Genomic DNA, 143,738 nt, shown 5'->3' on the forward strand with positions numbered 1-143,738 from the left:
CGTTTCAGAGCGTCTTTTGTTGTTCGGACGTTGCGTTCAGCCAAACCATTGGTGGACGGGTGAAAGGGTGCCGAAGTCGTTTACCTAATCCAATTGGCCTTGAGGAAATCCTGAAATTCAGCAGAGGTGAATTGGGGCCCATTGTCAGAGACAATCACGTCAGGTAATCCATGGGTGGCAAAGAGGCCCCTTAAAACCTGAATAGTTTTAGCTGATGACATAGTTTTAACAGGCACAACCTCCAACCACCGGGAAAAGCTGTCTACCACAACTAGGAATGTTAGTCCTTGAAATGGGCCTGCGAAATCAATATGGATGCGTGACCATGGATTCCTAGCCGCCTCCCATTTGTGTGTAGAATTGTGAGCCTGTTCCGGCCTAGAACGTTGACATAGGTAACAACCAGCTACGCACTCTTCAATTGCCGTGTCTAACCCAGGCCACCACAAATGACTTCTAGCTAGAGCCTTCATGCGTACTATTCCTGGGTGGCCATCATGTAATTCAGCTAATACTGACTTCCTATGAATTTCAGGAATCACCACTCGGCTGCCCCACAACAAACATCCCAAGTGAGATGATAATTCATCTTTTCTCCTAAAATAAGGTGTGAATTTAGGGTCTGGATTCTTATTGGGCCATCCCCCCTGAACCCATGCTGAAATTCTGTTAAGAGTTAGATCTTTCTTAGTGGCTATGGCAATGTCCTTAGCAGTTAATGGGCACTCAGGTATTTCCTGTAATGACAGAATCTGGCCCGCTGGAGCGGGATCCCTCTCAGTGTCGGTTAGTGGCAACCTGCTTAAGGCATCTGCATGGCCCATTTCCTTGCCCGGTCTATGTTTTAGGGAGAATGAGTATGCTGAGAGAAATATGGACCACCTAAGCATCCTAGGGGACATGATTTGAGGTGTCTGCTTATCAGTGGTGAACAATCCCAATAAGGGTTTGTGGTCAGTGTAAATAGTAAAGTTCCTACCATAAAGGTAATCATGGAACTTTTTTACACCTGCCACTATTGCTAAAGCTTCCCTGTCAATTTGGGCATAATTTCTTTCGGCTTTAGTCAGTGTTCTCGAATAATAAGCAATTGGCTTTTGTTGACCCTTGTCATCCATATGGCTAATGACAGCACCCACCCCATAGGGTGAAGCATCACACGCTAAATAAATTGGCTTATTTTCAATAAAGTGCGTAACAGTGGAATGGCTAGACAAAATGTCCTTCAAAGTTTGAAAACTGATTCTATGTTTTTCCTGCCAATGCCAAGGGGTTTTCTTTTCTAAGAGTCTATGTAATGGTTCAGCTATGGCAGCCTTATGTGGCAAAAATGTGTGATAAAAATTAACTAACCCTAAAAAGGCTTGTAATTCAGCCTTATTCTTTGGTTCAGGTGCCAATTTAATTGCTTTAATTTTTTCAGTTGTTGGATGAATGCCATTCTCATCAATTCGAAACCCTAAAAATTCTGTTGATTTAACTCCTATAAAACATTTTTCCCTTTTTAATTTAAGTCCCGCAGCTCTAAATTTCCCCAATACCTGTTCCAATCGGTCAGCTAATATTTCTTCAGTTTTTCCAGCAATCAGGACATCATCAAAGTAAGGGCATACACCAGGTATGCCCTTTAAGGTCCTCTCCATCACCTCTTGAAAGATGCCTGGAGCTGCTGCAATTCCAAATTGAAGCCTGTGAACTCGAAACGCCCCCTTGTGGGTTACAATCGTTTGGGCCTCGGCGGCTTCCTTAGACACGGTAAGCTGTAAATACGCCTGCGCCAAGTCGAGCTTGGCAAAGATGGCGCCGTCCTGGATCGTCGCGAGGACCTGCTTCACCGTTGGGACCGGGTAAGCGTGTTTTTTCATTCCTAAATTTAGAGTGGCCTTATAGTCGGCACAAATCCTCACATCCCCATTTGGTTTAAGGGGTGTGACGATTGGTGTCTCCCACAGGCCTCCCTCGACCGGTTCAAGTACGCCTTGGCCTACAAGCTTATCAAGCTCGGCCTCGATTTTTTGTTTAAGGGCAAAAGGTACCCTCCGGGCCTTCAATCTAATCGGTTTTACAGCGGGATCTAAATTAAAATTAATGGGAGGGCCTTTATATTTGCCTAAAGATCCATCAAATACGTCTGCGAATTCATCGCACACAGATTTGAGGGTCTTACTTTGAATTGTATTTATTCCCCCTACCCAAATTCCTAAAGCAGGGAACCAATTAAGGCCTACTAAACTGGTCCTTTGGCCTTCGGTCACTAACAGGTCCAATAATCCCTTGAACCCCTTATAACTAACTCGAATGGAAATTTTTCCCTTAATGCTTATGGGGGATTTTTGGAAATCGGCTAGCTGGATTCCTGTCGGCCTAAGCGGAATTTTGTGACCACTTTCCCGTTCAATGTACTTCAGGGTTTCTAATGAAATTATTGATACTGAGGCCCCTGAGTCTACTTCCATTTTGCAGGGTATTCCTTGCAACTGGACTACAATTTTTAATTTAGGCCTCAGTACGTGATTTATTTTTTGTTGTCTAATGTGGTTGACTCTCGCCCCCTCCCCGCGGTTGGATTGTTGTGCCCTAGGTCTAAGGGTCTCTCTGCCATGCTCCCGAGGGGTTACCTTACCTTCGGCCCAGACGTTCAATTTGTGGATCCGGTTGTCTCGCGTCCGGTTGCGGCAAATGGCCTGGATGTGGCCGGTCTTTCCACACGATCTGCATTTCGCTGTGCGGAATCTGCATGTTGATCTGGGGTGGTTGCCCCCACAGCTGCCGCATCTGGTGTCCTGGTCTCTGGATCTGGGCAGGATGTCTCGTGGCCCTCTTTGCGCTGCTTGTGGTTGTTGTCTTCGGGCCTGGTCAGGAGCTTCAGTCCGCGGTGGTCTGGTTGCCATCTTACCGAATCGTCTGGAGATCTCAGCTATGTCGGCCTCCCATTGCTGGTCCACCTCCCCGCTGTCCACATGGCTTTCTAAGTTGATTTCGGCTGCAGAGCCCATGCTACTTCGGGGGGGGTCTCGCGTTCCTGTTGACTCATAAGTTAATAGTTCATCAAGGACTTCCTGTAGATCTCCCGTGGGCTTGGCGATGATTCGGTTTTGTAGATTTTCGTCCCGCAAGCCGAGCACCACTCGATCTCGGATCCGGATCTCGAGGTTGTCATATTTGCACCTCACCGCCGCCTCTCTAACCGCTGCCACGAATTGAGTGATTGATTCGCCAGGTCTTTGATTCCTTTTTTTAAAAATTCGTCTCCAAAATAATTCAGACCTTTTTGGCGTGAAGTGTACCTTCAATTTTGCCAACAAGTCTGCATACGAGACGCTAGAGACCGGCAGAGGTTGACATAGGCCGACGGCAATTCGATACACTGGTGTCCCGCTAAGGGTCAGAAGAGCCGCGGCTTTCTTCCTGTCGTCCGTTATGCCGTTTACTAACAGGAACCCTTCAACCTGGCCAACATATTCTTCCCAGTCTTCAGGGAATCGGGGGTCAAATTCCCTCAATGAGCCGACTTGTGCCATTGGGGAAAAAAAAATTTCGGCAGCGTTGTATTTCGGTTGACTGCGTTTGAATTTTTCCCGCCTCGCGCACAGCTGAATTCACCGTTCCTTCACCGATCTGTCTATCCCACCTTTGTCGCCAATTGTTAGGTTCCAATAGACGATCACACCGTGAGGTTTAATGCAAGAACTTTTATTAACACAAGCATAAGTCAACTGGCAATTAACCGTTTAACTCCCCCTTATATAGTCAGCTACATTCAAACAGTGGCCAATCCCCAGCCCGGAAACTCCCGCCTAAATTGCATTAGCCAATAATTGCACTCAGAGCTTCCCGCTTCTAGAAAGGTCCCTTTTAATTAATCTACAGACACAACACATGTGATCAACATTCGGGCACCTGGCAACTGGCATGTATTGTCCAGGGCTCATGTGATCACCAGCTGTAACCTTCCCAGCTGGCTTCCGACAAGTAAAGTCAAGCTGCATTCGCTTAATGACTGCATGATTCACTTACAACTGCAGTGATACACTTAACAATTGTGACAAAGATTGTAAAATGAGGCACAACTCACTTAACAAGTGCCTTTCTTAGCAGCAGAAATTTTGGGCTCACTAAGTTGTGGTCATAAATTGAGGACTACCTGTACTATGTATGTTCACTGCCTTAAGTTATTTATAAAGTAATAAACTCAAGATAAAAATGCAATAAATTGCTAAATCCCAAACAGGCCCATTGCTTTTTAAGCATTGCTCAGCAGCTGGTGACTCCACAGCTCTGCCTGTGGCTGGCAGCTGCCTTTCAGAAGTCTGAAGGCAAAGCCTGTCTTGGGGGGGGGATTGGTGGGGGAGTCTAGGACAACTCACTGCAGCCAATTTGCGGTGGGACAACTCGCCTCAGAACAAGAATTACTGTAACATTGAAGAAATGGTGGAATAGAATAATTAAAGAAAGGATGCAAAAGGAGATAGACAGAATGAAATCTGAATGACAAAAATTAAAATATTTTTTTAATTATTTCAAACACTTAAATTATTGATCTGCTTCACAGCATGTTGGCCTGTGGTGAGTTGGCCATGGCAAGCTGGCCAAGGTGAGTTGTCCCCTTCTGGTTTGGGGGTTTGAATTCAGTTCCCCTCACAGGGCCAGGACCTGGCAGAAACGCCCAAAGGCGACAACCCTGCAGTGTCCGAGCGAACTGCCCTCTCCTTTCTTAAGGAGGCAGTTTTGTCCCTGGCTGCTTCAGCTGCAGAAAAAATGCCATCTTTTCTCCTGCTTGCCAGAAATGGATCTGCAAACATCCCACACCAGGTTGCCAAGTGGAGAAACTGAGGATCTGGGAGGCTTTAAAGCTTTTTACCCTCAAGGGATACTATTTATTGCACATAATTTTGTTGACAATCAAGATCTCTCAGCCATTTTCCATAAGAGATACAATCAAAATTAAATCCAGGGATATTAAAAACAATTTTAAAACAACAATTAAGAACAATTAAAATGAACAACAAAAACTCACTTAAAAAATGATTTAGGGCTCTTTACAAGCCAAGAAGAGGTCAAATTTCTTCATCACAGAATGGAGTCCACCATCAAACTCTACAGAGAAGACATGGGTCCCTCTGAGAGAGGCCTCTGGCAAGCTGGCGCAGCCTTCTCAGATGTGGAGGGGTGGGTGGGATCACCTGGAAAGAGCCATTATTTTAAATAGGCTGGGCCTGAGCCAAATAATAATCAGTACTTTGTCTTTTGCCTGGAAACAGTTAGGCAGCCAGCACAGTACTTTGGCACAGGTGTAATGTGGTGTCTTTTGAGTTCTTCCAGAAACCAATCTGAGTGCTGAATTCATGCACTTCTGTGTCTCTGTTTGGTTTACATTTTTTATATCATTTCACCATATTATTTTATGGAATGTATTGCAGTTTTGTGACCCACACATAGGTCATATGCTGAGTGGACAGTTCTGCAACAAATATTGTGGTGTTTAAAGGCTTGGCCAGAATAGGAAAGAGCTGGGCTCTGGTATGTCCTCCACCATTGATATTCCCTGACTGACTTTGAGGTGGTCATTCTGCTTTAGCTCAAGCTAATTCATGGGGGGGAGGTATTCTGGGTGTCCATTACTTTTGGGATCAGGAAGGATACTTAAACAAATAAGGGGATTCCATTCAACTGGACTTTTGGGGAAAAACAGATTTTTCTCATGTGAGCTGTTCAAGGGTGCATGTTGGAGATGCAATGACCCGTGACAAACCCACATTCACCATGGAAGTCACGAACTCACAAGCCACCAGGCATCAATTCTGGAGATAGTGTTGAATTCATCCGAAGCCACAAGCTTTGGAGGATTCCCACACCAACCCTGAGCTGAGGTCTTGGAGATCATGCAAGGCCATAGTTCTGATCCTAAGAGTTGGCGCATCAGTGGCAGCATTAGTTTTCCTGTGCAGCCCAACTGAACATGTGAACATTGAGAACCAGTCATCTCCCTAAAATCTTCCATCATGGCTCTGTAGAATTTGAAATCTGTATAGCATATTTCTGGTATGTGAGGACAACCTTGAGGGATGAGGGGAAGAGATGCTGCCTCGGAAAAGATTGGACAAAAGAGGGGGGAGGTTCCACTGGCTTAAATTTTGGAAGGATGACCCCCCCCCCACACACACAGGTTAAAAGCAGTGGTGAGAAGTTTATACCTTCAGACTTGCAAGATTCTGTTAATGTAGTCCTACAATGAAGTAGAATTAGTTCATTTTTCCGTATTTCCTGTCTGGTTTACCCAGAAGGGCTGACACCAATTTTGCAACTCTGAAGCTACAAGTCTCCCACCGTTACTTTTAACTGCCTGGTCTATTAGGGCAGCCCCTTCCTAAGATTTTGCCTCTCAGTGTCAAACCGCTGGTGCTCCCCTCATTCTTGTCTGATGCCCCTTCTTAGGCAGAGAGAGCTTCAGCAATAAATACCCGGTCTGCACACCTTTCTACTATTCTCTCACGAAGAGACGAGGGTTTATTACATAGAAAGGTAAAGGTAAAAGTTTCCCCTATTCAGTCGCTTCCGACTCCAGGGGTAGGGTCTCATCTCTGTTTCTTAGCCGAGGGAGCCATCGTTGTCTGAAGACATTTCCATGGTCATGTGGCCATCATGACTATATGCCAAAGGCACATGGAAAACTGTTGCCTTCCCACCAACGTAGTACCTATTTATCTAGTCACATTTGCATGCTTTTGAACTGCTAGGTTGGCAGGAATTGGAGCAAATAACAGAAGCTCACCCCATTGTGTGGCGCTCAGGTCTTAAACCCAGGCTGTAAGCTATCCACCTGACAAACTCCCCATCTTTCATTGCTGAGCCATTGCACCCACTTATGACATATCGACCTAGCCTTTGCCAGCAGCTGACAATGAGAGCAATTAATCAATGGAACAGCTTTCCTCCCAGAGCTGTTTCCAAGAAAAGATTGGACAACCATTTGCCTGTGAGGGTAAAGGTGTCCTGGGTTGAGCAGGATCCCCTCCAGCCCTCTGATTCTATGCTTTTGTACCATGGAGTGTATCAAGGCTTATGGCTTGTTTTTCACTTTTTGTGAAAAGTGAAAGAAAGAACTAAAGTGGAAAATATCAGAGATGCCAGATTTTCAGACCAAGACACACACAACTGAACAATCATGTTGTCACATCTTGTTCAGTAGACAATGTTCCATTCTGCTAAGTGCAAAATAATGGAAGATTTAGCTGTTCGCCCACTGCAATTTTTAACAGAAAATTGAGAGCCAAGAGACGCTCCCTGTATGGCCAATTTTAAACGGAGGTTCAAATGTCACATTGATGAAGTTGTCAGGCATAATTATGGTAGTCACATCTGGCTAGAGTAGAGGTTTAAGCATCGTTCAGTCCCAGCTGCATCACTCCATTCCTGCCTGCTTGAAAAGCCTGCCTGCTTGGTAACCAGCACCATTGTGCCCTTCTGCCCTCATGTCCCCAAACACTACGCTAGGCAAAGGGGCCACCAGAGGCTGAAATCCCAAAGGCTGCCATGGAAGCAGAGGCCTCTCGGGGGTGGAACATGCTGCCTTAAGGAAGGGCTGGATGGCTTTTTCTCCATCCCAGCCCTTGGAAGAGCTGGCCTTCTTTTAAAAGTCAGGAGGACCTTGCATGTCTTCTGGAACAGTGGCCCCCAACCTTCCTGGTTTGGAGGACGGGTGCAGAGAAGAGGGGTTGGTTCTGGGTGAGTGGCAGATACAGGCACAAGTGTGCACGATTCCATTTGTGCCAGCAGTAGACCTGCATACACCACTCACACAAATGGAGCTTTGCACATGAGCACCTGCCACTCACACAAGTGGAGCTGTGGGCGCCCATGAGCTTGCCCACTGTTTGTCCGGCCCTGTTCCAAATGGGCCATAGCCCAGTAATGGATCGCAGCTCAGAAGTTGGAAGCACCTGTTCTAGAAGGGTCCAAATTGTTACAACAGCAACCAAACACAGCTCTGTTGTGCCCTGGAGGTAGGTCAGCAGGCATTAGTCTCTGAAAGTCTTTAGGAAAAGGAGCAAAGCTTTCACTCCAGCAGAAGCTGGAAGTATTTGCCCCAGAGAGGGCTCTATCTACAGACTACAGAACAACAGAGTTGGAAGGGAGCTTGAAGGTCTCCTAATCCAACCCCCTGCTCAAGTAGAAAACCCTATACATCTTATAGGTACCACTTCAGTGGGAAGGTAACATGTTTCATAATGTTACGCTGGCCCCTTGATGGCCGAGATGTCTTCAGACAGTGCCGATTCAATGGCTTTGAAGCAGAGATGAGGACCATCTCCTATAATTGACAACAAGTAAAATTCACAGGGACTCCTTTACCTTTTTTAGCACTACAAGTCATAATCTCTTTCTGTAATGTATTGGTCATAATAGTTTTAAATCACTTACTTAATGTCTAATCACTTGCTTAATGTCTGACCTAGATTTCTCTGTTATGTAACGGTTGCTGTTACTGAAAGCCAGACTTGCTGTCTCCAGGCTGATAATTAGGTTTGGGGTGGGAAACTGTTACTTTAAACCTATTGGTCGCTGCCTAGAGGCTAACCGTATAAATAGCTGCACAGCACCATCAGAGCTGCTTCTCTTCTGAGTTAATACACTTGTTTGCTGTTTCAACACTTCGTCTCACTTAATACCTAAAGAACCGAAGACATAACAGTGGCAACGAAAGTGGGATGTGCTGCTTCATCGTAAGAGTCTGAAGTCACTAGGGGGTGAGGCCAGCACAGAGCCTGGCAGAGACCACTTTCTCCACCCCCTCGGTCTGCCAGCAATACATGTTGGAGACCACCTCGCCCTAAGGATCCATCCTAGGGCCTACTCAGAAGCCAGCAGCACAAGGCAATGCAAGCAACAAGCAATGCAAGCAACTCACCATGGCGAAAGTGGGGAAACTCGAAGAGTTCAATGTCACACACCTGTAGAGATGGGTGTCCTACATTTCCCACGTCAAAAATTACCTTCATGCCAACCAGGTCGGTGAAGACGGGCTGAAGGCCATGACTCTCCTCTGCGTGTGCAGCCCCGCCACCTTCAACATTGCTGAGAACCTGGTCGCCCCGATGCCGCTCGAGTCTGTCACCTACGCGGACTTGAAGAAAAAGCTCCACGACTATTTTGAGCCTAAATTATCTGTCATAGTGTGGAGGCATGCTTTTGAGCAGCGGGAGCAACAGCCCGGTGAGACTGCTACAGAATTCATTGCTGCTCTTCATCAAGCATCCTGAGTCTGCAATTTCATGGATTTAGAGGAGAGCTCTCCGGAATCAAGAGCTCCAACAAAAACTGTTCGCCAAAGAGACTCTCTTGTTACAAGAGGCCTTGAAGGTGGACCAGTGGATCAGTGTCCACAAAAGGAGTTTCCAGGCAGGCAAATCACTGCTGTCCTCGAACTCTGAACTCACTCATTTTAATTAGAAGTTGCCAGTCTGCATCGTGTGTGATGCATCCCAATATGGGGTTCGGGCTGTGTTGAGCCATTTGTCAGCTGATGGGAAACAGTCTCCCATTGCCTACTATTCTAGGACCCTGTCATCTGCAGAGCGTAATTACATGCAGATTGACAAGGAGGCCTTGGCAATTGTGGCTGGAGTAAAAAAGTTCCATGACTATTTGTATGGCCGCCACTTCATGGTCTTTACGGACCACAAGCCACTTCTAGGGTTGTTCACTACGAACAAGCAGACACCTCAGATTCTGTCTCCTTGAATGCTGAGGTGGTTTATATTCCTTTCAGCCTACAGCTACAGGCTGATTCACAAACTGGGCAAAGAAATGGACCATGCAGACGGCCTTAGCAGATTGTCCCTGCCATACATGGAGCCAGATCCAACTCTGGCTGCACGCATCCTGGCTATATGGGATTTGCCAGAGTCTCCTCTCCATGCTGGAGACGTAGCTGCTGAGACAGCAGCTGACAAAACGCTTAGCCATGTGTTAAATTGGGTACACACAGGATGGTTGGACAAATGTCAAGGGCCAGAATTTCAGAGTTTCTTCATGAGGAGAGATGAGCTTTCAGCTCATAAAGGGTGCATTCTTTGGGGAAGTAGGGTCATAGTCCCCAGCTCTTTAAGGCCCAGAGTTCTTGAGTCTCTGCAGGAAGGCCATCCAGGAATAGTCTGAATGAAGGCACTGGCAAGGAGCTGCCTTTGGTGGCCAGGGCTAGATAAAGCTATCGAGGCCCAAGTACATGGTTGCTACACATGCCAACAATCCAGACCGGAGATACTGCAGGCCCCTGTCCATCGATGGGAGGACACTCACACACCGTGGTCAAGAATCCACATTGATTTTCACTTCCGGGTGGCTCTCCAACGTCTTGGACGGTCGGAATCGACCGCCGGCCCTTCATTGCTGTTTAAACCACAGAGCAGCCGACAATCAGCTGCTCCGTGCCGGGAAAACCCCACTCCTCGGGTGAAGAGGGGAGGGGGAGTTCCCAGGTAGGGGTAGAGCTCCCCTAGAGCCCCAGAATATTTGTTCAGGGGTTTGAAGGGTGAGAGCTCTTCCAAAGCCTGGGAATCTCCGGAGTGGAGGACTCTTCTGCTACCAGCAGAACAAGATGCTGAACCCACTCCTGCCGGATTTGATTGACACCTAGAAACATTGTAGCAGCAGAGCGGATACAGGAGTCGTATAAACAGCAAGTACAAGGCTTTAACTCTCGAAAAATATATATTTTTTTGTCTCAATAACTACTTGGAAAAGAAAGGGGAAATGGCGCCTGAGTGAACAGGGAAAAGAGAGGGGAAGAATTTTTTTTTCTTTTTTATGAGAAGTGAAGGGGTTTTTTTCTTTCCTCTCTCACTCCTTTTATAGTGAAAGTGTTTGCTGGGATATTGAGGAGGAATTGGACTTTAAATTTGACCTGCTTAAATTTACAAGATTTGGTTTAAGCTGCTAAAGGAGAAGAAAAGTGAAAGTGTGTACGGAGAGTTAAGTGCCTTTAAAATGGCTTCTAAGCCTCCTAGAATCCCTGTTACTAAAAGTGCAGGGACATTGCCTGTTCAGCAATCTGGATTGCAATCTTTGACATCATCCCCCGCAGCTGCTCCACCTGTAACTTTAAAGGACTTACAAGATGCTTTAAAAGTGGCTTTAGCAACTCAGTCTGAAAAAATAACTGAAATAATAACTGAACAGGTGGCTGTGCTTATTGAGGATAAGAACAAGGAAATGCGGGAGGACATTCTGTTAGCACTTCAGGGGCTTGCAGGTTGTACTGAGACTCTGAATGAATGGGTGGAAGAAGTGAAACAAAATAATTTGATGTTGGAGGCCAAAATGGGTGAAGTTGAATATAAAATGGATAAAATGGATGAAGAGATTGTGATGATACAATACAGAGATATGGAGTTTGCCCTGAGGATCAGAGGTTTGAAAGAGAATCCTCAGGAGAATTTGCAAGAGATGCTGGTGGTTGAAACCTAATTTGGGGTTTCAACCCGAAGATTTCTTTGGCGAGATAGATAAAGTTTTCAGAGTTAACTCTTGGATTGCCAGGCAAAGGAAATTGCCAAGAGATGTGGTGGTGTATTTTACGAAGAGAAAGATAAGAAATGAGATTATTCAATTTTTTTATAATAAGAGATTTAAAATTGCTGGTCAGGAGGTTTTGATTCTGAAAGAGATTCCCCCAAACATTTTGAGAAAAAGAAAAGATTTTGCTTTTTTGGCAGAAGAATTGAAAAAACAACAGCTTCAGTTCAGATGGGAGATACCAATGGGGATTATGGTGAATTATTTATTTTATTTATTTATTTTATTTGCTTTGTATACCGCCCTTCTCCCGAAGGACTCAGGGTGGTGAACAGGGACATAAATACCAAAATACCCAAAATAAAGAAATTTAAAAACAAATTAAACCCTAGTGCCCAAATGCAGAGACTTTGAACAAGACTTTGGTTTGGGCCGACTGGGACTGGCCAGCCAAAGGGACTCGAGTCAATCCAACTCCACTGAACCTCAGAGCCCTGGTCTACCCAGCCTGGCAGGCAAGCAGGTAGACCGGTAGATCCCTGCCACCCTTAGACATTCTGAACGGTCAAGAAGGCTGCCTAAATATCTGCAAGATTATGTCAAACAATTGAGAGTTTGAGCTATCTAGGGGGAAGGGGTGTAATGTATTGGCCATAATTGTTTTAAATCACTTGCTTAATGTCTGACCTAGATTTCTCTGTTATGTAACGGTTGCTGTTACATAACTTGCTGTCTCCAGGCTGATAGATAGGTTTGGGGCGGGAAACTGTTTTGTTTTTTAACAAAGTTTATTGATTTTCTAATATTACATGCACATATTTGAAAAGCAACATGGTGGCTGGGTAGTAGTAATTCAATTATATATAGATATCATTAGTACAGATTTCAAATTACTACTATAAACATTTCTTATCTTTTTCCCTTCATATATACTGTCTAGTTGTAAATTAAAAGACAAGTTTTATCCTATCCATCACATAGAAAATAACTTTCTTACATATATCCATAGTTTTTAGTTTACACATATTCTAATTGTTTTAACATACAATCTTTTAGACAATCAATGACCTAATAGATTTTTCAATTTTAATTTCTGCTAACATTTAGATTTAACGTTTGATATTTATCATTCCCAAGATTTTTAGTATACTCCCAATTCATCTATCACCATTCCTCACGAAATCTAATATTCAGAATACACATCCTGTTTACTTAACTTCTCACCCTCTATGTCAACCAATTAAGGATACAATATGATATCCTTACTTTTTGCTAATTTTCAGTTGTTGTTTTTTTAAGTAGTAATCAAAATTTCTTTTTATTTCAATATTTAATACTTCTTCTCTTCCTCTTTGTATCTGCTATCTCTTGCTTAAACTGATAATTTTTGTTTTTAACATTCTATATAGACCTATTTATTACTTTCAACAATAGGTTTTTAGCTTGTCTGCATTATTCACCTTTACATGGCTTTTATGCCCAAATCAATATTCAAATTAGCTATTAATATTTATACTGCTAAATTTTAATGACCAAAATTTTGTCTTTATCTCAGTTCATAACAATGTCTTGTGTTCAACATATTTAAGTATATTCTGTTTCAGAAATCATAATAATAATAATAATAATAATAATAATAATAATAATAATAATAATAATAATAATAATAATAATAATGTTGGAAGGGACCTTGGAGGTCATCTAGTCCAACCCCCTGCTCAGGCAGGAAACCTTATACCATTTCAGGGAAATGGCTGTCCAGTCTCTTCTTAAAAACCTCCAGTGTTGGAGCATTCACCACCTCTGGAGGCAGGTTGTTCCACTGGTTAATTGTTCTAACTGTCAGGAAGTTTCTCCTGACAGTTGCTTCTCTCCTTGACTAGTTTCCATCCGTTGCTTCTTGTCCTGCTTTCAGGTGCTTTGGAGAATAGCTTGACTCCCTCTTCTTTGTGGTATCCCCTGAGATATTGGAACACTGCTATCATGTCACCCCTCACCCTTCTCTTCATTAAACTACACATACCCAATTCCAGCAACCGTTCCCTATATGTTTTAGCCTCCAGCCCCCTAATCATCTTTGTTGCTCTTCTCTGTACCCTTTCTAGAGTCTCGACATCTTTTTTACATCGTGGTGACCAAAACTGGATGCAGTATTCCAGGTGTGGCCTTACCAAAGCATTGTAAAGTGGTATTAGTACTTCACTTGATCTTGATTCTATCCCTCTGTTAATGCAGCCTAGCACTGTGTTGGCTTTTTTGGCAGCTGCAGCACACTGCTGGCTCATATTGAAGTGATTGTCTACTAAGACTCCGAGATCCCTCTCACAGTTACTACTATTGAGCAAGGTACCACCTATACTATACCTGTGCATTTGATTTTTCCTGCCTAAGTGTAGAACCTTACTTTTTTCACCGTTGAATTTCATTTTGGTAGATAGTGCCCAGTTTTCGAGTCTGTCCAGATCCTTCTGTATCTTAAGCCTATCTTCTGGAGTATTGGCTATTCCTGCCAGCTTGGTGTCGTCTGCAAATTTGATGAGTTCCCCATCTATCCCCTCATCCAAATCATTAATGAAGATATTGAAGAGCACTGGGCCCAGAACAGAGCCCTGGGGCACCCCACTACACACTTCCTTCCATGTAGATGCAGTTCCATTGAGGACCACATGCTGAGTACGGCCTGTCAGCCAGCTACGAATCCATCTGGTGGTGATGCTATCTAACCCACATTTTTCTATCTTATCAAGTAGTAGGTTGTGATCTACTTTATCAAATGCCTTACTGAAGTCCAAGTAAATTATATCTACAGCATTCCTCTAGTTTTGTCACTTGGTCAAAGAATGTAATAAGATTTGTCTGGCATTTCAATAAGATGATCGAAACTCCATTTTTCTTGAGTCTTATTCTGGCTTTTTTCCTTTGCCAAATCATCTACCATGTCCTTGCTTTTGGGTCATCAAACCAATCTCCTTGTAATATCCTGTATATTAACTGATATTGGCAAAACCATCCGATCGCCATTTTTTTGAGAAGACGTGTAGGTCTAGTGGGTCGTCTCTTTATTCTTCCACATCGATGTAGTTGTTCTGAATTGTTTGTCTTCTTACCCAACTGTTCTTTTTCTAGATCCTCTAGTTCCTTATGAGTTGTATAAGAAACCTTTTCCTTTTCCCAAGTTGTCAATGTCTTTTCTGCATTTTCAAATATCAATATTTGTTTAGTAGTAGATTCTTCTGTCATCATACTTAAATGTTTCATTTTTTTCTATTGTATTTTGTATAGATGATTCTTTAGTTGTGGTCAAAGTTTGGGCTTTCATATCTGGGCTGTCTTCTTGTTCCTTCACATAGCCTCTTAGTATTTAATTGGTTGTGGTAAGAATTTGGATTAGTGTTTTCAACATAGCAAGAGTTTGTTGATCTTCATCTATAAATAAATTTTGTTCCTGGTCTTCTTCCATATTGGTATTTTAAGCTAAAGTCTTTACACTTAGAAAATGCAAAAGAGAGAGTTTTTTTTCCTAGGTAGGGAACACAAAGCCTTTCACAGCTGTTGTTTCAAAGTTCTCAAGTTTATTTATCTTATCTATTTCCCTGGGCAGTCAGCCAGGCCCCTTTTAAAGTTTCTCTTTGAGTCCCAAAGTTGTCTTAATCTTTTCAGGGGGGTTTTTCCATACATTTTTTCATCCAGATTTCCAACAGAAGTAGACAATGAAAAATAGGAAATAAAAAATCTTTCAATCCACATGCTTTGAGAAATAAAGTTCCAATTGGGATTCAGTTACTTTTTCAACGTTTAAAACGCCCATGGGTATTTGGTTGCCGCTCTTTCTGGAGGGAGGGCGAAATTCCCCCTTCCCTCACCACAGGGGGGAAAATGCCTAGCAGCTTAAGGAAGTACAGAAAGTAATTAGGATGTAAAAGAGGTAGATCTCACCCAGTCTCTTCTGCGCTGCTTTAAGAGTTGCCTGGTGGAAAATGTGACTTCGGCTGTTCATAGCCTAGGGACGAACCATAATGGCCGGTCCTTTCGTCCACCGGATTGGAGGGATTGCCAGGTCTAACAGGAGAGTTGCGGCTCTCCCATGATCCAGCATGCACCCTTCCTTGCTGATCACCTCTTTGGGCGACTTTCGGCCCTTTTCAGGGCCCCCTAATGATGTGAAATTGGACGGGGGAGAGAGAGCAAGTCTCCCAGCCGTCCATAGCAGCTGCATGACAAAATGGAAGTCTGGGGCAGGAAACTGTTACTTTAAACCTATTGGTCGCTGCGTAGAGGCCAACCATATAAATAGCTATGCAACAGACATTAGGGCTGCTTCTGTTCTGAACTAATAAACTTGTTTGCTGTTTCAACATTTTGTCTCGCTTAATGCCTAAAGAACTGAAGATATAACACTTCCCTAAATAGTCATTTAGGAATAGTGGACACCCCCCAAAAAGGAGATCTCTACCTCCATTTTAAGTCATAATGGAATGATAAACTGATGCCCGGGAAGCTGGAATTAGCAAAAGAGGCACTGAAACTTGGGGAGTCTGAAAAATTGCTCCCATGACCAAGCCCTGGAGATGAGGGGGAGCGCAGAAAGATGGTATCTCCAAAGTGGGGGAGGTCTTTAAGTCCTCCTCTCCACTGACAACCAATAACATTAAAAACACAAACAGATTCTTGGGGTAGAAATGGTATGGAACTAAGGCCCATCATCAAACAAGTTCATGGAAACAAACCCCCATTCATATACAGTATTTGTAAAGAAGATATTTACTTTGGGGTAAATATTTACTTCATTGACTGTTCACTGAGTGATACTTTTCTCTAAAAAATAAGAACCTAAGAAACTCATTCACCTAGATAGGCCATGCCCAGGTCCAAAATAAAAATAAATTTTGAAGCCACTGGGGTCTTCCCAAAGAAGGGAAGACCAACTCGGAAAGGCAGAGGGCTGCATTATGTCTGCCTTGCTAGTTGTGTAAGAGTCCATAACTTAGAGGGACGCGGTGGTTCAGTGGGTTAGGACGCTGAGCTTGTCGATCAGAAGGTCGGCAGTTTGGTGGGTCGAATCCCGAGTGCCGCGTAACAGAGTGAGCGCCTGTTACTTGTCCCAGCTTCTGCCAACCTAGCAGTTAAGCACGTAAAAATGCAAGTAAAAAAATAGGGACCACTGTGGTGGGAAGGTAACAGCGTTCTGTGCGCCTTTGGCGTCTAGTCATGCCGGCCACATGACCACGGAGAAGTCCTCGGACAAGCGCTGGCTCTTTGGCTTTGAAACAGAGATGAGCACCAGCCCCTAGAGTTGGAAACGACTAGCACGCATGTGCGGGGGAACCTTTACCTTTACCATAACTTAGAGGGACAAGGAGGGGGCTCCCTTCCCTTTTGGGTCACCTCTTGGATTAGAGAAGAAGAGCTCTTCTCCATTCTTGCCTTCCAAGGCGAAAAGCCATTCTGCTGGGCGTGAGGAACACTTACAAATAAATCAAGGTCTCCTGGATCACCCTGTATTTATTAACCAGAGGTTTGAATGTGTAAAAACTTTGGGTTAAATATAAATGGATCCACATGTTTGTTAATTATGGTTTACTGAATAAATTATACATGGGTTTGTACAAGAAGGCATAAACAATGGCTCAACCAAGTGCACAAAGTTCCATCATTGGCAATTCACAGAAAACTTAATTTTAAACCATAAATGTGACCAAAGTCTTGCAAAATTGCCATGTTTCTGAGATTTGGGATGAGAATGTTAATATCTTGCAAGATCTGCTCTAAGAGTTTAGCTTTGTTTATGTTTAAATGTTGGCCCTGCATTGTTGTGCAGAATTGCGCAAAAGTTTCCAATGCTTGAAAGCGTTTCCAATCCCTGCAATAAATCATACTTTAAAATCAGTGACTGAGCTCTCACATTAAACAAAATCCAAACAAACCAGATGACATCTTGGGTAAAATGAGGAGTCCACCTTTGGCCCTAGTAAGTCATTCTCACGGGCAAACAGGGCACATTTCAGGGCACATTTCAAGCGATGGGCATGTAAACATTAGGCTTCAGAAAGGAACAATAATAGTTTAAAACATTATTTATGAGTTGCTACTCCTGAGATAAATTGAGGTCATGAATGGTATAAGGAACAGTTGGCTACATTTGTTCTTTTTTATAAAACTTTGCAATTCCTCTTTAATTATCTGATATGCAACAAGGAACACTTTACCCGTTCCTTCTTCTCTAACAGCTTTTTCAAAAATTTCTCTGGAAAGCTTATATGATCTTCACTGCTACAAGAATCATTTGCTGCCTAATTGAGTGCGTGGGCAACTAACTAACAACTAAGAATGGTGCTCTTTCCTCTCATTTCCACGAACTACAGAAACCAACTACAAAATATTTTAGAGAAAATAGAACATTGCGCTTTGGTTTATTGATATTTATATTCATATTTGAATGAATGAATGAGGCTCAGCCAGTGTTTCTCTATCTTTGGAACTTTAAGATGGGCGGACTTCCAGTTCCCAGAACTCCCCAGCAGCAGTGTTGAGAAACATTGCAATTGAGTAAATTGCAAGCTGGTCAAACTCAGCTGCGGTGATGGCGAACAAACCCAGATTTTCAGAAGGGAAACAGAAACAGCCTGGAAAACTCTTAACCTTTGGCTGCCAGCTAGCAGTCATTCAGAATTTTGCATGGTAATCCCAACCATGATCACATATACCTGGTGCAAACTCAGAAAATGGAATGAATTGGGTTAGTAGGCTAAACATCTCCAGGAAAGACAGATGAGGACCCTCACTTCTGAAAAAATCTCCAAATTCCAGTTCTGGGAACAAATCACCACCTTCGAGCACAAAGACCTGTCCCACCTTGCAAGAAGGGTGTTGCAGGGGACACCTGCCAGGTGCTTTGCCTCTGCAGTGGGCACTTTTACTAGGAAGGCTGGGAGGTTTTCTCCCATTTGGTCTAGGTTGTGCGTGCTGCCCTTGGGGGGTTTGGTTTAACCAGAATAGAGCTGGAAGGGACCCTGGAGGTCAACTAGTCCAACCCCCCCCTCCCCGCTCAAGCAGGAGATCCTATATCATTTCAGACAGTTGGCTGTCCAATTTCTTCTTAAAAGCCTCCAGTGATGAAGCGCCCACGACGTCTGGAGGCAAGCTCTTCCACAATTGTCCTCACTGTTCGGAAGTTTCTCCTCAATTCCAGGTTGCTTCTCTCCTTGATGACTTTCCATCCTTTGCTTCCTGTCCTGCCCTCTGGTGCTTTGGAGAATAATGTGCCCCCTCCTCCTCTTCTTTGCGGCAGCCCCTCAAAGACCGGATGGCCGCTCTCCCGTCACCCCCGGTCCTTCGTTTCTCTAGACTGGCCATGCCAGTTCCTGCAACCATCCTTCATGTTTTTGTCTCCTGGCCCTAAATCATTTTGGTTCCTCTTTGCCCTTTTTCCAAAATGTCCACATCTTTTTTGTAACGTGGTGACCAAAACTGGATGACGGGTTCCAGGTGTGGCCTTACTAAGGCTTACTAAAGTGGGACTAAGGCTTCGCTTGTTTCGATTCTGTGCCTCTCTTTCCATAACCCAGGACTGCGTTGGCTTTTTCGCCTGCCGCCGGAAAGCGGCGAGGGCGGGACCCCAAGGGCCCTCGGCTCTTCAGACTGGCGGCGGCCGGGGGCGGGCTGCGGCCGGGCGCCTCCCCTCCTCCCGCGGGGCTCCCGCGCCGGCCGAGGGGGCGGCCCCCCGATTTGCATGCGACTCAGACGGGCGGCGGGGCGCGCCTTTGCGCAGGAGACCGGGCGCGCGCCCGGCCGGAGGAGGAGGAGGAGGAGGAGGAGGAGCCGCCGCCGCGAGAGGCGCGTTGGGCGAAGTCGGCGGAAAGTTGGCGGCGCGGCGGCGGCGGCGGCGGCGTCCTCCTCCGCTTTGTCCCGGGCCGAGCCCGGCCGCGCCTGGTCCCGCGCCGCCCGCCCGCCCGCCCGAGCCGGGGAGAGAGCCGGGGCAAGCGGGCGAGGGCTCGGCGCCGCCCGAGGGAGGCGGGCGGGGGTCTCCCGTCCCGGCCTCCCCGCGCCGGCCATGTCGTCCATCCTGCCCTTCACGCCGCCCATCGTGAAGCGGCTGCTGGGCTGGAAGAAGGGCGAGCAGAGCGGGCAGGAGGAGAAGTGGAGCGAGAAGGCGGTGAAGAGCCTGGTGAAGAAGTTGAAGAAGAGCGGGCAGCTGGACGAGCTGGAGAAGGCCGTCACCACGCAGAGCGCCGCCACCAAGTGCGTCACCATCCCCAGGTAGGGCCGCCCCCGGGAGACCCTCCGGCCGCGGGCGCCGGCCTTCTCGCGGGCGGGCCCCGGCCGGGGTCTCCGGCGGAGAGCGCCTGCGGGCCCAGCGAGCCTTCCCGCTGCCGCCGGGCTGGGAAGAAGGGAGGGGGGGTCTGTAATGGGGGGAGAAGGAGGCTGCGAAAGTTTCGCCGAGGATGGAGAGGCGCCCGGCCGCCCCCCGCGATTTCTTTCTCTGCCTGGTTTTCAAGGTCCCGCGCGCGTCGGCCGGCAGTGGAAATAGGGACGAAGACAACGGAGAATGTAAAAAAGAAAACCGCCACCTTAAATGTGAAAATGTTCTCTCGTCATCGCGTTCACTTATTCCCGATTTGCTTTGCTTTGGTTTAGATTTATTCAAAATTTGCACCGCTTCCGACGGGGTTTGTGCCGAAGCAAAAGAGTGCAGCAATGGCAATTAGTCGCCTATATGAAATAAAGAGGCCAGCAAATGACGCTGACGACTGGCAGTAGGGCAAGAAGGCAGGATCCTGCAAACTGCTCCCCGGTTCAACACCTACTTAGCCCCAGGCTCTTCCGGGCAGCCAGCTCAACCCCTCCCCGAAGGTTTTAACCCTGATTGATGCCGGAGCAGCTTGTTCAGAAGTGACCACAACCTGCCTGGCTCTTGCAGGCAAGAGCAGGCAGATCCCAGTTTGATGGAAGAAGGGCAAACACCTTGCCAGGAACTGGGGGGGGGGTGGTTCCCGTGCTTCAAGGGGGCTCGGCTGGGGGTCCACCTGATGAGCAGCCTTTGCTGGCTTCCTGCCCTGTCTGCAAAACGCCCCAGGCGTCTGGCTGAGCTGTCTGGGAGACTGGTCAAAGTGGGGCAGAGGTCCCGGCGGTCTTGCGCTCTGCCTGACCCCTGGAAGGGCCCTTGGCCGACTCTCCTTGGCCTCCATTGCCAGAAGGTCTGTGCTGAGGGAGTTCCCCCACATCTTCCTTTCTTTCTGGAATAATCGCAGGGGTCTTTTTCCTCTCCTGCTGTGGGCTGTGCAAAGGCCTCCCAGCACAGCCACCGGTGAACCCCTCCCCCGTGGGAGCAGATCCACTCAGAACTCCCCTGGGGTGGAACGGAGAATGCAGTTGGTCTAAGCTGGACAGGGTGGGGATTGCTTGGCTGGCCAAGCGGTTTCCTCATCACTTATTTTGGCCCTTCGTTCTGGGCTCTTCTAGCCAAAGAGTGTGATGGCTCCAGTTCACGTGAGTGAGTAAAAAACACAAACACCGAGTGGTTCTTCCAGGAATAGCTTTGGGTCTAGAGTTTCAGTTTGGTGCCATGTTTGCTGGTGGACGGGGTCTGGGCTCTTTGCTCCTCTGCTTTTTCTCTTTTGAGGAGGAGGAGGAGGAGGAGGAGGAGGAGGAGGGGGTTGCAAAGCAGCCGTGTGGCCTCCTCTCTTTAGCGGCAGGGGAAAGTTCTCAGCATTCGGCCCAGAAGGCTTGTTTGTTTTCATCCCTGCCTTTTGCTTTCCCAGCGCTCTGTAAATGTGAATCTTGGCTGTCAGAGTGATGGAGGAGGGAGGGCTGGCTCACACAAAGAGGCATCTGTTGTTTGGGCCAGCCAAGGGAGATGGGAGGCCAGGAGGTCGGGGGCAGTGCCGAAAATGTTTCTTGTTTGAAAGGCGTCAGGGCAGGGTTGGGGGCTTCTCTGGGCTGAGAGTCTTGCTGGGCAGAAACTGCCTTTTGCAGAGAGGCCTGACTCAAAATCAGGGGCATTTATGGCTGAGGAGTAATCCATCTCCCCCTCCCCTCCACTCATTGTCCTTTGCTAGTGCCAGTTTATTCGTTTGGGGAGGGGGAGCTTTTCTACCGAAACTCATCTGGGTTTGAATTCTCCAGAAGAGACTGGGGGAAAGCTGGCATGCCTCTGAGCCACAGCTTGGATGAGAAAACCCCAATTTCTTCACACTCACATTAGAGCTCTCTCCTTCTGGAGCTCAAGGCAACGTTCCCAGCTCTGCCTCCTTCTGATTTATTCTCTCTCAACAGGGCAGGGAAGTGACCTGCCCCACCTCACTCTCAGTGAGTTTGAAGGTTGAGAAGAAACTGAACTCATGGCCTCCAGGTCCTTCTTCCCAACCCTCCCATCAGGCAGCTCTCTGGGTCTTGTGCAAACTCTTCTCAAGAAAGTTCTCTTCTTTGTCACAAGGTCCTTCTCTTGAACTGCCTGCCCAGAGCTCCACGGCTGATACTTTTCACAGCCCTCCAGACGTTCCTGGAACGTTGTGTAAAATTGATGCTGACTTTTCGCTCTGGTGAAAATGCCCTCTGCAGGTGGCAAGTCCCCGTGGATTGGCTTATGCCAAAGCATCTGTTCCAGAAGGGCTGTTGTGTGAATTGACAAGGGGAGACCCTGGTTTGTATGAAAGGACAGGGAAATTTTTCATTCCACCTTGCAGGTACAGATATTTTTTCTGTGGGCTTCCAAAGCCTCTTTCCTCGTGCAGAGGATGTGGTTATGCTAAAGTCTCACCCTGGTGGGAAATGTGCCTGCTGTTGCTTTCGTTCCCACCATTCTTATGTTCCGAGCTTTTGCTGCCCTTTCAGCTCTGCCCAGACAAATGATCTGTTTTACGGCATAAAAGGAGGGCTGGGTTTGGAGAACAAGCTAAGGTCTTGGCTGAATTTCTTGCAACAGGTTGAACCACGAGCTGCGCGTTGCCTGGCATTCCGCTCCTGGCATCTTCCACGTCCTGTAGTTTCATCGCTGTGCTGTTGGCAGTGCCGGAGAATTGTGCTACTTCTGTACTTATATAAAGGAGTGATGGATTAGAGTGGAATTCTTTATGAATACATTTACTTAAAAAAATAAATTCTGGAAGGCAGTCAAGGGCCCTCTTGCTACACTGGCATAATCCATACTGCAGAGTATGTCTGTTGACTTCTGCAGTTAGGTAATCATGGTGGAATAATCAGGCCTCTGATGAAATGACTGCGTTAAAAGTAGAACTTGCAGTGAATTTTTAAGAATTACAGCAAGTGAAAGAAGATGAGGATGTGCCATGGGAATAATACTGTAGGCTTCAGCCTACAGTATTAGTCAAACCTTTCTTCAATCTTCCTGCCACTCGCCTCCCCACATAACTTAGCTTCTTAACACCGGGTCTGATGAGAAGGTCAGGGATGTTCAAAAACCTGAATGCCTTTTCTAAAAATTGAGTTGGCCCTAGGAAGAAGGCATTGCCTGAACAAAGGTTTTGGAGCACATTTGCTCAATTCGTATAGTAAAGAGAGCAGTTGAGCAAAATCATCTCTCCTGTTATTAAAAATGTTTTCTGAAATGTGTCAGGACCCACCCCAAACCACGTCTTAGGAAGACAAAACTCTTGGAGCCAATTCTTAGTCCAAAAGGAATCTTTACTATGACATGGTTGGTTGTAGGAATACAAGACAGGACTTAATGTTGTTCTATTTGTTTCCATCAAAACTGATGGCAGAGATAGTCCAAACCGTGAGCAGCTGTCTGAGTTTGCAATAGACTCCCCGAAAGGAACTGGGAACCCAGTTTCAGCATTCTGGCGGCTGTACCCAACCCAGTCACGTGATCATATTCGGGACACCTGGCCCCCGGCTCAAAGTTAGGGCAATTTGCAGTGTCCCACAGTCACGGGACTGGGATTCTTGACTTGGATTTTTGGCATTTGCTTCCAATTTCTGGCCAAAATGTCCATTGAATAAGATGGATGTGCCTAACAACTGTGACATTTGCCTATCGACTCCTGCGTTCAACTCAATGACCACCCCCCAAAAAGGTCACACAATCGGGCATGCTCACATGGTGACCCGCTTAATGACTACCATGGCTTACCAGAATAATTCTGAACTTAATTACAGATGTAAACCAAGGAGAATCAGTATGTATCAGGTGATTCTACAAAAATGTACAGGTGTACACGTTAGAGCATTGGATCCCAGAGTTGTTCGTGTTGATTTTTCCTTCAAGAATATCCACTTCTACAGGAAGAAGCAAAGTCAGCTCTTAAGGAAGGCAGTGCCAAAAAGGTACATTTCAGAAATAATAAGATAAAGATAAATAATAAGATAAAGATAAATAATAAGATAAAGGCTTTACAAATCCTTAATAAGACCACACTTGGAATACTGCATCCACTTTTGGTCACCACAATATTAAAAAGATGTTGAGGCACCAGAAAGAGTGCAGAGAAGAGCAACAAAGAGACTAAAGAGGGGTTGGAGGCTAAAGTATACGAAGAACGGTTGCTGGAATTGGGTATGTATAGCCCAGTGAAAGGAGTACTAGGGGTGACCTGATAGGTACCAGTATGTTCCAATATTTGAGGGGCTGCCACAAAGAAAAGGGGGCCAACCTGTTTTCCAAAGCACCAAAAGGCAAGACAAGAAACAATGGATGGAAATTAACTAAGAAGAGAAGCAACCTAGAACTAAGGAGAAAATTCCTAAAGGAGAGAGCAAACAGCCAATGGAATAGCTTGAAGTTGTGCGTGCTCCATCTCTGGAGGCTTTCAAAAAGAAACTGGACAGCCATTTGTTAAAATAGCATAGGGGGTTGGAGTAGAAGACCTCCAAGGACACTTCCAACACAATTATTCTGTGTTCTAAACAACCTTTGCAGATCAGACTGAAGCCCCAGTTTAGATTATCAGCCATCTGTTTCCATAGCAACCAGTTTTGCTGCCTTCAGAAAGCCTCCAAACAACGTATTGATGAAAATTATTTCCTGTATTTGGATTTCCTGGCAATTATTGAGAAGAATATTCTCTTGGCCTGTGAATATTATAAAGCTACAGTGGTCAGTCGCTGTACAGTTCAATGCATCCATCCATGGTTTGAGTACCCTCTGGACCTGTGGATTTCCAGAATCCTCACTCAAAGTAACTCTTGCTAAGTAGATTGGAAGCTAAAAGTCACACAGCTGCTGGGTGTCCAGTGTGATTGGAGAACCTTGGGCAGATTTATTTATTTATTTATTTATTTATTTTATTTATTTATTTATTTATTTATTTATTTATTTATTTATTTATTTATTTATTTATTTATTTATTTATTAATTATTGGGACTTATATGCCGCCCTATCTCCCGAAGGACTCAGGGCGGCTAACAACAATAACGTACAATAAATACAGAAGTTAAAATAAAAAATTAAAATTAAAGGCCCCTGTAGAATAAATAAAAATTAAAATTAAAATAAATTAAAAATTAGAGTTAAAAATTAAAAACATAATTAAAATCCCTGTCAGTCCAGGTCAGCCAGGTGGAAAAGGAGTGTTTTGAGGCCGCAGCGAAAGGACTGGAGATCTGGGGCCATCCGAAGCTCAGGGGGGAGCTGGTTCCATAGGGCTGGCGCTCCCACAGAGAAGGCTCTCCCCCTGGGGGTCGCCAGCCAACACTCTAGCCGACGGTACCCTGAGGAGGTACAGAAATGCATGAGGCTTAGCTGGCGTGGCTCTTTCCACTCTAATGCAACGTGTGGCATTTACACCAACAACTTTTGCACAAAGTTCTACAATAGCAACGTGCTCTAAGCATTTTTTCAGGAAATTTGAATTGTCCAAATAAACATTTCATCCCCACCCACTTTGAAGCATTGTTAGATTAAGAGGGGGAAGTCCGTAACAGTTTGTGTGCTTTGGCAACAAAAGCAGCAGATGGCAAGGAACCACAGAAGCTGCTGTCCAGAGGTCCCCCGTGGACCAACTTCATCTTGGCAGATTTAAACAACTGCTTGCCTTTCTCTGGATTCCGTTTATCGCAGACTCAATGGCAGATCCCGAAATTTTGAACTTTAAAATTTAGAAGTAGATTGCATCTCAGTTATTTTAAAGCGGTAGAAAGATGGCAGTTGAGAATCATTAGACCAGAGCAGTGCGTCTCAACCTTGGCAACTTTAATAATGTGGACTGCAACTCCAAAATTCCCAGAGCTCTTATCAGACTGTAGGAGAGAGGTGTACAAATGCTATCCTGGAATGCTTAAGTGCAGATGCTATCCTGGAACACTTAAGTGCTCCACTTAAGGATAGCTACTAGCAGCAGTGTGGTGTAGGTAGAAACAGTCATTTAGGAATCACAATTGGAACCAACAGTGTGGTCAATAAGCAAGGCAGTCATTAAGCAGAACTGCAGTTGTGCTTATAATCTCACTTCAGCTTTCCTTTGCTTGACAGTCTTGCAAAGGCTTGGTTGAAAGGTTATTTTTCAACTTCGAACAGTCATGGGTCAGGCCGATGGTGTTGGTGAGTGAGGGAAGAAGGTGTGTGTTCATAACACAGCCTGGGGCAGCCTAAAGCAGATAGAAAGAGATGCTGGTCTCTAGCAGTAGAAGTTAGGAAGTAATAGTTGCGGGGAGCAGCAGGAGGAAGTGTAGTAAGAGTGGAAAAGAATGGAGAAGCGTGCACTGAATACTAGTCTTTGAGTGCTTGTGTGTAGTGTGTTACCTAGGACTTATGTGGTTGTGTTGGCTCTTTGGTATTTTGGAGCCCACTGACTTGGGTATTCTTAAAAGAACCCGTGACAACCATTTCCAAGAGGTCAAGCAGAAAATGGTCAAAGCTTTGCTTGGTAAGTGAGCCGGAGCAGAGACGTACCTGAGATAACTTGAGCACTGCTGGGAAGCAACTTGCTGTTCTCACCCATCCATACAACCACAAAGTAGCCTTGAGCTTTTTGGCACACTTAAGGCAGCTTTGTGCCCTTCAACTGCCTTAGGCATGAAATGCCTCCCCTACGTGATGATGATGATATAACAACAACAACAACAACAATAGTTGGAAGGACCTTAGAGGTCATCTAGTTCTGCTCAGGCAGGAAACCCTATACCATTTCGGACAAATGGCTGGCCAGTCTCTTCTTAAAAACTTCCAGTGTTGGAGCATTCACCTAGAGGCAGGTTGTTCCACTGGTTAATTGTTCTAACTGTCAGGAAGTTTCTCCTTAGTTCTAGGTTGCTTCTCTCCTTGACTAGTTTCCATCCGTTGCTTCTTGTCCTGCTTTCAGGTGCTTTGGAGAATAGCTTGACTCCCTCTTCTTTGTGGCAGCCCCTGAGATACTGGAAGACTGCTATCATGTCACCCCTCGCCCTTCTCTTCATTAAACTAGACATACCCAATTCCAGCAACCATTCCCTATATGTTTTAGCCTCCAATCCCCCAATCATCTTTGTTGCTCTTCTCTGTACTCTTTCTAGAGTCTCAACATCTTTTTTACATTGTGGTGACCAAAACTGGATGCAGTATTCCAGGTGTGGCCTTACCAAGGCATTGTAAAGTGGTATTAGTACTTCACGTGATCTTGATTCTATCCCTCTGTTAATGTAGCCTAGCACTGTGTTGACTTTTTTGGCAGCTGCAGCACACTGCTGGCTCATATTGTCCACTAGGACTCCGAGATCCCTCTCACAGTCACTACTAGTGAGCAAGGTACCACCTATGCTATACCTGTGCATTTGGTTTTTCCTGCCTAAATGTAGAACCTTACTTTTTTCACCATTGAATTTCATTTTGTTAGATAGCGCCCAGTGTTCAAGTCTGTCCATATCCTCCTGTATCTTAAGCCTATCTTCTGGAGTGTTAGCTATTCCTGCCAGCTTGGTGTCGTCTGCAAATTTGATGAGTTCCCCATCTATCCCCTCATCCAAATCGTTGATGAAGATGCTGAAGAGCACTGGGCCCAGAACAGAGCCCTCGGGCACCCCACTACACACTTCCTTCCATGTAGATGCAGTTCCATTGAGGACCACATGCTGAGTACGGCCTGTCAGCCAGCTACGAATCCATCTGGTGGTAATGCTATCTAGCCCACATTTTTCTATCTTATCAAGTAGTAGGTTGTGATCTACTTTGTCAAATGCCTTACTGAAGTCCAAGCAAATTATATCTACAGCATTCCTCTAGTTTTGTCACTTGGTCAAAGAATGTAATAAGATTTGTCTGGCATGATCTGTTTTTAACAAACCCATGTTGGCTTTTAGTAATGACTTTGTTCACATCTAGGTGTTTGCTGATTCATTATTTGATTATCTTTTCCAGAAACTGCCCAGGTATTGAGGTCAGGCTGATAGGTCTGTAATTTCCTGGATCTATTTTTTCCCTTTTTTGAAGATGGGAACAACATCAGCTCTCTTCCAGTCCTCTGGTAGTTCCCCAGTGCTCCAGGATCTTTGAAAACTATAGTTCAGTGGTTCTGAGATCACGTCTGCCAGTTCCTTGAGAACTTTGGGGAGTAATCCATCTGGTCCTGGTGATTTGAACTCGTCTAGGCTGGACAGGTGCTCACTTACCATTTTCTTGCCTATCTTAACTTGCGTTTCTATTCTGCTTTTTATGGCACTGTTTTTGATAGGTTGGACTGTTTTTTCCCTTTGTGTAAAGACAGAAGCAAAAAACGAGTTAAATAGTTCTGCTTTCTCCCTGTTGCTTGTCACCTTCTTGCCACTTTCCCCCACTAATGGACCAATCATTTCCTTAACTTTTTTCTTGTTTCTTATATGTTGAAAGAAGCTTTTTTTGTTATTTTTGACTTTGGTCGCAAGCCTTAGTTCATTTTGAGCCTTAGCTTCCCTCACTTCATCTTTACAGGCACAGGCTGTTTGCTGATATTCTGACTTATTTATGTGCCCCTTTTTCCACTTCTTATACTTGTCCTTTTTATCTTTCAGTTTATCAGAGAGTTCTTTATGCAGCCATGCTGGTTTCTTTTGAAAGCTGTTATTTTTTTTCTTTGTTGGTATTGTGCTAGACTGGGCCTTTATTATCTCACTTTTCAAAATTTCCCAAGCTTCTTGAGTTGTTTTCCCCTTTAGGATTCTCATCCATGGAATTCTTCCCAAGGTATCTCTAAGTTTATTGAAATTAGCTCTTTTAAAGTCCAAGACTCTAGTTTGGCTGTGTTCTATTGCTTGTGCTTCCATAATGTTGAATTCCAATATTGCATGATCACTTCCCCCCAAGGTTCCTGTGGCTTCGACACTTTCTATCATTTCAATTCTGTTAGTGAGAATTAAATCCAATATGCCTAATCCCCTAGTTCCCTTCTGTACTTTTTGGGAGAGAAAGTTGTCTGCTAGGTTTGTCAGGAATCTGTTACATCTTCCACTTGGTGAAGAATTTGTCTCCCAGTTGATATCAGGGTAATTAAAGTCCCCATTACTATTGTGATGCGCTTCCTACATACCTTAGTTAACTGACTAGCAAAAAGTTCATCTATTTCCTCTGCTTGGTTGGGCGGCCTATAGTACTATATACCTATGGCAATGTCATTTTTCCCCCTTTTATATTGACCCAAATACATTCAAGTTTACATTTTCATCATTGTTGTGCTCTATTTCTGTAGAGATAAAGTTATTTCTTATATATAGAGCAACTCCACCTCCTCTTTTGTTTAGTCTGTTTCTTTTAAATAATTTAAATCCCGCTAGCTGTGTGTTCCATTTGTGGGTTTCGTCCCACCATGTTTCCATAATGTCAACAATATCATGTCCACCCTCATTTACCTGAATTTCTAGTTCACCCTGCTTACTGTTCATACTCTGCGCATTGGTGTATAGACATTTGAGTCCTTTATGACTGACCCTGTGTTTACTTGCTACGTAACTTGTGTGGTGCCTGATTTCCCCTATTTTCTTAGATTGCTGGGGACAGTGATGTTCTGTATCAATTAACTCACTGTCCCCGTTGTTAGGTTTAAATATTCCTCCAGAAAAGCTGTGAATTTATTGCCAAGTAACTCAGTCCCTTTCTTGGATGGATGCAGACCATCTCTTTTGTACATTTTTTCATTGGACCAGCTACAGACATCGTGACTAATATAACCAAAGCCTTCTCCTTTACACCACTCCTTTAGCCACATATTGAATTCTGCTATACGCTGGCCTTTTCCATTTTGCTCCTTATACACTGGTAAGACCTCTGAAAAAGTGAGCCTACAACCTATTCTGCTGAGTTCCTGCCCCAAGCTCTGGAAATCATTCTGCACACAGAGTACATCCTTTTGGGACAGATTGTTAGTGCCAAGATGTACAATGGCATCCACATCACAGTCTTTGCTGGCATTGTTGACTATTTTGAAAATACGCTTCTTGTCCCTACTGGCAGTAGCACCTGGAAGACACCTGACCTCTTTCGAAACTTCTGTATCCTTTCCTAAATTTACATCCCTTATAATTGTATCACCAGCCAGAAGGTGGCTTCTCTTTTTGGGTACCTTTCTTTTCTTGCATGACTGATGTGTAATACCTGATTCGTACTTCTCCCTGTCAAAAACAAGTTCTTCATCTCGGACCACAGTCCCCTGCTTATTTGAGTTATCATCACAACTAAATTGACCTGTTTCCTTAATGTCCCTATTAAGGTCAGCAAGGGCACTTTAAAGGATGAGACTTGCACAATGCAAACCTCAGTACAGGAACAGTTTTTAGACCTTCTGGCAAGCACATTAATCTTGGTTTTAGAATAATTCATCACCAGTCACAAAAGTCTCCTGAGCTTAGTGAGAGCTGTGCAGTCACTGAGGTTGGACAAATGCCCTTCTTGCCATGATGTGCTCCTATCGTCTCTTCTACCCGCCTCGTGGACGGTCTTCTTCTGTCACTCAGTAGCAGAGGGTTTGTCCAGGCATTTATGGGTAATCTATGGATCTTCTTTAAGCTTATTAGGTTGGGAAGGTGATTCTGGAGGAGAAGCTAGCTAGCACTTCTTCTGAAACTAATGTCATATGATAACATCCTTAATAGTCCTTTGCTGAGGCTTGAACAAAGTGTACTTACCCATTTGCTACTGTGGCCTTCAAGCTTTCTAGAGAGAAGAAGCTTGTGGATCCACCCCCCTTGTACTGAAATGCTACGGAAGTGCTTTGCATATGCAACTTTGAGGTTTACCACATCCACCCCCACATTCAGGGAAGGCTGCAGGACTTTCCCAGAGCTCCATTATGTCACATCACAGCAGAGATAAGCCTTGAAATCATGGCATAGTAACCATTTCTTTTCCAGGGAAAGGTTCTGTGTAGACACATCCCAATTACAATAAATGCTTTGTTTAAGATAACCCTAGAAAGGGGGTAGCAAAAAAATAGCACAAAGGGTTTTGTTATGCAGAGGATGCATAGAACAGTCATGAAGCCAGAGGCTAAGTTGGTTTGTGTAAGTTGGGAAAAGTGGAGTCTTCTTTTATGCAACTGTGGAAAATTTTGACTAGTTCTTCTGTTCAAATTCTAGAATGTGGGTGTTAAATCAACATCTGGTACAACTTTGTTAAAATCAGCAGGACTTCTGCATTTTATGTTTTTTCCATAAAGGCTATACAAGGGCTGTTGATGGACAGTAGGCCAACAGATAAGTTGACTGTCAGAAATAGCAGATTAATATTGTGCTAGATTCGCATATTAAGTTTGACTCGAGAGATCGAATTGTCTTTATTTTGAGGGATTCTGTTTATCCTGTTTATTTTGAGGGATGGAAACTAATGAAGGAGAGAAACAGCCTAGAATTAAGGAAAAATTTCCTAACGGTGAGAACAATCTACCAGTGGAACAGAAGTTGCCTTCAGAGTTATGGGTGCTCCATCACTGGAGACTTAAGAGACTGGACAGCCATTTGCCTGGAATGGTATAGATTCTCCTGCTTTGTGCACGGAGTTGGACCTCCAAGGTCCTTTCCAACTCTGTTGCTCTATGATCAAGTCTTATGTTTCAGGATAAAACTTTTAGCTAACAGATAAATTGACTATCAGAAACCACAGATTAATATTGTCAGAAACAACAGTAATCTCTATCCTGGATTCCTGTCTATAAAGTGGTGTCCCCTGCAAGGATGCAACTGCAAGAGATCCAGTTAAGGGATCCACCAACTCCCTGTACCTTGAATTTGGGCTCACCTTGATCAATCTGATGTTTACTGGACCACAGGATAGCTTCCGTTGGTGTCTCATGGCAAAGGTCCAGTTAAATCTTTTACCAAGCTTCAAGTGATGGTTTGTTCACCATAACTTCCAGGCCATGATGCCAGATTATTCCATTCTGGCTTATGGTGATGTTCAGCCTGGCCCAAACTAGGTATGCTTGGAAATTATTAAATTACTCACAGACTGTTTGCCAATAGGCCAATCCTTGTTGTTTTTTCATGGTAAGATCATTCGCTTTAGGTTTTAGCTTTAGGTTTTGAGTCATTTTTGATTAGGAGATCTTTTAAATTGAATGATTTAAATCCTAGCTTGTTGAGCATTTAATGCTGTGAATCAAAGTGAGATCTTATGGTTGATTAGTGTCTTGATTACTTCATTTTTTGTAACTTGGATTTATAAATTGAGATATTTATTTATTTATTTAATTTAATTTGTATACCGCCCTTCTCCCGAAGGACTCAGGGCGGTGAACAGAGCAATAAATACCAAAATACAAAAATACAAAAATTAAAAAGAGATTAAACGATAGTGCCCAAATACAATAAATATATTACTTAAAAACAATAATTAAAACCCAAACCCATCAGACCAGGCCGGCTTGTTCAAACAAATAGGTTTTTAGATCACGTCGGAAGGAGCGAATGTCACGAGCCATCCGGATCTCAACTGGTAAACGGTTCCACAGGTCTGGCGCACCCACAGAGAACGCCCTCCCCCTGGGGGCCACCAGTCGGCATTCTCTGACCGGTGGCACCCTGAGGAGGCCCTCTCCGTGGGAGTGCACTGGGTGGAGGGAAGTTGATGCCGGCCACAGGTGCTCCCTAAGGTACTCCGGACCCATGCCATGTAGGGCTTTATAGGTCATTACCAGCACCTTGAATCTCACCCGGAAGGCAACTGGAAGCCAGTGCAGCTCACGGAGCAGAGGTGTAACATGGGAGTATCGGGAGACCCCCAACACAACTCGCGCGGCTGCATTCTGCACCAGTTGGAGCCTCCGAGTGGTCCTCAAGGGCAGCCCCATGTAGAGAGCGTTGCAGTAGTCTAACCGAGAGGTCACGAGCGCATGAGTGACTGTACGCAAGGCATCCTGGTCTAGATAGGGCCGCAGTGGCGCACCAGGCGAACCTGGGCGAAGGCCCCCCTAGTCACAGTTACTATATGATCTAAAGAAAGCTGTGAATCTAGGAGGACTCCCAAGTTGCGAGCCCTATCTACAGGGGGTAATAACTCACCCCCCATAGTAAGAGATGGAATGATCTGAGTTTCCCAAGATGCCGGCACGCACAGCCACTCAGTCTTGTCAGGGTTGAGCCAAAGCCTGTTCCTCCCCATCCAGACCCGGACTGCCTCCAGGCAACGGGACATCACGTCGAGGGCATCACTGGGGTGGTTTGGGGTCGAAATGAAAAGCTGGGTATCATCAGCATACTGATGATACCCAACTCCAAAACCACGAATGATCTCACCCAGAGGCTTCATATAGATGTTGAACAGGAGAGGCGAGAGGACCGACCCTTGAGGAACTCCGCAAACGAGAGGCCTCGAGGTCGACCTCTGTCCCCCTGCCAACACCGACTGCAATATGATGGTCTAAGTAGGCCATTTTAAATAATAGACTCTAGTGGGATATGTATCAAAAGAATTTAGGATAGGAATTGGATTGCTCATTTTGAGTTTGACCCAGAGATCGAAATGTCTTTATTTTGAGGGATTCTGCTTCTAGGAGCAACTTTTAGCCATTTTTAGGTGGTGCTAAGTCGGCTGGCTTTGAATTCTAGTGAAAAACATCCTTTTTATGGCTAGGTAGATGCTATTTTGGCCAGCCTTGCCATTCCACAGATTTTTTTGTGGGAAACTTTTAACTGGTCTCCCTCCTGGCTCTATATTCTATTCACCCTTGTTCTTTGATGTAGACCAGTGTTTCTCAACCTTGGTAGTTGAAGATGTGTGGACTTCAATTCCCAGAATTCCCTAGTCAGCATAGAATTCTAGAACGTAGATTGCTTTATATTTAGATTGTGTTTCAAGACAGTTGAACCAAGGAGGAGTGGGACCCATTTAATCGTGAATAAAGTCTCTCAGGAGGGACGCGGTGGCTCAGTGGGTTAGGACGCTGAACTTGTCGATCGGAAGGTTGGCAGTTTGGCGGGTCGAATCCCGAGTGCCGCGTAGCAGAGTGAGCGCCTGTTACTCGTCCCAGCTTCTGCCCACCTAGCAGTTCGAAAGCACGTAAAAATGCAAGTAGAAAAATAGGGACCACTCCGGTGGGAAGGTAACAGCGTTCTGTGCGCCTTTGGCGTCTAGTCATGCCGGCCACATGACCACGGAGATGTCCTCGGACAAGCGCTGGCTCTTCGGCTATGAAACGGAGATGAGCACCGGTCCCTAGAGTCGGAAACGACTAGCACGCATGTGCGGGGGAACCTTTACCTTTACCTAAAGTCTCTCAGATGTTTTTTATTATTTATTTATTTATTTGTATCCTGCCTCTATTATTTTTACAAATAACTCAAAGTGGTGAACATATCCAATACATCACCCTCTTCCTATTTTCTCCTCTATGACAACCCTGTGAGGTGCGTTGGGCTGAGAAGAGTGACTAGCTCAAAGTCACCTATCTAGCTTTCATGGCTACAGTGGGACAAGAACTCACACTCTCCTGCTTTCTAGCTTGGTGGCTTAACGAGTAGACCAACAATTTATCTATTGTGCCCACTTAAGACTATTTCCATAATCAGGTGACCAGCATGAGATGGTCCTGAAAGCATGCATGAAAGAGACAGCCAACTTCCACGCCACTGTAGAGTGGCCAATCTTGGCTTCCTTCTCTTCCCCCTGGTGAACTCCACTGTGTTGAGTTGTGTGTATGATGTTCATGCAAGGCCCCTAGCAGGAAGGTTGGGTCACCTTGTTATGCAAAGCCAAGGCACTTTGCTGATGTTGAAATTGTCCACGTGCCAGGCAATTGTCTAGCTCCCCCTTGGGTTTGGATCGCCCCTTATGTGTGGCAAGGAGCCCTGCCCACAGTGCCACATCTGCAGGTGCTGTCTGAGGAGGCCAGCTGCCTGCTTGTCATACTGACCACAGTTCAGTGTTGAGCTTGCTAGGGAAAGCAGCAATGCTCACATCTCCTCTGCCTGGCTGGACAAACTCCCAGAATTCCCCAGCAAGCATGGCCATCGCAGTTGAACTCTAGATTCCAAAGCTGAGGAACATGCGACTACATTCCAGACACAGAACTGCACGCAGAGCATTCACAGAGCTGAATGACCTCATATGAGTTGTGCTGTCATGGCTTATTGTACATCATTTGTGTGATGATGTTGTGCCTGTGATGTCACTGTGGTTTCTAATGGAGACCGGTATTGGTATATGTCTTCTAGGGGGAAGAAGTCCCTTTGGTGAGAAGGAAAGGCATTCAGCATAAGTGTGCTTATTTATTTATTTATTTATTAGATTTTTATCCCTACTTTATTACTTTGTAAGGCAAAAGTCGCAAAAATAGCTAATACTCCTTCCACCTCCTCTTTTTCCCACAACAACAATCCTGTGAGGTGGGTTGGGAACTGGCCCAAAAGCACCTAGCCAGCTTTTGTGCCTAAAATGAAATTAGAACTCACAATCTCCCAGTTTTTAGCATGGCTGACCTGGCTAATTTGTAATTTACAGCTAAATGCTTCACTAGTGCAGGATCCAATTTGGGTCGTTACCTGGGACCAGAGGTTTGGGCTTCGCTATTGGATTATTTTGTTGTGATATTCTTTATGCAGTGTGTGCCATTGGGGAAAATGGGGTTACAGTGATGATAATAATAACAGCTCTGCTTGACTAGTAAGCAAAGGCTTGTGCAATACATTTTTCTCCAGAGGAATACAGCTGTGCCACATGTGGAACACAGTGTGAAGCCAAGAAAGATGAAAATCAATTCCTTCCCCCTCACTATTGATGTATTTTCTGGACAAAATATATCCCATTTCCAGAAAGTTATTTTGTCCACTTAAATTCCTAACTTTTTTTAAAGTGTATGTTCTTTCTCTGCTTTCTGCGTGTGCTTTGCTATTCTGACTTGCACATTTTCCAGTTTGCCCGTCAAGTTAGACTTTTGGAAGTGGCCTTTATAATCTGAATTAATAATTTACAGCTGCTTCTACTGGGGTTTGAAGCAACCTGCTTTTGACAGTTTGCTGGAAAGTCAGAAACAAAATAGATTCAAGAAAATCTCTTTCAGGCAATAATAGCGTGCTAAAGTTAGGAGAACTAAATCATACAAACACCGTGCATATGCATAGTTTTAACTTTTGCTTTGGGTCTTTCCCCTGTCCGGGAACCCGCATTGGGGCTGATCTGTAAAAGTTTTCCTACCTCGGTCGCTGTCCAATGTGTTTCCAGATTCAGATCGAAGCTCCCAGAATTCCAGGCAGTTGCAGCCTGAAAGCACCAGGCTGGGGAAAGCAACACACAAAGAGAACCAAACAGAACAGAATAACAGAGCTGGAAGGGACCTTGGAGGTCTTCTAGTCCAACCCCCTGCTCAAGCAGGAGACTCTATTCCAGTGGCTGTCCACTGGCTGTCCAGTCTTTTCTTAAAAGCCTAGTCCTTCTTTTAACTGAGCTATACATACCCAATTCCTGAAAAAGTTGTTATGTTTTTAGCCTCCAGTCCCCTGATCATCTTTGTTGCTCTTCTCTGCACTCTTTCCAGAGTCTCAACATCTTTTCTTTATAATATGATGTTCAAAACTGGATGCAGTATTCCAAGTGTGGTCTTACTAAGGCTCTATGAAGTGGTATTAACACTTATCTTGATTTGATCCCGTCGCACAAGGCTGGCTCATGGTTAAGTGATTGTCCACTAGACTTCAAGATCCCTCTCACAGTTTCTGCTATTGAGCTTAATCTGTACTTGTATACCTGTTTTTTCTTGCCTTGGTGTAAAACCATACTTTTCTCTACATTGAATTTCATTTTTTGTAAGATAGGGCCCAGAAACTGAATTTTTGGACAAGAAAACATGCAAGTGGTAGAACTGCACAGAAAATTCATGAAAATAGGATTCCCAGAGTTTTGTTCCATCCTCACAATCCATGCATTAATGGTATGTATCATCTCCAGCGCACTGCATCCCACTCCTGTGCCCTGGTTACCAGTACTTAGCAATATCATACTAAGACAAGAAGCTCTCATTTGGCTGTGGTCAAGGATGCTGAATGCCAAGGCCCTCCCTAGTCATCAGGACAGTGCTCAGCCCGTCACAAGGTTGAAACCCCAGAGGCTGCTTGGAAAACAGCTACAGGCAGTCCTCGACCACAGTTGAGCCCAAAATTTCTGTTGCTAAGCGAGACATCTGTTAAGTGAGTTTTAGCCCCATTTTATGATCTCTCCTTCCACAGTTGTTAAGTGAATCAGTGCAGTTGTAACAATCACATGACCCCAGGACCCTGCAACTGTCATAAATATGAGTCAGTTGCCAAGCATCTGAATTTTGATCACGTGACCAATGGGGATCTGCAACAGTTGTAAGTATGAAAAACGGTCATGAGTCACTTTTTTCAGTGCGGTTGTAATTTTGAAAGGTCATTAAATGAACTGTTGTAAGTCGAGGACTGCCTGTATTCATTTAACCTCCACCAGTTTAAGCCTTAGAGTGCCTGGAGAGAGGAAGGGCCCAAGGGGCCTTCTTGTGGCCTGACCCTTGGTGACCCCTCTGCCAAAACACCTGGTCTTGACCTGTTTGATTGAACTAGGTGTGTTACTGGAAGAGGTGCCACCTCTGCCCTCTATCAGTGGGGATGGAAAGATTCCCCTGGTTGCAACTGTGGCGCTGATATGCAAACTGTTCAACATATTGTGCAAGGCTGCCCATGACAACGTGCGTTCTCCAGTTCCCTAGAAGACCTGCACGGAGAGACCCCAGAGGCCATCGGCTGGAGAGCTGGACTCGATTTTGAGGCCAACTGCCTCAATAGAAGTTTTACCTATAATTACGTGGACTGCATATATATATTTACTTCTTTTCTGGCATGTTATCATCATACGCTAAATAATAAGTGCTACTTATCACGCAGACAGTCCTTGACTGACAACCTTTCTTTCAATGGCCATTCAGACTTCTGACAGTGCAGAAGACAGGGACTCCCCATTGATCCTCACACCTGACCTTTACAGTATCCTCACCAAGCCGTGAAAAAAAATGTGGGCACAAGGCAAGCAGTATGTATTTAGGAGAGTTGTTGTGTGGCGGCCATTTGCCACCTTCCCAGTGGGGCTTCCGAAAGACAAAGTCAACAGGGGAAGCGGAATTCACTTAGCAACCACAGCAAAAAAGATTGTAAAATGGGGTGCGACTCACTTGATGACCCATTGCTTAACGATGGAGATTCCAAAAACAATTGTCATGAGTCAAGGATTACCTGTGTTTTAACTGAATGAATGCAGACATACCAGGAGCGGTGGCTGGAATTGGGGATGTCTAGTCTAGTGAAGAGAAGGACCAGGGGGTGACATGACAGCAGTCTTCCAATATCTCAGGGGCTGCCACAAACAGTGGGGTCAGCTTGTTCTCCAAAGCCCCTGAAGGCAGAACAAGTAGCAACAGATGGAAACTGATCAAGGAGAGAAGCAACCTGGAACAAAGGAGAAATTTTCTGACAGTGGAACAACCTGCCTCCAGAAGCTGTAAGTGCTCCAACACTGGAAGTTTTTAAGAAGAAACTGGACAGCCATTTGTCTGAAATGGTATAGGGCAGGCATGTCAAACTCGCGACGTCATATGATATCGCATGACGTATCGTGACTTTTTCCCCATTGCCGGCAATGGGGTTGGGCACAGTTTTGGCGTGACTCGTCTGGTATAGGGTTTCCTGCCTGAGCAGGGGGTTGGACTACATGACCTCCAAGATCCCTTCCAATATTATTATTGTTGTTGTTGTTAATTATCATTATCATTATTATATTTAGTCAATTGAATATGCATGGTTTCTGTATTTAAATTGCAATTTTTAATATATAGGTAGTCCTCGACTTACAACAGTTCATTTAATGACCATTCAAAGTTATAACGGTACTAAAAAAAATGATTTATGAATGTTTTTCACATTTACGATCATTGTAGAATCCCCCTGGTCACGTGAACAAAATTCAGACACTTGGCAACTGACTCATATTTGTGGTAATTTGCAGCATCCCAGGGTCATGTGATCCTCTTTTGTGACCTTCTGCCAAGCAGAGTCAATGGGGAAGCCAGATTCACTTAACAACTGTGTAACTAACTGAACAACTGTGGTGATTCACTTAAATGCAGCAAGAAAGGTCATACAATGGGGGGAAACTTACTTAACAAATGTCTCGCTTACTAACAGAAATTTTAGCCTCAATTATGGTCGTAAGTCGAGGACTACCTGCATAATAATGGTGGTAGGTTTTATTTTGTTTGTCTAAGCTCCAACGTGAAGTGTTGAATGGCAGCCCTGTTTCCCGCCTCCTTCAGCCCCCCTGGAGGTCCTTAGAGCCCTGAAAGCTGAGACCCTCTAACTCCTGTCCCCAGGGGGGGTTTGGTCCAGAGGGGGATAATTATAGCTCTGCAGGCCGTTGGTGTGGCTGGCCCTGGGAGTTTGCATACAATTTTTTCTGAAGGAACCTCTAATTGAACACGGGGTGGGTGATTAACGGCTCCTGGAGCAAAAGGAGAGGCGGGTGCAAGAGGGTCAGTGGTTGGCTTTTATCTGAGGCTGGGCTCCCCTTGGATTGGAGGGAGCAGAGATTCGGATGGGGCTCCTCTCTCCCCTCATAGCTTTCGTGCCAGCAGCCCTTCCGTGCTTGTTGTCAACAAGCTTGTTTGCCAGAAGAAGTGAGCACCTGGTGAGTCACCTTCCCACTCCCAAGCCCTGAGCCGCAAGCAGCAGTGAGGTGTGGCTCCAGGCGGGAGAAATTTCTGGATTGCAGGGCTTGTCATTGTTCCGCCTCCCATACTTGGGTGTAAATCTTGCCTTTGCAGTTTGAAGAGTTTCTCTGGCGTTGTTTATGAAGTGAATCACTTTCTAATATATCAGGACTTCTCACCAATAAAGTGGGAAATGCTTAACAGGGGCTGAGTCAGTCGCTGCTGTTTGCTGAATGTTCAGAGACTTTTTGAGTCACCCCCTCAGCCCTGATCTGAACCCTTGGGGGTGGAAACAGGCCCCTTTCAGTGGAAATGAGCACAATGTTGGCAGAACGTGGTTTGTTGCACGATAGTATAAAACTCCCCCAATGGCCTCATGTCTGGAATTCAATCATGGAAGGTTGCGTGGTGATATTTCGGAGGTCAGCCTCTTGTCATTTTATTTTTGGATTCCTGACCTGCTGTTGTAAATTATCCTGGTCCTTTGGGAAGATTTGGAGAAGAAAGGTGAATAAATCAACTTTGCTGGCCAGGGTAAAACTAAGAAAGAAATTAGCTCAGGCTTGCTTTGCTTTCAAATGCTGGGCTGTGTTTTAAGCAACCTGGATCCAGATCCTGCCGGAACTGTGCATCGGACACTTTCTTATCACAGCCAGTTTTGGATGAAATGAAATTGGAAAGAAGGGTTGTCATGCATTTGGTCCTGAACGTTGATGAAGAAACTCTCATTGCTTTAGCAGTGTTTCTCAACTTTGGCAACTTTACGATGTGTGGACTTCAGCTCCCAGCCAGCATAGAATTCCCAAAATTCTGTGAGTTGAAATCCACACATCTCAAAGTTGCCAAGGTTGAGAAACACTGCTTTAAACTATTAACTCAAGTGGTAAGTCACATAATTAAAAAACAGCATTGGCTTCACTACAAATGGAGTTGAGGGTCTTTCTTTACTGAATGCCCCCCAGGGACAGGCCTGACACCAGCAACCCCCATCTTGAAAGGATGAAGGTTTCTTGCTGGGCCCTTATTTAATTTCCCTTCAGTTCAAGTTCAGAGGATTGGGGGCTGGTGAGTCTCATCTCCTGCATTGCCCTCTGATGCTGGCCTTGGCTTGTGGTGAGATTTGGCAGCCACTTCTGATTGAGAACAGCAAAAACTGCTACCCTCCGGATGAGAGACCTTAGAGAGCAGAAGGTTGCTTCGCGTGATCTTTTCCTAGCTAAATGTGGGGCTGAAGGATATTCTGTCTTCAGAGCAGAGATCCACTTGCCTGGACAAGCTGGCTGTGCTTCGTAATCATATGGAGCAGCTCACAGAGGTCCTCGCTCTTTGAGCTTAGGCAATGCAGGGCATCCCAGCTGGTAATTACTTGACAGCCACGCTTTCCCAGTGATTTGCCAAGCAAAGACATTTTAAAATGTAGGCAAGAGACTCCGTCGTCTGACTGCATCAATTGTCCTGGAGCAGCAGCACCCCCACCCCCACCCCCACCCCCGCAAACAAAAGGCAGTTTGGAGGAGAAGGCGGCCAGGTTATTATCCCTGGGAGCGCATGAGTGGACGTGTGACCTTACAGCAGACTTGCCCAGGTCAGAAATTGTAGAATTGGAGGGTCACCAGTGAGGTGGTCAGGTTTGTTGGTCAGAGCTAAGGTCTCTTAATCGGTCGGCATTTTACCGGATAATGAATCTGGAGTGGAAAAGAGAACAGGTAGTCCTCAACTTATGACCAACATTGAGCCCAACATTTCTGCTGCTAAGTGAAACATTTGTTAAGTGAGTTTTACAACCGTTCTTGCCACAGTCATTAAGTGAATCACTGCAGTTAAGTTAGTCACATGGTTGTTAAGTGAATCTGGTTTCCCCACTGACTTCGCTTGTCAGAAGGCTGCAAAAGGGGATCACGTGACCCTGGGACTCTCCGACCGTTGTAAATATGTGTCAGTTGCCAAGCATCTGAACTTTGATCATGCAACCATGGGGATGCTGCAACAGTCGTAATTGTGAACAACAGTCATAAGTCACTTTTTTCAGCGTTGTTGTAATTTTAAACAGTCACTAAATGAACGGCTGTAAGTCAAGGATTACTTGTATGAGAGGAAAAGACAGACTATTTGGAATTGTGACATATAAGGCCTTGATGGGGCCACACCTGGAATACGGCATCCAGTTTTAGTCACCAAATGTAAAAAAGATGTTGAGACTCTAGAAAGAGTACAGAGAAGAGCAACAAAGATGATTAGGCGACTGGAGGCTAAAACATATAAGGAACATTTCTTGGAATTGGATATGTCTAGTGTAATGAAGAGAAGGACCAGGGGTGATATGACAGCAGTCTTCCTATATCTGAGGGGCTGCCACAAAGAAGAGGGAGTCAAGATAATCTCCAAAGCCCCTGAAGGCAGGACAAGAAGCAACGGATGGAAACTAATCAAGGAGAGAAGCAACCTGGAACTAAGGAGAAACTTCCTGACAGTTAGAACAATTAACCAGTGGAACAACCTGCCTCCAGAAGTGGTGAATGCTGCAACACTGGAAGTTTTTAAGAAGAGACCGGACAACCATTTGCTGAAATGGTATAGGGTTTCCTGCCTGAGCAGGGGTTGTAGAACAGAGGTCTCCAACCCTTTTGATTTGGCGGCCCCGAAAGGGAGGCAGGCACTGCTACGTGCACACATGTGCACAAATGGGCCGCACACTAGCACGTGCACACATACAAATAGGGCTGCAGGGCACATGTGCTGCAAATGGGGTGGCACTAGGACCAGCGGGATGCTCGGGGCAGCACTAGTGCCGGTGGGACGCTCGGGGTGAGGTGGCGCTAGTGCGGGCGGCGCTAGCATGAGTGTTGGGGATGAGTGCACGTGGGTGTACGTGTGTACTGGCCATCCCTTCACATGGCCCGGTAGTGGGCTGCAGCCCACAGGTTGGGGACTCCTGGACTAGAAGACCTCCAAGGTCCCTTCCAACTCTATTATTATTATTATTATTATTATTATTGTTATTGTTGTTGTTGTTGTTGTTGTTGTTATTTGCATAATCAAAAACTTAGTTTTTAAGCTGTGCTTTTTCAGTTGCCCACTTTAAAATGTGTGGACTTTCAGCTTCCAGAATTTTCCAGGCAACCAGCGACCAAAATGGTGGTTGAAAAACACCAGTTTAAAGTGGAGTGATTGGAGATAGATCAGATTTACGGAATTCATATTTAGTATTTCCTGAGGAGTGTTTGGATTTGTGCCACTGCTGAGATTGGATTTTGGAGGGAGGTTTCTTCTGTTTCAGCCACATGAGGAGATAGAGCAGAGGAGGCTTTGTGGCCAAGGAAAATTGGCCCCAAAGAGACCAGGAAGATGTGGAAGTTTCCTCAACTTTACGTTTGCCCTTAAAAAGAAAGGGAACGGCCTCAGCCACCAGCAGCTTCCTGCCTCCTTGCTAATGCCAGTGTCACGTCTCTCTCAGTGCTCCCTGCACAATTGTAGCGGGTGCCCAAATGGGCCTCCAGTCCTTTTCTTCTGAAACATCCCTATCGACAGTGAACATGGCTGGGCAGAGGCCATCTTGTTTAAACAGGTAGATACGATTCAACACATTTTGGGCCCTTCATGGCACAATTTACATAATACGCTCAACTCTCAACTGAATGAATGAAGCACAGTTGCTACGTCCCCAGAAACAGCTGGGCTCAAACCAACCAACCATGTTTAGTCTAGCTACCATATGGCCACAGATTCCTAAGACAATAGCTGAGTCCTACAACCCTTTAAGTCTCAGACTACACAACTCCGTTTTAGCCTAATCTAAAGGAGGCCCGCCCTACAAGTAATTAATAACATATATTTGGAGTGCCCGATTTAATTATTGGCTTAAGAGCTAACGTACTTTGTGTGGCTTACTTAACATGGGTTTCCTTGTTTTGGGAGGATGAGAAGAGTCCCTTACGGCTTGTGATGAGCAAGGCCCAAGAAAGTGTCATGCTCTATTTGAGTGGCATTGCGGAGTGCGATTTGTGCCCCTGAAACACATTTCTCTGAATTTTGCTTACAAAGAGAAAAACAGCTACAGGTAATCCTCAACTTATGACCAGAATTTCTGTTGCTATTCAAGACAGTTGTTAAGTGAATTTTGCTCCCTTTTATGACCTTTCTTGACACAGTTGTTAAGTGAATCAGTGCAGTTGTTAAGTTATTAGCATGCTTGTTAAGTGAATCCGGCTTCTCCATTGACTTTACTTGTCAGAAGGTCACAAAAGATGATCATGTGACCCCGGGATACAGCAACCGCCATAAATATGAGCCGGTTGCCAAGCACCCAAATTTTGATCACATGACCGTGTGATGCTGCAAGGGTCATAAGTGTGAAAATGGTCATAAGTCACTTTTTTCAGTGCCATCATAATTTCGAACGGTCACTAAAAGAAAGGTTGTAAGTCAAGGACTAACTATAAATGAATGGTGTTTTACACACAGACACACACATTGAAAAATATTTGAGGGTCCCCCCCCCCCCCCCCGTGAGGGCAGCCCTGTGATGGGGGCACTGAGAGTTCCCTCTCAAAATCCCAGCCAAGGTTTGTTGGCTGCCGAGACGGGTCTGTTTCTGCTCTGTTTATTCATTGGTTTCCTTCCGGGGCTTGTAAAGCCGCCGCGCCCCCCCCCCCCCACCACTCCATTTTGTAATCACAGTGTGGTGGGCATGGTGCTTTGTGCTGGTTGTAGAGAGAGGCCACGAAGTCTTCTGTTGTTGTCGTCTGTTGAATAAACCCAGGAAAGGCAGCTAGGCCCGTTGGAGGGCAGGACCCCTGGGGGCAGCTCTGCACCCTCCTCTGCTTGCCTTCTTGGGTGGAGCAAGGGAGGAACCAACACACACACACACACACATGACTCTTTCATTTCCCTGGCAGTCCTGGAGAAATGCTGGAGAGAAAAATGTACAGGGAGTCCTCAACTCAAAACCACAATTGAGCCCAAAATTTGTGTGGCTAAATGAGACAGTTGTATGGCTAAATGAGACAGGAGGGCAGAGGTCAACCCCTAGGCCCCTTAGTTGTGGGGTGCCTCAGGGGTCGGTACTCTCGCCCCTCCTGTTCAACATCTATATGAAGCCACTGGGTGAGATCATCCGTGGTTTCGGGGTGAGGTATCATCAATATGCTGATGATACCCAGCTTTTTATCTCCACCCCGAACCAACCCAGCGATGCCCTCGATGTGATGTCCCATTGCCTGGAAGCGGTACGGATTTGGATGGGGAAGAACAGGCTCCAGCTCAACCCGGCCAAGACTGAGTGGCTTTACGTACCGGCATCTCGACTTATCCAAGAGGTTCCATCTTTGGTTATGGGAGGAGAGGTGTTACCTCCCGTTGATAGGGTACGCAATTTAGGCATCCTCCTGGACTCACGACTCAGTTTTGAAGATCATATTGGAGTCGTGGCCAGGGGGGCATTTGCCCAGGATCGCCTGGTGCACCAGTTGCACCCCTATCTGGACCGAGATGCCCTACATACGGTCACTCATGCATATAAGTCCCATAAATAAATAAATAAGTGAGTTTTACCTCATCTTACAGCCTTTCTTACCACAGTTGTTAAATGAATCACTGCAGTTGTCAAGTCAGTAGCCTGGTTGTTAAGTGAATCTGACTTCCCCACTGTCTTCGCTTGTCAGAGGGTCACAAAAAGTGATCACATGACACACACCCCAGTGGACGCTGCAACCGTCATAAATATGAGTCAGTTGCCAAGTGTCTGAATTTTGATCGTGACCATGGGGGTGCTGCAATGGTCATAAATATGAAAAATGGTCATAAGTCACTTTTTCAGTGCCATTATAACTTTGAATGGTCACGAAATGAATTCGTTGTAAGTCAAAGACTACCAGTACAACTACTAGCTGGCAAGGGTTAGGGCGATTTTAACTGGGGATCTTGACCAATCTCTTGCCAATTATTTTTAATTTTAGCACGAAAATCAGTGAGGGATAACACCCCACGCTAGGACCAAGGATCGAACCATTTTTAACTGAAGGCAAAGTTTAAAATAAGGCAGCCCTCAAGTTACAACTGGTCACTTAGTGACTGTTTGAAGTCACAACAGACCCTTAGAGAAAATATAAAAACAGGAAATAAACAGAAAAAATGAATAAAAGGTTAGGATACAAATGGATAAACAAGGGATTTGGAAATATAAAAACTATACTTTGCCACTTGATTGTGAATAATTGAATACATTATTGATTCGGTTATAAATCTGAAAATCAATATTAAGATTTAAGCACTGCATGAATATCAATGTTCAACATTCTTCTCCTCCCCCTCCCCACTTGCAGAGGTAGAGTGTCCACGTTTTTTAGATCATTCAGATACTTAGGTTGCTGTATGCAACGAAATTTCATTTTAATGTATGCTGATTAGTGACAATAAAGTTGTTATTCTGTTGTATTCTAATAAAAGGTAAAGGTAAAGGTTCCCCCGCACATGCGTGCTAGTCATTTCCAACTCTAGGGGCCGGTGCTCATCTCCGTTTCAAAGCCGAAGAGCCAGCGCTTGTCCGAGGATGTCTCTGTGGTCGTGGGTGGCATAACTAGACGCCAAAGGCGCACGGAACACTGTTACCTTCCCACCGTAGTGGTCCCTATTTTTCTACTTGCATTTTTACGTGCTTTCGAACTGCTAGGTTGGCAGAAGCTGGGACAAGTAACAGGCGCTCACTCTGTTACGCGGCACTCGGGATTCGACCCGCCAAACTGCCAACCATCTGATCGACAAGCTCAGCGTCCTAACCCACTGAGCCACCACGTCCCTTGTATTCTAATACTGGAATATTAATCATAAAATGAAATTGGGAAGTGCAATAAATCTGCCATGCTATTAAAAGTTTATTCTAATTCAAGAAGTCCTATAAAATTAAAACAGATTTAATGCAAGGAAAAACTTTAAATTTGTCAGATTTGAGGTTATTCTACAGATTGAAGTATAAGTATTCTTCCTTCCATAGAAGGGATCAAACAAAGCTTCCAGTAATGGGGAATATACAGCAGTTAGCACATACAAAGTTAACTCAGTACACTTTGTAGGAATATATGGTGAATTAAGTTTAGTAAAAATAAAATTTACTTTCATTTAAATAAGCCATATAATAAACCGCATTATAACATATAATAAAATATATGGTTAATCAAGTTTAGATGACCTACAAGGTCCCTTCCCACTCTGTTATTCTATTCTAATAAAAATATTGCAGTTGTAAGGAAAATTCAACTTTTAACATCTGTTTCATTCTAGTATGAATTATTTTCCAGTTATTTTTCAATATCATTGAGCATAACATCATTGCCATCAGATATGAAAGAATGGTCTTTATATCTCAAATCATTTTTTAAAAATGAACTATACCATTTTAGTTGTTAAGACTGGGCCACTAAATCCAAACATATCAATTTTTTCTAAGCATAATATTGATGTAAATATTCATTTTAAAGAATATTTTAAATGAAATTCCATTGAAATTCTCTTTTTGTATATCTATTATTGTACCTAAATATTACATCCATTTAATCATGCAATCTGATTTTTCCTGTTTGAGTTGTACTTTGATCAATCCTTTATAAATAAGGTCCAGCAGACATGCCTCTGGCTTACATATTAAAAGATGTTGAAGTTTAGTGGATTGTGCTTCCTCTTGTTTCTGCAGTTCTTTAAATACTCTCCATTTAATGCTCTCAATTTGAAGATATTGAAAGTCAAATGAACTAAGTCATTATAGATTCAGGATCTCAAAAGAGTGTATTATCTTTTAAGATAATAAAAGATTTGATAATGTCTTCTTGATAATTGCATCTTTCGGTTTAAACCAATTACTATTTTTCCATTAAGTGAATTTTTTTGTGTATTCCTCTTCATAATAATAAACATTTAAGCAAGCTGGGATTGTTACAAGCAAAGTGATGATGTAGCCCTTCACTTCTTCCTCCCCTGCTCTCTTCCAAAGGTGTTTAGTCTGTTGTAATCCCCAACCTACTTTTGCAGATGCCAGATTGGCATAGACTACGGTGGTACCTCAATTTTCACAAAGATCTGATGAAGATGTTACCTAGTTTGGGTAATGAAACGCCTGAAAGAAAACAACCAAGTTCAGAGAGGACCCCTCACCACAAAGATCTCTTGAAAAAGTTCATTGTAGCATAAACTCAGTTTCCTTCCGTTGCAACCCTCCAGATTAGACACTGTCAGTCACAGCCTGCTTGACCAACATTTTATGCAAGGACATCCACAAGTCTAGAAGGCCCCACATGGGAAAGCTTGACCTAACTAGTCTAGGCCAAAATCATGCAGGCACATCTGTGTGCCTTTCATGTTTTGTTTCATATTAAGTCATGCTTCCTCTTTCTAATTTAAGATTCCATTGCCAATCATTAGATTCGAAATTGTTCTTTTGCTTACTTAGTAGAAAGGGTGCTAAATATAAAATTTCTGTACACTTGAGAGCTCCAGAGCTCTTCTCTCCAATAGCTAAGTGCACATACTGTGCACATTTTTTAAAACATCGAAACTTATTTGAGCAATAGCTGGATTTTGCAAACAGTGTGAATGAACCAAATCCACATTGATGAAGTAATTTTGCATACAGTTTCTGCTTGGACTAGAGGCTGAGAGGGGCTTCTGAGCTTCTAGCACAGGGATGGGTCAGGAATTCTGGGAGTTGAAGTCCACATGTCATAAAGGGGCTGTAGTTCCCCACCCCTGTTCTAGCAGATAGTTGGGGAAGATTGGGGGGGGGTGAGCTTAGATTGTCTGGTGATGGGGAACACCCCGCAGACAGTCACCTGTGTTCTGTCCATGCCAGCAGAAAAAGTGGTGGTCCTTTCAAAAGGGTGATGTCGGGACTTTCCAGATGTGGATTGATAGTTTGTATATCTAAACGTTGGCTTGTTAGCAATAAATGAAGATAAGCTCTATGGCTGAATGTGTACTTAATAAATTTAAGATAAGAATAGTTTATAAATGGACACTGGACAGTTAATACTACAGAGTCTGGAATGGAAGTCCCTGATTAGATCATAGTTGAAATTGTGGCCAAAAGTTTCAAGCAGACATTCCTGCATCGTTGGTGCTACTGAGTAATTGCATTGTCCAAGGCCTATCTGATGGAACGGTGGAGCAGCCGCCAGCACATGTGATCATTGAAACCATGAAGCCTGTTGTGCTTCCAAAGGCAACTGGGTTGTTTTTTCCCTTCGTCCTGAATGAGAAAACATTTTGTTTCACACCTGGAATACTGCATCCAGTTTTGGTCATCACATTACAAAAAGATGTTGAGACTTTGGAAAAAGTGCAGAGAAGCGCAACTAAGATGATTAAAGACCTAGAAAATAAAACACGAAGAACGGTTACAGGAATTGGGTATGTGTTCCAATATTTGAGGAGCTGCAATGAAAAGGAGGGGTTCAACCTATTTCCCAAAGCACCAGAAGGCAGGACAAGAAACAATGGATCAATCAAGGAGAGAAGCAACCTGGAATTAAGGAGAAACTTCCTAACAGTGAGGACAATTTTCATGTGTTTTCATGTGTTTGAGCAACATGGTGGAACTAAGGTAACATACAGTACGACATACAACCGACAATCTTTGCTGGCCTGGCGAGTTTCTAGTTGTTTTGGAACTGTTGGTGAGACCGTTAAAAGTCGTTGGCGCTGTTTGAATTTGTTCTGCCAGCAGCAAGATCTGACTGCTGGCCCAGTGATGGATTCTATTGCAAATCAGGGCTGTTTCCAGAGGAGGCAGAGGAGGAGAGGACCTGGAGCTTATGGAGCAAAGGAACTGGATGAGGCTGCCGGCAGGCCCAGAGGAAGAGAGAGAGGCTTTTGGAGGAGTTGGTGGCGGCGGCAGCAGCATGCTACAGGGGCGAAAAGAAGCAAGGCCTCTTTAAGGAAAAGGTGGAAGAGTCAGGATCAGAAAAAGGAAAGAAGGCGAGGTTGTCAGAATACAAGCGAATTTGAGGGCTAATCCACATGGAGCCCCATTTCCATCTGTCCTGATTGCCATCGTTCACTCCCTAGAGACTAAAATGAACAATGTGAAATTTGAGCGGGCCACGAACAAGGAGTATACTGTATATCGGAGGTGGTGACCCTTTGAAAGCTGTATGCAATGAAATTTCATTTTGATGTATGCCGATTGGTGTACATTCAAAGTGACAATAAAGTTATCATCATCACAATTAACCAGTGGAACAGCTTGCCATCAGAAGTTGTGGGTGCTCCATCACTGGAGGCTTTTAAGAAGAGATTGGACAGCCACTTGTCTGGAATAGTATAGATTCTCCTGCTTGAGCAGGGGGTTGGACTAAGGCCTCCAAGGTCCCTTCCAGCTCTATTCAGAACTGGAATTGAAATTCTCATCCAAGAAGCTTCATCAGGTCTGAGGGTGGTGGCAGGATGGAAGGAGATGTTCTGATAGGATGGTGGGGGGTATCGAAGGATTGTTTTGCAGTCATCTGGTCGTTAGCACTCTCCCTGAGAGCTCTTGAGGGCACTTGGGGGTATATCTGTGCCCTTGGGGTCACCTGAATCAGGATGCAATAGGTTGTGGAATCTTCTTGGAACTGCTGCAAGGGCTGCATTGTAAACTGGAGATAGATGGTGTCTTATTCCTCCTCTGTCGAGGGGTGTGTGTTCAATTCTAACATGGATGGATTATTTTACCCCTCTTTCAAACCAATCCTCTTCTCTATCCAAAACATGGATAATTCTTCCCAGTTCTTACTCAGTGGCAAAGCTGAGGGGGTGGTCTCGAGCTTTTCCCTTTCCCTTAACAGGGTGGGGGTAGAAATACCCTTTGGATTCCAGTTCAGTGCAGGATGCTGATTGAGTCATTTCAAACCAAAGAGCCACAGGAGAGTCTGCAGTAGGAAACTAGTAAACACATGATATTGGAAAGAAGTGTGAGTGAGCTCTAATTTGGCAGGCTTCTAAAAACTGCCGCATGTTGTGCTTTGGTTTGTACCATATATGGAGAGTGAAAGTGGAAAAGCCCAACTGATAAGTCATTTGATTTCACAATGGATCTTTCTAGGCCAGGGGTGGGCAACTATGGCTCCTTTACGACCTGTGGACTTCAGCTCCCAGGATTCCTGAGCCAGCATAGCTGGGAGCTGAAGTCCTCAGGTCGTAAAGGAGCCATAGTTGCCCACCCCTGGCCTAGGCTGTCCTTTTTAGTTGGAGGAAGGGGAGGGAGACACAAGTAGTCAAGGCTAACAATGTCCTTCTCTCCTTCTCCAAGCATTGGGCAACCTCTCTTGAGTCCTCGACTAGCAGGAACATCCACTGCTAATGAGTAATGGCATAATAAACTTTATCAAGGTGGTGTCCTCCAAACGGACTAGGATGCCGTCGCCTCTGGTTGTACTGGTTGGCATTCCTGGGCTCTGGGTGGCAGAGAGTTGGGGAGAGGGAGTCCACAATTGAATAGGACACACCACGTGAGAGACAGAGATATAGGAAACGCCATTCCCCTGCAGCGGGCTATGTTTCTTCAAGGGTCACGATCCACCCATGGATTTTGATTATCTAGTTTGTCTGTTTTTAGCAAATAATGTGACTTTAGCTGCTCAATTTGTGAACCATATAATCATAGAGTTGGAAGGGATCTTGAAGGTCACTGAATCCAACCGTTGCTCAGTGCAAGATCTACTCAAGCGTTTAGGACAAAAGGCCGCCCAGTGTGTTTGAAAACTTCCAGCAAAGGGGCAGCAATTTGCTGGCAACTTGTAGAGTCAGGAAGTTCCCTTTGATGTCTTTACACCATCCCAATTAAATGGTCACCCAGTCTATTTTTGAAAACCTCCAGTGATGGAGCATCCACAATTCCAGATTAGGTAGGTTAGGCCTACCTCACTCCCTCAATTGTTCATTGTACGATTCAGACCCTTTATTATCTTTGCTGCTCATCTCGGCACTCTTTCTAGGCTTTTAGCATTTCCTTCTTGTATCACAGTTTCATGGAATACTGTGCAGTATTAGAAGGGCACGTATTATTCCAGGTGTGGTCTCACTAGTACTGTACAGGTAGTCCGTGACTTATGATCACAATTGAGCCCAAAATTTCTGTTGCTAACAAGACACTTGTTAAGTGAGTTTTGCCCCATTTTATGAAATTTCTTGCCACAGTTAAGTGAACCGCTTAACACTTACTAACATAGCAACACGGTTGTTAAGTGAATCTGGCTTCCCCATTGATTTTGCTTGTCAGAAGGTTACAAAAAGCAATCCCATGACCCCTGGACACCTGCAACTATCATAAATATGAACCAGTTGCCAAGTATCTGAATTTTGATCACATGACCCTAGGGATGCTGCAGTGGCCATAAGTGTGAAAAATGGTCATCAGTCACTCTTTTCAGTGCCATTGTAACTTTGGTCACTAAATAAACTCAAGGACGGCCTGTATAGAGTGGTACTATCACGTCCCGTGATTTTGACACAGCCTAGGACTGCATTAGCCTCTTTGGCGGCTGCTGCACATGGCTGGCTCTGTTCTGTACCAGCCTGCTACCGGCCCTGCAGAAAAGGCAGGGACAACCCCTTTTACAAGAAGGCAAGAGGCTGGAACTAAGCCTGCCAAATTTATTAACATAAAAACATAAACAGAGAAAGAGAGCAAACATGAACCATGAAACAGAAGCTATTCAAACGGTTGCCTTCAGCAAACCAGCCCTCCCACACATTCCCCTTTTAAACAGTTCAGGGCGTGGCTTCTCTCTGCCTCCTTCCGAGGTGCCCCATTGCCTTCCTCTGTTTACTCCTGATTGACTGCCTCCTGCGTCGGGCGTCCTTGAACAGGGCCAGCTGTGGGTCATCTTCATCCACGCTGTCAGGCTCACACAGCTGGGTCTGCGTTGTGACCAGATGGGAGGGGCCTGGCTGAGGGCTCTGTGGAGCCTCAATATTATTCTCAGCAAGCTCTTCAACACCCCCCTCCTCCTCCTCTGAATCGTCCGACCCAACTGCCGAACCCACAGGCTGACCCTGAATCACAACAGGCTCATACTTGAGTGGTGGTGCCCTCAGGCTCCATGATCCCTCTCACAGTTGCTGCTCTTGAGCCTGGTACTACCTATTCTATCCCTGTGTGTTTTGTTTTTCCTGCCTAAGTTCAGGACTCTGTTCTAGTCTTCTGGGCAATGGGAATCGAACTTACACTTTCTTCTTCCTAGAGGGTAACTAAAAACTTGCTATCAAGCATGAGTGCCTGCTTCTGACAAATGTTTAAAAGGGTATTCCAGGCTAACCTTTTCTCTCTTTTTTGCTGTCTTGGAGGCAGAAAGATTAGAGGAGAACTCCCACACATGCATCCAGTCACTCAGGTTTTTAAAAACTGTTCTGAGCAACCTCAAGGTTTCCCAGGCTTCAATCACATCCCTGGCTGTTTTTGTGCCTGCTCATCCAACAATCGTAGTAGCTTCAAAAATGAATGTGTGTCTTTGTTCATTGCAGTGCAAAGCTACCAATGAGTTTGGGTCTCCTCCTCTGACTGGTCGCTTGTGTTCTTGCAATCTGATGGTTAGCTTCCTCCCTGTCTGTCCTACTGGAATGTTTAGTTTAAAAAAAAAGAAGGCAAAGGGGAGACATAATGGCAAATGTTTGAAGGGATAGTGCCCAAGAGTGAGACAAAGACCCACAAGTGAAAGCTTTGCAGAGAGAGATCCAGCCTAGAAATGAGAAATGTTCTGAGCATCGGATCTCTTATGCAGTGGACTAGCCAGCCTCCTGGAGGAGTCACGGTGGCTCTGTCAGTGGAAGCTTTCAAACCAACCAAGAATGGGTAGCCACCGGTCTAGGATAGCCTGAGGATTCTTGTTGTGGGCAGACGAGAAGATCTCCAACATACAATTGACTTCTTCCAACCTATGATTTTATGGAGCAGATGGAAAGCAAAGCCACAGTTACTAGAAAAAAAATAGGATATCAGAGTTGGAAGGGACCTTAGAGGTCTTCTAGTCTAACCCCCCACTCAAGCAGGGAACCCTATACCATATGAGACAAGTGGCTGTCCAGTCTCCTCTTAAAAGCCTCCGGTGATGGAGCACCCACAACTTCTGGAGGCAAAAGCCATTCACTGGTTGATTTTTCTCCTTAGTTCTAGGCTGGATCTCTCCTTGATTAGTTTCCATCCGTTGCTTCTTCTCTTGCCTTCTGGTGCTTAATTCAAATTATTTTTACATACCAGGAGTGTCAACTCAAGAAGTTGGTGGTCACTTGCATCTTCTCGAAACTCATTGTGAGATGCAAGTAGATTCACTGAAACGGAGCAAGGGGAATAGTTGGCGGTTTCAGAGGAAGTGAGAAGTGGGTTTTCTGTGTAACCAAGAACATCAATGGTGGGGAAAGAGATTTAACTATACAGACCTGTTTGATTCTTGCTTTTTTTAAGCATCATCTTCTTGGTTTAGAAACTGTAGTTGCCTTTTCATCATGCTTACCTAAGAACAGTGGTTGGAAAAAAAATTATTTTTATTATACAATGCACTAGGGATGTACATTATAATCAAATAAATACTGATAGTTTTTTTTCTATATAGGTATATGTAATCCTTATAGGGACACGGTGGCTCAGTGGGTTAGGACGCTGAGCTTGTCAATCAGAAGGTCGGCAGTTTGGCGGGTCGAATCCCGAGTGCCGCGTAACAGAGTGAGCGCCTGTTACTCGTCCCAGCTTCTGCCAACCTAGCAGTTCGAAAGCACGTAAAAAATGCAAGTAGAAAAATAGGGACCACTCTGGTGGGAAGGTAACAGCGTTCTGTGCGCCTTTGGCGTCTAGTCATGCTGGCCACATGACCATGGAGACGTCCTTGGACAAGCGCTGGCTCTTCAGCTTTGAAACGGAGATGAGCACCGGCCCCTAGAGTCGGAAACGACTAGCACGCGTGTGCGGGGGAACCTTTACCTTTTTTATATGTAATCCTTGGCTTGTAAACAGTTGGGATCAGAACTTCCATTGCTAAGTGATGCAGTCGTTAAGTTAGTGCTGCTGGATTTTACAATCTTTTTTGCTACATTGTTCAGCTAATCACACAGTCATTAAGCAAATCTTAATATATTTATTAACACACACACATGCATACAAAAACACACAAACACATATATAAGAATAATAAGAATAAAATAGAGCTGGAAGGGACCTTGGAGGTCTTCTAGTCCAGCCCCCTGCTGAAGTAGGAGTACCTATACCATCTCAGACAAGTGACTATCTAGACTCTAGTCCAAGGGTAGGCAAACTTGGCTCTTTTATGAGTCGTGGACTTCAACTCCCAGAATTCCTGAGCCAGCCATGCTGGCTCAGGCATTCTGGGAGTTGAAGTCCACGAGTCATAAAAGAGTCAAAGTTGCCTACCCCTGGTCTAGTCTCTTCTTAAAAATCTCCAGTGATGGAGCACCCACGACTTCTCGAGGCAAGCTGTTCCACTGGTTAATTGTCCTCGCTGTCAGGAAGTTTCTCCTTAGTTCCAGATTGCTTTTCTCTTTGTTCAATTTCCAACCATTGTTTCTCCTGTTTTCTGGTGCTTTGGAAATAATGTGACTCCTTCTTCTTTGTGGCAGCCCCTCAAATACTGGAACACTGCTATCATGTCTCCCCTATTTCTTCTTTTCTTTAGACTAGCCCAGGTGTCGGCAACCTTAAACACTCAAAGAGCCACTTGGACCTGTTTCCCAGAGAAAAGAAAACTCTGGGAGCTGCAAAACCCGCACACACATGTGCACGCGCAAGGGGGAAAATTGATTGAAGAGTTTAATTAAAAAGAAATAGAGGCTGCTGTGCATGAGTTTGCTCTCCCTCTCCTTCTTTCCCTCCCTCTCTCTCCCCCCCCTCTCCCTCTCTCCAATCTGCTCACCTGGCAAGCTGGCTTCACGTTGTTCTCCGACAAGCTGACACATATTCTTATTGGGCTGGCTCTCCTGCCCTTGGTCTGCCAGTCCTCTTCCCCCACTCAGTGTGAGGGGGTGTGTGTGTATGAGAGAGAGAGAGAGCTGCTGCTTTCTTCTTCCTGCTGCTTCCTGCGGAGACACAGCAAAGGCAGGAGCCCCGCCCAATCAGCTTGTTGGAGAACAGCGTGAGGCCACTCTCTTTTACGCATAAACACAGAGAGAGAGAGAGAGAGAGAGAAGGGAAGCGTAAGTGCCTCTCTCTGCAAATGGTGGAGGACGACTGGGAGCTGCAGGAAAAGGCTGAAAGAGCCGCATGCGGCTCCAGAGCCGTGAGCTGCCATCCCGTGGACTAGCCAAACCCAAGTCCTGCAGCCGTTCTTCGTATGTTTTAGTCTCCAGGTCTTTGATCATCTTAGTTGCTCTTCTCTGAATTTTTTCCAAACTCTCAACATCTTTTTTATGATATAGTGACCAAAATCAGCTGCAGTATTCCAGGTGTGGTCTTTGTTGTTGTTGTTAGCTGCGAAGTCATGTCTGACTCATTGCGACCCTATGAACAACGTTCCTCTAGGCCAGGGGTCAGCAACCTGAAACAGTGAAAGAGCCACTCGGAACCAGTTTCCTTACAAAAGGAAAAACTGGGAGCCGCAAAAAATGTGTGCACATGCGCGTACATGCGCACATGCGCAGAACAGGGTTTGACTGAAGAGTGGAGCCAAGGCGAGATATGCACCTACCCTGCATATTTGAATTGATTGGTTGAACTTTTTTAGTCCCACTTTTTTTTTGGACTGCACATGGCAGAGGACTGGGAGCCGCAGGAGATGCCTGAAAGAGCCGCATGCGGCTCCGGAGCCGCGGGTTGCAGACCTGTGCTCTAGGCCTTCCTGTCCTCTACCAGGTGTGGTCTTACTAGGGTTTTATAAAGTGGTACTAATACCTTGCATGATCTTGTTTCTATGTCTCTGTTTATACAACCCGGGAGTCAATGCTGCTAACATTGGATGTTTTTCCATTAACAACAGATGGAGATGCAGCCATTTTATTCTTTTTGCTTTTAGAGTTAGATGATGCTGGGGAGGGGGGAGGAATGTGCATGAGAGTCTAGTTAGACATAATAACACTGAACCTAGTGTGAGAATCAAGGTTGTTGAAATGAGAGATGATAAAGATTTGGTGGGCTGGAGAACTGGAGAGGAAGCCTGCGCTTCAAACTAATTGGGGAATGTGATTTATGACTGTTACCTGGAGGAGGGAATTGTGCTTTGATACCATGTGCTCAGGGGAGGGGAACTCAGTTTTTGGCTTCGATTATGTTAGTGCCGATGCTATGCTACTGAAATAAAGATTCTTTAAGGCAAGGGTGTGAAACTGCTGGCCCACAGGCCAGACACATCATTCAGAAGCCGTGCCCACCCCATTGCCGGCAATGGCCAAACTCTCCTGATACGTTGTGCGATGTCATGTGACGTGAGTTAAACACGTCTGCTTTATGGTAAACAATGCCTCAAAGTTCTTTGAAGAGTTTCATCTGTCAGAACCATGACACTAGGATTGTATTAGCTTTTTTGGCTGCTGCTACACACTTCTGGCTCATAGTCAAGTGCTCGTCCACTAGGACTCCAAGGTCCCTCTCACAGTTACTGTTTTTGAGCCAGGTCTTGCCTAATCTGTACTTGTATGTTTGATTTTTCCTGCCTAAATGTAAAACTTTGCTTTTTTCCACATTGAAACACATTTTCTGGATAGGGCGCATATCTTTTTGGATCCTGAGTTTGTCTTCTGGGGTGTTGGATAATCCTGCCAGTTTAGTGTCATCTGTAAATTTGATGAGTTCCCCTTCAATTCCCTCATCTAAGTCATTTTATATTATAAATATGTTATATTAAGTTTAATAAATTAATCTTAATGTACAGTACTTAAGATACTGCATTCAGTTTTGGTCAGTGTAACATAAAAAAATATTAAAAAGATGTTGAGAATTCTAGAAAGAATGCAGAGAAGAGCAACAAAGATGATTAAGGGGCTGGAGGTTAAAAGATACAAAGAACAGTTGCAGGAATTGGGTATGTCTAGTCCAGTGAAAAGTAGGACTAGGAGTGACCTGAAAGCACTGTTCCAATATCTGAGGGGCTGCCACAGACAAGAGGGGCTCCACCTGCTCTCCAAAGCACCAGAGGGCAGGACAAGGAAGCAACGGAGGGAAGCTGATCGAGGAGAGGTGCAGCCTTAGAACTAAGGAGAAATTTCCTGACAGCGAGAACAATCAGCCAGTGGAACAGCTTTGCCACCGGAAATCGTGGCCGCTCCATCACTGGAGACTTTTAAGAAGAGACTTGACGGGCATTTGAGCAGGGAGTTGCACTAGAAGACCTCCAATGCCCCTTCCAACTCTGTTGTTCTGTTATCTGGATTCCCTCACTGACTTTGCTAATTGAAACCCCTGGGAAGGTCACAAATGTGATCAGATAACCTCAGGACACTGCAGTGGTCATAAAAGAAGACCGGTTTTTTCCCCAGCACCATCATAACTTCAAATAGTGTTTAAACAAATGGTTGTAAGTTGAGGGCTACTTGTATGTGTATTTATGACAAAAAAAATTCTTTTAACTCCAAGTTATGGCTTCATTTTTCCTTTCCTCCATTGTATTCCATTTATCTGTGGGGTAAATATATGGTTGTGTTGTTGCTGAAATTTTGACTTTGAAAGAAGGGAGGGTGCCAATAGCCAGCAGGAGATTCTCTGGCCAGATGGAGCCCATTTGAAGTATTTTGGGTGTTCCCTGAGAAGAATGAAAGTTTAAAACAATTTGGCCATGGAGTGACATTCTCTTCTTCCCATCATGCTGGAACTTAATTTGCGTAAATTATGAATCACAGGATGGAGCATTGTTTTAATGAGTGAATAAATAGCAAGCGTGTTAGATGTTTAAAATGTTTTACATTCTCCTGTGCCTTAGGTATAAAGGCCAAATGAACTTGGTGTCCGTAGATTTCACTTCTAACTTTTTATATGTCCTCTTAAATTTGTGTAGGACTCAGCTTGCTTTTTACCGCTTTTAATCCCAAAGAAACTATAGTTTGCATGTTTTAAAAAAGCAACCACTTGGGGTTGAAATACAGAATTTACTTGCATCCTGTTTAAGTCTAGATGCACTAGTTGTGCATGAACTGACGGCTAAAACATATGAAGAATGGTTGCAGGAATCGGCTATGACTAGTCTAGTGCAGGGGTAGGCAACCTCGGCTCTTTTATGACTCATGGACTTCAACTCCCAGAATTCCTGAGTCAGCTATGCTGACTCAGGAATTCTGGGAGTTGAAGTCCATGAGTCATAAAAGAGCCGAGGTTGCCTACCCCTGGTCTAGTGGAAAGGAGGATCAGGGGTGACATCATAGCAGGGTTCCACTATCTGAGGGGCTGCCACAAAGAGGGGGGGGGTCAACCTATTCTCCAGAGGACCTGAAGGTAGAACAAGAAGCAATGGATGGAAATAAACAAGGAGAGAAGCATCCCAGAAGTAAGAAGTAATTTCCTGACAGTGAGAACAATTAACTAATGGAATGGCCTGCCTTCAGAAGTTGTGGGTACCCCAAAACTGGACGTTTTTACGAAGAGATTGGACAGCCATCTGTCTGAAATGGTATAGTGTTTCCTGCTTGAGCAGGGGGTTGGACTAGAAGACCTCAAAGGTCCCTTCCAACTCTGTTATTCTGCTACTGCATTTGGCCAAATGGTCTGCATTCGACTGATGTAGTGGAAACATCAGTTCCCAATTATTTGGGGGAAGATCTTGATCTCCATAAAAACATGCTCTCCTGAGATCTTCCAGCCTGTTCCTGGTTACACACATGATCTATGATTCTGCTCTGTGTGTCCCAATAGTCAAGCTACAGTATGATATGGGGAGGATCAGGCTTGTTAATGAACATGCCATTTAAAAAGAGGAGCGAACAGTTTCTGGGTCTCTTCTTCCTTTGCAGGATCCAATCTAGGTCGGTCACCTGGATCAGAGCAACAGCAGCAGCCTTAGGCTTATAGATCACTTCGCAGCGCTTTACAGCCCTCTCTCAGTAGTTTACAGAGTCAGCCTATCTATTGCCACCAATTTTCAGTGCTGAAAATAATAATGTTTTTAGAAATTTTACTACTGTCCTGGAAAAAAATGGTGTTCTGGGAGGAGAATGCAAATCCACTGTTTCTCTGCATTGTGCCAGAGAGCGTCTCTGGCGTGGAAGGGCCTTGTTAAGATCTTCACCCTCAAAATTTTCTCTCTTTGGAGCTGGGCTTTTTCATCTCTTGCTGGGTGCCGAGTCATAACGAAGGAAGCTGGAGCTATAAAACTCACCCACTTCTCTTTTCCGGTGTCCTTTTCACCCTCAAAATGCCTGATTTCCAGAGGCAAAAATTCTCCATCTTTTCCTTCTGGAAACTCCAGATTGCTACTTGGCTGAGTGGGGAGGGAGCTTTTTGTGTCATCAGGTGCATCTGCAGAAAGTGCACGATAAGGCATGTGGTCACTGGGCAGGAAATTATTCATCCCACACTCCCTTACTAGTGAAAACTGGAGGCTGGAGAAATGCAAACGGAACTGGCTTAGTGCCCTAATATAGTGCTTTTATGGAGGAAATGGAGAATGACTGTATTTTGCTGTCTTACTGGGGAGTTTAGCCTTGCTTTCCTCCTCCCTTACTGCTTTTCCATACTTTGAAAACAAAAGAGGCAAGTAGAAAATCTCTAGGGAGAAAAATTGGGGGAAAAGTTGTGAGCCTTGCCCTAATTTCAAGGCTGCCTTGAAATACTAGTGAAACTCTGCTCACCCATGCTTCTGTTTGGTATTTTATTAAAGTTTATTATAAGATAAAAATAAAAAAGACACAAGTTGGAAAGCTAAGAGAAAGAAGAAGGAAGGTTGCAAAGAGAAGAAAAGAAAAAAGAGAGAAAAAGAAAGAAAGATCCACCTTTTTCCAGTGAAGTAAAATACAAAGAAGAAATAACATCCTGAACCTTTTGCTATTTCAAGCCATTTCTGTAACAACAAAGTCATTCTAATTGTCAAAACCTAAAACAACAGCCTGGTTCTGAGCAGGCTGCAGCCCAGCACTGGGCTGTGGGACGGGGGGGGGGGGGGGTTTGGCAACCCCTGCCCTATACCCTTCCAGACAAATGTCTCTCCAGTTAAAAGCCTCCAGGGATGGAGCACCCACAACTTCTGGAGGCAAAGGCTGTTCCACCCGTTAATTGTCCTCACTGTTACAAAGTTTCTCCTTACTTCTAGGTTGCTTCTCTCCTTGATTGTTTTCCTCAGTTCCTTTTTTGCTGACTGGGGATTGGGGAATAAAATTCCACATCAACTGGCAGGTTTTTGAGAAGAAAGGATTTGCTATGACCTGCTAAAGAACAGCAAGCAGGCATCCAGACCAAAGGTACAATCTTAAAAGAAAACAAGGCCATCAGGGTCTTTTTTAGAAACTGTTGGATCTGATCCCTGCACAAGCAAGAGTAGCTTTTGGGGCTTTGTTTGATTGTTTTTTTTACTATGTTTGCTCTTTGCTGAATTGTTTTCAGGAAACCTGTTTTGATCGTTATGGTAACTTTGAGTCTGCAACTATAGAGCCAATAAATCATGGGCAGTTTTCAAACTGGAGTGGAGTCCTCAAGGAATTGGTCTTGCAAACAATACTTTTGCATGTGCTTATAAACATTCTGGAGTAAATGAAGAGCAGGAGGAAGCAAAATGTGCTGATGATTCCAAATTGTTGTGTGTAGTAAAATAAAAAACAGACTGGAAAGAGCTTTAAGAGAATATCTCCAAACCAAAGCCAATGGATCTCAAGATGATAACAGAATAACAGACTTGGAAGAGACCTTGGAGGACTTCTAGTCCACCCCCCTTCTCGAGCAGGAGACCCTGGCCTGTACCATTTCAGACAAGTGGCTGTCCAGGGTCTTCCAGTGATGGAGCGCCCACAACTTCTGAAGGCAACTTCTGTTCCACTGGTTACTTGTTCTCACTGTCAGGAAGTTTCTCCTTGGTTCCAGGTTGCTTCTCTCTTTGATGAGTTTCCATCCATTGTTTCTTGTCCTGCCCTCTGGTGCTTTGGAAAACGGGTTGACTCCCTCTTCTTTGTGGCAGTCCCTCAAATATTAGAACACTACTGTCATGTCACCCTAGTCCTTCTTTTGACAAATGCAGTTCAGCGTCATCCAGTCGAAAGGAGGCGTAAAACCTGATTTAAGTTAGCAGGGACTGGTCAGAAAGTGAAAATGTCAACTCAAGAGTGTGGCTGCTGCAAACAAACCAATTCCATACATTGATTCATTCAGGATAGAAATAAAAATACTCAACACAATAATGGCTTTATGCACCTCCATGGTGAGAGGCCACAGTTGGCATTCTGTGTGCAGCTCTGGTGACCACAATCACCTGAAGAGGGACTTGTAAGGCTGGGAAAGGTCCCTACAAGAGCAACTAAAATTATTAGGAATGTAAGGCAGCTCTGTTGTAACTGCAGGCTTTTTTAGCTTAGACAGGAGGAAGTTAAAGAGGCATTTACAGTAAAGGCCTGCATTGTACAAAAGTATGGATGGAGGAATGTGTTTCCCACCATCTCTCAGAATATTACTGAATCCAAGGGGATTCAGAACCAATAATCCCAATTTAGGGTGAATTCGCTTCCTTGAGAGGTGAAGGCCACCAACTTAGAGTGTTTGAAAGGGTGAATGGGCCTGTCACGAAGGATCAATAGCAACTTTTTTTGTGGCTGTTTATGAGCTCTTGAATCATGCAGATCTTGACAGTGGAAGTGACCAGTCACTCGAGAAGACCTGAAATGTTGACATTTTTGTCTGTGGACATTTTTCTCCTGGCCTCTTGGTAAGTCTCACAAAGACTTCATCTGGGGGCGCCTCTCAGACAAACTGAGCAAAATCCTCTTGCAATCTTTCAACGCATTTGAAATAATATTTCTATTTGCAATAAGAACATTTTTAAATTAATGATGCCATTTCAGCAAAACTTCCTTCCTTCCTTCCTTCCTTCCTTCCTTCCTTCCTTCCTTCCTTCCTTCCTTCCTTCCTTCCTTCCTTTCTTCCTTTCTTTCTTTCCCCCCTCCCTCCCTCCTTTCTTTCCTCCCTTCCTCCTTCCTTCCTTCCTTCTTTCCTCCCTCCCTCCCTTCTTTTTTCCCTCCCTCCTTCTCTCCCTCCCTCCCACCCACCTTTCTTTCTTTCTTTCTTTCTTTCTTTCTTTCTTTCTTTCTTTCTTTCTTTCTTTCTTTCTTTCTTTCTTTCTTTCTTTCTTTCTCTACCTTCCTTCCTTCCTTTCTATTTCTATTTCCCTCTCCCTCCCTCTCTCCAATTTCCCCCCTGCCCCTTCAGGAAGACGTTCTGGCCTGAACCCTGCAGGCTTATTTAGTTCTTTGTCCTCTGCTTGGTAGCAGAACGCTAAGCTCTAGGACAGCCAGGTTGTTTTCAAGGAGAATTAGCATTCTCTGGTCCTCCTTCATCCAGGATTGAAACTCCATCTTCTGACCATCAGAGACCCAAGTGAGATTCCTCATCCTGCAGCCTTAAGAATGCTACAGAAGGGCCGAGAGAACTGGAGTCTTTTGGATCAAGAAGCTGGCATCCAGTTGCTAAGGAAGCTATTTCATAAAACAGCCTGAGACCAAGGCTGATATTAGGGACACTGCCTGGTTGGCTTGGAATTCTGTCTCTGGAAACTGGTGAACCCTTGTTACTTCCCAGTTTGCCCCAAAGGAACCCTCTCCCTGACTGTCATCTCTCTCTCTCTCCCCCTCCCTCCCTCCCTCCACCCACCCACCTACTGTACCTACCTACCATCTACCTAAAGATTCAGCCCATGCTTCTTGAAGAACACTCCACTATAACCACACAAGCTCCATTGTGCATGGCAGGGAGGCCTTGTTTTTCCAGATCTCTCCTTCCCTAGACACAACACAACACAAGAAGAGGAGATGTTGGGATATTTGTGTGGTTTGCTTTTAGTTTCTGGGAGGAACATCCCCTTTTGCCACAGGAAGCAGCATTGCTAAAACTGGACCACCATGGTCTCCTGTATCCTTTCCTGAGCAGGGAAACGGAAGTTGCCAATCAACCACCGGCATGGGAAGCTATGCCAGTTGGCATCCCTTCTGCCCAAATGCAGAGTGGGTGAGCCAGAGAGACTCCGTGTGTGGCAGTAAGGAAATGGTGAAGTAGGGGGAGGGGCTGTTGGGTTATGTTGTTGTTGGCATTGGCTTCCAGGTCCATGGTGGGCGTTTTCAGGCCATGCTGGCACTGGCCATTGGCAATTCTGATGTAAACATGATGGTGAATAAAAGTCCAAAAATACATGTTTTGGTAATTTATGAAGAAGTTTGACTTTTTTAGGTCAGCTTAGAGAGTCATCCTGTGGAGGTATAAAGAAATCAAAACTGCAGTGTCAACAAGGGGATTCAAGAGACATATTCTTTGCTGTTTTTTTAAAAATTGTCTTTATATTATAAAAAGCTCAGATTTAATAACTTATTAAAGGTCTAAGGTAGTTGTATATTAATACTGTATGAGGTTTTTTGTTAAGCTTTATTTTACTTTTATCACTATTATATGTTGTTTTTGTCTGTTTGCATTTTCCGGTTGAATTGTTTTCATTTTGCTTGATAAATTTACAAATCAAAACATATAAAAAGGCCCTGTAGCTTTGGGATGGGGTGGAAACCTCATCCTCCAATAAACCTCCAATAAACCTCAGGTAACTTTGCTCTAGGGTTGGTTGTGGTGAGGTGGTTTCTTGAGAATAAGATCACGGACGATCCTAAGACCCTACTCTTTCTTGCAAGTAGTCCTTCTTATCTTTTTAATGGCAGACGAAGACCTTCCAGCCAAGCCTTGTCTCCATCAGTGTTTTTTTCCTCCAAATTCAGGTCACTGGATGGCCGGCTGCAGGTCTCCCATCGAAAGGGTCTCCCACACGTCATCTATTGCCGGCTTTGGCGGTGGCCAGACCTTCATAGCCACCATGAGCTGCGCGCCATGGAAATGTGTGAATACGCATTCAACATGAAGAAGGATGAAGTCTGTGTGAATCCATATCACTACCAAAGAGTGGAAACACCAGGTAGGGCCAACCCAGGAGCCCCTAGGGAAGGGATGAGTACGTAGGGGTCTCATTCAGAAACCTGGAAGCCTTAAAGTTGGCTGCATTTGTGACTGGCTGCTTTTGTCCTCAGTATTACCTCCAGTTTTGGTCCCACGTCATGCGGAAATTCCAGCCGAATTCCCTCCACTCGACGATTACAGCCATTCCATTCCTGAGAACACAAATTTCCCAGCTGGCATCGAACCTCAGAGCAACTACATTCCGGGTATGGCATCCCTAGGAAGAAGAGAGGATGGGAAGGGGCTTCCTTTCCAGTCCCAGGACCCTACCTGTACTTTGGCACCGAGGGATTCAGGTCTTCTCACAGGCAGCAGGCAGAGAAGAAAAATGGCCTCTCTCTCTGTCTCTCTCTCTCCCTCCCCCCCCTTGCTATGTTTTATTTATTTTATTTATTTATTTTAATTCCATTTATATCCCGCCCTTACCCTGCTAATTAAGAGGAGGGTCCTTTGAAAAATATTGAGAGACCTTCCTCCCTTTGGATGGACTTCCTGCTCCAGGGCCGCTGTCTGGTTACCAACACTCCCAATTCAATTTCTTTCCATCGCTGACCCTGGGCTCTACCTCCGCTACTCTGTGGTGGGTGAGAAGCCTTGACCGCTTATTTCACAACCAGGCTGTAGGAAAGAATTGGGTTATAAAGCCCTCCTCTTTCCCTTTTTTAAAGTTTTGCAAAGTCAAACCTCGATCAGAATTGTTTACTCTTTTGTGCTCATCTTTTGGGTCTCCCTAACCATTTCACTTTGCAGGCAAGGACACGTCTCCCCTCGGAGGAGGAGGAGGAGGAGGAGACCTTCTCCTGCTGGTCCCAGGCTGCAGATCCCTCCCGGAGCTCTCCTGACTTTTTCTCCTCTTAGAAAAGCAGTCAAAAGGCATCTCCCTTGCCAGGCTTTTAATAATTTGTTAACATTTTTATTAGTTTTGAGTCATGCTTTCACCTTGGCATTTGGATTTTGGTTGGCCTATCTTGGGACCTCAACTGAATAGAAAAGCAGACTGGAAGTCTGTCAAACAGTTCACTGCTGTTGAGAATGATGCATTTTTTGTAAAGCTTTATGTCAATGATGTGACAAACCGAACTGAAGCCATTTTCATTTTGTCTTCGTTGCCACATTTTCATTTAGAGATTTTAGATGAAGGAGGAAGGGGGGGATGTGTAGTTCTCAGTTAGCCAAAACAATTCACATGTGTGAGAACCAAGGTCAGTGCTGATAACATTTTGGTGGGCTGGAGAGTGGGGAGGAGAACCCCAGTTTTGCAACAATTGGTGAATGTGATTTATGATAGCAGTTTGGGGTGGGAATTGCAATTGAAACTTTGTAACCAGAGGGAGGGGATTTTTAGTCTTGGGTTCACCTGTGTACATACCAATATTTTGTTTCCTAAATAAAATGTTTCTTTAGGGAAGAAATGTTTGCCTTGGAAGTTCTTTTAAACAGTTTCATCTATCTGAACCATGACACTCTGTTTTAATTTTCCTCCCCCCTCTTCAGAGACACCCCCTCCCGGATATCTGAGCGAGGATGGAGAAACCAGTGACCATCAAATGAATCACAGTTTAGATGCAGGTAAATTACAACTGGAATGATTTTGTGGGGTTAAAGGAGTTACTCTCTGCGCTTGCAACTCCTCTCTTGCCAGGTCTTGAAAACTCATCCCATCCCTGAGAGGATCCCTTTCTCCTCCCTCTTCCTGGTCTTTGTGATCTTACCTCCTCCCACCACCTCCCCCCCCTTTGGATCATTCTCTCCTTCTCTGCCCAGGAATCATTTTTCCTGCTGCTGCTGCAGCTGACAAGGAAGGCGATAGTCCTGGGTTCAGTGCCAGCCAAGCAGGGAGGAGACGCACATGGAACAGGGCTTGATCAGCTTCCTCAACTCTTGGATGGCCCTTTTATTAGCCTGAAAGAGTTGCAGCTGACGGCTGGGGATAATGGCATGGTGCTGTTGATATAAGCCACGAAACATGACAAATCTACCTAAAATAACTTTTATAATCAGAAATGACTGAATGAGAGTATAAAACCCAATTCTGCTTGTCTCCCAGTTTAGTTCCATCTTTGCCATCTTCAGTTTCCAGATAAAAAGTGGAGAAGTCCATAAATAGAATGAGGCAGATATTTCTTGAATTTGTTTGGCAAATGGCAAAAAGAACCTTGTTAAAGTTGTTTTCTTCCTGTCACAAGGCTAAATAAGAGGAGGTGGCAGAGTCTAGAGCAATCTGGACACACCAAAGGAAGCAACAGCATTTCAGATCACTTTTTTGGATACTAGAACTGAAACATAGAATTTCCTTGAAGTTAGTAAGACTCACACTTCAAACTAAGCCAATTTGTACATTGCCCAAAACGCTTTGGCTTAGCATGTGATGACAATTCCTGTGGTTTATTCAACAGATCACAATATGCAAACTTTGGATTAGTGCATTGTGTGATCCAAATCACATTCTGTCTCACAATTACTAATTGAATTTCCTTTTGCCCCGCCAGGTTCTCCAAATTTATCTCCAAATCCAATGTCTCCTGCACACAGTAATCTGGGTAAGCATCCCACGATGTGGAGCCTTTGATTTTTCCCTAGGAGGTGAAGGCCGAGAGAAGGAGGGCACGGCAGAAGAGGATGGCTTTAATTAGGAACTATTGTGAAGAAAATCTCAAAATTTAGCATTCTGATTCCTCTTTCATTCCCAGTTAATAAATTTCTCAGGTTGCATTTTGTCTTGAAGTACTGCCACCTGTTTCTCTTTGGGGCAAGATGAGTGTACACACATATCCTAAGGAAGCAATTCTTTCTGAGACCATTTCCCATTCTCTCCAAAACTATTTTGATTCCTGATTGAGAAAACAGATGTGCGGCCACTAGCCAGCTCTTGAATCTTGCATGAATATGATTTAAGTAACAAATGTCTTGTGGTGTTTAGCTCGTTCTTGTCAACATCAAGAGGCTCACCGACACACGTAACGTTTCCCTCAACTCAGCTTGGCTTGGAGGTGCTGCCCACTCGACCTCTCTGGGACTGCAGTCCAAGTGCCTCATCCAGCATTTGGTTGCATTTATTGACAAATCTGGAAGCTGTTGTCATCTTCAGTGTTTCAACCCCATGTTGGGTCATTCAATGAAATTTTAGGAGTGGTGGATTCAAAACAGATGCATTGACATTCTTTACACAATGCAGACTTAAACTAAGGAATTCGTTACCCCAAAATATGGTGTCAGCTGACACCTTAGATGGCTTTCAAAGAAAATGATGCCAACCAATGGAGAACAAAGCTGATCCGTGGCTGGCCATCAAATGTCTTTCCATAGCATCAGCAGCCATTTGCCTCTTGCTTCGGGCACAGAAAACTCATAGATTTTGCTGGAAGGTCCTTGGTCTCATCTTCCCAAAGTTGTGAGCCCTGGTGGCGCAGGGGTTAGAATGCAGTATTGCAGGCTAATTCTGCTGGCTGCCAGGAGTTCGATCAGGCTTCCATCCTTCCGAGGTCAATCAAATAAAGACACAGATTGTTTGGGGGGGGGGGACGGGGAAATATGCTGACTCTGTAAACCACTATGAAGCAGTATATAAGTGCTATTGCTATTGGACAGGGTAGGAGCAAAAGCTGGACTTCCGGGCTGATCCACCACCTTTTTATATGTCTATTCTAATTAGTAGCAATTATCGCCAAAGTCTTTGGTAAAAATTATTCTCAGACAAACTTGGCATGCACCGTCACACTGCAATGTTGCAGCAGGTCCAAACTGCATCATCGGCTGGCTGTAACCTTCCATGTCTTGGAATGACGTTGAACGACCAGCACTTCTTTGGATAGAGGTCAGATACATCAAAATGGTGGCCACTGCAATGTGACTAAAGCTTCTCTACTTCTGCATGTGATAGTGCACATACTGAAGGAGTGGTTGGTTGTGCTATTGTGGTTTTTGATTTTCTGACACACATAGACACACCTTTCCCATGCCACTGTGCACAGCATTTGTGACTTTCTCAGTCCTTTTCCAGGACTAGTAAATTCTGCACACAGCTAATAAGAAGCCAGAAGGTTACTTGGTTTTGACCTCACAATTTGTGTGTTTCTGGCTGTTACAATTTGCAAACCAAGTGCTGTATTTTATATTTGAAAGCATAATGTAAACCCAAAATGGTGGTTTATTATTCGACATGATTTGGTCACCTGGAGAGCATGTATTGATTGAGGAATGCCTGTGGAACTATAGCATGTCATAGGCAAAATCATTGCTTATACTGCAATTCTTCTTCCTCCTGTATCTTACAAGACTCTTAGAAGAACTAGGAATACAGGCAATCCTCAGCTTAAAACCTCAATTGGGACCAGAATTTCCTTTGCTAAGCAAGGCAGTTAAGTGAGTCACGGCTGATTTTACTACCTGTTTTGCTACCATACCTTTATGTTAGTTAACAGAATAACAGAAAAGAGTTAAAGGGACCTTGGAGGTCTTCTAGACCAGCCCCCTGCTCAAGCAGGAAACCCTATACCAGGGGTAGGCAACGTTGGCTCTTTTATGACTCGTGGACTTCAACTCCCATAATTCCTGAGCCAGCCACGCTGAGGGAAAAGGGAGAGGTTTCCAAGCTGAGCCATGCTGGCTCAGGAATTCTGGGAGTTGAAGTCCACGAGTCATGAGCCAAGGTTGCCTACCTCTGCCCTATACCATTTCAGACAAATGGTTGTCCAATCTCTGAGACTCTAGAAAGAGTGCAAAGAAGAGCATCAAAGATGATTAGGGGACTGGAAGCTAAAACATATGAAGAACCTTTGCAGGAACTGGGCATGTCTAGCCTAGTGAAAAGAAGGACCAGGGGTGACTTGACATCAGTCTTCCAATATTTGAGGGGCTGCCACAAAGAAGAGGGGGGTCAACTTGTTCTCCAAAGCACCTGAAGGCAGGACAAGAAACAATGGATGAAAACTAATCAAGGAGAGAAGCAACCTAGAACTAAGAAGAAATTTCCTAACAGTGAGAACAATAAACCAGTGGAACAGCTTGCCTTCAGAAGTTGTCCATGCTCCATCACTGGAAGAGACTGGACAGCCATTTGTCTGAAATGTTATAGGGTTTTCTGCCTGAGCAAGGGATCAGACTAGAAGATCTCCAAGGACCCTTCCGACTCTGCTATTCTGTTATTCTGACTACCTGTACACATTATACTTATAAACCGAGGACTACCTGTACACATTTTTAAGCAGCTGGCAAAACTGTACATGTGAGAAGAAGCAAACGTTATCCTCTCCACCTGTTTCTTGCAGATCTCCAGCCAGTCACCTATTGTGAACCAGCCTTCTGGTGCTCCATTTCCTATTATGAGCTCAACCAGCGAGTGGGAGAGACATTCCACGCTTCTCAGCCCTCAATGACCGTGGATGGTTTCACGGACCCCTCAAATTCAGAGCGCTTCTGCCTCGGCCTGCTTTCCAATGTCAACCGCAATGCAGCAGTGGAGCTCACCCGGCGGCACATTGGTAGCCTTCATTGCTGTGCCTTTGGCGGAGGGGGCTGGAAAGGGACTTGGCCAGGAGAGTTTAGCCTTTAGGACACACACAGCTTCTTTGCTTGCCTTAAGTCAGGGGTGGAGAACTATGGCCCTTTTAGGACCTGTGGACTTCATGAGCCATGCTGGCTCAGGAATTCTGGGAGTTGAAGTCCAGGGTCATAAAGGGCCATAGTTCCCCACTCCTGACTCAGTGATGCTGCATATTTAATTACACAAGGCCATCTGGTTTTATTATCTTTCTTGTTTATATAATAAACTTAATGTTTGGAAGGCATCAACTTTTCTGTGATCTTCACACAGGCACGCTCTTTAACTCCGTTTGTTACATCTGGCTCTCTCACCAACAAAAATGGAAAGCTGGACTCTTCCACAGGATGAGAGCCACAACTTTACAAATTCATCTATCAAATCTATCCAATTTTGAAAAAGTTGTATTTCTTAGTGGTGCTCTTTTTGAGATACGTTAACAAATCATAACTTTTTCCCCCAGCAGGCAGCGATTTCTTGGAGTCAATGAACAGAGGGAATTAAATAGAACTAGTTGCCATGCTTTGGAGAATCCAAAAAACCCCAAACAAACTTTATTCCAGCTATAGTGATTTCCTCAGTTTGGGACCTTTTAAATAATTGAATTTCCATCAGCGCCTCTTCCTGGAGACTACAGAAAAGAGGGCTGACTTATTAGAAAGCAATTTATGGCCTAAGACATGTGGTAGTGGCTACAGCAGAGGGAAGGTGCATTCCAAATGTTTCAAGGCTACATTTCCCATCAGCCTTTAGCCCCATTGGTGAGAACTGAAGCCGTAAATTCCTGAGAAGCATCAAACTGCTCATCCCTGGGATGCAGTGGGTCAAATTCTGTCCAGATTCCAATTTCTCCTCCTGTGAAACTTACTTGGCGACCCAGGATGGGTAATTCAGCCCAGCCTTCTCACTGCGTGGCCATCAAGATATTCCAAAGGTGCTTTTCCAAAAGCCAAGTGGATTTTCTTGGTTTTTCCTTGAAAATGTTTCAGCTCTCATTCAAGAAACTTCTTAACTTCTGGATGTTTTCAAGAAGGTCCAGCTGCCTTTTGGAAAAACAACTTTGGGACAACCATGACCTGGATGACTGAGAATTTCCATAGACATTTAGCCATCGAAATATGTTACAGAGCACCACGCAAGTTGCTTTTTGGAAGAAGGATGCAAAGATTTTCCGTGCCTCTTGCTGCCAGGGATGGGAGGGAGACCCAAAGGAGTCCTGAGGGGCTTTCAAAGAGAGATTGAATTTTGTATTCTTTGCTGTCCTGATGCTGAACCCATCTTCTAGGGAGAGGAGTGAGGCTGTATTACATTGGAGGGGAAGTTTTTGCCGAGTGCCTTAGTGACAGTGCCATATTTGTCCAGTCCCCCAACTGCAATCAGCGCTATGGCTGGCACCCAGCTACCGTGTGCAAGATACCACCAGGTAATTCATTTTGACTCTGTTTCCCTTTGAATTTTATGTCTTTCTCTGCCACTTCTGTCCAGTGAGTTGGCCCAGAGGACTCTGTGGCAGTGAGTCTCTGCAGTTGAGAACCACAGCAGGATTTCCATGGGAGATTCTCCCTCTCTCTCTTCCTTCCCCTCCCCCTAATTTGTTGCCTCTTGAGATTTGAGGCAGTGTTGTTCTTAAAGTCCATACTGGCATGTTGAAACAAGATTCAAGATTCAGCTTTTCAAGAACTTGGGTTTTCTGGAAGACCTTATCCAATTTTGCAAAACAATTTGCATTCATCTCCTTTTTGGATCAGTCTAAACTAGTTGATAGCTCTGTTGGTAGATGTGATGGAGAATTAGAAGGTTTTTTGCATGCACTGGAGTTAGATTAGGTTGGCCACTGGTAACTTTACAACTAGAATAAGAAGAATAGAATAGAATAGAATAGAATAGAATAGAATAGAATAGAATAGAATAGAATAGAATAGAATAGAATAGAATAGAATAGAATAGAATAGAATAGAATAGAATAGAATACAGCTGGAAGGGACCTTGGAGGTTATAATAATAATAATAATAAGTTGGACGTGACCTTGGAGGTCATCTAGTCCAACCCCCTGCTCAGGCAGGAAACCCTATACCATTTCAGGCAAATGGCTGTCCAGTCTCTTCTTAAAAACTTCCAGTGTTGGAGCATTCACCACTTCTGGAGGCAGGTTGTTCCACTGGTTAATTGTTCTAACTGTCAGGAAGTTTCTCCTTAGTTCTAGGTTGCTTCTCTCCTTGACTAGTTTCCATCCGTTGCGTCTTGTTCTGCTTTCAGGTGCTTTGGAGAATACAGGTGAAACTCGAAATATTAGAATATCGTGCAAAAGTTCATTTATTTCAGTAATGCAACTTAAAAGGGGAAACTAATATATGAGATAGATTCATTACATGCAAAGCAAGATAGTTCAAGCTGTGATTTGTCATAATTGTGATGATTATGGCTTACAGCTCATGAAAACCCCAAATCCACAATCTCAGAAAATTAGAATATTGTGAAAAGGTGCAACATTCTAGACTCAAAGTGTCCCACTCTAATCAGCTAATTAAGCCATAACACCTGCAAAGGGTTCCTGAGCCTTTAAATTGTCTCTCAGTCTGGTTTAGTAGGAATCACAATCATGGGGAAGACTGCTGACCTGACAGTTGTGACTGGCCCCCTCTGCCTTGTGGCAGTCCCTCAGGCACTGGAACACTGCTATCATGTCTCCCCTATTTCTTCTTTTCCTTAGACTAGCCAGACCCCAATCCCATAGTTGTTCTTCATATGTTTTAGTTTCCGGGCCCCTGATCATCTTAGTTGCTCTTCTTTGAACTTGTGGACTTCAATTCAGAGAAGATAGGAATTCTGGGAATTGAAGTCTTCAGCTCATAGATTTGCCATAGTTATCCAATTGGTGTCCTTCAGATATATTGGCACTGCAGTCAACACATGTACACACACACTCACCTCTACATAACACACTGCTTTTTTTCCCCTTGCAATTAATCTCTGTATTCTGACATAGCTCAAAATGTTCCTTAGAATATTTGGTTAGCTGGACTCAAGAGCCTTGGTGGAGCAGTGGGCTAATGCCTCCTTAAGTAACACCAGCTGCCTGCAATTAGTGCAGGTTCGCATCCCACCAGGCTCAAGGTTGACTCAGCCTTCCATCCTTCCGAGGTAGGTAAAATGAGGACCCAGATTGTTGGGGGCAATTAAGCTGACTTTGTAAAATGCCGCTTGGGGGGGGGGGCGAAAACCCTAATAAGCAGGCATATACATAGAATGAAGGCTACTGCTAAGCACATTGGTTTGTGCTTCTTAGATTGTAAGCCACCCTGAGTCTTCAGAGAAGGGCGGGATATAAATGGGATTAAAAAAAAGGAACTCTAAAAAGGCCAAATGCTACTATTGGCTTCATGACACACATCCAATCTGAACAGCTTCCATGAAGGAAGCTCAGTTTGAACTGGCCATCTCTTTCCACTTTAAGAAGATAGTTTCAGCCACTAAGTAATTTTGGGATTTCTTGGTTAAGTCCCCAAGGTCAGAGGTTGTCTGTGCTGATGAATTAGATAAGTAGTCATTTCTATTCCAGATGACATTAACACTTTAGATGATGATCATTAAAGTAGCAAAGCAGTCCTCAAGTTATGACCATTCATTCAGCGACTATTTTAAATTAAGAAGGGATTTCTCACTGCTTCTGTTTAATGACCCACATGGCCACTGGGACTGCCTGGATTGCTGTTGCCAAGCACTGTGGTCACCTGGCATTGTAACTCAAGGTCTGCCTGTATTCAACCATTTTACAGATCCCAACAGTAATAAATAGAACAGTTTTAGTTCAGTAGAAACGCTTTTTTCTTTCTCAAAGTTATGTGTTGAACTCTACTTTTCACTACTTTTTATTTTTTATTTATTTTATTTGTGAAAAGCTTGATGAGTTACTAATTTAGAAAAAAGAAACAGCTTGCCTTGAATATTTTAACACACTTGGTCTTATGACTGAAAATGTACTTGAAAGCTTGTTGTCTGTTGGGATTTAAAAAGCTAGGAAAGTGTTAGAAATGCTGATTTGAGGAAAGTCTTGTGCTCCAGACCTCATGAACTGTGATCACAAACATTTTTGTGGTTAATTTCCAAAAGGGCTGCCTGTGTGTTTGTGAATGCGTGTGTATGTGTTAACCCAGGAATGTTGTGTCTCTTGCTCTTCCGTGCCAGTGTAACTCTGGCCTTGATTGCAGATCAGCAGCTCCGGTTACTTTTCAGAACCAAATCTGGAAAGTGGCAGGCAGGACCTGCTGATCTGCAGTCAAGGCCCAAAAAGCCAAGACAGGCCTAGGCTGCATGAACAGAGGGACAGAATCAAGATCACGTGAAGTGTTAATACCACTTTACAACGCCTTGGTAAGGCCACACTTGGCATCCGGCGTCCGGTTTTGGTCAGCATGATGTAAAAAAGACGTTGAGACTGTAGAAAGAGTGCAGAGAAGAGCGACAAAGATGATCGGGGGACTGGAGGCTAAAACATATAGGGAACGGTTGCTGGAATTGGGTATGTCCAGTTTAATGAAGAGAAAGACACGGGGAGACATGATGGCGGAGTTCCAGTATCTAAGGGGCTGCCCCAAAGAAGAGGAGGGGGTCAAGCTATTCTCCAAAGCACCTGAGGGCAGGAGAAGAAGCAACGGGTGGAAACTCACTCACCAAGGAGAGAAGCAACCTAGAAGGAAGGAGGAATTTCTTAACGGCGAGAGCAATCAACCAATGGAAGAGATTGCCTTCAGAAGTTGTGGGGGCTTTTAAGAAAAGATTGGACAACCACTTGTCCAGAGTGGTCTAGGGTCTCCTGCTTGAGCAGGGGCCGGAAGTCCTCCGAGGTCCCTCCCAACTGTTATTTGTAAGGCCAGAATTAGACTGGGCTTGACGATTCCATTTTCTGGCTTCCCTGCACTATCTGTTTTGAGCTCTGATTATTTTTTACAGGCCTTTTAGCAAGCAGCTGGCCCTGTGTGCAAAAAACTGGTATGGAAGGGAGATTGAATGAAGACCATGGTTGGGGGGGCCAAAGGAAGAAATTAGATTGGGAGAAGACATTTTCTACTGACTGCTTCGCTGTTGGGGCTCAGCGGGGGATTTTTACCACCCATTGCGTATTAATTTCAGCCCAGTCCAGGAAGAAGGGGAGGACGGTCCCCAAAGAAAGATCTATTTTAATTTACAGGATTACTTACACAGGGAAACCTCAGCTTACAATGGTCTGCAATGTTGATCTTGCTGAACCTTCTACACTGCTGCAGCAAAAACTGCACAGATGCATCAGAAAATGCAACACCAATTTTTAAAAAGGATGTAGTGAGATCACAAAATTATAGGTTGGTCGGCTTAATAGCTCTTCCATGGAAATTGGTTACAGAGATCAATCAAGCAATTAAGAGAAAAGAACTAGGCACAGTGAGGAATGCCCTAACCTTTGCCAGCATAGATTCCATAAAAGTAAATCCTACATCGTCAACCTCCTACTTCTTCATTTTTTTTAAAAAAAAATCTTTATTCCAGCCATTTCTAAGATGAAACTCACCAGATGTGATGGATTTTTGCTTTCCATTTACATAAGCACAAAACAGATTTGATTTATTTTTACAAAATAAAAGATTTAAAAGTTTATCTGTTCTTCTGATAACCTCTGACCTTGGTGAATATCTAAAATTCATAATCATTAAGATTTCTGTTTGATGTCCAAGGTGGCCTCTTAACAGTTTTATTAACCCAGCAACTTACCAAATTGATATATTATGACATCGTAGCTCTCTGGTATTTATCTGTACAGTGTCCTTTCCTGCTACTAGAGCAAATACTAATGTGTATCTTGGAGCTACACAAATCTTACATTGTAAACATTGATTGGTTATTTAATAGGAAAGAAGGTTGCCTGCTTTTTAGCCGGAGAAAATAAAGAGACTTTCATCTTTCTTTTTTCAATCCTAGAGTTTTGTGTGTCTGTTTCACCAACCTTGAAGGCCTCCGGCAGTGTTGTGTCTTGTCTGTGGTGAGCTGCTGAAGGACACAAGGGCACACAAGGTGATGCTATTGGGGAAAACCTGCTAATGTTGGTCCTCTTGTTGTGTCCGTTCTCTGTCGTGCACAGGGTGTAACTTGAAGATATTTAACAACCAGGAATTTGCCGCTCTCCTGGCTCAGTCGGTCAACCAGGGCTTCGAGGCCGTCTACCAGCTGACGCGCATGTGTACCATCCGGATGAGCTTTGTCAAAGGCTGGGGGGCCGAGTACAGGTCAGCATTTCGCCTGGGAAAGGGGGGAGCAGCTGTGGGAGGCCCAGAAGTACGGGTAGTCCTCAAGTTATGACGGTTCATTAAGTGACTGTTCAAAGTTATAGCAGCACTGAAAAAAAGTGACCTTGAGCCGTTTTCCACCCAACCGTTGCAGCCTCCCAGGGTCGCTGGATCAAAATTCAGAGGCTTGGCCATTCACTCACATTTACGACGGCTCCGTGTCCCCTGGGTCATGCAATTCAGTTTTGTGACCTTCTGACCAGCAAAGTCAATGGGGAAGCCAGATTCACTTAACCACGTTACTAACTTAACAAATGCATTGATTCACTTAACAAGTGTGGCAAGAAGAGTCGTAAAATGGGGCAAAACTCACTTAACAAATATTTCGCTTAGCAACGAAAGGTTTGGGCTCACTTGGGGTCGTAAGTTGAGGACTACCTGTACGTGGGGGAGCTTTCCTGAGGCCTGCAGTCCCCAGATGCGGGACATCAAGGCTGCTGCTCGGAGCGCTGGGTGTTTTCTCTCTCTGCGATGGCCCTTTAGCCACTGGAAGGGCAGGAAGGTTTCTGCAGGGTTGGGAGGAGACCCCAGGTGGGAAGGGGGGGGCGGAGGAATGGCCTGGCTTGTACCAAGGTGGGGGGAGGCACAGAACCAAGACTAGGCCCTCTGCAAAGACCTCAGAAAGAAAGTGCCTCTGCTGGGGGGTGGGCGGCAATCCTGGCCCTGCTCCCATGAGCTCCTGGGAACGGGCAGCAGCTGCGGCTTTCAGGGGGCTGCTTTCCATGGGGGCCGGGGAGGGAGTGGGCGCCCAGACCTCTCACATGACCTCTCCCAGCTCCTCCAGATGTCTGGAGTACATCTTGTTTTGCAGTTGGCTTGCTCCCTGCTCAGGCTGCTTTGGGCCTTGGCCAATGGCCAGGGTGTCTAATGAGCTCCAGATGTGCACGCTGCTGCTGCTGCTTCTGCCGCCGCTGCTGCTGCTGCTGCCGCCACCTTGGGTGGGGCTGGCCGGCCTCAGTCACTGAGAAGAGACAGCCGGCCGGAGCACGTTCTGTGCTTGTGCATTGCAACTGGCGCCGGGCTGCACGTTAAGCAGGGGTCAGGAGGGCCTTGTATCCCTTGGTCTCCAGCCCTGCCAGAGCTGCTTCTCCCCCCCCCCCACCCTTGCGCCTTTCTTCTCCATGTGTCTTTGAAGGGGTCACTGGGGCAGAGCGGCCTCTGCCTTCGGAATAGAGCAGCTTTTGCTCTCCTCTGGTTAAGGATGCTGGGTGGGGTCTCTCTCTCCTCTCTTGGACCACGGCAGGCTCAGGGTTTGGGAGCACCCCATTTCCCTTCTGAGGGACTTTGGGCTCCAGGTCTCATGGAGTCTCACAGCCGGGTGCGTGGGTCCTCTTGCCCAGCGGGGGGAGGACACACCTGGCTAAGCGTGGCCGGCCAGCGGCCTCCCTCTCACCAGGGGCTCTTCCCAGGCTGGGCCAGGCTGGGGGGCTAACACCAGCCTGGTTTTTCAGGAAGCAGAACAGGAAGGCGATGGGCTTCCTCATCTATTGGTGCTGGTATTCAAGGAATGCTGCGGGTGATTCCTGAGGTGGTCAGTGGTCATCAAGACAGTGGCCTGGACTTGGTGCAAATGCCTCTTAAAACCATTTGCACGGCTGCCATCACAGCATCCGAGAACAGCCAATGTACGGGGTGTCAAGAAGACCTGGCTTTTATCTATCATAAATCTCGCATCTTTTAATTCCCACACCGCACTCCCAAGTTTAATGAAGTGGGAGATGGGCAGGGAAGGGTCCCCCTGTCTGGTCTTTTCCCACATGTGACTCTCTCCCTCTTCCACTTAGCAGGATGCGCTGTTCTCCCTGATCAACAGAAGCAGAGCAAGGGGCTCTAAGATAGCCCGCTTTGGCTAGGTTGCCCCAGGGAGCAAGCAGGGACTTCTCCAGTGGGCAGAAGACAGGATTAGATGATCGCCAAGGTCCTTGCCGACCCTGTCGAGATGTGCAATCCTTGGAGCCGGTGGCAGAGGTGCTTGGAATCTGGCACAGACCTCCCTCCTCCTTCCCAGGAGCTGGGAAGAGCTAATTTTGAGATTAGGGAAAAAATGGGCCAGGTCTTGAGGGGGTCCTAGCAGAAAAGGCTCCAAATCCTCAGAATCAGAAGCATTTCCAAAGAGGAAAGCATCAGAGATGGACTCAAAAACCCCATCTTGATTTTGTTCAGCATAAGCTGGGATCAAGGGAAACTAGGATGGGCTCTCACCTTTCTATCCTGTTGCCTAACCACAATAAGGAGCACCATGCTGGGCCTGCTTCTTGGCCTGCCCGGCCTCATCCGACAGATCGATCTGCTTCTGCTGATCAGGAGGAAGAGAACCGATCCTGGGTTTCTGCCCTGGTCCTCTCCTCCCCTTCACCTTCTCGTGGAGATACAGTCGTCCTCTCTGTGTTTCCCTTCCAGACGGCAGACGGTCACAAGCACTCCCTGCTGGATCGAGCTGCACCTGAACGGCCCCTTGCAGTGGCTGGACAAGGTCTTGACGCAGATGGGCTCGCCAAGCATCCGCTGTTCCAGCGTGTCTTAAAGGATGCGGACGGTGGAATCGGGTCAGATCTTGCGTAGGGACAAAAGAGGTCAGCCTCTTCCCTGACAATGTACAAAATACGGAATGGAAATGAGCATTTAGGTTAGCAGCTGTGTCCTTCCAAGGCCCGGCCTTCTCTTCTGTTCAGCGAAAGGTTTTGTTTTGGCCTCCTGGACAGGAGCAAAGACTTCATCGTAAGTGTTCCTGTGTTCAGAGGATCCACTCCAAGCATTGAGACGCCCAGGCGGGTCCCACGTGGGCCACTGGAGGAGAGCCTTGGCTCCATTGGCAGCTTGGATTTCTAATTTAGGACAGGCAGGCTGTGGCTGATGGGCTTTATAAGACAGGGTGGCACTTGGCAGCAATTATTGGGAGGCTACAGAGCAAGGAGATGGTTCTGTCTCCTCCTAGCCCTTCCTCCTTCCTACCTCTTCATGCAAGAATTTCCACTTAGTACCAGCCATGGGGAGAAAAACCAAGACCTCCTAACGTTTCTTGTTGAGCATCCACCTAGGCAATTGGATGTTTTTCTCTGCCAACCCTTTGCCAACATGGGGAGGAGGGGATTTTCCTCCTCATCTGCAGCCCCGATTGATAAGCTGCCATTAATTGAAGATGTCTGGCCCCAAAGGAGCTGCCTCATCTCGTGCATGGAAATGGTCTCTTGAACTGACACTCTGATGATCTCAGAACGAAGACCTCCAGTGTCAAAGGCAAGTGCCCCCAGCTCATCCCTCGTCCTACAGTCCACATTTTAAGATTGCTTCTCCTTGGGACTTGCTTGGAACTTGCCACTTCCTCCGTGCTGTCCTGTCTTCTCAAGAACCTCTGAAAGCCTCTGCGCATCGAGAAGGAGAAACCTCTGGAAAAGCACATTTGCCAGTCGTGCTTCCAAAGCTGCCTGTCAAAGCATCGGCTGGAAAGGAAGAAGACAGAGACACCCAGAGCTGTTCTGGAGCAAAGTCAGCCAGGAGAAACTTAACGCGCCTTCTTCATCAGTAGAATCTCTTTGGTCATTTGACTCATCTGCCAAATCGGATCTTTTCCATCCATAAAATCGGAACAGCCTGACCGCAGCACGGCTCCAAGATGATTTAATTATTACTATTTTGATTTTAAGCAAACATATGTAAACATACTTGGAGCCATGCTTACTATTCTTCAAAGCAGTTGTGTATGGCTGTGTGTATGTGTGCAAGGGTTCTACAGTGGCCAGTAAATCTGGTTAATATTGCTTCTTGATTGTGAGGGCAAAATCTCCGTGCGATGTCTTTGTGATTAGATTCAAAAGTAAGTGTTGTTCATACCAACCTATCTGGAATGGTGCAGAAATTTGGACCTGTTTTTAGAGTTTCAAGACTTTAAAAAAAACTTAGCAACCAGTCCCCAGAAGCTGAGACTCCATTATTTTTCTTCCGAATTAAGCAGATTTTAACTAAAACCTGAAAAGCTAAATTAATACTGAAGAACACAGTTTGAGACACCTCATGGTAAAGAATAACTGTATTGAATGAATTGTGTTTGTTCAACATGGTTGACTGGCAAATATTTGGGAATGCTGACAAGAAATAACATTTAAATTTCAGATTAATGTCTTTACAGATTGTTTAAAGTTGAGTATTAATCTTGTCGGCCTTCAGAAACAGAAATGGCTGCCTCATCACATAAAATGATGGAGGTTGCTTGGAAAAGGAGGACCTTAAAATGGCTTGTTCTCAATCTGAGTAATACAGGAGTAGCATCTGAAACCCCATTGAGGGTTTTTTAGGGTTAAATTCACCTTTCAGTATCAGAGGAATGCCGGATCAATCCAAAGACATTTTTGGAGGCTTTTTTAAAAATGTGGTCAGTGTAGATTTTTTTGGGCACCCAGGATGAAATATTTTGCTCCGGGCTCTGTACAGCTTTAATCAAGTAGCCATAGGTGTGTTCTAGCTTAGTGGGAAAAACTCTTGCTGTTTTCCTCCAGATATGCTGGGTACGAGCTCATATTGTCTCTGGGAGTTCTGAGCATCCTAGCCTTTTGGACCAGCTAGGTCCTTTATGGTGAAAACTTAATTTTGGGGCACAGGGAATTCACTTTTTTTCAGGTTTTCTCTTTGAAACACTACATTTTATACTAGTTTGAGAAGGCTTTTTTACGTTGAAGGATCTGGTCATCCAACCCAATTATAATTGGATGGTGTGGCTTTCCTGGATCAATCACATAGACATATTCTCTTTTTGATAACTTATTCATTGCTGGAAGGACAAATTATGGATAGCCCATGTGAATCTGCAAATGAACAGTGAAGAAAAATTTAAAAGATAGTTTTAAATACATAGATATATATATTTTCTTATTCAGCATATTAGTCACTTTGCACAAGTCAGATTTTATTTCTCGAGAGTTGCTTGTTGTATCCAGTGCTCCGTGATGAGTCTACTGGATAAATCATTTCCCTGTCCATAAACCTTTCCATTGCTGGCACGTGCATGGGGCAAAACTGAGGCATGATCAGCATTTTCACAAACAGGAGACGTTTCTTTAGAAAATGTCTCTCGATTTCTACATTCAGTGACGAGGGGACATTTTCTGTAGGTTGCAGACCTTGCTTCATTCAGCCTGGGACATCGGACCACCAAAATGCCCATGAAATATAGTTCAGCAAAATTCTCAGAAGCAGTTCAACTTTTTAAAATTTCAACTGAACTCTTTGCCCTATAGATAAAAGTGGGAATGCTTGTAGAAGATCTTATGTGAGCCAGATAATCTTGTGAAATTAAAAATCCCACCCTAAGATTGTGTTTGTTGGTTATGCTAAATCATAGTGTTCTTTATTTGATTGTTGCTTCCCAAACTTGGGTAAATTACCCCAAATTGGGTTAAAGTGGTTTTCTTTTGATAACAACACATGAACCTAAGAGGGACATTTAAATAAGGACTTTCTGAAAAAGATGTTTTGGGTAATGAAGATAAAAGTTTGGGAAGCGCTGGTTTAGGATATGCAAACCCACCCATTGTGGCTTATTCAACAAAACATAGTTTCACTGTATATGTGAACTCACGTAGACTATTCAAGTATAAACAGAAAAAATATTCTCAAATTGATGTTTGGTATTATATTGATGTTTCAAATTAGATTTTTAAATGCCCAGGAACCGCCATAAAATACAATATACTTAAGTGCATTTAATTTTCCACGAACTGCAGTCATAGACCTGCTAGGAATGTTCTTTGTGCCTTGTTAAAGATTGCCTGGAAGAAATCTGAAATGGTGCAGAGAGGCATCCAGTTCTAGCTTCCTGGGCTTATTAGTCGGGGAAACAGGTATCAAGTCAGGTAAGCTGTTGCTCAGGTGTGGATCTGACCTCTTTTAGGACTTGAGTGGGACCTGCTAGTGTCAGGCTGCATTGGTTACACCAAGCCATATCATGTTTTGCTTCAACTTAAGTTGCAAACTTACTCAATCATAGTTCAGTCAACAAACTGTGATTAAGCATTACATAGCACAGACATAGGTGAACCCAGTCTTGTTCTGCAGATAAAAGCCAGCTAAAAAGCTGCAGGGCAGACTTTTATCTGACCTGCTTCTTGCTACTTGAAATGGAAATTTGCAAAACAAAGCCATACAACATGAAACTCACACAAGTGCCAAAATCTTGAAAACTCCTCATTGGGATATCTAGAGCTGCACTTTAAAGAAAGACTCGGTTACTTCACAAATTTGGGTCCTGAGCAGTGCAAGTCTATTTTTAAAAGGAACCTGGAAGCATTCCTGGATAGAAACGTTTTGCTCTACTGACCAGATGTCTGTGAGAAGAGCACAAGAAGTGCCTTGGGCAATATTGTGCAGAGTATAGGATTGTTAAGATAACAATGTACGTCTCCCTGTCTGTCCCCCCCCCCGCCCTTTCAGGTTTACATTGATTCAGGCTCATAAAGTTTGGGGGAGCTTGGAGCCCATTTTTTGCTCTGGAGAAGATGCTCTGGGCTTTTGGTGATGGTTGAAAGTAACTTTGAAATTCCCCTGCCAGCTGCTCTTCTCCTAAACGTGATTCTTGGCTTCATTAATGCTTGGGCCTTGGCAGTGGTGTGCCACCCCAAGTGCCGCATTTAAAGCCTTGGATGAGAGCCACTCCAATTCTTCTTTGCAGCAGGTGAAACTAACTCTCTTGGGATTCACAGGTGCCGATCTGCTGGCAGTGCCTTTGTGGCTCCCTGGCACATACAGCTTGTTTTGGGGCTGGGCCCGTTCAGTCTGAAGCTCTTGCCCCATGCTGTTAGGTGATGCAGCGAGCGCATGCATCTGCTTGCCAAACCATGCAGCTTCTCAACTTTTAATTTGTGCAGGACCTTAGATGCAGCATCGACCCTATGACTGGAATCTCCTTCATCTCTCCTCAGTGGATTGATAGGAGCTGACCTGGACTCTCTTACCTTTTGCAGCTGCTGGCTGGCATGTCCAGATGGCCAGGATGCACTCGGGATTTTACTGACTTTGATAAAACTTTTTTTTTCCCTTGTATGATAACAAGCCAAATCACAGTGTGCATTGTTTTCATGTTGAGCTTTCTACAGACCCTTGGGAACAGCATCCTCACTTCACAAAAAGACTGAAAATGGGCTGGTTGGTGGTTTTAGGAGAAAAGAGGCTGCTGGAAGCCCCTCCATTAGGAAGGTGTGGTTAAAATGTTTTAACATGGTTTTATGTATGTATTTATTTATGCAACTAATGTAGTAGCCAGATTCCCTCAGATACTTCTCAACTTCAAGAGTTGGGGAAAGATTTGACAGATTAGATTCAGACAATAAAACAACAAGAGACAAAGTTTGGTCCATCCATTTTTCTCAGGAGCAAAGCACTTAATTTCTTTTGGATTGGGCTTGCACCTGTTCACCTGCTTCACTGTTGCCTTGGATAACCAACGCTCTTAGGGCACAATGGTGGCTGCAGGAGCAGCATTCCCCTCCGAGGGCCTCCCCAATCTGACTGACAGCAAACAGGATCCCTCATCGGCTGGGTTGGGGCTGTAGGTCACAGAGGTCGGGCAGCGAGAAAGGGCAGTTCCCCAACAGTTGAGGAAAGCTGCTCTACACATGCAGAAGAGCCCTTGTGCCTCAAACGGGCTGAGGTTGGGACGGGCTTCTAGCAGCGAAAGGGATACTAAGCAAGTGTCCTTCCTCTTTCTGCTCTCCTCTCTTTCCATTAGCAGCCCTTGATACAATGAGGCGGTTGGCACCATCAACGTATGCCAAGGTTTCCTTCCCACCTTAGAAGTAGTTCAGCTCTTGGTTTCTTGAGAAATAGTGGGCTTCTCTCTAGCTCTTAAGATATGTTCTTCACCGGATGTTTTGTAATGGCTGTATATTGCTTGTTGGCCTTTGGCCTTTAGCTTATCTCTATTAAAAGCTTTGTAACACCCATGTCCTGTTATTTTTTACATGAAATTTCAAGTTCTGGGATATTTTTTGCCTCCTAATAAACTTTTGAGAATCCTTCTCCCGTTTTAGAAATCATGTGAATCCAGCTAGGGAATAGCAGCAGTCAGGACAGGCCATGCTGGTCCCTGTGGAACTACAAGTTTTCTCTTCCCCAAAGGTTCCTCTGCAGATACGGTGGCCTTGCCAAATGGGATTTCCGGGATGTATAGCTGGGGGTGGGTGGGGAATGTGAATGTTGATAAGTTAGGCAAGAGGCACATCCTTAGGTTTAGCAAGAAGCTGCTTACCTTTTTTCCCCAGCTGGGTCCCCTGGCTGTCAAGTGGACCTGTACCCATCGTCCATGGCCAGTCCCTTCCCCTCAAAAGCTCGCCTGTCCCAAACTCGGCAGCCCCTCAAAGCTCTTGTTTCTGCCTGCAGAGGCCACATTGCTGCATCATCAGATCTTCGAAGGGCAGAATGCAAACCAACCAGACAGCGGTCTGTGTTTTCAGCAGACTTTATTCATCCTAGCACAACACCAAATAAAGGGTCCATCCGTGGCTGGACCACCACTCAGTCGACCCAACCCGTGATTAATGGCTGCAGAGGATGGGAGCCACAGCCCAAAGCAGCTTGTGAGCACCAGGATGGAGCTGGGTGACTGGGCCACATCTTCCAGCAAAAAGTGTGTGAACTGCACAGAATGCTGGGATCCCAGCAGGCTGCAATGGTGCAGTTTCCAGCCGCAGTAACTAGACTCTGGCTGCTTCAGGCCTGAGAGCAACAGCAGATAGCAGTTCTGCTGAAACCACACACGTTCTGACGCTAATTGGGAGCCCCAAGATTTACATGCCTTTTGCAGGAAACAGCCTGCAGGGCCTGCCACCTGCTACAGGTCCAGCCTTGCTGCTTCTGCATAAGGTAGCAATCCACCACCTTTCCAGCGTGGTGGCTTGGCGGGGAGTTGGGGGTAAGATGATGGGTCTCTGTGAGTGTCAAGACGTGCACGTGAGCACATGCAGCTCTTTGTGCAAGTGGCGTGCATGACTGCCAATCACAAATATGGAGCTTTGCGCGTGAACGCCTGCCACCCAAGGGGAGCTGTGCACTGCTTGGGTGGGCTGGGCTTGGGGACCCCTGGTAGAATTCTAACCTTCCTGGCTGCAGGTTTCCAGAGAGAGAGATGCTCCCCTCCCCAAAGAAGACCCTCCTTTTGTTGTTCCCAAAGACTGAAACAAATCGCCTCCTTCCAGCATGGTGGGAATTGCACACAGCCTCTCAGTTACCGCTGAAAGGAGACATTCAGATGTTTCTCGTGCTAATCCATATTCAACGTCCAGGCAAAACAGACAGCATGCATTCAAGATCTGATTCCAAATGAAGTTGAGCCAAGAGAAGCTGCATTTTTCAGTATTTCTCCCCTTTTAAGGGTCTAGGGACATCAAGATTCCTAAACTAACAGATAACTTTCTACAAACATTCCCCTCCAGATTTCAGTCTGTATTTTGATATGAAGACAAGTTAGAAGGCAAATGGAACCATGCTTGGTCTATCTCAAACCACAGGCGCAAAGACACGGTGCAGCTTCTCCTTTAATTGGGAACAGGCTCTGTTCACTTGAAGGTCCACAGTCCCGTTGGTAAATCCAGGCAAGGAGACAACGGAGGCAGCTACCTTTCAATGCTGAAGAACATGAATGAACTAAGTCTCATGGAGGCAGCCAACCACTGTCACATGTTCAAAACCAGAGTCCCGTTCCAGTCTGCAAACCCCCATCCTTAGTTGCCCTCGTCGGAAGACGAGCCTTCAATCTCATCCTGGTCTCCCCCGATGGCCATCCAGAAGGCTTTGGTAACCTAAAAGTCAAGCAAACACACCTGTGGGAGACAAAACACCCTACAAGCTCCCTCCAGGTAGATCTCAACTTAAGCCAGGAGGACATCAGTACTTCACCAGTTCTTCCTGGGAGCTGCAACTTGGAGACACAAAAACTGGAGCATGAATAATTCTGACTTTGGTTGGAGAGAAGCTGGTAAGGGAAGGGGCAAGGGCTAGAAATCTCTCAGTGAGATACTAGGGTGCTAGTAAGCAGCATCTGAGGGACGTGGTGGCTCAGTGGGTTAGGATGCTGAGCTTGTCGATCGGAAGGTCGGCAGTTTGGCGGGTCGAATCCCGAGTGCCGCGTAACAGAGTGAGCGCCTGTTACTCGTCCCAGCTTCTGCCAACCTAGCAGTTGAAAGCACGAAAAATGCAAGTAGAAAAATAGGGACCACTCCGGTGGGAAGGTAACAGCGTTCCGTGCGCCTTTGGCACCTAGTCATGCCGGCCACATGACCACGGAGACGTCCTCGGACAAGCGCTGGCTCTTCGGCTTTGAAATGGAGATGAGCACCGGCCCCTAGAGTCGGAAACGACTAGCACGCATGTGCGGGGGAACCTTTACCTTTTAAGCAGAATCTGCCTGGGTTTGGGCTCAGAAAAGGTATGTCCACTCCAAAATCTTACCTTTTCGGCATGCAGCTTTCTTTGTTCACGAGGCAGGGTGGCAGCCTTTTCTGGAGAATGAAAGGGAAAGAAAAGCCACCTTTAGCTAGAGCAAAGAAAGACTATGTGCAAAGGTACGAAAAGGACAGACAGATCGTGACCGTCTGTTGCTCAGAAACTGCCTGCCCTGAAAGAAGCTGAAAGCAGCCGGTGGTCCGGCAGGAACCGATTGGTGCAACTTCAGCTACTCCTGTCACCACCTCTGATCACACATTCTAAGTCACTCCTTGTTCCTTCTCTAGGCAGTTTTCCAACCTGTGCAACCCCCAAGGCTCAGGGCAGGTAAATGCCAGTCACGAAACTCAACTAGGTAAGTGGGGGAGACAGAAGCAGGTTTGCGTTACATGCCCAAATATTTTTGTCTTGATGTCAGTTGCCAGAAGGCAAGGATGGATTCCTAGCTTACTGCTTTCCTTTCTTGCTCCTGTAAAAGCAGAGGAAACCGGAGGCAGGCCGGCACAGCACAGCAGGCCTCCAGAGCACAGGGCTGGGCTGCTGCATTCCTCCTGCTTCCTAGACGTTACTGCTAGTAAACTGCATTTCCCAGCATTCGTCTTGTCCTCCCACCCTCTCCCTCCATTCCTTTGTGGAGGGGTCAGGCTGAGGAGAGCTACCTGGCTGTTGCACTCTGAAAGTCAGCTCTGCCTTGCACATTTGCAAGAAAACCAAGTTATTCTCTGAGTTTACCTTTCATTTCCTTCAGCTTCGAGAAGAGTCGCTCAAAGTTCTCAATGTCTCCTTCTCCTGCGGTGAGGCTAGCAAGCTCTTGAATGTCCGTGTCCAGCACTGGGTCTGCAAAGGAGCCCAAAACAGAGGCAGCTGTCGGCCGGATTGATTGACTAAGCAGGAGGTGGGTTGGGGCACGAAGAGAGCCACTGAGGTTTGTGCGAGTCCTCCTGAGTGGGGAGCCTGGATGGGCTGAAGGAGCTTCTGGCAAGCAACCGATGGAGGGAATGGACCTGCCCTCCCCCCCCCACCAGCGCTGGACTTAGCAAAGAGGCTCTTACCAGCAATGGGGTCACCCTGGGCTCCATCCACAGGAGCCAGAGCTTCTGAATCCACCACGGCTCGGGCCCTCTCGGCCGGCAAACAGTTGGCCTGGCGGGCAGGGAAAGAAGTCGCATCAGACGAAACCCCCTCCAGTGGAAATGGGCACAGAGTACAGGTTGTGCTGAGCCAGCCTCAAAGATGCAAATTCCACGAGGCCAACGAGAGCCAAACCAGTTCAAAAGGACATTTTGTCTAAATCTACATAAATTCCAATTGCAATACCAAGCACAAATAATATGGGGATCCTTGGAACACAAAGTTTTAATTGTAAAGAACAACATTAAATGTTTGAAGAAAAGATGAAGGGCCCTGCCCAGTGAATTAAAATGGAGTGCCCCAGAGCTAAATCAGGGGCATAATAGATGCAGAGAAGAAAGGCAAAACAGCCAAGGATGAAGCTGTAAGGAGCAGACATCCCACCCAATAATTTTTTTAAAAAACTGTTTACTTCTGGAGCTTTGTTCTCTTCTGACCCGATCCTGCGATCTGCCCCTGCTAAGGCTGGGAAAAGGCCAAAGCTGTGACTTGCCTCTGAAAAGGAAGAAAGGAGGGTCAGTTAGCAGAAGGCCAGGCCCTTCAATGGCTGGCCGGGCATCGCCCAGCCCTGCCCTGGCCTGGAAGGCATTCGGCTGCAGCTTCAGAAACTCCCAGCCAGAAGCAAGAGGCCAAGCTACCTGAAGGCTGCGGCCGCAACACTCCAGGACGTGGCTCAGAGGCTTCCACGTGGCCCCTGCCTGAACTTGCTGGTCCCTGAAGGCCCGTCACCACTCTGGAATAGGCTAAAGCCAGAGGAAGGTGGTCTAGCCTTTCTGGCTTGGTGGACCAGTGGAGGTTGGGAGGAGGGGCTGGTTCCAAATGGTGCTTTGCACGCAGGCACCTGCCCCTCGTGCAGATGGAGCTTCATGCACGCCTGCCACCTGTGCAAATGCAGCTGCACCTGCATGCATATTTGCCCGCTGCTTGCGTGGCCCAGTTCCAAATGGGCCACAGCCCAATAGTGGCTCGTGGCCGGGGGGTTGGGGGCCCCTGGTCTAGCAGCAGCAATTGCAGGACTCCACCAGGCTTCCCCTCCGGCCTTTCTTAGCAGAACCTGGGAGCAGCTGCTGCTTCTCTGGGCAGGAGCACCAACCTCTTGGGATGGGTTTCGCAGAGGGGACCCCTCGTCCCTTCCCACCGCCTTGGGGAGCTGCTTCTGCCGCCAGCAATCAAAAGGGTACTTCTCAATAAACATGGATTTGACCATCCCCCCAAAGTGACTCCCTCCCAGATTGTGGCGTTAAGCTTTTGCAGGCGGTGAAACTGGGGGCGCTTCTCCTCCCGCCCGCAGAGCAAAGCCGAGCAGCCACCCAGGCCGGCCAACGACTCGGACCAAGAGCACGGGGAAGCAAAGCCCAAAAGGAGCAGCCGGGAGCGAATGTCTTGGTGTTGTGATTCAGGGTCAGCCTGTGGGTTCGGCAGCTGGGTCGGATGACTCGGATGACTCAGACGAGGGGGAGGAGGGGGGTGTTGAAGAAGAACTTGCTGATGATGGCTTGGAGGCTCCGCAGAGCCCCCAGCCAGGCCCCTCTTACTTGGTGGAGACCCAGCTGTGCGAGCACGACAGTGTGGATGAAGATGACCCACAGCTGGCCCTGTTCAAGGACGCCCGACGCAGGAGGCAGTCAAGTAGGAGCAAGCAGAGAAAGGCTGTGGGACTTCTCGGAAGGAGGCAAAGAGAGGCCACGCCGTGAACTCTTATAAAGGGAGTGTTTGGGGAAGGGCTGGTTTGCTGAAAGCAACCGCTCCGATAGAGGATCAAAGCTCTGGTATCTTGTTTCATGTTTTGTTGTTTGTTTGTGTAATAAATTTGGCAGACGTTTTCCAGCCTCTGCTGTTTGTACAGGGGTTGCCTTTCTGCAAGGCCGGTAGCAGGCTGGTACAGAACACTTGGCTGCCAGTTACGCTACTGCCCGAGGAAGCCGCCTGGTGCGGAAGGCCCTTCCAGCCCAAAGGCGCTGCGGCCAGGCTGGCACTCCCGCCCTGGGGGGGGAGGGGGGCACCTGCACCGTCTCACACTGGCTTTGCGCAGAGCAGGAAAAACAGGCTCCCCACCCAGAATTCAATCCAAGGGCACTAATCATCTCTCGCACACGCAAACGTCCAAGGGAAGCCTAAAGCTGCGTTTCCTCTGCCTGACAGGCTGCCTACAAACCTTCCATCGCCCCTCCTGGGCGTCACCTGGGCCTCCCGTGGAAAAGCCAGGCAGAGCCTTGATGGCACCGTCGCGGCGGCCACCTTGACTTTTCTGACTCCTGCTTCCACACAGGGCTCTGTTTGACTGCAAGACACGCTAAAAAGAGGGTCGTCCTTTCTCACTCCACAGAGCCAGGGGTGGCTTGAGGCTGAACCTCAGATCAACTCTCATCTCCCCCCAGTGCCGGATGCCAGTGCTGCCACAGACAGCTACAAGAAGCCGCCAATGCCTTGAAAAGACCCCCTCCTGGGCAGGCCATTTACAGCCAGCCGGGCCCTGCAACTCTCAGCAGGCAGCGTCCTGGCATCGGAAGGTTCTCTTAGGGTAAACCATCCCTGGAGGTTGGGAGGAATTTCTCCACACCCGTGCCAGAAAATTATTTGCATTAATTTTTAAAAGCTGACCTTAAAAGCCCATACCGTTTTTCATCACCACGTTTGACCAGACGTTGGCATGCAAGGCCTGGATGATTCGTTTCACTCCTGTAGATTCTGGAAAATCGTCTAAAGTGGGGATGAGGAGAGCAGAGTTGGAATACGACTCATTAAAAGGATTTGTCAGAAACGAGGAGGAGGGGCCTGGATGCTGCTCAAGAGAACGAAGCCGTTCTCAGTTCTCAATCTGGATGAACCCCAGCCGGGGAGGGGGAGCCCACAAGACGCTGGTGGTGTGAACGAGAAGCGCCACGGGCAGCTCTCTCCACTTACAACCACAATTGAGCCCCACATTTCTGTTGCTAAGCAGAACAGACAGTTAAGGGAGCTTTGCCCCATTTTATGACCTTTCTTGCCACAGTTGTTAAGTGAATCACAGTAGTTGTCAAGTTAGTAACACCGTTGTTAAGTGAATTTGCCTTCCCCATTGACTTTGCTTGTCAAGAGGTCGCAAAAGTTGATCACGTGACCCCAGGACACTCTGACCGTCATAAAGATGAACCAGCTGCCAAGCGGCTGATTTTTTTTTAAATAAATGTTTTATTAATTTTCTATTTTCACATACAAGTGCTCAATAGACAACGTGATGACTGAGTCCATTAGTAATTCTGTGGTACATATAAGCTACTTCCAACTAAGTCCACTATTACACCCGCCAGTACATCCTCTCTTCTTCTGGTAATAACCATTTTTCCGCATTAAACAAATACAATTCTTATTGTTGTTGGTAAACATACAACTGCATATCAACATTTGTTACATTTTTCTAACAATATCAATAATATCAGTTTAAAATATCTTTTCTAGCCAAAGCATATCTTAATTGCATTTGCACTCAATTTCCACCTATTTAATCCATATCCTATTTTTGCTTTTTTCAATTTTAATTTCCCATCCATGTTCAAAGTATCCCAATCATTTATAATTTCAAAACAAGTTGTATTTGGGCAACCAAAAGCATCCCTTATTCAAAGTTCTTAACATATTCTTATTTCCCTTTTCATACCAAGATTACAAATCCTATAATACTTCTATTTCTAACAATCTATTCTTAACCATATTCAAACCTCCAATAATATGGCATCCCCTCTAACAGGTCAAAGCTTCTGTTTCCTTCAATCTTACTCTAGCTTTCTTTTTTTACCAACTAACTTTCCAAGTCAGTGCATTTGGATCATCAAATAATTCTTCCTCTACTTTTGTATATATTATTTGGAACAAGAGAAACAATTTGGTTAGTGTTTTTCGAAGAGCTAGCCCATTGATATTCATTAAACCGCCTCCCTTCTTTTCCAGTTCCCCACAGTTATAGTTAACGACTTTATCTTCCATTCCATCAGCTCTCCTTCCTTGTCATCCAGTATGTCCTGGTTTATGAAATGTCTTTTCTGTTTCCAGTATTCTCGTTGTGTCTTCTGAGTTTTCATTTATCAATCAATCAATCAATCAATCAATCAATCAATCAATCAATCATTACAGCCAAAGGCCACACATAAATCAAACATCCAAATAAAACAAAACTAAACAGAACCATCACACAGCAATATGTCACAATCAATGATGCAATCAATGGGTGACCAAGCTCTGCCTAGTTATCAAAAACAAGCTAGCTTCAGAAAAACTGAATCATACTGGCCTGACAATAAATATACATTGAGTATAGTCTAAAACTGGATAAAACACCTAATAAAATCAATTATAAAGGATTATTAAAAAGATCTAAAATGATTATTTATGTTTCTGGTGAATCCCCAATGCTGCTACACAGAATCTGGCCACCTGCGCTGTGATCACTGCCTGCTCATCCTTAAGCAGCGACTGGAGATAAATACTTTCCAAACGACGCAGATACCTATCAATTATGGGGAGGATATTGTTTTTCCGACTGGCTCTGTAGAAGGAGCATCGAAGGAGTAGGTGTCCAATGGTCTCCACCTCTCCTGAGCCGCAGGAACAGAGTCTTTCAGACAGCGGTGTCTTTTTGTACTTGCCGTACAGGACGGCCGATGGAAACGCATGGCACTGTGCGAGCGAGAATGCTTTCCGGTGGTTTACTGACTCCAACTGACTAAGATACCTGGCAGGTGTAACCACGTATCTAATAGAGTCTGGAGCCAGAAACAGCGGAGCTATACCTAAGTCCACTTGCCTCTCGATGTCCTCTACCCTTTGACGCAAGGTTTGTTTTGGTTGGTCATAGTTCAATTTGAGAATTGAGGCTGATGAGAAGCCTAGTTTGGAAAGGTTGGACTCGACTGTCTTGATCCATGAAGAGGAAAATTTATCTTGCAGAAAGCAATTAAGCCTTAGCCAGATGTTTAAGGAAGCTATACAGAGTCTTGCTTTGACTTTTATCAATCCTGCCTCCAGGTGCAGAAGTGCATTTGGGACACAGCGCAGCATCTGGAGAATTGTTCTGATAAATTTGGATTGAACTCTTTCCAGTGGTGTAAAACACAAAGCTGAGAGTCTGAGCAAGTCCCGTAGAGAAGCTGTGCTAACGACTTGGCCAGAAAGAGCTTAATTGCAGCTGGAACATAGTGTCCTCCCTTTGTGCAGAAAAAAATAAGAATGGCATTTGCTGATCGTTGGCCAGAGGCAGCCGCGTATTCTCCATGGGCTTTTCGTGAGCCAGTGACGTGGATGACCACCCCTAGGTACTTAAAAGTGGTTACCTGCTCTATTTTGTGGCTATTTAGATACCATGATTACCATTTTGGCCTTTTTGCAAAAGCCATAACCTTTGTTTTCTCATAATTTATCTTTATTAGACTTATCTTTATTAGACTTATATACCGCCCTTCTCCCGTAGGACTCAAGGCGGGTCACAAGGTTTTTAAAATAACAATACAACAATTACAAAAATTAAGAACAGTTAAAATAATTACATTTAGACCTTGAATAAATATAAAACCGCAATTAAAATCCAATTAAAACCCAATTAATACTCTCAGTCCAGGCCAGAAAGCTCAAAAAGCCAAGTCTTCAGTGGAATGAGCGAAGGTCAGGGGCAGTCCTAAGCTCTACAGGCAGCTGGTTCCAAAGGGCAGGCGCACCCACAGAGAAGGCCCTCCCCCTGGGTGTTATCTGCCGGCAATCTTTTACCGGCGGTACCCTGAGAAGACCCTCCCTGTGGGAGCGCACAGGACGAAGGGAGCTTGATGCCGGCAGCAGGTGTTCCCTCAGATATCCCGGACCCAAGCCATTTAGGGCTTTATAGGTCATCACCAGCACCTTGAATCTCACCCGGAGGGCAACCGGAAGCCAATGCAGCTCGCAGAGCAGAGGTGTTACATGGGAGTATCGGGAATCCCCCATCATAACCCGCGTGGCTGCATTCTGCACCAGCTGAAGCCTCCGAGTGGTCAAGGGCAGCCCCATGTAGAGAGCGTTGCAGTAGTCCAATCGGGAGGTCACGAGCGCATGAGTGACTGTGCGCAGGGCATCTCGGTCCAGGTAGGGCCGCAACTGGCGCACCAGGCGAACCTGGGCAAAGGCCCCCCTGGTCACGGCTCCTATATGGTCTTCAAAACTGAGCCGCGAATCCAGGAGGAAGCCCAAGATGCGAGCCCTATCAACGGGGGGTAACACCTCACCCCCCCATCATTAAAGGTGGAATAAACTGGTTAGTCCAAGATGCTGGTATGCACAGCCACTCAGTCTTGGCGGGATTGAGACGAAGCCTGTTTCTCCCCATCCAGACCCGGACCGCCTCCAGGCAACAGGACATCACGGCGAGGGCATCACTGGGTTGGTTCAGGGTGGAGAAAAAAGTTGGGTATCATCAGCGTACTGATGATACCCCACCCTGAAACCACGAATGATCTAGCCCAGCGGCTTCATATAGATGTTGAACAGGAGGGGAGAGAGAACCGAGACCCCTGAGGAACTCCACAAATGAGAGGCCTCGGGGCGGACCTCTGCCCTCCCATCAACACCGACTGCGAGTGGCCCAGGAGATAGGAGGAGAACCACTGCAAAACAGTGCCTCCCACTCCCAACCCCCTGAGACACCGCAGTAGGATACCATGGTCGATGGTATCAAAAGCCGCTGAGAGATCTAATAGAACTAGGACAGAGGAACAACCCCTGTCCCGAGCCTACCAGAGATCATTCACCAGCGCGACCAATGCCGTTTCCATGCTGTACCCGGGCCTGAAACCCGATTGGTACAGGTCCAGATAATCAGTTTCCTCCAGGAACAGAGGAAGCTGATGTGCCACCACACTCTCTTTTTTTTTTTTTTATTGAAAAGTTTTAAAATACAGTTTTCCCTTAAGAAACCCCCCTTCCCCCTCCCTGCTCCCCCCCTACCTCCCCCCAACCTCCCTCCCTCCCCCCCTCCCTCCACCCTCCCCCTCCCCCCCCCGACTTCCCAGAGCTAAATACAAGGTATATATATAAAAAGCAATCATAAACAATCATATACTAACAACTATAAGTTCTAAAATCCATCACTCTCTAGCTTATATAGGAAAAGACACACCTTAACAATATTAAATATATATAAAAAACTAGAATAAAAAAAAAAAAGAAAAAAAAAACACGAAAGAAGACTTATTCAAATGCTACGTAAAACTTCTTAACCCTATACTTGTTCTGGATAAACTCAATCCATTTTCTCCATTCCATAATATAGCGTTCTTGCGAATGATCTTTCAAATAAGCCGAAATCTTCGCCATCTCTGCCAGGTCGGAAACCTTTAAAGTCCACTCTTCTATGGTCGGCAGTTCCTCTTTCTTCCAATATTGGCCTATCAAAAGTCTTGCCGCCGTAATTAAATTCAACATCAACTTAGTGTCCACAACTGTAGCGTCTGCAATTATTCCCAACAAAAAAAGTTGCGGACAAAACTTTATCCTCTGTTTAAAAATCTTCTGCATATTCCACCAGACTTTTATCCAAAAAGCCTTAACCTTTTTACAAGTCCACCATATGTGGAAATACGTTGCATCTTCATCACCACACCTCCAACACTTAGGCTGATAATTCGGATACATACTTGCAAGCTTTTTAGGATCTAGATGCCATCTATAAAACATTTTGTAAAAGTTCTCTCTTAAATTTTGAGCTTGTGTAAATTTTACGTTCCTCACCCAAATCTTTTCCCACATGTCCATTGTAATAACTTCCTGGATATTTTGGGCCCACTTTATCATACAGTCCTTAACAAGCTCTGTTTCCGAGTCAATCTCTATCAATGCAAGGTATATCCGTTTAATATGTGCTGACCCCTGATTTCTAATCTGCTTAGTCAAATTTCCATCAGTCATTGTAAATCCATTTTTCTGGTCTTCTTTCCACCTGGCCTGTAGTTGAATATATTGAAACCAAGATTGAACAACCTTCTCTTCTCGCAAGAGGCTATATGATTTCAAACACCAAACATTCCTTTCCAGGCTTAAAATTTCCTTGTACGTAGTCACATCATGTTTGAAACCAGCATGTATATTTTCTATTGCGTGTTTTGGAATTGCCCACAATGGTATCTTGCTGCTTAGCTTATGTCTATACTTCTTCCAAACTCTCAGCAATGCCTGTCTTAAAATATGCATCCTAAACACAGTATCTACCTTCTTATCATACAAATATGCATGCCAGCCAAACAACAAATCATGGCCCTCAAGATTTAATAACCTCAATTGCGTCAAATTAATCCAATCACTTATTCCTACTAATGCAGCAGCTTCATAATATAATTTAAGATTAGGCAGTTTAAGGCCACCTCTCTCACGAGTATCCTGCATAATCTTAAGTTTAACTCGTGGCTTTTTCCCTGCCCACACAAATTTATTGATACCTCGCTGCCATTCCTCCAAATTAGAGTCTTTCTTAAGAATCGGTATCATTTGAAACAAGAATAAAAATTTGGGCAGGACATTCATTTTCACTGCTGCAATCCGTCCCAGCAAAGACAATTGCAATTTTTGCCAACTCTCCAATTCCTTTTGAATTTTCCCCCATAGTTTTTCATAGTTATTTTTATATAGCTTTGTATTGGAGGGCGACAAAATCACCCCCAGATATTTAACCCTTTTAACAATCTCAAATCCAGTTAATCCTTCTAAGAGAGCCTTCTGTGAAACTGTCATATTTCTAGCCAAAATTTTAGTTTTCTGTATATTTACTTTAAATCCAGAAACCTTCCCATATTGTGTTATTATCTCCATCAGGTCCACAACAGAGTTCTCTGGCTGGGTCACTGTAACAACCAGATCATCTGCAAATGCTCTCAATCTATAGTCCTGATCCCCAACTTGTATCCCTTTAATTTTTTCCGAGTTCCGAATCTTAACCAATAGTATCTCTAATGTTAACACAAATAACAAGGGCGATAACGGACAGCCTTGCCTTGTGCCCTTCTCAATATTACATGCTACTGTCAGGCTATTGTTGACTATGATTCGGGCAGTTTGTTTTTGATATAATGCCCTAATCGGCTGTAAAAAATTTTCCCCAAAATCCATTTTATCTAGAACTTTCAACAAAAATTGCCAATTCAATTGATCAAAAGCCTTTTCAGCATCTAAAAAAATTAGCGCTGCAGAGATCTGGTTGTGCCTTTCCAAAAACTCTAACACATCAACTATATGTCTCACATTATTTTTCATTTGCCTACCAGTAATAAACCCCGTTTGATCCCCATGAATCACCTGTTGCAGAACCCTCATCAGTCTATTAGCCAAAACCTTAGCAAATATCTTATAATCTGTGTTTAAAAGCGATATCGGTCTGTAATTTTTAACTAAAGTAGCATCCTGGTCTTCCTTCGGAATCAAAGAGATAAAAGCTGTTCTCCAAGACGGAGGCACCTTTCCCCCCCTCTGGATTGTCTGGAACAGTTCCTTTAACGGTTTTATCATCTCTAATTGTAAGTTTTTATAATAGGCCGCAGTCAAGCCATCCGTGCCTGGTGCTTTATCCACCTTCAGTTCCTTAATAGCTCTAAAAATTTCTTCTTCTGTAATCAGTTGATTAATCCCCTCTTTTTGTACTTGCGTAAGAACCGGGATGCTAGCCTTCTCCAAATACTTATCAATATCTTTTGCATTAATGTCCTCTTTAGTATATAATTTCGAGTAAAAATCCACAAAGGCATCCTTAATAAGATTCTGTTGATACACAACCCTTCCTTTATACTCAATCTTATCTATATTAGATGCCCTTTGTTTTTTCCTCAGTCTATAAGCTAACCATCTGCCTGGTTTATTAGCATTACAGAAAGTATTATGCCTAGCAAACCGCAGATTGGTCGCCACTTGGTCAGCCATTAATTTATCAAATTGTCCTCTTAACAATCTAATAGCCTCCTTGATCTTCACATCCTCTGGGTTCAAAATCAAAGCCTTTTCTTTTTCCTTTATTTCATTCTCCAGTTCTTTCCTTCTAGTTTCCACTGCACGTCTATGTCTATTATTCATATATATCAACACTCCTCTCATGTAGGCCTTGCTAGCATCCCAAACCATATCCATAGAGGTACCCTTATTCATATTAATCTCAAAAAAATCCTTCATCCGCTGTTTGCATTCTTCCACATTTCTCTGATTTCTAAACAAATTCTCATTTACGCGCCATGAGCGCCTATCTCCTTTTTCCTTATCAATCTCCAACCACACTGGACTGTGATCAGAGATAATTCTTGCGCAGATCTTCACCTTTTTAGTTCTCAAAAGAAAATCATTAGTCAACAAAATAAAGTCAATCCTCGAAAAAGATTGGTGTCTATCAGAATAAAAAGTATAATCCTTCTCCTGCAGATGTCTCTCACGCCAAATATCTCGCAATTCCAGGTCATCCTTCATTTCAAAAAAAGATTTAGGCAGTCTAGCGTGACTTGGAATGCGCTTAAAGGCTCCAGCCTTATCCAACTGTACATCCATAACTCCGTTCCAGTCCCCCATAAAAATAAAGGATTTATAATCCAACTGGGTAAGCTTTGTATGAAGTAAACTAAAAAAGTCAGCTTGTTGTTGATTCGGTGCATATAATCCAACTAAAAGCGTCTTTTTACCTGCTAACAACAGCTCAATCATAACATATCTTCCATGCTTATCTGCTTCGATTAGATCCGCTGTTAAGGCACTTTTAACATAAACAACCACTCCATTTTTCTTATTCTCTGCAGAAGCAACAAATTGCGTACCCAGCCTCGAGTTCAATAAGTACTTTTGATCCAAAACTCTAATATGCGTTTCTTGCAGGCATATAACATCTATCTTAAATTGTTTTAAATATTGAAAAACTTTCTTCCTCTTCTGCGGTGAATTTAGTCCATTAACATTCCAGGTTAAAAATTTAGTTGCCATGTATATCCTCGAAAAGCTCTTGGACCACAGCTTTGATAGGACTAACTTCCTTAGGCCGTACTCCTCCCACAGCTTGGCTATGAATGCGTTGTGAAGAATCTGAAGGCTTTTGCTGATCTTGTTCTTTTATTTTCTTTGCTCGTTTTAAAGCAGCACGTGTCACTCTTTGCTCTCTAGGATCATCCAAAGAAATTGTAGCTTGATCTCCTCCAGCACCAATTTCCTCTGTTTCCTCCTCTTGTTGTTCTTCTTCTCCAGATCCCTTTCCAGCTTCCAGAAGCGTTAATGGGGTTGCTTTTAAGACATTATTGTAGAAATCACGCGCTTGCTTCACAGTAATCAGCCTGTACCTTTTACCTTCATACATCACCATCAGCCCATCTGGAATCTCCCATCTGAACCTTATATCTCTTTGCTTAAGCTCTTGCACAAGAAATGTATAGTCCTTTCTTCCCCTTAAAATCCTTGGAGGAATCTCCTTTAAAACCAAGACTTCTTGTTCAGCAATCACGACCTTAGCATCATAGGCAGCTTGTATAACTTGATCTCTAATTTCTCTTTTTGCAAAATAAACCACCACATCTCTAGGCAATTTTCTCTGTCTAGCAATCCATAAATTCACCCGAAACACTTTGTCCATAGCTGCTCTTATTTCAGATGCTGGCTGGTTCAATACCCCTTCGAGAGCCTCAGAGATCAGCTGCTTTAAATCTTCTTTAACATTCTCTTTTAAACCTCTGATTCTGACAGCAAACTGCATCTGGTAATATTGGGTAAGGCTTAACTCCCTTTCCAATTTGCCTCTTACATTTTCATTCTCGCGTGCTTTTACTTCTAATATAGCATTCCTTTGAGCCAAATCATCCACTTTTTCATCTAAATCTTCCACACATTCCGCCACTTTATGCACTGAAGTCAAAATGTCTACCCTCATCACGCTATACTTCTGTTCCATCCTCTCTTCCATTCTTTCCTCGAATTTCTCCAATTTCTCCTCCATCTGTGCAAATTTATCAGCAATTGATTGATTAATTGAGTCCAAAAGTACCTGGGCATGTTTATCCAGAGCATCTCGCAAATCCTTCGATGTCAGCACTTCAGGAGGGTGCAACGCCTGTAGTGATGATTGTTGCACCGGCGAGGATCCTCCACTCCGGAGAGTTTTAGAGGGAGGTTTAGCCGCCATCTTTTAATCCTCAATTATGACGCACTTTTAATTAAAGTTTAAAAAGTCCAACAAGTTCGAGAGTATAATAAAATAATCCTCTTCACCTTTTTCCCTCTTGCACCGCTCTGCCTGCTCCTTTAAATCATAGTCCTTTCTTCAGGCAGGGATGGTTCGCAGACGCCTGGCTCTGCTCCAAAAAAATCGGAGCAGAGACGACGGCCAGCTGGGAGCAACCCAGGCTTCGGGGGAGTTCGATCCTTCAGCCGCCCAAGCTCCAAGCTCAGGCGGCCTCGGAGAACTCTACCCCTACCTGGGGCCTCACCCCCTCCTCTTCTCCCGAGGAGGGGGCTTCAATTTCGCCCGAACAGCTGATCGGCGCTGTTTCGGGCGAAAAAACAAACAGCTGAGCCGCGGGCAGCCAGGGGAGGCTGTCTTCGGCGCCGCGCCGCCACCGGAAGTCCCGTGCCACCACACTCTCAACAGCCTTCGCCAAAAAGCGAAGGTTGGAGACCGGACGATAGTTGTTTATGTCCAGTTTATTATATTTGCAACATTGGACAGGGGCTCGCAAGGCCAACTGGAGCCCTGGAGAGAATCACAATGTCATTTGCATAGAGCAGCAGAGCAATGCTTTGGTCACCTATTTTTTGGGGGTGGTAGTTTGGATTACCAAGGGACGCGGTGGCTCAGTGGGTTAGGACGCTGAGCTTGTCGATCAGAAGGTCGGCAGTTTGGCATCAAATCCCAAGTGCCGCTTAACAGAGTGAGCGCGTTACTCGTCCCAGCTTCTGCCAACCTAGCAGTTCGAAAGCACATAAAAAAGCAAGTAGAAAAATAGGGACCACTACGGTGGGAAGGTAACAGCGTTCCGTGCGCCTTTGGCGTCTAGTCATGCCGGCCACATGACCACGGAGATGTCCTCGGACAAACACTGGCTCTTCGGCTTTGAAATGGAGATGAGCACCGGCCCCTAGAGTTGGAAACAACTAGCACGCATGTGCGGGGGAACCTTTACCTTTTACCTAGTTTGGATTATTTAACCATTTTACCATATCATTTATGTAAAAATTGAAGAGCAAGGGGGCCAAAATGCACCCGTTTAACCCCCTTTTGAGTTTCAACTGATCTCGAGAGAAACCCTTGCGTATTATACCTCACCTTGAGGGATGTTTTGGTATGTAAGGCATGTAACAGACAGTCTGTGATCAATTAAGGCAGCTTCCAGCTTCTCCCATAGCTTAGTCCTTGTAACCGTGCCTTAGGATCTATAAAGGCATATAACGATGCAGGTCTATCTGATGCATATTTTTTAATCAAATGATGAAGAACTAAGCACTCATCTATGGTGCCTCTCCCCTCTCTAAACCCGGCTTGTTCTTCGGCAATCAGGTTCTCAAGGTCCAGCCACTCCTTTAATTTATCTTGAAGGTGTTTGGCATAAGAGTTTGCTGACTATATTTAGCAGACTTATTGGTCTGTAGTTGGCAGGGTTATCTCTCTTTCCCTTTTTATAAATTGGGACCACAATTGCCAAGCCCCAATCCTCTGGGACATGGCCGGTGGAGTCAATATAGGTGAATAGCGCTGCCAGGATGGGTATCCACCACTCCATATTATTCTTTAGTAATTCAGCTGAAATGAAGTCAGCTCCTGGAGCCTTCCCGATCCTGAGTTGGCCAATGAGGGATTTGATTTCAGACTCTGAAACTGGAGGCCACTCAGATAAATCCTTCATTATAGACCTTGTACTCTCGCTGGAGGGGTCTTCATACATTCTCCGAAAATGGAATTCCCAGGTTAGAGGAGATATATGTGTCTAATGGGGTATAGATTCTTTCAGAGTGGCAAGCTATTAAACGCCAAAATAAAGAAGAGTTCTTTTGCTTTGCTGCCACAATGAGCTGTTCCCAGGAAGACCTTGTGTCTTGTCTCTTCTTGAATGCAATCAATTGCTTGAATTGTTTTTTAAGTGTAAGTAACTGTTTAAGAACTGCTTTACTGCCATACCCAGTCTCATTTTTTGTACTCCTTGTATGCCAAACTAAGGGCTTTCTTGGCTTCTACGCAATGTTTAAAGTGTTTTTCTTGCACTGGCCTTCATATAGTCAGTTTAAGTTCTCCATAGGGGCACTTGTTGGAGGATAGTTATGATAATTGTTATTTGATGCATTAGATTGAATAGTTGTCAATGCTTCTTTTAAATCATCCAGTCTGTGTGTATAATTAGCTTGCTCAGGTTCTGGCAATATATCGTTAAAGTCTATCAACATTTCTGGCACGTCCTCAACAGAATCAGTGACTGTGGGTAACTCTTGTTTGTGGATCACTTCTCTGTTTTCTCAAGGTTGATTCAGCTGCCCGTGTTTCAAACGTATCAGTATGAGGTCTGTTGCCGCTTGGATTTAAAACAATAGTTCCCTCATGGAGAGACTGAACCATGAGTGGGCACAGGTTCCCTGAGCGGAAAACACGCAGTGGAAATATTGAAAAAGTGCTCAGGAAGTGCTTCATTGTAAGAAGCATTGAGGGAATTATGGGCTGTTTGAAGGATAGCAAAATCCACATACATTGCCTTCTTGAGGGCAGCCACTCTGCATGTAATAAATCAATCTGTGTATACTGCAGTGGAGCAGCTGACTCAGAGACTGCCTAACAGCTTTTCTATCACTCCAACATCCTCTATTCCTTCTATTGTCATAGATTTGCAAGGTAACCTGGTTGGTCTGTAAACTGAGATTATAATGGTTACCTCTAGAACTATCTGACTGTTGTTGTCTTTGTGGATATTCTTTCCTCTCTCATTTATAGAAGGGAGAGAGGGGCCTATTCTAGTTTCCATTTCTGCATTAGCCATCCCATGTCTATCATTATGTGTTCTCCTGGGTCCTTCTGCAATGTTTGTTTGACTGCTGATAAACTTTGCAAAAGACTCTTTCAAGCAGTCAACCTTGTGACAATTGATAAAAGTTCGTAGATTGAATTTACGGTTTGTTACTGTCCCATCCTGTGCAGGAAAAGCGGGTGCTGAATTCCAGGGAGGGGAGCTATTTTCTGTGAGAGAAACAGAAAGTTCTATATGCTGTTTGCTTTCAAGTTCAGTTTGTAAATCCCATTCCAATGAGTCACATACAGATGTGCTACTTATTGGAGCAGGCTGTCTATTTGCAGCAAAATCTTCCATTTTCTGCTGCTTCAGTGGCTTGGAAGAACTCTGTGCTGCTGAGTGAACACACTGTGTCTTTCTCCTTTTCCCCATTCTTGGTAATCCTGGCTTGTAGAGTTGTTAAAATGTAGGTAAAACACTGGTAGCCTCTCCAATATATATCCTTTATAAAAAGTATTTGACTATTATAAAAAGTCAAACAAGGGTTAAAACAGATTTAAAAATAGGTTAAAAATGCAGTGTTAAAAGGTGTTAAAGAGTTAAAATAAAAATAAAATAAAATAAAGCTTTTACTTTTGGAGGAGCTCTTTACAGCCTTTGCTGCCTGTTCACCATCTTGGCTCCTCCCTATCTCATGCCAGTGATTCAAAACAATACCTTTGACACAAGAGACCACATGTTTTGCCTATTTTTATGTAATGAAGCAACCACCTCTTCATTAATTCCATTTATCTGAATCTGGTCATTAATTTCTTCCTATGGATCAGGGGTGTCAAACTGCCGGCCTGCGGGCCGGATGCATCATGCGGATGTTGTGCCCATCCCATTGCCGGCAATGGCTAAACCGTTCCGATAGGTTGCGCGACGTGACGTCACAAGTTTGAAACGTTTGCTTTAGATCGTCAATGTTTGTGTCAGCATTCTCTAGTTTTCCTTCTATTTTTTGTAGATTTAAGTTAGAAAATTGTTCTTTTATCTCCTTTGTGTTATTATTAACCTGCTTACAAGCTAAAGTAATTGTTTTTTGTATTACCGTATTTTCCGGCGTATAAGACGACCCGGCGTATAAGACGACCCCCTATTTTTAAGAGGTTTTTCAAGGTTTTTTGTCTTATACGCCGGAAAATACTTACATGCCCTGTCCTCCCTGTCCGTCACAGAGGAGGCGAAGGCCCGACTGGCCCCGCCGGCCCTCCCGCTGCTCCCGCGCTTCTGCCGGCCCCCGAGGTGCAGCGTTTCCGGGCGGCAGGCAACGCCGGACGGACGGCGCCCCTCCTGCTTCCCCCCCCCCAGGCCTTGAACCTCTCCCATTCGGCGCAGGGCGGGGCAGCTCCGCCCGCAGCCTCTTTTTCATGTGCCGCTTCCCTCTCACCGTCGGCCGAGGCGCGCTCGGCCTGGGCTCCCGATCCCTCTTCCCGGCCGGCTTCCCGCCCTGCCCCTCATGGAGCTGGACTGGGCGTGCAGCCTCTCGGTGTGGCTGCTTTTCCTGGGCAGCCTGGCGGTGCGGCTCCTGCGCTCGGACCTGTTGCTGAGCCGGCGGCTGCTGCTGCACGTGGGGCTGCTGGCCGTCCTGCCGCTGCCCCTCAGCGCCGCGCTCACGGCGGCTGCCTTCTGGCTCGTCTCGGCCAGCACCGCCCGGCGGAAGCGCAGCATCGGACGGGAGCAGGACTTCCCTGCCGGCTCCCGTCCGACACTGTTCCCTCTTGAGGCAGCAGCTGCCTCAAGAGGGAACAGTGTCGGACGGGAGCCGGCTCTTCCCTCTTGAGGCAGCAGCTGCCTCAAGAGGGAACAGCGTCGGACGGGAGCCGGCAGGGAAGTCCTGCGTGCGCGAGTGTGTGCAGGACTTCCCTGCCGGCTCCCGTCCGCCGCTGTTCCCTCTTGAGGCAGCTGCTGCCTCAAGAGGGAACAGCGTCGGATGGGAGCCGGCAGGGAAGTCCTGCGTGCACGCGCATGTGCAGGACTTCCCTGCCGGCTCCCGTCCGACGCTGTTCCCTCTTGAGGCAGTTGCTGCCTCAAGAGGGAACAGCATCGGACGGGAGCCGGCTCTTCCCTCTTGAGGCAGCAGCTGCCTCAAGAGGGAACAGCGTCGGACGGGAGCCGGCAGGGAAGTCCTGCACACGCGCGCACTCCCCAGCTGCTAAGGAGCAGCCGGGGAGTGCGCGCGTGCGCAGGACTGCCCTGCCGGCTCCCGCCAGACGCCACCCACTGATTTTCCGGTGTATAAGACGACTGGGCGTATAAGACGACCCCCCAACTTTTGAGGTGATTTTCATGGGTTAAAAAGTCGTCTTATACGCCGGAAAATACGGTAATTTCAACATGGAGAGAATTTCTTTCTGTGTTTCATCAGTATTTTCTTGGTGATATGGCAAGTTAAGGCTACTGGGAATAGATGCTAAAGATGATGTTTTACTATTTAATGCTGAGTATGGAACATCCATTTTATTATGTATTTTTTTATAAGTAGTCTTTATAGATTTATCCAACCAACTGTCCGTTCCTGAGTCTCCCCTAAGCAGATATAAGTAAAATTCATTTTTTCTGTCCTTTCTGACCAGGGAGAAAAAAGAACTACTGAAGGTTGTTCAACAATCAAGATTTATAATTCAAAGTGTTCCATATGTTTCTTCTACAAGAAGATAAATCCACAATACAGTTCTGAAAGTCAGTACTTATGTTCAAAATTCAGACAGGCCAAATTTAGAATATTTATCATCTTTGCCACACAGATAAGTAGCCCCCAAGCCTGTTCCTTTTTTCTCAGCTGAAATTCTCAATAGTAAAAGCTTCCACGGCCAGCCAGTCTTATCTAGTTCTGGGCTTCAAGCCAGGTTTCTTTTAGGCATAATTAAGTTGTAGTGCCATAATTTGCCACTAGATGTCATCAATGCCACTTTCCAGTTTTTAAATCCAGAATTTACATTGTAAACTTTTCAAGTCTTTTTCTTTAGAAAAAAGGTCTTAAAAATACTTTTAGTCCCCAAATTTTAAAGCTGTATATTAATTCCAAATAGGTCTTATGGGTTTCGCCATTTTTCCCAAGTAATTCATTTGCCGCTTTTCTTTTCTGAAGGAATGAGGCAGAAATTTCCTTTCCCTCTTTCATCGGGGAGGAATGCTTTGGGCAGATTTTTAGGAAGAGGTCTTAAAATCATAAAGAAAGGATCAGGTCTCACTCAGTTTCATCCACGTTGCTGTAAAACTGCTTGGCAGTGCTTGCTGACTTTTATTGTCAGCAGCTTCGGACTGGCTACATGAATGCAGCCAGTCTTTCCCCGCTGATTTGGAGAGCTTCCTTGGATCAAACAGGAGGGCTGCCCCCTCCTCTGCGATTAAGAGTCCCCTCCTTGCTTGCCACCTCTACGGGGCGACTTTTGACCCTTTCCAGGGTCCCCCAGCAGGGCAAAACCAAATGCGAAAGATGGAGCCCCGTCTTTCTGCGTCTGCATAGCTGCAACGTCAAAACCGGAAGTCGCCAAGTGGCTGAATTTTGACCGCGTGACCCATGGGGCTGCTGCCACACAGAGTCGTAAGTGCGAAAACTGGTCCTGTCACTTTTTTCAATGCAGTTGTAACTTTGAATGGTCATTAAATGAAAAGTTGTAAGTTGAGGACTTTTGCAGATTCTGGGAAAATCTTTCCGATATTCTGCAAACCAAGGTCAGAATTCTATACTCAGCAAAAAAATCACCCCAAACCTTTGCAAGCTCCGCTGAGGCGCAAGCAGACCTCGGGGAGCCCAGGCCGACTATTTGGGAAAGATAAATCCTACACTCAACGTGTAAAATGGCCCTAAGGAGGACGACTGCCAAATTCTTCACAGCTATCCCCACTCAATGACAAAATAAAGGCAGTCTTTGACTTACAAGAGTTTGTTTAGTTTAGACCGTTCAAAGTTATGACTCATGACCCTGTTTCACACTTACAACATTTGCACCATCCCCACAGTCCCATGATCAAAACTCAGATGTTCGGCAACTGGCATGTATTTATGACTGTCGCAGTGTCCCGGGTGGGTCACGTGATCCCCTTTTGCGACCCTCTGACAAGCAAAGTCAATGGGGAAGCCAGATTCACTATCTTAACAATTGCAGTGATTCACTTAATGACTGTGGCAAGAAAGGTTGTAAAATGGAGCAAAGTTCACTTAAATGTCTTGCTTAGCAACAGAAATTTTGGGCTCAACTGTGGTCATAAGTTGAGGACTAATTTAAAAAACCCTCCAGCATTTTCTGCTCTAGCAAAGGACTCAGCGACTTTAGAAAGCTGTGATCTCCTCAGGCAGTGACTCAAAAGAAACAATCAAAATGACAATGCAACCAAAATAATAAAAATTGTTATATCACCTTGAATGCCCACCACACACTAAAGTTTCAAATGAAGTACTGGCATATTTGAAAACTGAAATTCTAATAATGACTAGGCAGGACAGATTACTCTTTTTTTAGAATCCTAAAAAATACCATCCTGTTTCGGGGTGAAAGATATAAAAATAAAATAACAGGATGCTTCTGAGCCTAAGGATGCATTTCTGGACTGGAACTGAGTTTATGACAAGCCGTCTTTATCTGTTTAACCTGAGAGGGAAGAAATAAGATGTTGTCTACCACTAAGGTTAGTCACAGATTTCTTGCCTAATCAGTCAAATATCTATCAGGAAATAGCTCAAGAAATACTACGCTATTTCACCCCTACATCAGTGACATAAACAAACAAAATCTCCTTCTTTACAGCCCTTGATACAAAGGCCCAAACTCAGACTCACCTGGGCAAAGACAGCTATCCCAAATTTATTTATTAATTAAAATTATATACTGCTCATCTCACTATCACGTAAGTCTGGGCTACTTAAACATCATAAAAGCAAGTGTGCCAAACTTTCAAAGATTAAATATTAAAATTTGGCCTTCAAGCATTTTTTTCCTGTAAAAAAGGACTATTATAAATATAAGCCATCCAGAGTTACCCTGTAGTAGGCTGGGTAGCCAATAAATTGTATGTACGTACATATGTATGTACGTACGTACATACGTATGTATGGAGAGAGAGAGAGAGAAATATGAATATATTTGCAAGGTTGCCAGTATCCAGGAGCTTATATGAGAGAAAGTGCTCTGACCCCAATGTTTACGGACGTGGCATGTATGACACAAAGGAGCCAGAAGGCAGCATCTTGAAGGACCAGTTCTGTGGGGCAACCTAAGCACCCCACACCTCTCTCTAAGGGGACTGGTGGGGGACAGCAATCTTCCAATATCTGGCATGTGATCAATTACTTACTCTCTCTGCAAAAATTATCTCAACCATTTTGAAAGTCAGAAACAACCACGGCAAAAAGCTCAGCTCCTGAGACAATGTGGTGAATGAAATACATATGCATTTAAAAAAAAGATCTGAAAAAGTAGACACTGAAAGAGACTGGATTTGTTATGTACTGATCCATGTCTAGGGCTGTTTTTAAAAGTTGAGCTGGCAGCCACAATGATAGGAGGAATGATCTGCCTCTTTGTTATGCGCAATGCCCACAAAAAATAGACGCCCTTGCGCACATCCCCAAACCACGGTCTCCGACTACCTGTGACGCACTTGATTGGGTGGGCAGAGAAGCGATGCTTCCAGCAGAAATACGGGCCTTTTTCTGGCAAGGACAAAACTTGCCGATGAGCACAGGGAAATCGAACGGCTTGAAAGTCCTGTGGGTGGAAGGCAAAAGCCGAATCTCACCTTCCTCATCTGGAAGCTCCTCTGGGCTGAGCTCCACCAACTCAAAGCTGTGCTGGATGCACCACTCTTGGGCCTTCTGCCGGGTGACCCCTGCAAGGAGGAGAGAAAAGGTGACTGGTGCCGCCCTGGGTGGGAAAACTCACTGCAGGGGAGGCACGGCTGAAACCTCTTGGCACGTTCTGGGGAACGCTGCACGTGGGCAACCTGTTCAGCAGGGGAAAGCTGTCACCGGACAGGAAAAGAATGCAACCAGTACATTGGAATGATCCGCTGCACTGGAAACTGGAAATGAACATATTTCTCCATCTCTGCCCTGGTCTCCCCGCTGACCTCAGCTCTCTTCCTTCTCCAACTGCTGACCAAGCGCTCCTGGCCTGGCCCTGCACGAGGCAGCTGATGGGCACACGCAGTCTTTCCCCCCAAACTCACACAGCCTTAGGCAGAAGGCTGGCAAGGGGCCAGGCCGGGCACAGCACCTCAGCAGCAGCAGGAAGATGGTGAAGGGCAGCGGGGGAGGCGGGGGTGGGTGGGTTGGGGGCAATGGGCTTGCAGCAGAGTGTGGGGCAGTGAAAAGGGCAGGGATGGGGAAGACTGATGGCTGGGGGAGTTCAAGTGGAGGCGAGCAGAGCAGGATAAGAGAAGACAAAGGTTCTCGCCTCACAATGGCCCCATCCTAACTGCAATCAGGACTATGGAGACTGCCTTCGTTGTGCAGTGGCGTCTGTGAGGTTTCCCCGAATGACGTTTCACTCAGTGATGGAAATTCCAATCCCAAATCGGGTCGCTAAGCCAGGACTACTCTCATTCCATGGGAAGGCCTAAAAATCAGGGGTAGGCAACCTCGGCTCTTTTATGACTCATGGACTTCAATTCCCAGAATTCCTGAGTCACCTATGCTGACTCAGGAATTCTGGGAATTGAAGTTCATGAGCCATAAAAGAGCCGAGGTTGCCTACCCCTGGCCTAAATCATTCAGATGGCTTCCAATCAGAGTCGGCCAAAGTTGGCTGACAGGGTGAAAAATGGGCTTTCCAGAAAATATTTGCTTATACTTATCAAATGTTTACTTCATAATTATTTTCAATTTGGTCAATTTTCTTGCAGGTAAACATGGTAGTTCTTTAAATGTGATATTTTAATTGGGGAGCTGTTCCACCGCCTTGGGATGTTGAGGCAGCCCTGTGGGGTCGGCAGTTGCTTAGCTGGCCTGTCTTAAGACCAGCACTGAGGAATTGTAGCCCAGAAAGCAGCCTGTGGAACCTAGCAATTCTCAAAAACCAAAGAGCTGGCCAAGCTCTCAGCTTCAGATTTTGCAAATACAGTGGCACCTTGGTATTCATCAGATTTGCTACTCAACGCATTTTGACATGAACATTTTGCCCTGGTACTCATCATTTGTTTGATATTCAACCCACAAGCTAGAACTTGTCGGTGTCAGCTGCCTTGTGACCCATTACATTATTCCTTATGGCAAAAATTTGTTTGGTACTCATTGTTTTTGGTACTCATCACCCCTCCTGGAACCAATTAACAATGAGTACTGAGGCACCACCATGTGGTCTTTCCAATCCAAGCTGCTCCTTCTGTTGCTTCAGCCAAGATTCACACCCTAACCAGAGTTTGGTCTCATCGCCTTACCATTTTCAGAGACTCTGTCACAGACCAAGATCATCACTTCTGGTAGCCAGTCTTCTATAAGAGGCAGCCACTGAGAGGTAGCATCCAGCCCAGATACCTGTAAAAGGGTACAAATAGCTGGCTTCTTCGCTGCAGGCTTTATGGAGTATTACAAGCAAAAACATATCCGATTCCGTAACAATCCTTGTAAAAAAAAAACACTCAGAAGCAGAAAAGTTGGAAGGGAGAGCAGCCAAATTTGGGTCAAAAATCTAACCTTAATGTAAAATCGACAAATTTGACATCTATGGGCAAGCATCAACTATTAGGACTCTTGGGCCTGCTTAACCAACCAAGGAGTAGAGTCACGGTGCAGGGTTGTTGTCCAGCAGTCTAAATACACTGCACAGAGTTGCAGGCCTACTACAAGATGATTGTACCTATCTAAAGTTTACATAACTTTTCATCAATGGAGATTACTGTTGAACTTTGAAGAGCGTATAAAAGCACAACTACCCCAGGATAGGCATGAAATGAGATCCGTCCTTGATTCCAAGTCAAGCTGCTACACTAGCTTTCTCCATGGAAGAAAAGAGAGTTGGAACCCAAGGTGGCATGTTCTGAGATCCTGGCTCAATTGCTTTCCTCTTTTCCTTTAATGGCTACTACCTAGTGACTATCAGGGAGTTGCAAATAACTGAGAGTCTCCTGCCATGCTAAGGAGCACAAAGGAAGAGAGAAAGGGACAGGTCTAAAGAGAGAATTCCCATTTAGGAATTCTAAATTCTGCAGGTGGTCGTTCTCTCTACAGAATGAAAGCTTAGGGGCCTCAGGGATGTCTGTGACAGGCAGAGGGTTGCTGGTGTCCAAATCTTTACATTTCTTCCGAGGAGTCACATCTATCTACTTCTAAAATTAGGTTTAGATTTAACATATGCATTTCAAACATATTGTTCAACCAACCCACTTGCTACATCTACATACATTGCTATATCTACACTGTGGGTGCTCCATTGCTGAAGGCCTTCAAGAAAAGATTGGCAGCCATTTGTCCGGGATGCACGGAGGTTTCCTGCCTGGGGCAGACCAGAAGACTCCCAAGGTCCTTCCAGCCCTGTGATTTTATGATTCCACAAAAGTCAAATCAAATGGTATATCCATCATACATAATTTTTAGGCATTGTTTACATTTAGATGCTTTTACAAAAAAGGAAGAGCAGTATCAAAGCCACAACAACAACAATGGAATGCAACTTTAATCTAAGCAAGTAGATTTCACAATTTTATGTATTTGATAGAAAATAGCCCATCCTTCATTCAGGAAGCCAAGACAACATACACAATCTATTTTTTTCCCCTCCGCAACAAGGTTATGGGACAGGCTGGGCTGAGAGAGAGTCTGACCCGAAGTGGCCCCAGGAGTGTCTGTGGTTGAGAGCAGACTCAAACCTGGGCCTCCCGGCTCCCAATCCAGCAGGTCCTGAACCACCATCCCCCCCCTCATACCATGGAGGGAGACCCAAGTTATGCAGACTAGTGGAAGTTCTACAATCAATAACATGATTGTTACCCTGGGTTACCCTGTGCTAAGATGGGTAGCCAATAAATTTTATAAATAAACAAACAAACATCCAACAAATTCCTTGATAAATTCTCAGAAAGTATAGAAGAATAATGTATGGCAATGCGTATCTTTTCATGTAAAGCAGAATTTCTCAACCTTAGCAACTTTTAGATGTCTGGACTTTAACTTCCAGAATTTCCCACCCATAAACTCTATAAAATCACTCTCCAAACACTGGGAAGGAATTGATTTCAAAGCAGACGGTGCTTTATAATTGTAATACATTCATCAGTTCAACAAACATTACAGGTCATAGATGGCAGACCACCACCCACAGTTTCTGAACCAGAATGTCCACGGGGGGGGGGGGGGTGGATTAGATGACCTCAAAGATCCCTTCCAATTCTGCAGGGCAACACTCACTGTGGTGCTGTCGAAGTAAACCAGGAAAGCCTGAATGGACTCCGCAATTTCCGCCGACACCTGAAACACATTTGCCACCACGCAGAGATGGATGGCAGCTGAGTAATACTTATTGTCTATCGTCCAGGGGTACAACCGGGCTCCGCTCTCTGCGGCAAGATGCTCGGGAAGCTCTTCTTCTCCGGTGATACCTGCAGGACAGAACAAAGAGACCTAAATAACCAGACAAGGAAAAGACCGGAGGAGGAAAGGGGACTCACAGCTGGAAAAAAATCCCCTCTCCTGCTTTCAGGTTGAAAGACTTTGTGGGCTGGACAGAATTGTGGCAGATCACCCCCTCCCCCCTCCCCTCCACATATATGCTGTTCACCGAATTAACTTTCATCTATTTTTACCAGTGGCCCATGAGAAAGGTTGACCCAGCCGGCTAAGTACAAATAGGCTTCCCATTGCCACCCACACCAGGGTGTAAAAAACACCCGCTGGTTGTCTAGAATCTTGGAACCGTTTTGTTCAGACGGCTGGCCTTAGGAAATTCCCCATAGAAGCCATGCACATTTTCATACAAATATCACCCAGGCCTCACACTATAATGACACCTTTCTATATGTAGCTGCAGAGAATATAACCATTTTTGGATAGGCTTTAAGCTGACATTACCACCCCAAAAAAGTCCTTCCCCAAACCCGCCATAATGACAAAAATAGTGGGTTGGAAACAATCATGTCGTGGGAGAACTGCTCACTTTAATTTTTGATATTTTCAACCTCAGGGTGGGCCTGTGGTATCACATACAAAACGTTTTGGAAGAGAGAGAGAGAGAGAGAGAGAGAGAAAATCAACTGATGCTTTGGCAACCACAACCTTTTGGCAGGCCTCCCAAGCTAGCTTTCTATGGCTTGTTTTCATAGAGCGCATGCCAGCTCTTGAACTTGATCCTGTGCCATGCCCCAGACCAGCCCTCCCTCCAATGCAACAGCTGGCCCCATATTTGCATACAACCTCACACGATCAGAGGCAGAGGAACACCACTGGAACACACAGACGTGTCAAATGAAAAAGGTAACAGCTGCTTCAGCCCAACACTTTTCCTCAGAGCCAAACTGAGTTAGAGGATGTATCTCCAGTCGGGCACTGCCGGAGTTACCTCTGAGCTGTGCAATCCTGCTCCATCTCCTTCACCAACAAAAGGGCGCAAGGGATCAAATTCTCCATCAAAATGGAGAATTGAATTGACTTTTCAAAATGATCAGATTGACATCTCCTTCGTTAACATCAGTGTACATGACTTCATTAACATTTACTATACCAGGGGTCATCGACTTATGATCGGTCACTTAGCCATTGAAAGAATAACAGAATAACAGAGTTGGAAGGAATCTTGAAGGTCTTCTAGTCTAACCTTCTGCTTGAGCAGGAGATCCTATACCATTCTGGACAAATAGTTGTCCCTCTCTTCTTGAAAGCTTCCAGTGATGGAGCGCCCACAGCTTCTGAAGGCCAACTGTCCACTGATGAAACGTTCGCACTGTCAGGAAGTTTCTCCTTAGTTCTAGGCTGGGTCTCTGTCTGATGAGCTTCCATCCATAACAGAATCATGTGTGAAAAATGGTCATAAGCCCCTTTTTCCAGGGCTGTTTCAACTTCGAGCAGTCAGTAAACAAATGGCTGTAAGTTGAGGACGACCTGTATAGTCTGTGTGTGTGTGTGTGTGTGTGTGTGTGTGTGTGTGTGTGTGTCTACTTGCCTATATCTCCTTCCTCAAACTTCCTAAAAAATACAAGCGGGATTGCAAATTCCATGTTGGTTATCCACTGTCAAGACTGTTCAATAACAAACACAATCCCACACATCGCAATTTTTTGAAAAAACACAGTGAGTGCTTGTAGTCCTGGGCTAAAGCCGGACAGCAGAAGGAAGACTCCACACAGAAACCAAATTCTGGCTCTCTCCAGCTTAATCTTGGTCTTAACTTCAAATTCATAAGATTAAAAATGTTTCTTCTAGCATACTTCAACTACTGGGTTTTAAAAAAATTTAAATTTTTAAAAGTTTTAAAATTATTGCTGCCAAATCCTTCTGATCTAAGCTTCCAGCACTGCTAATTCACTTCACAAGTATCTTTAACGTTTTTTTAAAAGTACTTTTTAAGATGGTCCCCATTTCATGGATCCACTGCATTGGCCTGCGAACACGGTGTGCCTGGAGAGCCCCCTGGTGGAATGAAGCACAAATCCTTCCGCCCAAGTACAAAGCAACCGGCTCCGGCTGTCAAAAGAGCCAATGCAGTTTTGGGTTGCATCAACAGGGAGTGTTCATGTCAAAACTTCGGAAAGCGTTCGTTCTCCTCTACACTGCACTGATTGGACCACACCCAAACACGGTGTCTAATTCCGGTCAGCAGAGTGCAAGAGGGATGCTGAGGAACTGGAACGAGTGGCAAAGGGCCTGGAAGTTCAGTCTTATGAAGAACGGTTAAAGGACCTGGATATGTTCAACTGCTAGAGCAACAGTCTTCCTTATTACGACGTATGGGTATGAGATTGGGACACTAAGAATGACTGCCCAGAAGAATTGACACCTTTGAATTGTGGCGCTGGGGTACATTACTGCGTATACCATGGACAGCCAGAATAACTGACAGAGAGGTATTAAATCATATAAAACCAGAAACATCACTAGCAGCTAAAATCACAAGACTACGTCTGATTTTCTTTGGCCGTGTCATGCATGCAAATTCATTGGAGAAGCCAGCGGTGCTAGGAATGGCTGGTGGAACAAGAAGACGGGGCAAGAAAGAACTCGCTGGCTTGATAACATCAAATCTCCATGCAACGCTGAGCACCCAACAACTGAAAGAAGCTGTGCTTGACAGGGTAGCACGGAGAGGACTTGCCTATAAAGTTGCCAAGAGCTGGACATGACTAAATAGTTAAAAACAACGAAACAATGTTCAAACTAAAGAGAAAAGGTTATGAGGAGACAATATTTAAAGGACTGTCACAGGAAAGAAGGATTTATTCTCCATAGCCCCCAAAGACAAGAGCTATGGGGGAATATGTTACAGTGAGAGACTGGAAAGAGTTGAACATCCTGCCTTCTGCCTTCTGAGGTTGTGGAGTCTCCAACACTAGCAGTTTTGAAGAAAATGTTGGACAGCCATTCGTCCAGGGTTGCTGCACTGGGAAGGGAGTTGGACTAGGACAGGGCTTTTCAGGGCTTTTCAACCTTTTCACCCATTGTACCACTTTTAGGATATGGCAACATCCGAGGACCACCAGTCGCCTAGCAAGGGGTCAAAAACTTGATGACCAAAAAAAAAAAAGGAAAAAAGTGATGAAGTACAGGTAGTCCTCGACTTACAACAGTTCACTTGGTGACTGTTCGAAGTTACAATGGCACTGAAAAAAGTGTCCCCCGAGCCACAGCCGAGCAAGACATCTGCCTCTCTTCCTCCTGTCCGAGGTTTTCATTGTTCTGAGCATTTCTGTTGAGGATTGGCAGCGGAGGTGGGGTGGGGCGGTGTTTGGTTTTTAATCCCACCCCCCCATATGCTGGATGGTTGCAGCAGGTTTTGGTCACTTCACATGACCCTGGGACACTGTGACCGTCATAAATATGAATCAGTTGCCAAGCATCTGAATGTACGTCACAAGACCCTGGAAATGCTGCAACATTCCAACTGATCGGCACTTCAGGATCAGCACCGAGCTCCAGCTGGAGCCTGGTGCTGATCCTGGCGCTTCCACTGAACACTGACAGCCCTTCAGCTCCAGCCGTCTCTCGCTCAGGCTTCTGCGGTGCTGCCACCAGTTCAGCTCATTCCCCTCCCCCACTACCACTTTTCTAGGATGGTCGCGTACCACCTGCCAGGTGCCAATGTACCATAGGGGGTACCCGTACCACTGGTTGAAAAGCCCTGGACTAGGAGGATTCTATAACAATTATATATCTTCTATGGCCTCTATGAGATTCCTTGCTTCCCACAATACAATGTTTAGCTCACGGGTCGGCAACATGCGGCTCTTTAAGCCGTCTCCCGCGGCTCCCAGTCGCCCAGTGCGCACGCCCCTCTCCGAACAGGCAGTGGCGCCGCCCGTTTGGAAAGCTGCTGCGGCACGTTTGCAGAGCTGCCGCCTTCCTCCAAAGGCAGTAACTTTGCAAACGGGCCGCAGCAGCTTTCTAAACCAGCGGCAGCAGGTCTGCAAACGGGTGGCGCCGCTGCCCGTTCGGGCGGAGGTGTGCGCACACCTCTCCAAAGGTTTGGAGAGCTGCGCGCGCACCTCTTGGAACGGGCGGCAGCGCCGTCCTTTTGGAAAGCTGCCGCAGCCCGTTTGCAGAGCTGCCGCCTTCCTCTGAAGGCGGTAGGTCTGCAAATGGGCCGCAGCAGCTTTCCAAACCGGCGGCAGCAGGTCTGAAAAGGTGCGCTAACACCTCTCCAAAGATTTGGAGAGCTGCGCGCACACCTCTCGGAACGGGCGGTGGCGCCGCCTGTTTGGAAAGCTGCTGTGGCCCGTTTGCAGAGCTGCCGCCTTCCTCTGAAGGTGGCAGGTTTGCAAACTGGCTGCGGCAGCTTTCCAAACCAGCGGCGGCAGGTTTACAAACAGGTGGCAGTGCGCGCACACTTCTCCAAAGGTTTGGAGAGCTGCGTGCACACCTCTCCGAACGGGCGGCGCTGCCGCCCGTTTGGAAAGCTGCTGCAGCCTGTTTGCAACAACTCTGAAGGCGGCAACTTAAATGACTCCGGCGGTGCCCGGGCTGAAGGCGGTGCCGCAACCCAGCTCTCGTCGCCAGGGAGACCCGTTGCCGCGCAGGTACCTGAAGGCGGCAACTCTGCAAACAGGCTACGGCAGCTTTCCAAATGGGCAGCGCTGCTGCCCGTTCGAAGAGGTGCATGCGTAGCTCTCCAAACCTTTGGAGAAGTGCGCACGCACCTCCGCCCGTTCGGAGAGGTTCGCGCGCACCTCTCTTGAGTTTGCAGACCTACCGCCGCCCGTAAACAGGTGGCGTCGCCACCCGTTCGGAGAGTGGGAAGGTTTGGAGAGCTGCGCGCGCACCTCTCCGAACAGGTGGCGGTTTGGAGGTCCCGGGGGTGGCTCTGGCGGCGCCCGGGCTGAAGGCGGCACCGCAACCCAGCACCCGTCACCGTGCAGGCACCTTTCGTTTTGCGCATGCGCAAAACCTTTTGTTTTTTGTGCACGCGCGTGCACTTTTTGCGGCTCCCACTTTTTTGTGTGTGTGATGGAACCGGTTCCGAGTGGCTCTTCTGCTTTTTCAGGTTGCCGACCCCTGGTTTAGCTTGCTCCATAAAATCAACAATACAGTATGTACATATATATGCAAAACTCATGACACTATTCCTTTTTAAGGTAATCCTATTATTCAAAGACATTGCAGGTAGCAAATAAAAGAGACTGAAACCAAATGTGGGGAAAGGAAATGACACTAATTAAATCTAGCTTCCCCCCCCTTCGATTCAATCGTGTTTGATTCTAAGAGATCAGAGATTGGCTGGATAAGTCCCTGCAGGTTTTTTGGCAAGATTCTTGAGAAATGGTTTGCCCTTGCCTCCTTCCATGACTGATTCAAAAAACAGCTGGAAAATGCTAATGTCAAAGGAGAACTTTCCTAGGATTTCCTAGATCAAAATCTGATGTTTTAACTGCCACGCAACTTCAGTATCACAACTGTGTGTGCTCCCTCCTTCAAGTCAGTGTTGACACCTGGCAATCACCTGGTCTGTTCTCTGCAGCTTTCTTGGCAAGATTTCAGAAGTGATTTGCCTCCTTCCTAGGACTGAAAATGGGACTGGCCCGAGGTGAGTGTGTGCCTAAAGTGGGATTAGAACTCACGGTCTCCAGGCTGGTGCCCTTACCACAACACCAAACAGCCTCTCAGTTTCATAAACACGGAATGTTAATTCACTGATTTTCAAGAGCACACTTCTCCTGAGATTTAGTCTAATTTATTTCTCCCTGAATAAAACTAGTAATATATATTTCTTTCACCAACAGTTTCAAGTAGTCTGGTAATGTAAGCTGAGTACTAATGATATAGCAGCTTGATACAGAAGAGAAACTGTCTAGGTTCAGAACAGATTAAGCAGTTGTTTATAAATAACCAGGGGAAAATGCAGTAATCATTAAAAGCCACTATATATCAGAACATGTTTCATTACTAATTAATGGTTTAAGCAGTTTTTGGGTGACTTTCCACCTCCTAGCTCAGAAAATGCATGGATGTTAATGGATCTATTGCTGCACAACTGTAACAAGTGGAGTGATTCTGTATCAAATCTCCAGCAGATGACTATAAGCTTCCATTCTGAGTTCTGTGCTTTGCTTGGATAAGGATGCGGAGGGGCTTTATCAGACAAATAACTGGCAGAGGGCTGGCAAGATTAACCAAAACCGAAGAGAAGCAAGATACAAGCATTTGTGCATTTAAGGTAAAAAAATGAAGACACAACCATTCAACCAATTAATCATTGAGCCAGCTGTCTATTACTTTTACTAAAAAGACAAACAGCGTCTCAGTTTGAATTCAAAAACAATTTCTAGATCACAAAAATGGTAGAACCGTTTAGTGCTAATCAGACTAGATGGGACACTTATTTGATGCTGCCAAATTGGGTTGTGTCAGGCAATAGTAACCACAACAAGATGTTTGAAAATAAAATATGAAATGGCTGAAAGACAGGGATATGATTAGCTTGTAGAAAAGGCAATTAAAGAGTGACCACGATAATTATCTTCAAATATCCAAGAGGCTGCTATGCTTAAGATGGCAACATGGGCCAACTGACACTTCAATAGGCAGGATTAGAACTACCGGTAGGAGGTGAAAACTGAAAATGAATACAGTACAGTACATTTCAACCAAACATTAAAAGAAATTTCAATAGCAAAAGCTATTGAACATCTAAAAATAGTGAGCTGTTGTTCTTTGACAGACATTTGTTCGGCATATTTATTTGTAATCAATTAAAATAGGGAATTTCATTTTTATTCTTATTTTTAAAGAACGAGGAAGGAAACAGGAAACTTGCACTGACCCGTCCTAGAGGATCCAAAGGCAAAATTAAACAAACTAAGTGAGACATTGAAAATGTTCCAAGCCCATCTAGCTTCCTTAGAACAAAAGGCAACAACATTTTGAGGAAGATCTGCAGGAAGTTGAAGCATGCATTTCCCATAAAAGCCAAGGTATTGCTCAGCACTCCTTCCTGGCCTCAAAAAGAGGGTTCCTCCTCTACCACTTTTCTTCCCTTCCTTTGGATGGGAAGGAGAGAAAGAAACTTTCTGGCTAAAAAGCAAAATGCAAATTCATAAAAAGATGAATCCTGCTCAACATTTCATTAGGATGATCCCTAATAATCTGGAGGAGCAAGACAAACAGCTTTTACTATTATTTTAGCCTACCTTTTTAATGTGCGTGATTGTGTGCATGTGTATACACACACAGTTAAATTTATATGCCACAGCAACTACAGACAGAAACACATTCTCAGCTCAAGGTGGGGAACACATCCCGCAACAAAGAGCTACCCTGTGCGGTAGGCCGGGCGGGAGAAGGAGGGAGGGAGGCCCAGAATTCACTCGCCCGGCTGCTAGGCCAGCACCCTCACCAGGCAGGCAGGCTCTCTGTTGCTGCCCTCCCGCGCTCATCCAGTTTAAGTCCAGGCCTGAGAGGGCTACATTAGGGATCTCACTGCCGGCTGGGAGAGCAGCTGCCCTCGGGCGCACTCTGTACATGCTCAGGGACTCTTTGCTTTTCGGGGCTCAGAGGGGAACATCTCTCGCCACGGGCAGGGCAGGAGCAGCGCTGGGAAAGGGCCTCCGGGGAGGGTGAAGCAAGGCCGGGGCTCGAGCCGACTCACGTTTCGCCAGCTCCTCCCCGGGGAAGCCCGCGGCGCAGCTGGCCACCAAGGCGCACGGGACCGCCATCGCGCAAGCCAGCGATCTTGAAAGGCCCGGCGCTTCCCTTTCCGGCGCAGGCCCCGCCCTTTCCGGCCTTACTAGTTTAACAAGGGTTGTGGGGGGAAAGCGAATAAACTCAGTGAACGGTTGCAGCGAACACGTAATCTCCGAAGTCCCGAGAAATTAAACAGACACCTCCGCGCCTCTTTTCTTTCGCGGACAGAAAGCGGAGCTGGTCCAGTTCACGTTGCTGCGGCCGCTCTCCCCCCTCCGACGGGCGCACGGTCCACGCCCGGGCCGCGCGTCCCGTTGCTAGGAGGCGAGGTCACGTGGCTCCCGGCGACCTGCCGCGCTGGGCAGGGGGCGGCTTGGCCATGGCGGGCGCGGCGGCGCCGGGCCTGGAGCTGAGCGGCGTCCTGGGGCAGGTGGGTCGAAGGAGGTCGCCGCTGCCCGGGGGGCGGCTAGGCTAAGGCACGGCTCGGCTAACCGTGGTCTGTTGCGTAAACCGCGATGGGCGGGGTTTCACAGCCCTGCAGCCTGCCACGGGTTTGGTCGTGGCCGGACCTGGTAAATTGACCGCGGCAGGGTTGGCAAAGCCTCTCGGCTCGCTTTGCAGCGCGCAAGGTTTTTTAAAAAAATAAGAATGTATTTATGGTTCTTTGACTCGGGATCTCTGGCCAGAGGCTGCCCTGAGCTAAAGCCCGGCTGACTTAAGACGAGTCTCCCTGGATGAAATTAGAAATAGAATAACAGAGTTGGAAGGGACCTTCGAGGTCTTCTAGTCCAACCCCCCGTTCAAGCAGGAGACCCTGTACCGTTCCAGACAAGCGGCTGTCCGGTCTCTTCTTAAAAGCCTCCAGTGATGAAGCGCCCACGACGTCTGGAGGCAAGCTCTTCCACAATTGTCCTCACTGTTCGGAAGTTTCTCCTCAATTCCAGGTTGCTTCTCTCCTTGATGACTTTCCATCCTTTGCTTCCTGTCCTGCCCTCTGGTGCTTTGGAGAATAATGTGCCCCCTCCTCCTCTTCTTTGCGGCAGCCCCTCAAAGACCGGATGGCCGCTCTCCCGTCACCCCCGGTCCTTCGTTTCTCTAGACTGGCCATGCCAGTTCCTGCAACTGTATGTTTGCTATGTTTTAGCCTCTAGTCCCCTCACACTGTCTTATTCTGATTGGTTGGGTTTCGGGTTTGTGTTCACTTCCTAAGTTGGGACATCATTTTTGTGGCTGAGTGCCCTGCACAAACACAACTCCTGAGTGTTGTGTTAACCTGGGATAAGTAAACAGCACCGGAAAGAGGGAGTCAGGCCATTCTTTCTTTTCCTCTTTGACTGAGTCGATCTCCATCTGCAGTCTAGCCTGAATCCCCTTGCCTCAGCATAACCGATTGGACCTTAGGAAAGTTTCAGAAGAAAGATGCAGTAAGCATGGGACTGATGCTCCAATGCCACCTCCTAGCCCTCTGCCTTTCGATGGCATTTTTGCATGGCTCCTATCCAGTGGTGGGATTCAATTGTGTGAACAACCGGTTCTCTGTTTGGATGCCGCTTCCGGAAGTCCATTCTGGGCCTGGACAACAAAAAATTAGCTACCGGTTCTGCAGAAGTGGTGCCAACTGGCTGAATCCCATCACTGCTCCTATCTTCCTTGACACCAACAGCTCTAATCCTGTGTTACCTCATATAGATTTAACAAATGTTTTCCTCTCCCAATTTAATATAACTCACAGATCCCTCAGAAGTTACTCTTTCCCCTTCTTAATGTCTAACCCAGGGGTCGGCAACCTGAAAAAGCAAAAGAGCCATTGGGAACTGGTTCCATCACACATAAAAAAAAGTGGGAGCCGCGCGTGTGCATAAAACAAAATGTTTTGCGCATGCACAAAATGTTTTTTGCGCGTGCGTGGATGCACGCGCGCAGTTCCACTTTTTTTTTATGTGGACGCACCTGCACGCCAGCGGCGACGGGTCTCCGTGGTGACGGGCGCTGGGTTGCGGCGTCGCCTTCAGCTCGGGCGTCGCCGGAGCCACCCCCAGCAGGTCTCGACATGGGTGTTCGGGCGGAGAGGTGCGCGTGCAGCTCCACCCGAACAGTGGTTTGGAGACCTGCTGGTGCCGGTTTAGAAAGCTGCCACAGTTTCTAAACCGGCACCAGCAGGTCTCCAAACCGCACCTCCGCCCGAACACCAGCAGGTCTCCAAACGGGTGTTCGGGCGGAGGTGCGAGAGAGGTGTGCGCGCAGCTCTTCCCGTTCGGAGAGGTGCGCACGCACTGGGCGACTGGGAGCTGCAGGAGACGGCTCAAAGAGCCGCATGCGGCTCCAGAGCCACGGGTTGCCGACCCGTGACCTAGCAACTAGAAACAACTAGCTTCTACCTGATAGAAGTTACTAGACCCATGTTCCTTGAGTTCCAGAGACTTGTCAATTTTAGATGCACATGGGGAAGATTGTATTGATCAGTAACAGTCTTTTCCAAAAGCATCATAACTACTAGAATGAAGAGAATGAGTTGAGTGGGCGGGCAGGGTACCATCTACTCAGTTCTATGCTCCCCTTGGATTTAATTGGCTCCATTTGCATTTTTTTTCTCAACCAGTTCCACTAGTTCCAGAGATCACCCATTTAACAGAATTTGATTTTAACCAAAACATTTAACAAAAATATCCCACGGTATATTAATTAGCACGTTAGTTATGGGCTCTTGGCTGTGATAAGTGAATACTTGACTGGCTCAAAATTCAGACCCTGAAAATTCATCACCAGTTTGTAATCTAGAGCAAGGAGTAACAAACTGTTTGTGTGAAAGGCCAGATAGTAAATAGTTTAAGCTTTGTGGGCCAGGAGGTTCACACAAGGATATTATGTAGGTTCTTATATAACCAGAGGGAAAACAAATTTCCACACTTTTTTGATGAAATTCCTTTTCTTTGACACACACATCCCCCACACCTCAGGAGCCAGGTGAGGTCAGATGCCCCAGCAGTCGAGCGCTTCTGCAGGTACAACTTGCAGGCCGAGGAGCCCAGTGACTGTTGGACAATACCAGCCTGCCAGCAAGGAGGCCACCAATGCCCAGGATGCTCAGCCCCACCTTTTGTCTTGGGAGCTCAGCTGAGGTTCAGGCCTAGCTAGCTCCACCTGCCCACCCACCTGTCCATCCTTAGCTCAAAGGCCATACAGAAGCAGAGGGCAGGGTGGATTTGGCTCATGTTGACCACCTGATCTAGAATTTGTCAGGTAGAGTAAAAATTGTCCTGTCCTCTATTCTTCAACATTTTTATTAGTAGATGAAGGGTGGAGGGAATGCTTATCAAATTTACAGATGACAAAAGATGTAGTGGGGTAGCTAAAAAACCAAAAAAATTCACCAAAGCCACCAAATTTAGAGAAGGATCACATCTACTTGACCAGATGACAAAGAAAATCTGAGCAAAAAAGATGAATGAAAACATGTTCCACGGTGCTCAGAACCTCAGACTGGGCCCAGGGTTCACTTTCCAGCATGACAGTGACCCCAAGCACACAGCCAAGACAACCCAGGAGTGGCTTAGGGACAGCTGTGCGTGTCCTAAGGAGGCCCAGCCAGAGCCCTGACTTGAACCCTGTTGAACATCTCCAGAGGGACCTGAAAATGGCTATCAACAGTCGCCATCCAACTTGACTGAGCTGAAGAGGATTTGCGAGGAAGAAGGGCAGAAAGTCCCCCCAGTCCAGGTGCGCAAAGCTTGTCGCGTCACACCCCCAAAGACTCGAGGCTGTAATTGCTGCCAAAGGTGCTTCAACAAAGTACCTAGTGAAGGGTCTGAACACTTATGCTAATGTGATATTTCAGTTTTTTCTTTTTAATAAATTTACAGACATTTCTAAAAAAATTTCACTTTGTCATTATGGGGTATTTACTACATTAATGAGAAAAAATGAATTTCAACAATTGTAGAATCAGCCTGCAGCATAACAAAATTGACAAAAGCGAAAGTCTGAATACTTTCTGAATGCATTGTACGCCCGTAGAAAGCTATTGGTTCACTTAGCAATGAGGGTATTCACTTAATGACCACAGATTTACTTAATGGCCCAGGGATTTAACAACTGCCACAAAAATGTCATAAAATCAGGTTACAGCCACGATGAGCGTTCTCCATTGCTGTGTAACTCGGTGGCTACCTGTGCATCTAGGTAACAATTTTGTTAGCTTCCTTCAAAGCAGCTCTGAATAACACCCCAATCCATGTCTTAGGAAAACAAAAACAAAAACTCTTGGAGTCAGTTCTAGTCCAAAAGGAATTTTTACTAGGACATGCTTGGTTGTGGAAATACCAGACAGGACTTAGTATTGTTTTACAAATTGAAACTCTATAAAGGGATCCCGGTTCAACCCCCCTTCCCTCAACCCCATTTGGTCAGCCCCCATCATTTTACTTCGGTGTCATCCCTTTCGTGGGAAAAAAGGAACTTTGAATCTTTATGGTTATTGCCTTCTTCCTCTACAGAATAAACAAAGACACAGTCCAGATGCCTTCTTCTCTAACCCTCCCCTTTGTTCCCCCAGTTCAAAAGGTTTCCCTTGGTCTTTGAAATAACCTAAGGCAGGCTGAATCCACATGTGCTCCTCCTTCCTCCGGAGATGGCAGAATCCATGGGGGGGATAATGTTTTAAACATACATTTATGAATGTGATATAAATGGATTCTGACACAGTGGAATAGTTAAGTCAGGAATGCTGAGCAAGCAATAAATCATTTTACAGGGTTTTTACCACATCCCAAATTTTTCCATGGCTGAAGTTCTAAAAGACAATTCAGAAGAAGAAATCTATTTGTGTAATTGCTTAAGCTAAAATGTCTTTACATGGCTGAAAGAAAAAACAGGGCATTCTGTCTGTAATAAAATAAAGTGGAGGGGGGGGGATCAAAAGAAACTTTGCAAATGAACTTTGGTTGGTTGCTCCTAAGAATGTACAAGGGTTTGTGACAAATTAGAAATCTTAAGATATTTTAATAGTTAAAAATGTTCAGAAGCAAGATTATTAACTTTATTGGCACTTACTCCCTGTTGGAGTGCATATTGGAATTCAGCTGCACAGTAGAATCCTTCATATGCAAGTCTCATTGAGTGTTAAACCTATTATTGGAACTGAAGCCTAAATCAATACAATTGGTGTTTGAGCCAGACTATGTTTGTATAGCACACTAATCCATCAAACACAGTTAAGAAATCGCGTATCATGCTAAGCAAAGAAGTCAAATCACATAGCCTTGTTTACATTATACACTGAGACAATGTGGCTGTTTGATGTTGGTTTAGCCTTGGTGTTTTGTCAACAGTGCTTTATGGCTGAATATGTTAACTTAGTCAGGCGCATCTGCGGAGAGGGCCAGCAGGTAAATATTGACAAGTGTTATGATGCAATCACACACACTTCTTGCCAACATCCTGAAACAAGATCGTAATAATATTTCTGTGATGATTTCATTGCCTGTGTGTTGTTATGTTGGTTTGTGGACATCATTGAACCCAGCCTGTTTTTTCCCCAAGTAGCCTTGTTAGAGTATACCTTTTATTTGCGCTATCCCACCCCCAGCCCTGTAATTTCAATCAGAATAGAGCTGGAAGGGACTCTGGAGGTCTTCTAGTCCAACCCCTTGCTCAAGCAGGACACCCTATATCAGGGGTTGGCAACCTGAAAAAGCAAAAGAGCCACTGGGAACCGGTTCCATCACACAAAAAAAAGTGGGAGCCGCGTGTGTGCATCCGCGCATGCGCATAAAACAAAATGTTTTGCGCATGTGCAAAACGTTTTTGTGCATGCGCAAAACTTTTGCGCATGCACGTGCGTGGATACACGCACGCGGTTCCACTTTTTTTCTGTGGACGCACCTGCACGCCAGCGGCGACGGGTCTCCGTGGTGACGGGCGCTGGGTTGCGGCGCCGCCTTCAGCCTGGGCGTCACCGGAGCCACCCCCGGGACCACCAAACTGCCGCCCGACCTCCGCCCGAACACCAGCAGGTCTCGACACGGGTGTTCGGGCGGAGGTGCGCGCGCACCTCCACCCGAACAGCGATTTGGAGACCTGCTGGTGCCGGTTCTAAACCGCAGGTCTCCAAACCGCACCTCCGCCCGAACACCAGCAGGTCTCCAAACGGGTGTTCGGGCGGAGGTGCAAGAGAGGTGCGCGCACAGCTCTCCAAACCTTTGGAGTGGTGCGCGCGCACCTCCCGTTAGGAGAGGTGCGCGCGCACCGGGCGACTGGGAGCCGCAGGAGACGGCTCAAAGAGCCGCATGCGGCTCCGGAGCCGCGGGTTGCCGACCCGTGCCCTATATCATTTCAGACAAGTGGCTGTCCTGTCTCCTTAAAAACTTCCAGTGATGAAGCACCCACAACGTCTGGAGGCAAAAGCTGTTCCACTGGTTGATTGCCCTCACTGTTAGGAAGTTTCTCCTTAATTCCAGGCTGCTTCTCTCCTTGATTAGTTCCTTTTCTTGTTTCTTGTCTTGCCTTCTGGTGCTTTGGAGAATATCAGATTTGAGATGCCAGCTTTTGTCTGGTTTCTCCACTTGTAATATTCCAGCAGACTCTGAGATTTAAGTAGTCTGATACTTTTCAGTCTTAACTTCAGAGGTGCGTTTATATTCTTGTGTACTCAGTGCATGCTTTGTTTTGTAGGTTCAAGAAGATCTTCAACAGTTGAAGAAACAACTGCGAGATTTCAGCCACGACTGGGAAGCAGCAGAGGCTGAGAGTCTGGAACTGGTGGTTGAAAGGGCAGAGAACAGACTGAGGGTGAGTGGGTTGCCTCTTCTTTAGTGGGAAAGAAAATCCACAGGTAGTCCTCGAGTTACAACAGTTCATTTAGTGACCATTTGAAGTTACAAGAGCACTGAAACAAGTGAATTATAACCATTTTTTCACAACCATTGTGGCATCCCATGGTTATGTGATCAAAATTCAAATGTGTGATAACTGTCTCATATTTATGATGGTTGCAGTGTCCTGGTGTCATGTGATCACCTTTTGCAACTTAACAAGCAAAGTGAATGGGGAAGTCAGAGTCACTTAACTGTGTAACTAACTTAAAAACTGCAGTAGTTCACTTAAAAAATTTGTCAAGAAATGTCGTAAACTGGGGCAAAATTCACTTAACAAATGTGTCATTTATCAACAGAAAGTTTGGGTTCAATTGTCGTAAATCAAGGACTACCTAGAGAGAGAGGGAGGGAGAGAGACAGAGAGAAAGAGAGAGGTGGATGCAATTATATACATATATATATATATATATATACATAATTCTCTCTACTCCTGAACAGAAGCATGCAGAGAAGTATTTAAGTGCAGTGAACAGATCAGTGCTAACTATTTTCCCAGCGGATGATGCAGAACTGTCTTCAAGACAGATTTCCAAATGGTAAGAACATTCAGTTTGATCGGATAAATACTGAGTGGCAGAATTTGGCTGCTTTTAGCATTCAAAGTTAATTTTCATAAACCACCTCCAAATATCAATGTATGAAAAGCCTTCTGCTTCTTAGCAAGGATTGGACCTGGAAGAGACTATATTCACATGACTCTGAATAGCTTTGGTTGGTGCTTCACTGCTTCTTTCTGAAGTTCTGTGGCTTGGAAATGGCAGTCCACAGCTTGTTTTGGTCTTACTGGGTTGTTCATTAGAAATTTCTGGCTGAGACTGTCTCCAGATTGAGAACAAACCATAGAATATTATTTCTTTCTCTACTGGAAAGACCCCAGCATCTTCCATGCAATATGGCAGCCTTAAAGCATGGTGTGGATGGTGCTCTAATGAACTTGCATAGTTTTGGGGGAGCTGTGGCCAGAGGTATAGGAGTAACCAGGCTTGTGTTGGGCAAATCCCTTCCTTGTTTGGACTCTCAAATATTTGCAGCTGCTTATCTATGGCTGTTGAACAAGGCCATGTCATTTTCCCAGATAAAAGAAATAGTCATGATTTATTTGGCCAATTCTGTATTTTAGCTGCTCTTGCAGTGGCCACAGGCCTGGTTGAAGCAAATTAGGAACAAACCAAGAAACCACAAATTGATGTATGTTCACATATCCTGCCAAGCTACAGACTAAAACAGTGGTGGCGAGCCTATGGCATGAGTGCCAGAGGCGGCATTTGGAGCCCTCTCTATTTGCACGCATGCCGTCGCCCCAGCCCTGCCTCCCCCCACAGCGTCACAACTTTGGATGGTCCCTAAGCGACCAGTTGTAAGTCAAAAACCACCTGTAGCGTTAATCCCTTTCTGCAGGACTTGCATTTTATCCTGATTACAGGCAATCCTTGATTCACAACTGCAATTGAGCCCATAATTTATGTTGCTAAGTGAAATATTTCTTAAGTGAGTTTAGCTTCATTTTATGACCTTACATGCTCCAGTTGTTAAGTGAATCATCTCAGTTATTAAATTAGCAACACATTTGTTAAGTGAATCTGGCTTCCCCATTGACTTTGTGCCTGAATTTTGATCGGGTGAGTGTGGGGACGCTGCAACGGTCGTAAGTGTGAAAAACGGCCATAAGTCACTTGTTTCACTGCCATTGCAACTTTGAACGGTCACTAAACAAACAGTTGTCAGTCAAGGACTGCCTGTACTAAATGTCTTTTTGGGGGGGTATGAAAATAAAGCCGCGCTCTGTTGCCCGCTATCTGATTTCGTTCTCTTCCCAATTTAGGGGAATCCCCTTGGAGCCTTCTCCCAAAGAAATCGCTTTTCCCAAGGTGCCGGCGACGGCCCCTCCTGCCGGGGCAGCCCTGCCTCCAGCCGCCTCCTTGGGCTCAAAGGTTCGAAGCGGCTTCTGGCTTTAGTCTTTCTTGCCAGGGATTCTGCGGCCTGCTTTGCCTCCGAGGACCACTTGGGATCTTCTTCTGCCGGCTGGAAAGTGGAGGGTGGGGCAGGGCTCTTCCTCCCCCGAAGGCAAGATAGGGAGCCGTAATATTTGTGATGATGCTCTGACTTCTTGATCCATTTTATGACATTTCTTGCACAGTTGTTAAGTGAATCACTGCAGTTGTTAGTAACCCAGTTCTTAAGTGAATCTGGCTTCTCCATTGATTTAACTTGTCAGAAGGTCGCAAAAGGGGATCACGTGACCCCAGGACACTGCAGCCATTATAAATATGAGTCAGTTGCCAAGGGTCTGAATTTTGATCACGTGACCACAGAGATGCTGCAATGTAAGTGTGAAAATGGGTCCTAAGTCACTTTTTTCAGTGCTGTTGTAACTTTGAACAGTCACTAAGTGAATGGTTGTAAATAGAGGAAATTCAGCTGAGAAATAGGGGCCTGTTGCCTGTCCTGAGCTTCTGAGCACAGGACAGATTAGAAATCTGTGAGAAGACAAATAAAACATTTATCATCTTGTGAAAGTTTCATTGAGGCCCATTTCAGACAATGTGCATTCTTTTGCAGACCCTTTATTAGAACTGAAACTTTGCCAGCAGGTATTTTGAGACTAGGCAAGCTTAAGACAACCTGTAGCAAATTCTGCCCAGCTTTAAGAGGGGGCGGCCGTGCTTATTCCTTACCTGCCAGCTGAGGAGCAAACCTGTGGTCGTTTCCAAAGTAATCTTTCCAAGAAAACGACTAGGAGACATTATCCTCATCCTGTCAGGGTGGCCCAAATGTTTTGCTGCCTCTCCTTTCACAGAATGAAATCACACATTCTCCACGAACATCGTCCTCTTCCACATTGTCATGATATGGATCTTGTACTCCTGAAGCTTCTACTTTTAAAATGAAACCATTATATTTATTAAATCAGGGGTCCCCAACCCTCAGTCCATGGACCAGTACCGGGCCACGGCATGCCAGCAACCAGTCCGCACAAACAAGCAAAGCCCTGTTTGCAGGATGAAGGCAGCACACAAAACCAGGCCCCCTCCGGTCTGTGGAAAAAACTCTCTCCACGGAACCAGTCCCTGGTGCCCAAAAGGTTGGAGACCTCTATATTAAGTCACATATGAACTTATTTTTTAAAAAAGTTCTCTCTCCATGTATGTAAATCCTTTCTTGGTTCTTTTGGTGATCAAAATACTTGGATCTGTTGCATCTGGATAATATCTGAGAAGTCACTCCCTTTAGAATCTGAATTCCCATTTCTTTAGATATTATTGATTTGTTGCCTATTGTTCATTTTTGGCCTGCCACTAACAATAACATTTCGTGTCCAAAATAATTTGCCTAACAGCAGATAAATTCACACAGGCAGGTTCTATAAACTTTTATTAATCAACCACTCTGTTACATGGAAAGTAACAATACAGTTATGTGAGCCTGGCATAGTTCTTCTATCCATGGGACACATTCAGAGATATCTTTGTTGTGATTACAGAACTCACTGGCAGGAAAAACATTTGGGCAAGCCAAAAAGGAACAAAATCTGATTTTTCAATTACTTCCCAAGTGAAGTTCTTTACGTGTGTGACCTTAGTAAGCAAAGAACAAACTGGAGGGACCCGTTTCGGTTCATTCACTTTGAGTGAGTTATTAAAAAGAATGTTAAAGCCCAGAATTTTTAGGAGTGGCCTCCAGCGGTTTGGCAGGACCATTTTTAGTTGCTGATGAAAGCAGAATTTTGCTAAACCTGCGACCTACGCTGGAGAGTTCAGAATTAAGTGAAAGGTGGGATAAAGGGTGGAGAACTGCACCTCATTTCTGCTGATTTCTCCTTTCCTCCCTCACCACAAGCTACCATTCACTGTTGAATAATAGTTTTGTTGACCTTCTAGCAAGGGGAGTTCTAATTTTAGTTGGGACTGCTGGCACAAGGGAATCTGCTGGGATTCCAGAGAGTTAGAATGTTTTATAAAGAATACAGAATCACAGGGCTGGAAGGGACCCTGGAGGTCTTCTAGTCCAACCCCTGGCTCAAGCAGGAGACCCTGTACCATTCCAGACAAGTGGCTGTCCAGTCTCTCCTTAAAGGCCTCCAGTGACGGAGCACCTGCAATTTCTGGAGGGAAGCCGTTCTACTAGTTAAATGTTTCCACTGTCAGGAAGTTTCTCCTCGCTTCTCTCTTTGCTTAGTTTCCACCCGTGGCTTCTTGTCCTGCCTTCTGGTGCTTTGCTTTGTTTCCTTCTGGAATTTATAAACTGTCCCATTCAAGGTAATTCTAAGCAGTGTGCAAGATGTGATAATAAAATAAAGTTAATGTACAATAAATGTAAGGCAACGTATAATTATTGTTCAACATTTATAAGCGATTCATATAGTCCTCATTTAGTGACTGCCCCATTGTAGCAGCATGATTGCCTCATTCAGCTGCAGTGGTAATGAAAAAGTAACTTTGCAGCCAACCCAAACATTTATAACCTTCATAAGTCTGTAAAGCAAAGGAAAGCTGAAATAAAATCATAAAATTACGGTTTTTCATTTAGCGACTGCTTCATTTAATGACCAAGTTGCCAGTCCCAATATTTGTATAACACTCTTGACACTGGGAGGTCTCCATTCACAGACGCCCCTTTTTTATAGTTTTTTTTTGTTTTGTTGATTTTTTTTAATTGAAAAGTTTGTTGTTGTTAAAGATAAAATGTATAGACGCCCCTTTTTTATGAGCTCGCAGGGAGTGGGAGGAGGGCTTGGAGAGGGGGAATGGGGGACACGCCGTGTAGATGGGACACGGGCAGTCCTCTACTTAGAGCACTCGTTTAGTGACTGTTCGAAGTTACAACATCACTGAGAAAGGTGACTTAGGACCTTTTTTCGCACTTACGACCTTTGCAGCGCCCCCAGGGTCATGTGATCAAAATTACGATGCTGGGCAACTGGCCTGCATTTGTGACGGTTGCCCCGTCCCAGGGTCTTGTGACCACCTTTTGCGAACTTCCCAGACGGCTTCTGACAAGCAAAGTCAGTGGAAGAAGCCGTGTTTGCTTCATGGCCAAATGATTCACTTAACAACTGTGGCAAGAAAGGTCATAAGATGGGGCAAAACTCACTTAACAACTGTCTTGTGGAATTTTGAGACTCAGTTGTGCTCGCCAGTCAAGGCCCGCCTGTCTATATCGCGGGAGTGTGGAGGCTGCCTGAGAAAAGGCCAGGACTCCCTGAGGGGCACCGGAGGAAGGGAGCCGGGGGGGGGGGTTGGCCTCTCGGAGGAGCTTTCAGGCTGCTTCCCCGGGGCCCTCCGGCCTGGCTCCCAAACCACGGCCTTCGCCTTTCTAGAGTTAAACGTGTCACTTGAACCCGGAGCAGTTGCCCTCTCTAGGAAGCACTGACCAAAATCGGAGGGGAAAAACAGTTATTTGTGGTTTTCAAATTCCAGTGACAAGTAACTACAAATAACAGCCGTGTTAAATTTGGATGACAAATGGTGGATAAGATCAGATGGGGGGGGGTATTGGGACTGGGGGGGACATTCTTCCCTGGCAGCTGCAGTGTTGACCATGTCAGCTTTAGTGTTTTACTTTAAAAAAGGGACATTCTCACTCACCCACAAAGATGCAGAAGGCAGGCTTATTGCGTGCAATTTGCAACACACACCAACCCCTTCACTCTGCACATATACAGGTAATCCTCGACCTTCGACCACAATTGAGCCCAAAATCTATGTTGCTAAATGAGACATTTATGAAGTGAGTTTTGTCCCATTTTACGAACTTTCGTGCCACAGTTGTTAAGTGAATCACTGTAATTGTTCAGTTAGTAACACGGTGGTTAAGTGAATCTGGCTTCCCCATTGACTTTGCTGGTCAGAAGGTCGCCAAAGGGAGATCACATGGCCCCGGGACACCTGTGACCAACATAACTACGAGGCAGTTGCCAAGCATCTGAGTTTTGGTCACGTGACCAGGGGGAGGCCGCAAGGGCTGTAAGTGTGAAAAAATGCCATAAATCACTTTTTTCAGTGCCGTTGTAATTTTGAACGGTCACTAAACGAACGGTTGAAAGTGAAGGGCTACCTGTAGTTGTCTTGGGTATCCACTTGGTTTTGGAGTAGCTTCAGCTGAGATCTGCAACCTCAGCCTGTGCTTCTTTGGGTCCTTGAACAAGGAAGCCCATCACTGCAGTCCCTCACGGCCACCTTCAGACAGAGCTGCAGAGCTACGCAGTTTCTTGGCCTCCCAGTCGAAGAAGTGGGCTTCTCTTCTGCCAGCATTAGGAGCTTGAGGGACTCGAAGCATCCAGTCTAGCCATCCGGAGGCCTCTGAGGAGAACCGTCGGGTCAGTCCCTTGGGCAATGAGGAGGGTAGTGGTGCAGAAAAGCTCCAGGGCAGAGAGGCGTTCAGTTAGGAGAATCTCCCCTGATAGGGAAATGGGCTTTTCTTAGCAGATAGCAAAGAGTTTGCTTTTTCTCCTCTGTGAAATGATTTCCCTCTTGCATTGCTGCCCAGGCTCTGCATACTCTGTGCTCCTCCAGTTGACCAGGGAAGGCATCATGCACGGAGGCTAACAAAGCTGGCAGGGATAACATGGATAGCAAGGTGGTCAGCGTATACATTTAATAAATACAGTGGTGCCTCAGTACTCAACCCATTAATTGGTCCCAGGAGGCACAATGAGTACCAAACATTTTTTCCCCAAAAGAAATAATATAGTGAGTCACAAAGCAGCTGACACCAACATGTTCTCACGTGTGCATTGAGTGCCAAACAAACTGACTACGGGACAAACTTTTCGAGTCAAAATGCATTGAGTGCCGAATTTGATGAGTTTCAAAGCAGTTGAGTACCAAGGTAAATAGTACTAGACAAAACTTCCAGCATTGTTGTTGCTGCAGACAGGCTGTGTTGTGTTTCTTTACAGCACAAACTTTCAATGATGATGAGGATTCTGTGTGACCCAAGGCATGTTTACCACCGAAGCATTGTAAATCAGAACTATGGTGTCAGTTTGCCATTGGTTAATCGGAGGGAAACCACATGCGTAAGTAGTCAAAGAAGTATCTCTATTGCTTTGTTTCTTGCCTCTGATTTTCTTCAGAACAGTTGAGCCTCAGCCACTCTCTTGGGTAAAACGTCCAGCTTCAGCAATGTGCTGTTTTGGGAAATTCATCATCAGAATATTTTGTGCCAGGAAAAACATTGTTGAATAGTTCACACATGCATCTACATCGCTTGATCTCTTTAGTTCAAACCCTCCTGGTGCCTGGCTGTGGAATGTACTAATGCATTATGTTAGACAACTGTGTGTTTCAGGTGATGAATGAAAAGTTTTGATATCTGAAATAACCCCTCCCCCCATAAAAGCAAATCCTCGCTGTGTGATTAAAATTATTACCTTCTATATATAAACCCTCAGTGAATGTTTCAGTGAGATTCCCACTAGGTGTTTTTTTCATTCTGATCAATATTTGGATTTTATTTTACATAAATACTCTTTACATTCTAATTTATAGTTTAAATAATTTTTGTTTAAATAGTTTATTTATGTCATATCATTTCACTTTTTGAAGCATTTTGTATCACTGTTGACCTTCTGAAGTGATTCATGCAAAAATATAACACATTATCAGAGAACAAAAGCAGAAAGTTAGAGCTTTCAGTTTAAAAGTGCCATGCCAGCTTCCGGTTTGTGATCGCAGCACTGGTGGATGTACGAGAAGATCGCTTTCTCCGCCGTCCTGTTTTTCTTCCGCTGGGAGACACTGAAAAGGGTCAATAGTCGCCCTGGAGGGGCGGACGACCGTGAGGAGGACCCCCGATTGATCGTGGAAGGGCAGACTGACGGAGAAAAGCCGTTACCAGCCGAAAGCCAAAGTCACCACCGAGCACAACAAAAGCACCACGGAAGAATTGGGTGAGACCTTACCTTACCTTCTTTGTATCCCAAGTACTTTCCTGTAAAAGCTTCTTGGAATTTCTCCCCCCCCCCCTTTAAAATGGCAGCATTTGTCTACCTTGGGGAAATAAGGCTTTGAAAAGAAAAGAACAACTAAACTAAACTAAACAATTGGACTTGCATTTTTTGGATATTTGGGGTCCCAAAAAGATCCTATTTCTACGGGGACCTATTACCTTATCTACTTGTTAAAAGTTGGAAAAAAAATTAAACTGGATAAAAGCCTAATGAGTTTGGAAAAAGACTTTACATGCTATTAGGGACATCTTGTGGTGAAGCCTGGTATAGCAAGTGAATGTCTTTGACTGTGAAACCTGCTTACAGCCTAGACTTGTCCTTGGTATTATCTAAAAGAAATAAGAAGCTGAAACAGCTGGGCGGTGAAAACAACTTTTAGGAATAGTGGAGGTGAACATTCACTGACTCTTATTAAAAAATAGCCTCCATTAAAGGACTATCTGTAACCATCATTGAAATGGAGGAATACCACCAACAAATTTCGGCTAATTATAAGCTCATACTTGAAAAATCCTTGAAGCCACTGAGGTAATGAAATCCAGACTGAAAGGCGCCAGCTTAAATTTACAAAATGAAGCTCTGATTCCAACTGAAGAGCTTACAATCCAAAAAGCAACAGAAGAGGAAAAAATTAATATCAAGACAGAGAACTTTAAAGAACAACAAGTACAATCTACTGAGTACTTTGACAGCCAAACCCTGATTGCAACTAAAAAGCCTACAATTCAAAAAGCAACAGAAACGGAAGAAAGCAATACTAAGATGGAGGGCGCTAAAGATCAACAAGTACAACATACTGAAAACCTAGACAACCAAACAACAATCACAACATTGGACATGACTTTTTACTTAAACCAGATGAAACCTGCGGAAGAAGAGGACCAGACTGAACTGAAGACAAATATACTAAACCAAACGTGGAGATTTGAACTACTAGGGCAACAATTTAATGATTACAAATGGGCCAATTCCTTTTGAAAATTGGTAACTAGATGCTGTCCCTTAATTCAAGTAACATGTACAGGAATGGAGACCCACCTGAGGATTTAAAGGCACTGGTGTGGAAGCCTGCTTGGCACAAAAAGAAAGCCAGAGTTAGATTTTAAAAATGGGATCTTTTGATTTATGATAGAAGAGCCTAAAATCTCACTTAATGGGCTACAGGGAGATTTTAAAAGGTATCAATTGGCTTAATATTTAGGACTTAGATTTATAAGGGAAATGAAAATTAGCTATTAGAACGTAGTTTTGAATTAGAATACAGAAGATGGACTGAGACAATAAAAGATATTTTATTAGTAAGTACTAAGATGAGAAATAGAACATGTTTGTGAAATAAAATAAGAATGTATTTAAGTAAGTAATATGTGTATTTTAGATATGACAATTGTTATGTAGTGAAATAAAGGAAATTTGGGTTACCCAAAATCTAAATACTATGGATATTAAAGGTTAAATTGGAATACTGTAATTGAAAATTACAATTAGGTAAAATTTAAAAACAGGACATGGATATGTATAAGTAAAAATATATTGATAAATGTCTTAATTGAACGTGCTATAACTAGAAATGTATTAGCTTGAATGTAATATAGTAATTAAGGGAAATAGGGAATCTCAACCTGAGATATGTACAAAAGATTTTGTTATTTAACTATTGATTACCCAATCACCACGCTGCTTTCTAAATATTTGGATGTAAAACTGGAAAATTAATAAAATTTGTTTGTTTGTTTTAAAAAAGTGGCATGCCAAGTGGGATAAGAAGGTCCTCCCTGCCCTCAGGGCATTCCTAGAAAAAAGAATTTCATAACCAAAATGTGTTTATCACAAAATAAATGTGTTGGCTCATGCAAAAGAATCTCTGACAATGAATTCAGCCACCTGGCAGATTCAAACAAGAAGAGATGATCTCTCAGATCTCTTGGTCTTATGATGTTTAGATATTTGATAACTCCTTGAAATGAATTAGAAGCCCAGGAGGTTATCATAAGATTGTGGGAAGATACTTTAAAGCAGGGATGTCCAGTCTTGGCAACGTTGAGACTTATGGACTTCAGCTCCCAGAATTCCCCAGCCAGCATGAATTCACAGTTGAGGATCATCACTTATGGATGGATGGATTGATGGAAGATTCTGGGTGTTGAAGTCCACAAGTCTAAAAGTTGCCAAGGTTGGACACCTCAGCTCTAAAGAGAGCCACCTGACTGTTTTGCTTTGCAACAGCTGCAGTTTTCAAACTTTTTCTGAGGACAGCACCCAGGGAGCCAGTTATAGCAATCTGAACTGGGGAATGAATATACTGCAGGAACCAATCTGGGTCCGTCAGAGTTTTTAGACTCATGCTGAAGTCCATCCTCAGGGAATTTCTCTCTAGCAGTGTGTGTGCTTTGGTCTGTTCTGTGTGTGATATTTATATGGTGCCTGTTGTGTGTGGCTTTTTAGATGTTTATTGGGATGCTGATGTGCTGCCAAGTGAGCGGTTAGACAAGGAGACCTGAACTCATTGGTAGCTTCACACTGCTATGAACAAGGACATACATTCAGTTTTGCAGCTACTAGGATTGTTGGACGAGCAGGCACAAAAACAGCCAGGGATGTGATGGAACCCTGGGAAATGGGCCCTCATCAGTCAACAGGAGTGCCGATTTACTACCAGCTTATCAAGTACTGAGGAAGAGAGGGCTGGGCAGCACAGGCAAAAGACAGCCAATGACTTAATTGCCAGCCATCAACACCCCAATCAAACATCTAAAAAACCCACATACAACAGACACCATATAAATACTGCACACAGAGCAGCCCAAAGCACACACTGCCAGAGAACGGTTGCCTGAAGATGGGCTCCAGCACGAGTCCGGAAGTTCAGAAGACTAAACCTCTCTGGACCAGGTGACTGACACAGACTGGATCCTGCCGCATTATCCCAGGACACGTAGATTCGCCTTCATTCGTAATGAATATACTCACTATGGCTAGAGATACCTTTTCCAGGCAAGAGCGCCTATGGCACATGTATGCAGGCCCACCTGGGCATTAGCAGGCCCTTGTTACAGCTTGAAAGAATGCCTGATCCAGAAGTGATGATGCTCAACTGTGAATCTGAACCAAAAGAGGCAAAGGTCCCTGCCTGCTTTGTGGAGTGATCTAAGATTTGGCAGTACTCTGGTTATGACTTCATTCCAGGTTGCTAGCTCAGATCTGGTCTTCCATAAGCAACAACAGAGCACATGTTGAACATTTTTGCAATAAATAATAGGACGAAAGAGAACCTCCAGTTGTGTTGAAGCAACCTGAATGTATCAGCCATTTGATTCTCATTTTAAAAAGGCTAGTCAAGAATATTACTGTTACTTGAACATATAGCTTAAAGAATTTTCTGCAGATTATATCAGTGACATTGATATAACATATATCAATATATAACTGCAATATATAACTTAGCAGCGCTTGTGAAAATATGAAATTATGTTAATTAACAGGCAATGTAAATATACAAATTAACATTAATTCAACTTGAATGCAAACTATGTTAATTGCACATTAGATGTATAGATTGGTGTTTGTGAATTCACAAAATTCTGTTAATTACATTTGCTTAAATATGCAGATTAGCTGTGTTAATTAAAATAGCCTGCGAATTATTTTAATTGTGTGCGTCTTAAGAGTGGCCGATTAGCTGCAGGCCTCTTACTGCTTTCTCCTCTGGCAATTTCCCAGTTACTCACCTCTGTCAAAGAGCAAAAATGCCCATTGAAACCTCCACAAAAATAAGTCTTCATAATTGCAGTGACCTCAAAGGAGCTTTCCATCATTTTCATGTTCACAGAATTGTTGCGTAGCGGTAGACTTATACTGATGCTTGGGTCTCCACCTTCCAATAAATAAATAAATAATGCAAGATAAACTTGGCTCCTTTTCATTTATTCATGAGAAGGAATTTAATGCCTTTGCCATCCCCGAGTTTTTACGAGTCCTGCTGTCCCTTTTGCTAAGTTCCTCCCCTCGTTCTTTCTCTTGCTTTCGTTCTCTGTGAAGCTGTGGGCATCTCTCCGTGTCTGGACTCTGCCCTGCTTGTATCTGAATTGCCTTTGCATAGGAAAGGGGCAGCCATTTATTCTAGAAGCAATTCTCTAGTAGTAAAACCAATGGTTTTCTTTTCAGATGTGCTGTGGGATGGACAAAGAAGGTGTAAGATCTTGGGAAGGGGAGTGGGGAGAAGCCTCTATCTATGGTTTCAATTACGAAAAGAGAATAAAACCTCCAATGTTGGCATCCGGAATGGAATCAGACTTAAACAAATTGATGTTCCACTGCGGTAATTTGCAGCACGTTTGCTGCATTTATAACAAACGTAACAGAAGACAACGACAAATTAATAAACTGTCCTTTTCCCCAAATATAAGAGAAGTAATAATTGGTGAGATCGGGTTAAGTGAGCAGATGACTGCATGCAGTTTCCTCTCCACCCAGAAATGGGACCCTGAAGGTCACCTCTATCCCAGATGACAAACCGAAAGTGTTTTGTTGGTAAACAAATTAATCTTTGGAAAGGTCACCATTTGTTTTACATTTTGCATCCAGTCCTTGTCATCTGGAATCCAAGATGGGCTGTCACTCCGCAAGGTGGAGGGGAGCCGAGGCTGCTTCTCTCCCTATCAGCATTCTTCGAATGAACGCCACGCCTGATTGAGATGCTGTGGGCTGCTGCCTTACAGCTGTCGCTGGACAAGGAGGGAGGCCCAGCCCAGAATTCCAATAAGCCCAGCTGTCCGATCCTGCTCGGCACTGGCTGGCCTCTTGCCCACCGCTAAAACACGCAGCAGCAGTTTGTGCCAGCTCTTTCCCAGCTCCTTCCCTCCTGGGCTGCGTCTGTTCTGCCTTTGAAAGGCACTGCGGCCACGCATCTCATCTTGGCCACCCACCTGGTGCGGTAATTTGAGGCCGGCCGGCTGGAAGGACAACCTAGAAGAGGCTTTCGATTAGAAAGGCTTCCCTGAGAGTCTAAATGGGCTTTGACTCTAAAATGGGAGAACTGGGGCTTTGGACGGTTGAACGGTTAACAGAAGGAACGGCAAAGTTTCTTGCTCAAAAGTCTAGGCTGCCTTGAGCCAACTTTCCAACCTCTCCTCGCTAATCAGAGGGAGGCTGATAGCAACTTTTCAGGCTGACAAATTTAATGGAAAGTCATAAGCTTTTGTCAGCCATGCTTACTTCATCAGATGCACAGAGTAGCTAGACTGATGTTGGATTTAAATTGGGGTGAGGCTGGGTTGAGGGTGGGGGGAGATACAGATGCCGGCTACCTGAGAGACAAATTACAAGTGTCTTTTCAATTGGCAATTGTAATGTGCTGAAAGCCTGTTGTGTTTGTTGAGCTGGCCTGAAACCATTTGAGGTATGTAAGTTCAGCCATCTCTCTGCTCAATTGTGCCTGTAAAATTTCTTTGTTCCAAAAGAGCTACTCTGAAATCTGTAATGGAGCGTCTTGGGAAATTAAAATGCTCAGATACCACTTTGTCCTAGTTTTGAGCCTTTGTGCTAGATTTGTGTCCATTAACTCTTTTGCCTACAGTCTGCCATGTTTGTCCTGCATGGAATCCAGAGGGGCATTGCTGGCAGATCATGGCAGGGGTCACCTTAGAGAAAGGGCTGTGGAAGGACCGCTAATCTGGGGAGTGAAGACAGGTCGAGGCCTCTAGCGGTACTATGGGTGTAAATGCAGAGGCAAAGTAGGTACCTGGCTTTTTCTCCCTTCTCCACCTCCTTCCAATTGAAAAGTGTAATAGTTTAGCCTCTCCATACTTCTGATGTACTGAGCAGTATACAAAAATATGGAATGGAAAGGGAATTCTTTATTGGCCAAGTGTGATTGGACACACAAGGAATTTGTCTCCTATAAGCTCACAGTGTACCTGTAAATGGCAAGTAATAGATCATAAATCATAGTTACAATCATTAATCATAAGTTACAAACAATAATTTATAAATCATAAGAAACTAATAGAAGAATATAGTAGGAAAGATGAGATGATATGAAAAGATGAGAATAGACAGCGCTGTGGGAATTAAGTGTTCAGGAGAGTGATGGCACGGGGGGAAAACTGTCTTTGTGTCTAGTTACTTTGGCATGCAATGCATATCTCTATTAACATTTGTATCTGAAAAAGCCCTACAGGTAGTCCTCATGTAGAAACTTGGTCTTTAAGTGAGGCAGTCACTGTGAAAATCCCACCGGGTTTATGATTTGATTTCAGATTTCCTTTGCTTTACAGACCTGCAAAGGTCATAAATGCGAGGCTTGGTTGCAAAGTTACTTTTTTATCACTGTTGTTGCTGCAAATGGTCACTAAACAAGGCATTGCTGAACGAGAGCGACCTGTATTGAATTCCTGATTTTTGGCTGTCGTAGACTAATATGGCTCTCCTACTAATATTAGCCTGCTCTGTGGTGATTTGGAAGAAGTTGATAATTTATGCTAAATATCTTGGGAAGGTACCAGATAGTTAAGTCAGCAGATGGAGAAAAGTGGAAATAGTTTCTTAAGTGGTTAAGTCTATATTAAATGTGTCTGTATATTCATATTTTGCATTCCTTTTGTATTGAATTGCTTCGGTACCCACAATTAAAAATCTTTTCACATGAAGTGACAAAATTAAGTGTCTTTTTCCCCCCTAAAAAACATAAAATAGTTGAAGGGTTTCATCACAGATGGGAAGGGTTTTTGTTTTTCTTGGCTTGCTTTCTGGCGGGGGCGATATATTTTCCATGTGTCCATAATTTTGCAGAATCATTTCCACGGGCCACTAGTAATATGAAGCCATCATCCAACTAATTTATCAGTGTCGCTAAAGAGTAGTAACTGAAACAGCCTTGCATCTGGAGCCAAATGTTCTGCTTCTGTTCCATCCTCAGAATCAATCTGATTCTACAGAAAACTTGTTGGTGAGTTGCTCATCTGTGAACGTCGAATGTGAACAATGAAACGGTCTCTGGTGTGTGCACATCCGGTGTCCATTTGCTGTTCTGCAATCTGCTGGATGCCTCCTTCACTTCCTAAAGTTGTTTTGCCTCAATTCTGTTTTGTTCCTAACAAAAGGAAAACAATTAAATGCAAAAAACCCTTTTTTTAAAAAAACTTCGTTTTAAATTGAACCATAGAAAAATAACCATATTGAGTGGGACATTTTTATCCACAAGAGAAATGCGCTTCAAAAGAACTAATAGAATTCTTTTGTCTCATGCCTCAAGTTAATTATACAGAGAATTGCTTGAGATAAAGAGAAAATACTTCTGCAGCACATTTCAGGCATATTATGCAGAGTAAATGTTTGCCGGCAGCCCAAATTAAGATCTCTGTTCTAACCTTTGAAAATTGTGTTCTGATGTAATGTTTCTCTCCACCAAAATGTTTTCACGATATTAGACATGTCCAATTCATTGCCTGGAAATGAGTCATTTGCTTCAGCATTACATGTATCCTGTGAGCAGGATGCCTGATTTTGTCCAGCTCTTCCTTTCTGATAGAGGCATCTGAGGCACTCCATGTGGTCAGCCAGCTCCAAAACGGACGGTTCCTTGCAGGCAGACCTTTCTGGAAGAAATCTAGAACCATTCCCGTGATGACCAGCATCATGTTAGGATGGACTTGGAAGATACGCCTTTGGATTGTCAGTTAACTCTACCTTTATTGTTGGAACCAAAAAATAGGCACAGCCTTGTATTTATTTTAGCTTCCTCTTGAGGAATACTGGTCTCTCAGGTTACGTATTAGGCATGTGTTGCTATAGTAAGCTTAGCAAAGGTCTCTAACAAAAAGTCCAAAACAAATGTAAAAAAAAATCGTTATACCAGCTGCTGAGTGAAGAGGCCAAACTGCCAACAAATAATAAAGCAAAGGCAGAACTATTCAACTTCTAATTTAACAGAATAACAGAGCTGGAAGGGAGCTGGAAGGTCTTCTGGTCCAACCCACTTGCTCAAGCGGGAGACCCCAACCCATTTCAGACAAGTGACTGTCCAGTCTCTTCTTGAAAGTGATGGAGCACCCACAACATCTGAAGACAAACTGCTCCACTAGTTAATTGTTCTCACTGTTAGGAAATTTCTCTTTAATTCCAGGTTGCTTCTCTCCTTGATTAGTTTCCATCCATTGCTTCTTGTCTTGCTTTTTCGTGCTTTGGAAAATAGGTTGCCCCCCCATTCTTTGTTGCAGCCCCTCAAATATTGTTATCATGTTGCCCCCTAGAATCAAGACCAATATCTATTTGATTTTTATTGTTCTGAAACAGTGCTGTAAATTGAGAACTGAAGAACTAATGAAACAGAAGTACAAAAAGTTATTTATCCTGCCGCAATCTTGGTACTCTAGGCAATTAATGAGGTATTCTTCATGAAGTAGTGAATAAGCAGCAAATTTTTGCAACTATGTTTAGTAGGGTGATGAGCATTCATATGCACAACTGACTTTTACCAAACCATCATGAGATCTTTAAAAAAAGAGTTTGGATTACAAGAATGTGACCTTAATTAATCAGATTTTTCTATAGATTTAAACATATTTAAATTACATGAATTGCCGATAGAACCCTATAATATATTGCACATTCCTAAACCATGAAACCTTCCATTTT

The 143,738-nt window shown here is 45.0% G+C and overlaps 3 protein-coding genes across 3 annotated transcripts in view; 2 read left to right on the top strand and 1 right to left on the bottom strand.

The window, feature by feature from the left end:
- The first annotated feature begins 19,435 nt into the window (after positions 1 to 19,435).
- On the top strand, positions 19,436 to 84,412 carry SMAD3 (SMAD family member 3). Its single transcript, XM_081337299.1, has 9 exons — positions 19,436 to 19,770; positions 64,396 to 64,589; positions 64,702 to 64,836; positions 66,125 to 66,199; positions 67,120 to 67,170; positions 69,898 to 70,110; positions 71,455 to 71,592; positions 76,283 to 76,427; positions 78,888 to 84,412. Exons 1-9 carry the CDS (start codon positions 19,565 to 19,567, stop codon positions 79,009 to 79,011), a joined length of 1,281 nt encoding a protein of 426 aa, XP_081193425.1. The 5' UTR covers positions 19,436 to 19,564; the 3' UTR covers positions 79,012 to 84,412.
- A 488-nt stretch (positions 84,413 to 84,900) lies between these two features.
- AAGAB (alpha and gamma adaptin binding protein) lies at positions 84,901 to 120,365 on the bottom strand. The gene is made up of 10 exons (XM_081337306.1): positions 120,247 to 120,365; positions 112,368 to 112,558; positions 110,402 to 110,498; positions 108,764 to 108,853; positions 90,663 to 90,746; positions 88,459 to 88,541; positions 87,968 to 88,058; positions 87,648 to 87,752; positions 86,922 to 86,971; positions 84,901 to 86,272 (listed from the first exon to the last, which is right to left on the bottom strand). Exons 1-10 carry the CDS (start codon positions 120,311 to 120,313, stop codon positions 86,195 to 86,197), a joined length of 936 nt encoding a protein of 311 aa, XP_081193432.1. The 5' UTR covers positions 120,314 to 120,365; the 3' UTR covers positions 84,901 to 86,194.
- Positions 120,366 to 134,064: 13,699 nt separating this feature from the next.
- IQCH (IQ motif containing H) overlaps positions 134,065 to 143,738 on the top strand; it is a gene marked incomplete at its 3' end in the record, with an annotated part of 123,738 nt that continues 114,064 nt past the window's right edge. Inside the window, exon 1 of the mRNA XM_081337333.1 lies at positions 134,065 to 134,171. Within this exon, the coding sequence (XP_081193459.1) occupies positions 134,067 to 134,171 (105 nt within the window). The 5' untranslated portion in view covers positions 134,065 to 134,066. The remainder of the gene's footprint in view (positions 134,172 to 143,738) is intronic.

This window comes from Vipera berus (assembly GCF_964194415.1).
Source record: "Vipera berus genome assembly, chromosome: 12".
Lineage (NCBI taxonomy): Eukaryota > Metazoa > Chordata > Lepidosauria > Squamata > Viperidae > Vipera > Vipera berus.

Bases quoted from the DNA above. Each gene is read 5' to 3' on its own strand.
- SMAD3 (XM_081337299.1), top strand. From the start codon at position 19,565: ATGTCGTCCATCCTGCCCTTCACGCCGCCCATCGTGAAGCGGCTGCTG. The intron at 19,771-64,395 runs GTAGGGCCGCCC...CTCCAAATTCAG, and splicing joins AAGTGCGTCACCATCCCCAG to GTCACTGGATGGCCGGCTGC. The intron at 64,590-64,701 runs GTAGGGCCAACC...TTTTGTCCTCAG, and splicing joins CCAAAGAGTGGAAACACCAG to TATTACCTCCAGTTTTGGTC.
- AAGAB (XM_081337306.1), bottom strand. From the start codon at position 120,313: ATGGCGGTCCCGTGCGCCTTGGTGGCCAGCTGCGCCGCGGGCTTCCCC. The intron at 88,059-88,458 runs GTAAACAGTTTT...CCTGCCCGCCAG, and splicing joins AAGAGAACAAAGCTCCAGAA to GCCAACTGTTTGCCGGCCGA. The intron at 86,273-86,921 runs GTAAGATTTTGG...CTTGACTTTTAG, and splicing joins GAAAGCTGCATGCCGAAAAG to GTTACCAAAGCCTTCTGGAT.